This window comes from Ochlerotatus camptorhynchus, unplaced genomic scaffold, assembly GCF_037179485.1.
Source record: "Ochlerotatus camptorhynchus isolate MF236.1 unplaced genomic scaffold, CSIRO-AGI_Acam_v1.1 ptg000150l, whole genome shotgun sequence".
In the NCBI taxonomy this organism is placed as follows: Eukaryota; Metazoa; Arthropoda; class Insecta; order Diptera; family Culicidae; genus Ochlerotatus; species Ochlerotatus camptorhynchus.
Window position 1 is genome coordinate 4,349,466 of NW_027040640.1, and position 103,035 is coordinate 4,452,500.

The 103,035-nt window shown below is 39.8% G+C and overlaps 1 protein-coding gene across 1 annotated transcript; it reads left to right on the forward strand.

Moving 5' to 3' along the window:
* The first annotated feature begins 2,006 nt into the window (after window positions 1–2,006).
* Window positions 2,007–89,264, forward strand: ZnT77C (Zinc transporter 77C). The gene is made up of 6 exons (XM_065221934.1): window positions 2,007–2,588; window positions 62,475–63,035; window positions 79,119–79,776; window positions 79,837–79,968; window positions 88,429–88,607; window positions 88,672–89,264. Exons 2-6 carry the CDS (start codon window positions 62,847–62,849, stop codon window positions 89,113–89,115), a joined length of 1,602 nt encoding a protein of 533 aa, XP_065078006.1. The 5' UTR covers window positions 2,007–2,588; window positions 62,475–62,846; the 3' UTR covers window positions 89,116–89,264.
* The last annotated feature ends 13,771 nt before the right edge of the window (window positions 89,265–103,035 follow it).

The following is a 103,035-nucleotide window of genomic DNA, read 5'->3' on the forward strand; positions in this document are numbered from 1 at the left end:
TGCATATTTTTGGTATAAAAACGTCAATAACTCTTGATCGGCGAAAGCTATTGACAAGCTTTGTGCAGCAAAAATTTGCGCCTTCTTAAGATCTAAAAGTTATTTGAAGACACCTTCGCTGACAAATTCGAAATAAGAAAACTAGAGCAAAACAACTGTTTTTTTAAGAGCCACCCTAACTCCATTCAAGAAAATAGCTCTAAATCGGCCAATTTAAGAGATACAAAAAAGTTATATTCAACAAATTGAAATCAGCTCAGCTATAACTTTGCCGAAAAATGTATACCTTAATTTATTCAAACAAAAAAGTTAGATTTTTGATTTTAATGATAATAGGAACCACCCTAGAATTCATTGTCATAAAAATGAGGGCCTAACTATAAGGAACAACTTTGCAGAAGAGACTGTTAGTCTAAAGTTTCAATTTCAGGCTCAAAACATATCATTCCACCTAAATCTGCATTCTGGACCACTGTGCACTGTACTTATAATTCTGCATATCTGGGTGTTTTTGAGAAACCTTTATCGATACTCTTAGATTGTCGAAGGTTTTTCTTCTAAGCGGTGTGTTTAGAATCCTAGAAATCCTAATGGTTTTATATGCAGCTATTCTCATCCTACTAGCTAGTTCTTCATAGCATTTATCTAGTGTGTCTGTTTAATGTGATAATGAGATTAATCGGAAATAAGGTTTCCACAGATTAGCAGCGCCGGTGGTGTAGTGGTAAGTGTGATTGCCTCTCACCCCAAAAGGCCTGGGTTCAATCCCAGTCGGCGCCGCCGGGATTTTCTGAGGCATAAAATCTCTGATCACGGGAAGTAAAGCCAGTTCATGAGTTGATGGGTCGATATGTCGAGTTCAGGTGAGGGAGCTGCCGCCTTCCTGGCGCCGGTAGCATTGGTGCTCAGCACGGAAAACAAATTTAAGAAAAAAAGGTTTCCACTGCAATTCAACTTAAGCACATTCGATATATAACATCAGTAATAAGTACCTTCCCATCCATGTATCGGGACGCTGCAAGGAAATAGAACACGTTCTAACAAAACAATAACACTGAAGAATGTCGATCGAATGCGTGTCTGCTAACCCACATGAGCATTTTGAATGCATTCTGAAACGATTCAAGATGCTCAACCGACCGACCCACAGACAGACAATGAATGGTGGTAGGTATTTATCGAGTGCATATGTTGCATGTGCTCTCGCATCTTGTGCACGTGAGGATTTCTCTACACTAGCTAAATCGCGATCGGCACTTCAGTAGGTAGGTTGTTGCGTTTAGTTCTTGTGTTATCATCTTGTAAAATGCGAACAAGCCCCACTTGCCACTGAATTGTAATTCAAACGTGAAAACTTGCATTAGTTCACGAGTTTGTTCCAGTTATGCTTACCATTCCAATGCGAGACTTTCTACTACCTTGGTATGGCTTTATTGAAATCCTGTACTATGGGATGTGTAAAGTTCTGCGGGCTGTCAGCTTAAAGAAATCACGTGGATTGTTCACAAATCTAGCGGTACCAAACACACCCACGTGGGAAATTCCGCCAATGTAGAAATCACAGCCATTTTGGTTTATTTGAAACAAATATTTTACATAAACAGTAGGCTCACTTCACTTGAAAAACTAATCAATTAATAAAGTTAGCATGAATCAGTGACCTTCAGCAAAGTTGTTTCCTATAGTTTAAGCTGATAATTTTCCGATAGACAAGGTGAAGTGCTTCCAATCACAGCTAAATATCAAAAACTGTTCCATTCGACGTGGAATAACTCGCACACTCCTTCAGTTCAACGCTAAATCATATCACTCTCAGTAGAGTCACATGCGACTGCGGCGGCGGGCGTCGTTCTCTCAGACGACGCTCAACTCAACCAATCAGTCTTCGTGCAACAAGTGCGGGCAGCGGTTAGCCAAAAATCGTAGAGTTTGTTGTTGCTTATCTAGCGCGAGCGGACCGCATGCTTATTCGACGCGCCGTCGTCGTCGCATTCACATCGATTGCTATGGACGAAACCTATGGTTCATATTTATAGAACAACTTTGTCTGTTTTTGTGGACAGTATTTTCACGGTTCTACACCCACAGTAATCGGTGCAGCCGGCGTGTGTGACGGCAAGTGTTTATTTTTAAAATTGTTGTTTACCAACGTGTTCTGCTCGCATGCTGGCTCGCTCTGTCGGTAGCGTGTTTGGTTAGTCTTACTCGTGGTGTGTTTACTGGTTGAAAGTGTAAATCGACAAAAATAGCTTTGCACGAGATTTGCAAGGAAGAAAGCATAAGTTCGCATCGAAAAAAAAAGTTTGCAACAAGCAAGAGTGGTTTAAAAAAAAGTGCTGTGTGTAGAAGGCGATCCAAGGGTTAAACGCTGCTGATAACAGACACTCACTCACACCACAGTTTTACCGACTCCGGCTAATCCACTGCACTGTGTTCGTTCGAGTGTGGATCGTTTTTTTAAGTTGGATCCATCAAATCGGCGGTAGCAACGGTGAACCGCGCTGTGGTGCTGATTGACCAATTTAATTCAATGAGGAAAAAGCAACCAACAGCGGCAGCAGAAGCGTCGTAGGAGTGAATCACATTGTGTACGTATGAAATATATCAAAACGACTAAGGATGTAAATTTAATTTATACACAATACATCTTTCGCCATGTGTGGGGCAGTGAATTTGATCCGTGAGAGAAAGATTCACATGAAGACAGTTTAGCGTTTTAACACATTGCCAATATCGCAACGGCTGCGTCTTTGTTGTGGATGGAAAGTTTCGAAAAATTTAAAGAGATAAATAGGAATGCACACATATGTTTAGGAGCGCGTGCGTCTGATGGTTGCAAATCGGTACGCACCGTGTGAAATCGATTGTATATTTGAAATTATTTGCGTAACCTGAAAATTACAAATCATATGAGTGTGGTAGGAGACGAGTTAACACATAAATATTTCTCGCGTAACATTTGAACAGGGCCTGTAATCTTCTGTAAACAAACTTTTAAAACCACGGTGCACTTTGATCCAAAAAGTGGTACTTTATTTCTAGAACTTGACCTTTTCATTTTAGCAATAAAGTGTCTTCAGAAGATTTGTTTGTTTAAGGAGTCAAGCCCACCTTGAAGGCCAACAAATAGCGACATTTTGTTTTTTTTTGCTAGGAGAGTAAGCGACATATTTCAAATCGATTTTCACACATTTATTGTTCTTACATTCGTCTTCGAAAATCATTATATTATGGTATTAGACGGTCCGCGGTGGACACGCTGGCACGAGCAGAAATTATCTGAAATCAAACATTTCAAAGGGGTTGCATTAACAATCAGTCAATTCGGCGGCGACCGATGGTTTTCGAGGTAATCGTGATTAAATGTTTTAAATTATATTCCCGGTATCATGGATATGGTTATCTTCAAAGTCGCATAACTTCGTCAATTTATATCGGATTAACTTGAAATTAAGGGAAATTAATCTTATGCAATAAAAAAAAATCGATGTTTGAAACTTTGCCGGTAGTCGCATGACTACTTAACACTCCGAATACGGTGGGTAAAAAACTTTACGCCGACTACGAAGCCTCCGCAAAACGTGTAACGGCAAGTTTGCAATGACATAGCTTAGCCATTTCTAGATGCATTTCAAAAAGTGTAGTACGTCTAGAATTTCTAGGGTCTATAGATTATTTTTATGGGTAACAGATTAAAAATAGGGTCGTCTAATTTTTTTTAAAGCGAAAAGAGTCGTTACACGTTTTCCCCTCCCTTAGTTTTTTCCGAGGGGGACGACTCTATCTACGATGCAGAAAAGATTGTGCTTTGCTGTGGCTAGCTGCGCGCACGCTGAGTAGATAGAAAGAAGATTGATGACGATCCTGAGATATTCTGCAAAAAGATGATGCGCGATGCAAGTAGATGCGAGAAATGAAAGAAGATTTTTCGAAGATTGATTCGCTAGTGTGAGATTTGTTGAGCATCTAGACTTGAGATTTAGATGTGTCGCCCCCGCCGGTTTTTTCGAAAGAATTTGGAACTGTGTTATAAGAAAGAATTTGAGGTCATGTTTTAATCATGGACCTGGATGGCCATAGGACCGTCGTCTGGAAGATCTGGAACATCCAAAAATGTCAATCCATAAAACTGATCCGACAGTTCCACGGTTTTTTTTTTTTTCAAAAACACGTGGAACTGTGTTATAAGAAATAATTTAGGGTCGTAACATAAACATGGACCTGGATGACCATAGGACCGTTCTCCGGAAGATCCGTAAAAGTGGTCCAGTCATGATACTGATTCTAGAGCTCCGCGGTTTTTTTTCGAAAACATTTCGAATTGAGATATATGAATGAATTTGGGGTCGTGACATAAACATGGACTTGGATGGCCATTGGACGAAAGATCCGGAAGATCCGTAAAATGACTTCATCCATGAAACTGTGAAAAACGCGTTTTTTCAAAAACTCTTGGAACTGTGATATAAGATAGAATTTAGGGTCGTGACATAAACATGAACTCGGATGGCCATGGGACTTCCAAAAGATCCGGAACAACCATAAATTGGTAAATCTGTGAAACTGGTCCTAGAGCTCTGCAGTTCATTTTGAAACACTTTGAACTGTGATATAAGAAAGAATTTTGGGTCGTGACTTAAAAATGGATCAATGTGGCCATGGGACCGTCCTCTGAAAGATCCTGAACATCCGTAAAAGTGGTAAATCCATAAAACTGATCCCAGAGCTCAACGGTTTTTTTTTTTTTCAAACATAATACTTTTATCAGAATGAATTTGGGATCGTGAAATAATTATTACCTGGATGATTGTGGGCATCAGCCAATCAACGATCTTGTTTATACGAAATTCCTCGACATTTTTGTGTACAAAGTGTTCAGCATCAGCTGAGGATTTCAAAATGCCTGAAGCTTAGCCAAAAATCTTGAATTGAACCAGCTAACTTTTAACTGCGTATTTTTGTTGTGCACATTTAGCAATACAGTTGTATTCGTGCAAACTGGTGGTGGCGAGGGGAGATGTAGCCCTCCCCAAGTAACCAAAAGTTCTGATAAAAGGCTATTTGTGGCTTAAGCACCTTGGTTGAAGGTGGTCTATAGAATTCTAAGTAGCCTCATTTTTAAGTCGTTATAAGAATTTGAATGTTCCGGTACCATAATTGAAGAGCATTCTAAGCAGCCTCTGGCGGAACTTGAACGGAACTTTTAGAAAATAAATTAAAAAAGGTTTTTGCCCTCTATCGGTCCTATATTTAAGTTCGCACTTCTATGAAAGTTATTTCTAAAGGGAGGTATTAATGTGTATTGATTTATCAGCATTAGTAGTAGTAATGGAGCTTTTTGAAGAATTAAACACAGTCTTTCTGCGTGAGAGTCTCAGCACAAACCGCTACGTCATCTGAAATATATTAAAGTGAGCTGTTGTTCCGCCTATTGTTGGAGTTTTCTGAGCCAGCTAACTGACTTGAATACGAAACACAACACCTTGAAGAAATTTAAATTGGTGTTTGCCCGCATGGTATTCCGTCACACTTGTCGCGCAGTGGTTAGCAATCGTAGATCACATGGGTTCACGGGTTCGAATCCAGGAAATTACTTTTTATTTATTTTTTATTTTTTTTTATAGAATGTTGCATAAATATAAGAATTATGATTTATTCGGGCCACTGATTATTTCATAATTAGGTACATTAAATTTTGTTACAAATAAAGACTTGTGCGGATTGCTGGAACTTTATTTTAACTTTATGGAACTTGAAAGTTCTGTCGGAACTTTATTTGAACTATATGGAACTTGGAAGTGTTGAATGCGGAACTTTTGGTTACTTGGGTCACGTATGTGTTGGTAGAGGCAAAAATATAAACATTTCAGAAGACGATTAAAATAACACGGTCTAGTATCATTTTCATGGAATTAGCACTGTTATGGATGTTCCGGATCTCTCGAAGGACGGTCCCACAGCCATCCGGGTCCATGTTTCTGCTACGACCCCAAATTCATTCTTATATCATAGATCCAAATGTTTTTGAAAAAAACCACGGAGCTCTAGGATCCGTTTCATGGATTGACCACTTATACGGATGTTACGGATCTTCTAAAGGATGGTCCCTTGGTCATCCGGCTTCATGTTTGGCGTAGTGGTTAGCATCCATACCTCTCACGCCAAAGTCACGAGTTCAAATCTCACCCCCGGACAAGTCACGAATGACCCAAGAGCGTTAAAGTGACTACACAGAAAAAAATCTGAGTTTTAACTATCGCGTAAAATCTTCCTTCGTTTAATTTTGAGCTATACTTGGCATGAACAGTGAAATCGTTTACAAGCTGGCATACAATATTGCTAATCTATGCGATATTGCGCTTAAATTTACATGAAATATCGCGTAAATTTATGCAAAATCTAGCGTTAATTTTATCTCGCAGAAATTTACATGAATTTTTCGAACAGTGTATAATAATAATAATAATAATAATAATTATAATAATAATAATAATAATTTCATAGATTTACTACTTTTACGGATGCTCCGAATCTTCCGAATGACGGTTCTATAGCCATCTGATCCTAAATTATTTCTTATATCACGTTCCACTTGGTTGCAAAAAAAAAACTGCGGAGCTCTAGGATCAGTTTCGTGGATGAACCACTTTTACGGATGTTTCGGATCTTCCGGAGGACCGTTCCGTTGTCTCTTGGATCCATATGTAGGAACCATGACAGTATTCTGGCTAATTATGAACATTTGTGCTTATTAATCTAAATTATAGGCCTTAAACCACTTGCAAAACTTATAAACACACCTTTAAATAAACGTGTAACGCTTTTAAAAAAAGTAGACGACCCTATTTCTAATATTATTACGTTCAAAATAATCTAATGACCCTAGGAGTTCTAGAGATACCATAATTTTTGAAATTCATTAAGAAATGGCTAAGTTATACCATTGCAAACTTGCCGTTACACGCTTTGAGGAGGCATCGTATTCGGAGTGTTAAATATCCTTCACAGTTTGAGTAGGGTAAATTATGGCTTCGGCACCCATTGACTATTTTCGGCAACCGAAATTGAAACGTTAATTTCACTGTATTTTCCCATCAAAACTCTTCGCTGAATGTATTAAGCCGATTCCTTACCTTTTCAGCTTCAATCTGATTACATTTTTACGACTGTGCAATCCTGTTATGCCATATTTTTCTTTAAATTAAATATACACACTACAAAATACAGCTGATTTCGAGTTGCCGATAATAGAACAGCTGGTTTACACGCAATTCAAATGGAAAGGGTGCCGAAGAAAAAGAGACTGCCGACAATAGTCACACTCACCTGAGAAGTTTGGAGCGATGTAAAAACATGTTCAACCCGTTTTGATCAATTCTGTCGATTGGAATTGGTAGAACAGCAAGCAGCAGATAAATGTCAACAAACAAACCTGTCATGTATGTGTGTGACGCTGAGAAATCGCTAATAGAAGTTCGGACGCTGCTTAGATTGACGAGAATACGTAAATTCCCCTATATCAAAAAAATCATGTCTTATGCCACGGATACACTTGTATGACAAACTAAACCATGGCCGTCTTAGTAATGGAGCAAACTCTTTTGCTCATTACAGCGCTCCTAGGGAACGTTTTCGGAAGATTTTGACGTATATTTGCTGATTTTTTTTAACTAGTTCGTTTATTTACTAGACTCAGTCGTGTGTGTGACACTTTGCGGAGCCAAAAATCCGTAATTTTTGAATAAACATTTTAAACAGCAGTAATCTACGTTAGTATTGGGTACCAATTACTCGTGGCGGGCTCAAGGTTGATGGGTAACAATTTCGATTGGAAGGAGATAGGTAGGAAACAGGTTTCTGAAGCCTCCTTCCGATACTACTCTCGAACGGTTAACCAAATGCTGACTGGGCAGGGGCAAGTAGCACAGAAGCAGGTGGATAATAAGACAGGGACACAATGGCTGGAAAATGTGTGGAAAGGAGGGGATGGTCACATCAGACAAACAAAGGAATTCGTAGATCGCCTGCATGTAGGGATGATCACGGGTTCTCAATACATCTCTTACTTCACGGAAAGGTTGTCTACCTCGGGTCACTAGGGTATCCAATAGTCGTGCGCTGGAGGCGTCATTACCTGGGCAATGCCAAACCGCGTGATCGATGTCATCATAACCGGTTCTGTACCTACATATATTGCTGTCAACGAGGTTGATGTAGAGATGTGCGTCTAGCGAGTAGTGCTTGGACATAAGTCTTGTCATCACGCGAAAGAATCCCCGACTTACATCCAGACCTTTGAACCACGCTTTCGAAGAAACATTTGGAGTAATGGCATGTAACCATCACCCAAGAGAACTATTTGACCAATCGAAGAGAACTATGAGGTACTAATGGGAAAAATTCATCATGTGAAATTCTTCTATCATAAATCTAACCTTGTTGTGCGCCCACCTTTGCGAGAGAGTCCGCCTTCTCATTGCCTGGGATTGAGCAATATGAGGGGACCCATATATGATCTTTCGACCTGCAAACCCATCTGCTCCCTTACCTTTGAAAGGAAATAAGATCAGTGCCTACCTTGTTTCATCGACCGAATAGCCTCAATAGAACTGAGACTATCCGAGAAGATGAAATAATGGTCTTTGTGCATGTCGGAAATCATCCCCAATGCGAAGTTGATTGCTGCTAGCTCAGTAACATACACGGAACAAGGTTCCTGAAGTTTCCGGAAGGCGGTTGAGTATTCATTGAAGACACCGAAGGCAGTGGATCCATCAATGCGTGAAAAATCAGTGAAAAATCTTCTATTTCTATTGACTTGTTGGTACCTTTCAGCAAAAATACGGGGAATTGAGATAGGTCGAAGTTGATCTGGAACTCCTTGAATAGCCTGTTTCATGGAGAGATCATAGTCAAAAGGGAACTGTAGTTAGTAAAGCGTATACAAGGGGGGTTAAAGCACGGAAGGTTGAAATCCGATTACATGTAATTCAGGTAGATTCGCACGAATCTAGACGGGGTGCTCAATTCGAGCATTGCTACGAAGTTTTCTATCACAAGGATGTTACTGACACTACATTTGATCAATACTCTTAATGAGAGCTCCCAGAAACGGTTCTGCAGGGGTTTTACACCCGTTAGAACCTCTAGGCTCATATTGTGTGTTGAATGCATACAGCCAAGGGCAATACGTAAGCAACGATATTGAATACGTTCCAATTTGTTTAGGTGACTTTTTCTTGCTGAAAAGCTAAAAGCAAAAAGAGCCATACTCAAGAACTGAAACAAATAGTCGTTTTATATAGTTTAATGAGATCTTCCGGGTGTGCACCCCACCATGTCCCTGAAATTGATCGTAGAAAGTTGATCCTTTGTCGACACTTTTGTTTCAAATACGTATTGTGGGTACCCCAAGTGCATTTTGAATCAAACCAGACTCCAAGGTATTTGAAGGTCAAAGATTGGGTAATTTATCTGTACAAAATATTTAGTCGCAGTTTGGCTGGAAACCGCTTCCTTGTAAACACTACCAATTCAGTTTAGTTGTGGTGAAAACTCTATCCCCAAATTTTTGGCCCTGAAGGACAGATTATTTAGGGAATTTTGCAATGGTCTTTGCAAGATTTCCGTACGTGGACCTTTCAGGGAAACCACGGCATCGTCTGCAAGCTATCTAAGCGTGCATAGATTATCTTAAAATTTATCAATATCTTTGCAATATAAATTATAAAAAAGGGACTTGAACCTTGCGGTAGCTAATTCTAGAAGTTGTCCGTTGACCTAGATTGATGGTCATTTATTTTTCTGACAGTAAATTATACAAGAAATTATTTAAAATACTGGGTAATCCACTACTGTGCAGACTGTCTGGCAGTATGTCTATGGAAACTGAATCAAATGCGCCCTTAATATCCAAAAAGACTGAAGCCAATTGCTCCTTGTGCGCAAAGGCCAGTTGAATATCAGATGCAAGCAACGGTAGACAATCGTTTGTTCCTTTACTCTTTCGGAAATCAAATTGCGTATTTGAAAGCAGGTTGTTTGATTCAACCCAATTGTCAAGTCTTGATAGGATCATTTATTTTAATAATTTCCTCAGGCATGATAACCTAGAGATCGGACGGAAAGAATTGTGATCAGAAGCTGGTTTCCCAGGCTGTTGGAATAGCTATTACTTTAACCTGTCTCCATGCTTATGCCCAACTATATTGAGTTCCATAAAGGAATTATACAAGTTAAGAAATCGACTTTTAGCGATATCGGGGAGGTTTTTTTAGGAGGTCGAATTTGATCATATCGCTTCCCGGAGCAGAGTTATTCGATGAAAGAAGTTCCATTGAAAATTCCAGCATGGTTCGTCCAGAGAACCGTTACTTTGGGCTGTATCCCGTAAAGTCGGTTGTGCTGGGATAGAGTCTGGACAAACCTTTTTCAGCGAAGTCGAATATCCATTGAGAAGAGTATACTTCACTCTCATTAAAGGGTGAGCGGTTTCGCATATAGCAAGCCTTTTTCCATAGCCTTGTCATTGAGGTTTCTCTAGAAAGTCCCTCGATAAAAGTACGCCAGTTATTTCTTTTCTTTGCTTTCAATAAGTTTTAAGCTTTTCCTTCAAGCTTTAGATACTTTTCAAAAAGCTCAGATCTTTCATGTCTGCAATATTAAAGGCATCGGATTTCTCTAGATACAACTTTGTACATACGTCATCCCATCCAGGGGTGGCGGGTTTCTGAGCTTCTAATGCGCTTTTGTAGATCAGTTCGGTAAAGAAACTATACTCTTCCAATGGTGGCAGAGGATCGGTAGAGTCAATACCAAGAGTTACCGCCGATGCAAATTTTTCCAATCAATATTCCTCGTGCGGTCAAAAGGAACTTGAATTAACTAATCTGTTTTTAGACGACCACTTTTGATTGAAATAATAATTGGTAAGTGATCACTATCATGGGGATCATTGATAACCATCCACAGACAATCTAATGATAGTGAGTTAGAGCACAAAGATATATCAAGACGGCTCTCGCGAGCAGGAGGTTTTGCTATACGTGTTGCTTCACCAGTGTTCAAAATAGTCAAATTGAAATCGTCGCACAAATCATAGAAAATACCCACTCTATTGTCATCGTATGATTCGCCCCAGCCAGTACCGCGTGAGTTCATATCACCCAGTATTAGAACTGGAGATGGAAGGATATTAGCTGAACTCCAAAGCTGATGGTGGTTTATGGAAGTCCTTGGAGGGACATATACAAAAGCTATGCAAAGATCTTTGTTCTTAACATTTATTTGGCAAGCGACAATTTCAATGCCTGAAATTATTGGGATTGAACGCCACTATATGAATCTTCTCGGCTCAGGCGGATAATGTTAAAATCGTGGAATTTTAGTTCATCTTCAGAAGAAAGCCAAATTTCACAGAATGCAAATATATCACATTCAGAATTGTGAATCAAATACTTGAACGAGTCTAATTTAGGTATTAAACTACGACAGTTCCATTGTAATAAAGTGATCATATCTTGATGCTCACTCGACGAATTATCCATCGAAAGATATGAATTCACCAATGAGGGGCCATGATACAGTCAATTGCTTGAAGTAGTTTGCGACTATAGGAGCAAGCAGGTCAATAAGCCCTCGAAGTGGCGATTCGTCGGGAAAGCCGAGGGTCTATTTGTTGATAACAACAATTACTGTGTATTTTTCAGTTCATAAAACGCTCTTGTTTTGGAGACAGCCACGAATCGGCGGCCTCAAAGTAAACGCTGGAGTGGAACTGCAAGAACGAATATCTCGATACCTTAAATTGGTATGGATTAGCCTGACATAAGAGGTAAAATACCAAAAAATAATACTAAAACAGTGTTCCCACAATATCATTCCAATACCAAAACAATGCATAATAAACAAATACCATACACGAACTGTAATCCGGATGGGTAAACTATCCCACAAATGGTTTGGATGATACCCCGAACACGTCGTTAAGCTCTCTTTTATAGTTATTTTTATTAGGGAAGCTATTTTCTTCTGCTCGTGTTATGTCTGGCTCGTCAATACCATATTAAGGTTACCAGCTATGCTGTTTCCATACCTGAATGTGGTATTCATAAGTTCTTCTCCTGCTCGGGAAGCCACCAATGTTCATCATAATTTCACATCCAAACGCACAAAGCAGAACAATCGCAATTAGCATGTTGGTTGATTCTACATTCTCCACCATATTGCCACAGAAACTGATCGCACACAAGCGCTTGCTTAGCTAAAACCTGCTAAAACCATGTCACCCACCCGCACAATCGGATAGGCAGCGGCGCGTCCACGAGTGTGCTTTATATGTCATTGATAAACCGAAGGTGACGTGACATTAAATTAAATACCCCTATTCTCACTGTCACTTTATAGTAGTGGCTGGCAACGTGTATATGGTATTTGCTGTTTTGGGGCCATCGCTGCCTTGGCCTGCTGACGAAGACGCCTCACGGTCTCCCGGCTGATGATGATGATGATGATCAAGATTCAACATGGCTTTCTTGATTTTGTAAACAAACAAGTTCCCCTTTTCTCTTTCTCAGCAGGTCAGCCTGACAGACACTGAAACTGAAAACCGTTCGCGTCTTCTGAAATTAACACTTTTTCGATTGGGTTGTTTTATTTTAAATTCCAAACAGGTGGCCATACCGTCGTCGTCGCCACTTAGGAATAGCAAAGATGGACACCTATAGACTGAACGCCGTTCATCAGTATTCTTTGAAGGTGTGTTTGATTTGGACTGGGTTCGTGGTAAGTTGAATTCCCGATAAGAAACGCGAGCCATGGTTGAGGCATGGCCTTGAAAACATGAAGATCGCTCGATAAACAAACCGTTGACCGACAATCACCACACGCAAGTTTGCCGACACACTGCAGCAGCGACCGGCGACGAAGCGACGATGATTTCGATTACGATGCTTTTGTTTACGCGTGGCGCATTGATTTGCATCACTGACAGATTGAAGTGCTTTGAGAATGAATAATTTCTATGTCACGTGTGTTTGAGATTTTGTTGTAATCTTTAACAAAGTGAACTTAAATATTGCAATCGCGCCCTCTGGGTCTTTTTAGATCCATGATTATTATTGCTATAAAGTTATAAATTTTACTTATAGCGAATTCGTTTATTATTCAGTTCCAACCTGGATCGGGTATCAAGATTGGGTCTGCTTGTTTTCTGACAAACGTCAGTTTGCTCGTTTGTTTTTAAAACCTAGCTCAGGTTGAGGTTCACACTGACAAAAAGTTCGGTTTCGCACTGGGTTGGAACTGGTGTTAACCCCGATAATAAACGAATTCGCTATTAGAATCGAAATCTACCTGCATGAGTGGAAAGATCTAGAGGTAAGATGGCTATACTCAGAGTTAATATTTTCACAGCGAGTAAATATGAGTTACTCATATTTACTCAAAAATAAACAAAGTAGTCTAATATGTTTTATCAAATCAAGCGTAACCATTCAAATCGACATATCTGCTTTTGTAAACAATCACTTCAATCGACGATTTGTCTTAACTGCTAACTCACTCACGTAAACAAAAACCATCATCAGGTAGGGGAATCTTTTCCCTACTAGCTGGTGTTGTTAGTTTGCGTGTGTAAGTTAGCAGTTAAGACAAACCGTCGATTGAAGTGATTGTTTATAAAAACAGACACGTCGATTTGAATAGTCACGCTTGAAATAAAGTTCTGGAAACAATAGCCGTATGACAGATTTTTTTTTTTCAATATTTAGTTATCATGCTCATGTCTAGGACAGGGGATACCTAAGCCTCTTCTGCTTTCTTGGGGTCGAAGGCTAATGTGAAATATCGTCGGTGGTGTAATGTCTTCGAAGTTTTTAGTGATTTGGTGATGGCATTTCAAGACCAAAGAATTTGGATATTGACCAATTGTTATGAGAATATTCTTTTCTGTCTAAGGGGTTTTTCATCTTGTTGAATTACATGCCTGAAATAAGCAGCTCGACATTAAAATAATATCCATAACGGAAGATGGATATAAATCTCTGCGAATATTTATCTAGAAACAGTAATGCCGCGGATACACTTGGATGACCTACTATGAGCATGAGCATTATTTGTATAATAATTATGAGCACTATACAACAACTATACGCAAACTATACAAGTGTGACCATGGATGTGCTTATAATTTATTATACAAATAATGCTCATGCTCATAGTTTGTCATCCAAGTGTGTCCGCGGCATAACGGTCAATTGTCACCAGAAACTTCCGTTGTTTCCCCTGATACTCCTGGAAAAACACAACCATAGACACGAGTTGAAAAGGGTGAACAGGAAAGGGTTGAATTTTCATCGTCTGGTGTTGTTGTGATGATCCATATTTAGCACAAAAGGAACAATGTTGAATGCGGTATTTTATTTAGCTGTTCATCCCAGGTCAAAACAGGTTAGTTCTGGCCAACTTCATAGTTGATTCTATTCCGAAACTTAAAAGAAGTTTGTCAATGAGTTATCGTCAAATGGACGCAAGGACCACCAGATCTCGTTTTTCTTTGTCATACTGAGATTGTCCAGAATCCCCCTGGTAACCTTTTCTGTTATTGTTTGAAATCCGTTCTGGGATTGTTCAGAATTCCTCCTGGAATTGTTTGGAATCCCCCTGGACTGTCATGCATCCCCCTCAATATTGACTGAAATCCTCCCTGGGATAGTCCATAATCCCAATTTGGATTATGCCCTTTGGGAAGCCGCACTAGAAATGTCAGGAATCCCCCCATAGGATTGTGTGGAATCCCTCCTGAGACTGTCATAAATCCCCTTTTCGATTGACTGGAATCCTCCCAGGGTAGCCTGCTGTTTTGATTTGATTCTGCGTTCCGTTTCCCAATGTTCCATTTCGCTATTCTCCATTCCACGTTTAAGCAATTTTTAATTTGCACGGCGTGCAGATTAGCGGTGTTCAAATTAAAACGTGTTACTTTCCCAGTTCAGGGGTCTAGATACCATTTGGACATTATGACCACATGGAACCGGCTACAATCCAGTTGCACATACTGGTTGCACATTGTAAATTACTTTTTGAAGCACAGGAAGTAAGTTTCTGAAAAAAATCGGGACCATAAAATAAGTTTCAGGAAATGATAATTTTATAGACGTCCCGAGCGAGGATTGGGATCTTCCGGGGGAACATCATTTAGCTATGGGGAGTTCAAATGCTGATTGCAGTAAACAACTTTTCAAGCACAATGGGAGCCCTTTTGAAAAGAAATCGTAGAATTGTAAAACGAGTTTATCAAATTTATTACTTCTACGGATGTTCCGGATCTTCCTGGGGGACATAATAGAGCAATGGGATGTCCAAATGATGATTTCATTTCGTAAATAACTATTTGAAGCACAGTAGATGAATTTCCGGAAAAATCTCGGAGTTTTAAAATTAAGTTTCATGAAATGTCAATTTTTACGGATGATCCGGAAAAGTTTCCAGATCATCCGGGGGACCATTATGTAGCCATGGCTAGTTCAAATGCTACTTTTCAAGCACAATAGCAACCGTTTTTCAAATAATCGTAGAACTGTATAACGAGTTTACCAAATTGATCACTTTTAAGGATGTTCCGGATCTTCCGGAGGACCGGCATGTGGCCATGGAAGGTCCAAATGCTGGTTTCACAATGTAAATTACTTTTGAAACACAGTAGTAAACTATTGAAAAAAATCACGGAGCTTTAGAATGAGTTTCATAATTTGACCACCTCTATGGATCTTCCGCAGGACCAGTCTATGGGCAAATAATGTTCGGCTGTACCATATCGGTTTCTTTTATATATAAAAGGTGGAATCTGCTCCCAGACACCTGAGAAGATAACTCAGGGTGTGGGGATGGGAGAAGTAGCGCTCCCGACCCACTAAACCTTACCAACAATCAATACGAAACTAACGATTTTAAATTGGCTCACTACTTGACTAGCCTATTGGTCCCAAGCAAACGATTAACGTGCCCCATTCTAGTCGAAATTCTACTACTACACAATGTTTGTTTTGATTCGCTATGAAAGTTTGACAGATAAAATGAGGGGGTTAGTGGATTTTCCTATGTTTTGAGGGGTGAATCGATTAGCTTGGGACCGAAAAGGGTACCAGAGCTGAGCCAAAAAGTTGAGCACGTTATTTCGGGACCTTCTAGTCTTAGAGTTACCTCTATGACCTTACCCTGTGCTCATGGTCATTACATCATGGGAGGGGGCCAGTTGCGCTATGGCGCATCACTACTGGTGTATCACAGACGTGACACTCGCTACTGCACAGTGAGCAGCTGTGCAGGGCCTTCCTCTTATCGTTCGCCTGAGTTCTAGAGCAGACGTGATAGCAAGCCAACTGTCCACGGCAGTACAGGACAGATGTGACCGCTTACCAGCTGCGTGTGCTGCGACTTGATCAGAGTCGTCACTCCTGCCTTTGCACAACGAGGGTTTGTGCAGGGTTTATCGACCTCCTGGGACAAGCTGGATGGGGCTCCAGCGTCCTTACTCTGCTGTAGTTCGTGTAGCCGCAATATCTCTCCCCTGGGTTCGATAATTAACGTTTCCAGGGCACACCACGAGGAGGCGAACTACTTCATGCCCCAATACCCCATATTGGTCTAGTCATAGTTCAACCAACCGGTGGAAACTAACGATTTTAAATTGGCTCACTACTTGACTAGCCTATTGGTCCCAAGCAAACGATTAACGTACCCCATTCTAGTCGAAATTCTAGTACTACGCAATGTTTGTTTTGATTCGCTATGAAAGTTTGGCAGATAAAATGAGGGGTTATTGGTTTTTCCTATGTTTCGAGGGGTGAATCGATTAGCTTGGGACCGAAGAGAGTACCAGAGCTGAGCCAAAAAGTTGAGCACGTTATTTCGGGACCTCCTAGTCTTAGAGTTACCTCTATGGGTCAACTATGTGTTCATTTTTAGAATAATTTCATCTCAGATTAACCATTCTCCATTCACCGTATTTAATCCGTATTGTAACCGGTTCCGTGTGGCCATAATAGCCAAATGACATCCAGACCCTTTGGAATGGCAAAATGGAGCATATAGCTTACCATTCGTGCAGGTAGATTGAGAAACTAAGTAAAAATTATCATTTTATAGCAATAACATTTTTGGGTCTACAAAGACCCAGAGGGCGAGAATTTGACTATTTTTGCCTAGGGGCAAGACAGTATTAATATATTTGCAATGAGTAAATTTTAATTACACACATTTACTCAAAAATGATCAAAGTAGTCTTGATTTTCTGATCAACGAAAATATCCTCTGACAGCATATTTAGTTTTCAATATAAACACAGTTTTTAAGCAATAAAAGATCCAAGATCGATTGGTTTAAGTGTTGTCGTTGAAGATTTTTGATGATGTGGTGGTGTTATGTCTGGACTATATATGTTGGTACACGACCCGAGATTTGAGAATTTTCTGACCTGTGAATATACATAGATTATTTCGCAAAGTCTATAAAAGATCCGTCTCATCTTGTTGAACTAATTTTGGACATGAGGAAATCCAACATAAATATTGAAGTATATCGTGACAAGTACAACTATGTCCTCACAACGCTCATCATGGCAGACTACGAGTCCATGCAATAGTGCTGAATGTTCAGCACAGTGCACTGAGAAGCATTGGGCGCTCTTTGTACCCACACAGGCCCTAACCGCTAAGGAGAGATTCCCTTCCAGAGGGCGGACTTGTCGTCGTCGACCGGCTTCGTTTGAAGGAAGCGCCTGTCCATCGGGACCAGCTCCAACATCCGTCATATCAGCCTACCACCAAAACGCCACCCCGCTAAATCAAACCGCCATCGCATGACAGCCAACGAACGGTAGTAAGACCGCCATCGCTGTAGTCGCCGGTAGACCAGTCGGTGGTATCGCCATCTTGCTGACAAGGTCCACCATCGCTGGAATCGTTCTGAAATTTCAGCGAGCACTCACTGGACTGCATTCGTCGTAGTCGTCGTAAAGTAATCCTGCGTAAGTGGAACGACAATTTAATATTCTACACTTCTGGAATATTAGAATAAAATCTAAATTTTTTAATATAGTACGAATAACACCGTTCTTATGTTGTGTAGTTTTATAATTGGAATAGATTATTAGTTTCCTTTTTTAATTGATACTTACATCGGGGTTCATCATTGAAAACTGGAAAGCACATCAACATAATTTGCTTGGCAGCATCGGTTTCAACATTGTTTTCAATATAACACTCAGGTTGCTATGTGTATAAGATATTGAGCAACGCGAGTTACACAGAGTTACTCAAAATTTACTCCGATTTTACTCATGATCTTAAGCTGACTTACCTCCAGATTTTTGCACCTAAAATACTGACACTTTACCAGAAGTTTCAACTCCAAAAGTTAGGGTTCCTGACATACATTCAATTGAATAGTGATTTTGAGTCGAAAAAGCCCCAATACCGTCGCAAGGTTAAGGGGTTACAGTGTAGAAGACGAAAAAAGGTCAATTTCGTGTGGCCTAGCCCCTTTATTTAACAAAACATCAAGTATTTTCCTTACACGAAACATGCATTATCCAGACCAGTCCGTCACAGTATCAGCTAAAATCGACAAAATCGATGCGGCCATGAGACTGCTAGCTTTCCTTTGCTGTTGAAGTCCAACAGCTTCGCAGCATTCTAAAACCACAGTCGGCGTCTACAAACAAATTTTCAATCACTTGTCTATCTTTTTCCCGTCGCTTCATTGGTCTTTCTTTCTAGCTTCGGTGAAGCGGACGAGTGAGAGCGCTCGAGTTTGATAGTTTCGCTTTTCATGACACACATCAACTTAGGTTACCTGGCATGTATCACGAAAATGAAAATAGGGTATACGTCCCTAACCTCGGTCTAATATGCAGCCATCGATTACGTTTTTAATCATAACTCATCAATGAATTTACCTGCAAACGATATTCTACTGCTAAATGGTATGCTTAGATATGCTTATCATGTCGTTTGCTATCAGAAACCACGAAAAGTTGAAAAACTTACTTTTTTTAAGACAATAACTCACGAGGGAAATGTATGTAATATGGGTCTATTGTCCCCAAATTGGGTCTATTTATGGATGCAACTTCGTCCTATCTTGTTTGATCCTCAAAAAAACGCTCTTGGTAACGTTTTCTGATGTATTTTTTTTTATCACTATCACTGTTAACTTAATGCTCTTCATTCCTCAAAACATTTCTTAGAGAAAATTTTACGAAAACTACATTAAATCACTCAATTTAAAAATTAAAAATTAAAAATTTCGCTTATCGTCTTTTGACCGCAGAATATCTAAATCAGAACATTGTGATGTTCATTATACAGGTTTGGCAGAAAAAATCTCCCTTCCTGTTCGTTCCTTATCATCCAAATGCAAAACAACATTGTTGACGTTACTCTTATTGCTATATGCTGTCAAATGAATTTCATGGGCCATAGTTAGGAACATAGAAAAGAAATGTGTCCTTAAAGTTGGGTCCATGTTTTACTTGTGAAAACGTTGTTAAACAATTAAAATAAACATAAAATATTCAAACAGCAACTGTAAGTTTTACGTCTAGTGTGTATTATCAGGTAATTCCAATCAATAAATGCCATAATCAGGCCATTTGATGATCGTCAGTCAACCTTCCCATCTTAACCTTATAAGTCATGGCGGCTAAAAACTCCGAACATTGTGATATTCTCAACCAGTTTTATTACTTACGAGAGCTGAAAATGTATTGAAATGTTGTGATATAAATTGATTTGTGTGTGGTACACATTTATCAACCATCAGTGATCAATATTTTCCTTATTTTTTGTGTAATATTCCTTAATTAATTATTTATTTGCGTGATAGGCCGAATGAAAGGACTAGACCCACATTACATACCGTAACCCTATATATTTAAAGCATTTTTCAAGATTACACGTCATATGTTTAATTTATCTTCCATCATCATATTTATCTAACAAAATGTAACGAAAACGGGACATAACGCATATTAAACAAACTGAAAGACCGGCGATAGAGTGTCGGTGAAAGGGATTGAAAGCCACAATGAGGTTTTTACTCGAAAATCGACGATAGGGAAGAGCGCTACTTCGTCGTAATCGCGCATTTCTGTTCTATCGATCAGACAAGATCAATAATATCAATGATTTCACCGTGCACAAATCAATAATAGGTTTGTTCCGATGCGTTAGTTCATTAGCTACAACATAAACCCTGTTAGAGCGCATTGTATGAATATTTACGCTCATTGTTCTCAAAACAAAAGAAGCGCTCCTAGCGAATTCTCTTTATCTACGTTTATCCGTAGGACGAAGAAAATCTAATGGCGTTTCAATGCGTTAGGACGGAATTGAAACTCGTAGAACGAATTTAGAATCATGAAGCAGCATTAGATTTTGAACAATATATCAACAATTTGTGACTCTTTATCAAATCCAACGGTACGTATGGAAAGGTGGATAAATTTAGAAGTCATCTTTGACAGAAATATTCGATTTTTGGGTTAAATTCGTTCAGAAAAGAGAGGTAAAGCACGGGTTGTTCTTAGTAAGACGGAAATTAGATCAAAGACCCTATTTTCATAGAAAGCTATGAGCAAAGCAACGACGAGAAAATCCACAGCCAGCCTTTCGTTCTAAAGGTACGTTTCGACTATCTGATTTGTTGGTCTGATTCGAGCGGACTGCTCGATAATTTTGTCGGATGCAATGTTTGGATGCGTTCACACTTTTTCGACATGATGATTGGATTTGACGTTTGTTTTGTCGAACGAAATAGGTTAGCGTTTAATTTTCATTCGACTCATTCAGCAAAATAGTCGCAAGTAAGGTAAAATATTTTTTTTCTAAAATTTCACGGTTCTTTAACGGTTCAATTAAAGAACGCTTGATTTGTGTTTTGATGACAACCAGCAGCAAGGTAAACCGATTTCCTAGCCGATTTCACTATTCAATATCCTGTCCTGTGTATGATTTGACTGATTTTTATTTTCCAGTGTGATTGGCAGAAAGATGTCGTAATGGCTTTGATCATGGCATGCTTCACAAAACAGCGTTTATATAATACGAATCATGTATTGTATAAGAATAAGCATGCCAAACAGAAGGTCTGAGAGCCTGCTAATAAATTTTTAGAGCTTCAGAAAGGTTCGGAGATCTACGGAGAAATTTGCTGAGCTTCAGGGTAGTTCGTAGATCTTGAGAGTAGACCTACAACTTCACAAAATTTTACAGAAATTAAATAAAATTTGCAGAAATTCAGAAAAAATCACAAAAGAGATCGTAGATCTTCAGAAAGAAAGAAATTTTCAAAACTGAAAACAAGCAAGCTAAAATATTTTCAGATCAATTTGTAAAACTGGAATTTTGGAATTCAGGGAAATTCGCAGAACCTTAGACAAGTCCAATAATCTACTGTGAAAGAATATCACAGAAGTTTAAAGATCTACTGAAAAATTATTGAACATAAGAAAAGTTCTTAGATCTTCAGAACAAAGCTCCGGAACTTTGAAAAAAATTACAGAACCTCTGAAAAAATAACAAGAATCATCATAGATCTTCAGATAAATTTGAAGACCTTCAAGAAAGTGTGCAGCTTGTATAGTAAATTTTTAGAATCTCAGAAATTTGAATGGATCTTCAGTGGAACTTTAGGGAAGTTCGGCGATTTTAAAAACAATATGAATACGATTTCAGGGAAATTTTTAAATCTTGAGAGAAACATTTAAAACTTCAATGAATCTCAACTATTTTCAGATAAATTTGGAGAACTTTAAGTAATTTAGAAGATCTTCAGGGTAGCCCGAGAGCATACAGAGGAGTTTACAAAACTTCAGACATGTTTGCAGATCTACTGAGAAATTTATTGAGCCTCAAGGTAATAGGTAGATCTTGTGAATAAAACTTCGGAGTTTCAGACAACTTTACAGAACTGAAGGTATTTGCAGAACTTCAGAAGAGTAGATATTAAGAGAAATATGTAGACCTGCAAGGAATTTTGCAGATCTTCAGAGACATTCAGTAGTTCAGAAAGCTTCACAGTTTCAGAAAAAAATATGATATATTCAGAAAAATTCGTAAAATTTCAGAAAAGTACTTTATTTTGAAAAACAAATCTCAGCGAAGTACGAAAGTTCAAGATTTTGCAAAATTCCATGGAAGTTGGAAATAGATAGATCCGAAGAACTTCACAGAAGTCCGTAGAGCTTAATAGAAGTCTGTAGAACGTACATTTTAAGAAAATTTTGCAAAACTTCTGCAAAACTCACAGAACTTTGGGAAAATTCGCCGATCTTTAGAAGTATTTACACAACTTCAGAGAAATTCGTAAATCTTCAGAGATAATTTGTAGATCTTTGGGGAATTTCAAAGAATTTCAGATAAATCTTCAGAACTTTATGGAAGTCCAAGAATCCACAAAGAAATTAATAGAACTTTAGAGAAGTTCGGAGATCTCCAGAGCAAAAATACAGTACTTCAGAAAACTTTTCAGAATTTTTAAGAAATTTTAGGAACTTCAGAAAAGTTCAGATGGTAGATAGTAAATCTACTGAAAAATCTACAGATGTTTAAATAAATTTTCAGAATTTTATGGAGGGTCTTGGATTTTAAGAGAAATTCACTGAACTTCAGGGAAGTTCGCTGATCTGTAGAGATATTTGCACAACGTCAGAATAATTAGTAGATCTTCAGAGAACTTCGTTTCTAGATACATTTTTTATACTTTCCATTCCCGGGCAGATGTTCAGAGGTATGAAAATCTACAGAGAAAATTACAGAACTTTCTAGGAGTTCGTAGATTATTAGAAATTTAGTGAACATCAGAGATAATTGTTGATATTTAAGGATCTTAAATCTGCATGGATTCAGGAACTTTGAAGATTTTTAGAGAAATTTGCAGAACTTCTGAAGAACACACAGGATTTCTAAGAAATCTGCAGAACTACCGAGAAATTTGCAGATCTTCAAGAAAGTTTGTTGAAACAAAAACAAAACTTCAGGGACGTCAGAGAAATATGCAGAATTGAGATCTGAACAGAAATTTTCAGAACGCAAGGAATCATGTAGATCTATTGAGAACTTTTTCCACTAGCTTGTCGAAAGTTGGTATCGACATCCTAGCGAAGTTTTGAAATCCTTTTTCGTCTTCATATCGCAGTTCAAGATGAACCAGATCCCTGCCGGTGTTCCTCTTGAGCAACTATTTCCTACTCCACAAAGTTCACCTTCTCCTTCTCGTTTTATTTAAAATAATAAAAACAAATACGCCTGCTGAAGCTAGAGCAATTTTCCGGTAATTAATCATTTTGTTCGACCATTTTCCACAGAGATGGCGCTGTTTCGCTGGTAGGAAGTGATAAAAATCCCCATATAGAAATTGAGAGAAGTAGGAATAATTCGCTTTCGGTGCATATTCAGGTCACAAAAAGTGAGCGACAACCTAAAGAAATTCGTTAGGGGCTTAGTCGTTCAGCTTTTGCCCGGAAATAATGCAAAACAAGCTACAATTAAATACAAATGATTTTTCCCCATACAATTTTACCTGCTTTACTACCAGTCCCCAGAGAGCCAATAAAAATCAAATTTGAGAGAGAAATTCTCTCTCACGAGCTCGATCTCTCAATATGCCATGTATTTTGTTGACACTCGATTTGTGCTTTCCCTTTCACAGATTACAAAATAGAGTACCTGACACTACAAAACATGTCTGATACCTCTATATATGCATTTGCTTTAACATTTGAAGTCTCTCCTTTTTTACATATTCTGCGCAAAAGATACTTTATGCCCCGCCCCATACATAAAATTCGGCAGGAAATTCTGTTGAGAGGTGAGCTATTTTGTGTGCAGAATGTGTAAAAAAGGAGGGACTTCGAATAATAATCTAAATGCATATATAGAGGTACCAGACATGTTTTGCACTGCAGTGTCCTCTGTGAACAATGATAGGAAAACAGATTGTGTCTAGTTTCCAATAGATGTCACCGCAAACAACAGCTGTGACATCTGATGGAACATGAATGCAGAAGCTTGACAAAATGATTTATTCACTAAGGAAGTATCTAATTTTGACTTCTGATACAAATTTCTAAATTGACAGTTCTTTCGACATGTGCAAGCAGTGTGAACACCAGCAAACAGGGGGGTTCGACAAAGTGTGTCAAAAGTAAAATCGAGCTGATTTTTCATTATGGCGGTGATAAAAATCAGACCAAGAAATCAGATAGCCTAAACCTGAGTACTGCGAACTTAGCCGATTTTATTTTTCAAGTGAGCTAGAAAACAGCTTGAAAATCTTCCAAAGTTTCAAATTGTTTGGCTGAAACAGCTCACGAAATTGTATATACATGCTGTCAAATGAACTCTTGGCTCCTCCTCCTCTGCTCCAGAAATAACGTATACATGGTGATGGGAGTGCACCTGCCCACAAAGCTCACATGACTCTTATAAAGTTTAATTATATTCTTGTTTCAGCAACCCAGTTTTGGCTTTATTATTATCAAATAAAAACACTTTTCCGAGCATCACGCTCGATGATTTACATTATCCGCCTACTAAGGTTGATGTTTCGACAGTTTCATAATTAAAATTCTTAATTTGTTTTCAGTAGGTGGCAACACCTTTACTTGTGGTTCAAACAGTAACTATCTACGTGACTTCTGAGCTCTTGTGAATGTTAGGCTCCCGTTTGACAGTTTGACTCGGCTCCCAGATGACAAGCATTTTGAGTTAGTTCGCAGTACTCAGGCCTAAACGAACCTTAAGCGTGCTTCTTTTTCATTTTCGTTTCGTGTTGATAGCCTAGCTAGGCGTTCTAGAAATGATACGTTGAGCACGTTGTATGAAAGATTCAAAACTCGAGTTCATTTTAGAGCTTCGAAAATGTAGAGCCCTGATCCAGAGACGGGCGTCGACTCAAATTAAAAGATCAAACGTGGTTCCAATCGAGCAATGTAAATAAACACGAGCGCTTCACGAGGAAAAGCGTGGGTTGAGATTGAGGTTAAAATTCAATCTTTGAGATTTAAATAATTATAATTAAGTTTGCGTATGACAAGTATACACCGTCACTCAAGTCAGGCCTATTATAATCTTTTAAATCATCATTCAAGAACAGGAACTGCACTCGGAGCTGCTAATAGTTTTCCACTATCCGATGCCCCGCATAAATCTAATTCGTAATTAAAATGTGGCTGGTAATTATATACTAAATCAATTTAAAATCCCCTTTCATCTAAGCGACGATTCTATTATCAATATGGTAGATTACTTACGCTACATAATCGAGAGCTTTCGTCACGCTTTAATCGCGCGGAAGCCAACAGAATTGAATCCACTTTTCTCTGACGACGCTGTCTTTGGTTATATTCGGTTTATTTTTACGCAAGGATGCCATGCATTTCAATGGAATTTTTTTTTTCAAATAATCACTACCAATACGGTCAAACAAGTATTCGTTTTACCGTGACGCTGAAGCAGACGACAATCGCTCAAATTAAACGTCACTCGAATTAAATACAAAATTGCGGGTTGCCAAACTTTGCAGACAAAATAACTTAGTTGACTGTGCAACCATATTTACTTTTATTCTCTCCATGCGTTTCTCATGTGCCATTCTCCGGTGCACACGTCAATAACATTTACATTATTTGACGAATCACAGGTCATCATGACATTTGATTATTGAAAACAAAAGAAATGAAGAAAAGAGACCTACTGCTGCCATGATTACCTGGGATGCATGTAAAATATCATTGGTTCGTGCACCGAAGAATCGCCTACCCACACCGCTGAACTACGGTTACGAAAAATCTTGATCGAAATTCAAATTAATGCATTCCACACACAAATCCCTTGATATTACCGAACTACTGTGTGTGACAACTTTGTTTTATTTAATACACATTTTGCAACAGCGCACCACACGGTTTACTATTCCTAGTGAAGGAAAAATGGTGTCATCTGTCACGATAAAATTTTACACCTCGTCCGGATCGAAATACGAGAAAAGGCGGTGGTGCAATTAAAATTCACTCGGCGAACCACGCTCCGGTGCACGAGACGCAGCTTTAGGTGGTTGATACGTGAGCGATGAGCCACGGGCTACAGTCGGACTCTACTCGAATTACAAAAAAAAGCCGATCGATCAATTATTGCGTTTTTCATTTCTTGTGTATTCATTGAGCGGCTCAATTTGAGCCCTTCGGTAAGCTTTGAATATTAATTAGTCAACATATCTTTTAAAGTCGTGCTACGACATTGTGTTCAACTCCAAATAAAAATGAAAACCTTGTATAGAGTTCAAGGTAACGTTTTCCATTTCGGACCATGTCGATTAACATTCCAAGCATCATATCCCCCAAAAAAATGGAGACTAATGACACACCTGATGGTGATTCCTTTGGCCCAATTAAAATGCAATTTGGGGGAAAAGCCCATCACCCATCACAATGAAATTGCGTTTCCCATTTGGAATAATTCGGTCTGATGCACGTTTAATTTTAACGATATCGCACGTTTGCAAATTTGGGCTGTGTTTACCATGTGTTTTCCGGAGCTCTCACCGGGTGCGACGTCGCCGGCCATCAGCGAAAGGTCAATAACATCAACAACTCTTCGCTTTCGTCGTCACGTGGAATGCATTTACGTCATTGTAATGTTTGCGCGTACCAATTTATCAGCGAATTTGAGAGTTTAATGATGTGTACTCTCCTTTGAAGAGGGAAACAACGTTGTTTTCACTTATTTAAGGTGAAACTCCGACCTAGACTCCGATTCGGTCCAATTATAAATTAGTTCTCTGAAGTTGGTGTGAAACAAGCAGTGATAACATTCTAAAATCATATGCTACTTTGAACATCTCAACGAGCATTTTAAGTATTACCATAGAAGTAGCTATAAGACTAGAAGTTTCCGAAGAAACGTGCTCCACTTTTTGGCTCAGGTCTGGTACTATCTTCGGCCCCAAGCTAATCGATGCACCCCTCGAAACATAGGAAAATCCACGAACCCCTCTTTTTATCTGTCAAACTTTCATAGCTAATCAAAACAAACATAGTGTAGTACTAGAAATTTGCCATCAGATACCACCACGTCGACTTTGAACGCCACAGAACGCCAGTTTGCCTTAATCTGCTTTTCGCTTCCAACAGTTTTCTGTGTCTTCGTCAGGTTCCGCTTGACGATGGCCCAATATTTTTTGGGTGGAGCTCTGGCTTGCTGTGAGGGTTCTTGTCCCTTGGGCACCACCTGCATGTTGTTAGCGACATGACATTTTTTCCGTAGTTGCAGGATGCCAAATCCGGCCAATACAGCACGGAACAATCGTGTTGCTTCAGGAAAGGCAGCAGACGTTTTTCCAGACACTCGATCACGTAAATTTCCTGGTTGACCGGCGCGGTTGCAATGAAAATGTCGCTTTTTAAGCCACAGGTACATACAGCCTGCAAAACCAGATATTTCTTAGCGAACTTCGACAGTTTCATATGCTTGAAAATGTCTTCTTCCCCCTTCCGGCTGCCGTATAAACCTCCTGCCCAGGAAGCTGTTTGAAGTCTGTCTTGACGTAGGTTTCGTCGTCCATTATCACGCAATCGAACTTCGTCAGCATCGTCGTGTACAGCTTCCGGGACTGTGTTTTGACCGTCTTGTTTTGTTTATCGTCGTGATTTAGAGTCACTGCCCTTATAAACGGGTACCATACACAAACGATATCATAGATGGTGCGACCATACCGCATAGAGTTGGGATGATGTACCGAGTTGGTGGTTAGGGGCTTCTTATGGTTATTGTTTATGCGGATACCTTCTTATAAGTCGACAGTCCCTCGTTTTTTAGACGACACTCCCAGCTTGTTTGCGACATATCGGACGGAGAGGTTGGGTTCCGCTTGAAACCACTGGCCTGGCACTCTTTTGTCGTCGTTGCGGCTTCCAACTTCCAATTTGCCCCCGATCCATGCTTCCTGGCTGCCGGCAATCGTTCCCCGAACACTTGTATCAACAATCAATACGAAACTAACGATTTTAAATTGGCTCACTACTTGACTAGCCTATTGGTCCCAAACAAACGATTAACGTATCCCATTCTAGTCGAAATTCTAGTACTACGCAATGTTTGTTTTGATTCGCTATGAAAATTTGACAGATAAAATGAGGAGTTAGTGGATTTTCCTATGTTTCGAGGGGTGAATCGATTAGCTTGAAACCGAAGAGAGTACCAGAGCTGAGCCAAAAAGTTGAGCATGTTATTTTAGGATCTTCTAGTCTTAGAGTTACCTCTATGCTTGTATTACGTTGAAGACAGTTGATTTGACCACTTCTAACGCTTTCACTAACTCGGCGTGCGATTAGTTCGAATCTTAGCGATGCGCCTGAAAATATTTGAGACGTTACTCCATTTTACGCCATTTTAATAACTGAAAAGCAAATTTTAAAATCAAAATAGAGGTATCATTTTGCTCGGACACACCTACAAAATGAGGGATGTTCATGTTTTTAAATGCTCGCTTAAAAAATGCGTCATGTTTAAGTCGACCAAATTTTGATCGTAACACCCTTTAGAAGTACCGGCGCCGGTGGTTTAGTGGTAAGCGTGACTGCTTTCTCACCCCAATGGGTCTGGGTTCAATCCCAGCCGAGGTCGGTGGGATTTTTCTGAGGTATAAAAATCTTTGGTCACGTATTCCTTCGGAAGGTAAGTAAAGCCGTTGGTCCCGGCCCATGTGTGTACGCAGGTGTGGAAGCTGCCTTCCTGCACATTCGATTGCCGTCAATGGATGGCAATCGATGTCCGTCGGTGATTGGCACTAGATTGCGGAACAGAGACCGACGTTAAATAAAGGAAAACAAACCCTTTAGAAGCAGCGAATAGCAACGAAATAGCTCTAATATTTATTTGATAATCAGAAGCAGCTCTTGCAGGATGGCTCTAACCGACGCTGACCGATCGTACAACACTCCTTTCTTCCAACACGAATAACTTCACTTTCTCTTCCAACCAAGCAACAAACGATTAAATCTATACACCAAAAACATTTCTTTATCCGATAGATAACTCCACGTCAAATTCACTATCATTAATGTCTTTTATATCAAATAACCAAACTCGCGAAAAAACAGAGAAAAAAATCATGACAGCTCCTAAAAAGCCAACCGACCGTCGGCAGAGCCTACTCCGAATCATATCATGGTGCAAACCCATAATGTGACACATTAAATCACAAATAATAAATTCGAAAAAATTATCATGGGTATCAAATTTTATATCTGATGCGCTCACAATTTTAAAAAGTTTATCGGTTTTTTGCATCATCCGAAACAGCTTCGTTTTCTGAGCACAACGATTTTTTTTTTCGAGCCCATGAATAATTGTTTAATGTGTTTTTGAGAGAGACCATGATATAGCTATTTCATCACCGCTAAATTTATCTTTATTTTATGTTTAAATTAAAACTAAAATGTTTTATTTACTGACCCGATCGTTTTCAATAAATCACTGATATAACCATTAGAAAACTGCTCCATATCGTGTGTATCGTAATGGATTATAACAAGTGGATGAAAATTAAAATTAGGGGTTATTTCAAGCGAAAGTAAAACGGAATATCGGGTTTCGTCATTTGAAATTGTTTCTTCTTGCGTGATGTTATCCAGATGTTGAATTAAGCGGTTCAAATCCTTCATCCTTCGTGTTTTTTTTTCATTTACCGTGGGGACGTAATTTGTGATAAGCCCGGGTCATTTTCAAATTGTCTTATTATTCATGAACGGCCCCTATATTTGAAATGACGTTTCACATTCATCTAGTGGTGTCCGATTTTTATTCGAATAATCCATAAATCGATTAACGAACAGGAAAATTAACCATCATGCAAAGTAAGCAATATCTTCTTCCGAGGATCAACACCCATCGTTTCAAACATGTTCTGCACTCTCATAAAAAAAGATAATCTATTAGTTATTAATCGACTAATTACAAAATGGGACATCTCTGATTGAAACTACAATGGAGTTGTATGCAATGGTGAAGTAGGACTACATGGACTTATATAATAAATATTTATTAACTGCAGCAGGAGATTGTGTTTTGTGTAGTAATAGGAATTTGAGCGGGGTTCTCTCTGTTTATACTCTTTAGTAGGACTATGATTGCCCTGAAAAGAACCTTTTGATATGAATTTTAGTTGCGACGAAATGTAACTCTTTTGTAGGCAGCTGGATCAGCAAATCGGACCGGACAATCCCATATTCTTCGGCTCAATGATTGGGCACTCGCACGAGCAGGGGTTGAAACAGTTGACGTTTTTGACTACACTCGCTTCGTTTTCGTGCGCGACAGTCTGTTTTTATTCGAACACTCATGCTCTACCGTCGTCTCTCTCACACAACACGAGCGGTAGAATAACATTCGAGCTAAACCAAAATTATCAAAATAACTATCATATGACATGTGTGATTTCGTTGTAATTCCTCAATTTGGTGTGAATCAAATCATTTCTGATCAGAAATATTATTACTAGGACATCATTGCTTGCTATTTTCAGAATTCACACAAGCACACCATCAGCAGCTCTTATTATGAGAAAAACTAAAATACATACATTCGTGACGGTCTTCGGCGACAGTGCCGTATGACAGAGCCTGTCATACGACATTTTAGTTTGGTACTGTACTATGATAGCTATGATAGCTTATTTATCGGAGGCAAAGGCAGTCAATTATCACAGAAAATGTGTCGACTACCGTGACCGCTTACAAGACTGCGCACGAGTCTCAACCCGTCTGCTGCTGGATATCGGTAGAATCGAGGGGGGTGACACATCTAAATCTCAAGTCTAGATGCTCAACAAATCTCACACTAGCGAATCAATCTTCGAAAAATCTTCTTTCATTTCTCGCATCTACTTGCATCGCGCATCATCTTTTTGCAGGAAATCTTCAGAATCGTCATCAATCTTCTTTCTATCTACTCAGCGTGCACGCAACTAGCCACAGCAAAACACAATCATTTCTGCATCGTAGATAGAGTCGTCCCCCTCGGGTAGAACTAGTGTCTGTGACAGGTTGGAAGGCCGCAGAATATCTTAAATATTTTTAGTTTTTCTCGTTTAACTCCTTCTCTCAACAAGCTGGTTAATCTTAGCGTTTAGCGTTTTTCGGCGAATTTATGACCCTCTTTCACGTCATGGCTTTTCTCTCTGCCTGTTCAGATAAATTAGTACTTTTATTTATTTTCTCTACTGCGCTAAATCAAACGAGTAGAAATAAGAAGGGATGTCGGTTACGCGCTCGAACAATTGAAATTCGATAAATATTTAATCGAATATCCGAAAAAAAATCTTTGCGATTAATCGTTGATCGAATAAATGTACTTTTAGGCATCCATAGAAAATAGTGTAATTTCATGTTTTTGGTGGTCCTTCGAACAGCAGAATTGCAACCAGCAAGTGCAAACCAAGAACCAAAAGCGGTGCGATGCTAGTTTTCATTACTATGACGATGACTGAATTAAGGGGCTTAGAAGCAGAGGGGTGAAAGTCAATCCTCTTCATCGATTTTCTCTATTGATGACCATGGCTTCACTAACATATTTCGCACTATTTCTGCTATGCTCTTCTATCTTCCAGAACAACAAACGTATCAATGAATGTGTTTCCCCTCGAGTTATTTAACGAAACAGAAAGTCGAGTAAGAGAATCGATCAAAATCACTTGCACCCCTGCTTCAAAGTTTGGTTACAAGATTACATGGAGAGCATTTTGTGTGGTTGTTGGGGGCAAGTGGTTCTGAATATGTAGATGCCTGTGCAAAATTTTATGGAATTGCATCCTCACTACTCGCACACGCCCGTCTTGTTTCGCCTACTAACGACTCTCTGATGACTGTGTTGAGGAAGCAGCATATGCATGTACGTAATTGGTGAATTTGTTAGTTATTTCGACGCTTTTGGACAATGCTTGACATTTACCACTTTTTCAATAGTTTATTGTCAAATCAACAGTCAAAAGCATTGTTGTCGATGCGTAGAAATATTTCTGATCGATTGGTGATAAAATTATTGAAATTGGTCCAGGGGTAGCTGAGTTATTAACGTTCAAAATATTTCATAATTTCGTTACATGTTCCATTTTCGGGTTCCACAAAGTGTACTCCCATATAGAAATCACAGACGTAGTCCTATGTCAAATACACAAATTTTCAACTCTACCACGGGGACAGCATAAACACAAAAACACCTTGCAAAGGTATTCATTGGATGAAAAGGACCGTGAAAGAGGACACTAAAGCCTGTAACGGGTCGGGTGTTTTGGGAAGAGGAACTAATTACTACCTTCACTTAAGCGCCTGATAGACGAATCTACCATGAAGGAGCGATGGGCTCAAATGGACCCGTCGCGGCTTGGAGACATCAGGGCGAGTTCAATCAAACTCTTAATGGCGGCAAAGCGGTTGCGAACTCCGAAAAGGGGGACTTACCAACAGGGAAAAGCCTTAATATATCGGCAAAAGAGGTTTCCTATGGTGGTTTTTCTCTACTTGCCTACAGGGGAAACTTATCGAGACGCGGAAAAATGGTGTATCCAATTAGATCCTTAAAAGAACAAAACTGCTTTTCCATTCTCCTCAACTAGATTGTAGGGTCTATGGCGTGCCAAGAAGAAAAGGTTTTTTTTCAGGTGTGTTGTAAGGCTGCTTTTTCTTTTCTTAAATCGGTGATGGGGTTAGTAGAGTGTGTACAATGGGCTGGAGTGTACTTAAAGTTATCTGACCTGTTTTTGGACGTGTGGTTTCGGTGATTTTTGCGATACTCTGCAGGGTGCCGGTGGGGGATAGTTTTCCACCAACGGCGGGCGTCGTGATGGTACGACAAATCGTGGTTTCGATGCGATATACCACGAGGCGTGCGTCTTGGGTATCGCGTCGTCGGGCTTCGAGAACGAGGGCACGAGGTAGCAGATTACCCCACGCTACTAAGGTGAGTTTCCGATCGGTGGGAACGAAGCTTCCCCACGATTTTCACCTCAACAGGTGGCTATCGCCGGATAGGTGGCGGTCGGGTAGCGCCGGCATCGTTGGGCGGCGTCGAACCATTGGGGTTCTGTCCGATAATGCGGCCGACACGTGGACTCCGACGCTCGGTCGAGTCGGTCTGGTGAACGGAATCGGCCGGTTCTATTTTTCCGTCCCGAGGGGTGCACCCTTGTTTGAAGGGTTTAAATCTTCAAACAAATTGTGTTTTGTTGTAATGCCTCACAGTTTGATATGGCTAATTGCAGGGATGTATGTTCAATTACCTGTGCGAAAACCTTATCACCCACGCGTATTCCACGTAAACCTCGAATGCACTTTTTTTGAGTTTCTATCTAAACAATAGTTTTAAGTTTAAGTTTTAAATTTTAAATCGCACTTTTACATTATTATTTTTTTAAACTTACTAACAACCGTAAAATTTCCAGACGAATTACAAAACGCCTTAACTTTTTTTACCACCGTTTCCTATTAATCTCTGCTCTAACCCGATCTAGCCCTTCACGCAGTTTTGAACCAATAACTATCCAATTGGGGAGTCTCTCTCATCTCGACTCGTGAACGAACCCGAAGTCTACCTTGTTGAAGTTTGGTTCTCATTATCGCACACGTTCGGAGAAGTCTATCCGGTGGCATAAACTCTACCTACCAATCGTCATATGAATTCCTCGTTTGACGTTCTTTGTCGGTTTGAATCCAGAGACGTGGAACGCGATACGCTCATGTGAAAATAGTAATGTAATGAGGTTGTGTAGGAATGTATTTTAACTTATTTTTTTTAATAAGTGTAACCTTGTTACAAGCCCAAAGTGCTTTATATAAGGTTACATAGATTGCAATGGATTGGTCTATTTGAAAATAGACACAAGAATTCACCAAATGGAACACGGCCTTAAAGGGTGATACGGTCAAAATTTGGTCAAGGGAAAACGCGTGTAAATCGGTGAAATCGTTTATTTAAAAAATCAAATTAAATTTCTTTTTCAAGTTCAATTAGTATAAAATTCAGGAAAAATATTCAGTTAGGCTTCCGCTTTTCCAAATCCGAATTGCCGGGCCTTACGCTTGACCCCTGCCAACAGATTTTGTACAGCCACCTTGTCCACCTTCTTCGCCGCAGAAAGCCAGTTTGCCTTGAACTGCTGCTCGCCCTTAGCAGTTTTTTTGGTCTTCTCTAGGTTCCGCTTGACAATAGCCCAGTATTTCTCAATTGGGCGGAGCTCTGGCGTGTTGGGAGGGTTCTTGTCCTTGGGAACCACCTGCACGTTGTTGGCGGCGTACCACTCCATGGCCTTTTTACCGTAATGGCAAGATGCCAAATCCGGCCAAAACAGTACGGAACAACCGTGTTTCTTCAGGAAAGGCAGCAGACGTTTATTCAAACACTCTTTCACGTAAATTTCTTGGTTGACAGTCCCGGAAGCTATGAAAATGCTGCTTTTCAAGCAACAGGTACAGATGGCTTGCCAAACCAGATATTTCTTTGCGAACTTTGACAGTTTCATGTGCTTGAAAACAACTGCTACCTTTCCCCTTCCTTTTGCCGTATAAAACTCCTGTCGCGGAAGCTGCTTGTAGTCGGCTTTGACGTAGGTTTCGTCGTCCATTACCACGCAGTCAAACTTCGTCAGCATTGTCGTGTACAGCCTCCGGGATCGCGCTTTGGCCGTCGTATTTTGTTTATCATCGCGATTTGGAGTCACTACCTTCTTGTAAGTCGATAGTCCGGCTCGTTTTTTGGCTCGATGCACGGTTGTAGACGATACACCCAGCTTATTTGCGGCATCTCGGAGAGAGAGGTTAGGGTTTCGCTTAAAACTACCGGCAACTCTCTTTGTCGTCTCAGCAGCTTCCGGTTTTCGATTTCCCCCCGATCCAGACTTCCTGGCTGTCGACAAACGTTCCCCAAACACTTTAATTACATTTGTAACGGTTGATTTGGCAACTTTTAGCGATTTTGCCAACTTTGCGTGCGAGTAGCTCGGATTTTCGCGATGCGCGAGCAAAATTTTGATACGCTGCTCTTCTTGTTTGGACGGCATTTTGACAACTGAAGAGTGAATTCCAAAATCAAAATAGGAGCAACATTCTACACACACACACCTTCAAAATGAGGGGTGTTCAGGTTTCTTAAATGCAAAATTGAAAGAAATACGTCAAGTGGATATTGACCAAATTTTGACCGTATAACCCTTTAGTCAATGACGTTTATACAAGGTCCGGGCCATCAGGCGCTGGTGTTAGAAGCAAAAATATTGTAAACATTACTGAGTACTCAAGTGACGACGTCACTCTACCATAACATTCCATACTGCGAACATTGAGATTTACGTCACTGCCAACAGCTGTTTTGTGTTAAAAGATAAACATTACAATGAAATACGAACACCACTAAACATTTGCACATTTCACTAACACAAATAAGCCTGTTGGCCCGGACCTTATATAAGGACATTGAATCGATTGATTGATTTTCTTGACTTTCTCTTTCGTTAATAACTTGGCTGCATTCGTATTTAGTGCTAATTCCCTGCATCGTCTGCTAAAAGAAAGTATTATTAAGGGTATTGGACGATACGAACATCTGGACATGTTTTTGGAGCCGAGCTATTGACGAAAAAGTGAGTTCATGAGTCGGGCCTTCCTTAGCTCAGTCGGTAAAGGCGCAATTACAAAGCAAGACCATGCTGGAGGTGGCTGGGTTCGATTACCGATCCGGTCTAGGATTTTTCGGGTTGGAAATTTTCTCGCTTCCCTGGGCATAAAGTATGATTGTACTTGTCACACAATTCTGATAAATCTGGAATAAGGGCGTAAGAGTTTTGGTAAACAATGACTTCTTTCCGAGCAGGAGAAAATAACTAATGAATACCTAATTCTGAACTGATACCAAAAGTTGGTATTGACCAGCATGACATCCCGAGCAGGAAAAAATACCTTATGGATTCATAACTGGCAACCTAAATATGGTATTGACGAGGCTGACAAAAGAGGTAAAATACCTGACGGATAACAGACGTTTTTTTTATTTTTTCAAGCCAGAATACCATAACTTGCTATTTGAATGGTCTTCTAATACCAATACAATAACTCTTTTAACTGAAAGATCACATTTTGTTATTTTGATATTTATTTGATATTTAAAATATTTCGATAACTGAATAATATCAAAACAAGGTTTTATACCACAAGCATACCAAAATAAGGTATCATACCACATTAAGATATTAATATGTTATCAGTTAGTTATCGGTTCCTGCTAAGGATAAAAGGTAAAATACCAAACTAAAATACCAAAAAAAATACATGCAAAATAGGGTTAACTACCAGCCTATTAAGCACAACCCGCTCTTAGTCTTTCTTAATCTAGCACAGTTTAGCACCGAACGGAATGTTATTATAACTGATGGCTTCCAAATTTACGTACCGTAAGATTTGATAAAGAGAAACCAATCGTTGAGATATTGTCAAAAGTCTAACACTGCTTCTTGGCGCCAAACTCGGCGTACGAATTCTAAACTCGGCCTAACGCATTGAAACGCCAATGAATTCACTTCGGCCTATCGGATGAAGATAAAAATTGATTCGGTCGGAGCGCTTCTTTTGTTTTTGGGAATAATGGGTGCAAACTTTCATACCACGCGTTCTCATTGACTTCGTTCGGTAGCTTATTAACTAAAGTATCGTATCAAACGCATAATTGACTTGTTAACTCTGAAATCATGGATTTATTTGATATTTTCTGCTCGATAGGCCCAAAATGGGCGATTAGGCCGAAGTAGTTCTCTACCCTACTTTCTTAATAACAAAAATTGATATTTGGATACCAAAAGAATACATACCTGTGTGGTATTGTTTTGGTATTGCATTATCAAAATTTGGTATCGGGATGGTATTGCGGGAACATTTTTTTTTTTGGTATTATTTACTGGTATTTTACCTCTTATATCAGGCTCATCCATACCAATTTAAGGTATCGAGATATTCGTTCGTGCTCGGGTTTCGATGATTTCTGAAAAGTCAAGGCTCGCCAACGCAAATCAACATTACCATTGGGTAGGAGAAGACTTCCCCTACCCGATGGCTATGTTGCTTTGCATGGGCATGCCTTGAATTCCTAGAAATCATCGAGAGAAGTCTTTGTTTACATATACAAAATATCGAGGGGGACGACTCTATCTACGATGCAGAAAAGATTGTGTTTTACTGTGGCTAGCTGCACGTACCCTGAGTAGATAGAAGGAAGATTTATGTCGATTTTGAAGATTTCCTGCAAAAAGATGAAGCACGATGCAAGTAGATGGGAAAAATGAAAGATGATTTTTCGAAGATTGATTCGCTAGTATAAGATTTTTTGATCATCTAGAATTGAGATTTAGATGTGTCGCCCCCCTCGCAAAATATAGTGTAATATCACTTGCCAATAAGGACAAAATTATCATTAATACAGTGCATAAACTGACATTACGTTGCTTTTACTGCATTTGTTTATTTTTGAGGCCATAAAAATTACACGAGATTTTCGACATGATTGAAGTTCATCCTCTTGGATGTAATATTAAAATTTATTTTTCGCATCCACTTTGATGTGATATCAAAATTATTGTTTTGCTGTGAATCGATATTTTTTTATAAAACTCATTGCATGATTAGTATATCAAATACCATATATGTCTTTAACTTGGAAAGAGAAGTATTTCTAGGTGGAAGGTTGAGATACAACTAAAGACCCATGGGTTCAAGAAACGGTCCTCTGTAAAATCCAATACATCCGTAAATTGACTTGATTAAGAATATCCGTAATGATCATGAGCATTAGCATAAGCTTGATTGACCGTTCGCGGATGCTACATCTTTTATTGCCAGATCAACTGTAATTACACAGAGAACCAATAGACGATGCTTGGGACTAGCATTCATCCTCAATGTGTAAAAACTGATGATCTCAAACTAGGCAATACCAACAATCAATACGAAACTAACGATTTTTAATTGGCTCACCACTTTAGTAGCCTATTGGTCCCAAGCAAACGATTAACGTACCCTATTCTAGTTGAAATTCTATTACTACACTATGTTTGTTTTGATTCGCTATGAAAGTTTGACAGATAACATCAGGGGTGTGTGGATTCATGCAGAACATGCAGGGGTGAGTGAAATAGCTTGGGACTGCTTGGGACCGTTGTTCTGGTACTGAGTGATTAAAAAATAATAATGATTTTCTTCGGGACCCAGTGGTCTTAGAGTTACCTCTATGGCAATACCAGCGCCGGCCGCGGACGAACGCTCAGTACGAACGGCGACGGCGACGACGATAACAAGTTCCGAGTACCCGCACGTTAAAAGGCCTAGGTTCAATCCCAGTCGGCGCCGCCGGGATTTATTGAGGCATAAAATCTCTGACACTTTCCTTGGGAAGGGAAGTAATGTCGTTTGTCCCCGGTTCATGAGTTGATGGGTCGATAGGTAGGGTCCAGGTGTGGGAGCTGCCTCCCTGGCGTAGGTGGCTTTGGTACTCAGTACGGAAAACAAGATCGACGGAAAACAAATCAAGGAAACAAAATGATACTGCATCTTGTATTTTCGTTATTTTGACAAGATTCGTAATCAATTTTTTTCCTTGATTTTTTTTTCTGTCGGTCATATTTTCCGCACTGAGTACCAATGCTACCGACGCCAGGGAAGCAGCTCCCATCTACTCATAGACCGGCTTTACTTCCCCTTACTGGGATTGAACCCAGGCTCTTTAGGGTGAGAGGCAATCATGCTTACCACTATACCACCGGCGCCGCTAATGCGTAATCAAATCATCAAATAAAATCGATTATTCGCAAGGAATGATCATAAAACTGCATAGCTTTCTCAAGACATGGATTGAGTGAACAGTAGACTGATGCAAAATTTGACTTTTTCGCTCCACAGTGCTTAAATGGTTACAAATCGGGTCCTGATTAGCCTCCCAAAGTTACAACTCATTTGGTTAGAAACAGACTTCGCACAAGCCATTTGAAGTTTACATGTAAATTACTATAGAAATCTCAACTTTTTGTTCATTGCCTTCTAATCTTTTTCCATATTGAGCTGCGAAACAGTTCGATATCCATTCTTATAGAAAAATTTTTCAGCTACAACTTTGCTCAAGATCGTTTCTATGTAAAACGAGACTGGAAAAAGTTATTAATTATTTAAGAGATTCGTAAACTTATGACACGATCAAGCAGCTGCTCTGTATGCAACACTGTATTTGCAGTGTGACATAGTAGCCATGATTTGTGTGTCCTATTCAACGCCCCAGAAACACCAATGTTGCTTGCTGAGCAGTTGATTGAGCATGATCATAAGACATCAGCGCATTGAACCATTGATAACTTTCGATCCTTGCATTTAATCAAAAAGTGGTCTTGAGCAAAGTTGTAGCTGGGAAAATTTCCTACAAGAGTTAAATTTAACTCATGGTTAAAAGTGACATTTCGAAAGTTATTTTCTATGTTCGAAAATCCCTGTGCTGTCGATCGACCGGTTTTCAAGAAGAACTCAGCCGCGGTTGTCAAAATTTAACTTCTTGTCTGTCAGAAGTAACCACGCTCGGATAGCAGGGTTAATCTGTCAAATTTTAACCAAAAGTTAAAATAATCCACCAAATGGTTCAGAGCCTAAGTATGTCAAAGGATAGTTCTTATCCACTTGAACAACTTTCCCCCAGGCACCAAACCTCTAGGATGCATGGGTGAAGGCCAACGATGTTTGTCCAACAAAAGTACCATTCTGTCCAGTGAGCACCCTGCTAAAATGGATCTAAGTGCTGCGTTAGAATTCAGAATGCAATGTTAGAATCTCCGCTTTTTGTTTTGCAAAGTGTTGATCTGTACTCATCAGCGTCTATTAAATATTCCACGTTTCAAGCAATAATTCCTTTGTGACTTTTAAATGACACACGACACACGAAGCTACGCTAATTTAATTACACACGTTTCCTATATGGCATAAATTAACCCGGAACACAACCGTCACATGTTATTTTTTGGGGAAAACAAAAACAAATCACTCCTACCATTATTTAGCACAGCTGGCAATGATAATGATATGTACTATTATTTGAATGCTAATTTGCATGATTCAATATCATTCGTGATGGTTCGGGTATTTGGGTCATTGACTTCACTGTGACTGAAGACTGTCTCGTCTCATGGCTGTTTCGACTGAAACATTGAACTTGTACACTCCCAGGGAAGTCGAGAAAAGTCTCATGTTCGGCCGGAACAAACAAACAAATTTAGCGCGTCGCTCTTAAGGCACGGTTTCCGTGTCACATGACAGAAAATTCAATTCAATTAGTCAGCGTTTAAATAGCTGCTGGATTAGCCATTTAAAAAAATATAACGTCTTCATTTCGACCACACAACCATGAAGCATATCAAGAGCTCTATCAAACCGACTTCCTTGGCTTGATTGCCATCTCATATAGCACCTTTAACGACACGCCGGCTGGCTGCTGCTAAGCCGCGGAAAGTAGTTTATGTAGCGAGCAGCCAAAGAAAATTCATATCTAATTCGCAATGACTTACATGCGTACAGCAACCAGTCAGTGAAGGGTAGCAAATGACTCGCACACAAATGATAAGTAGTTACGACTTAATACCCACACGGAAGTGATCATCATTGCAATCCAGAATCATACATATGTTAACGTTCATAACGCGTTAACGAGTTTATGCTACTGCTGCTAAAATCACTCCAGCAAGCATCGTTAGGCAAGGTTCAGCGAGATTCGATCAAGCTTATAATTTTTCACTTACTCTTCCCAGTCTCGTGTTTAGTATGAGCACTTTCCGCTTCGTTTGTAATTTGTTTACGAATCATTGAATCTGAATATCGTTTAAAAGGCTACATGACGGCAGCATCGGTCGATGAAAGTGTTGAAATGGAAGCAATCGTTCACTCCGCTGAGCATGTCATATTATAGTAAGTTAGTCGGTGGAGACTTGTTTTCAAAGACGACCGCAAGGCCGCAAGAATATTTAGCCCGCAATTTCTCACGCCAATTGGCGCCCGTATGCTAATGCTCGTATTTACACATAACTGCCGGGGGCGGTCCAAGTTAGGGAATCTGATTCGCTATTATCCGCTAAATGGGGCCATAATTGTACAATAATGGACTGATAAATTAGGGCTTACTATGTGGGTTGCTATTGTCGAGATAAGCAACACGGGAAAACACGTTTAGCACAACTTGATGCGGCATTTGTACTTGCGAGTTTGTAAACTTCATCCATACAAATCTCAATCTTCCATCTTAACCACGCTTGCCTTTGAGTGACGAGTAGATTGTTTAATCAGTTTCAATTACCGAATCGAGTGGGCAGCCACCGAGTGCTAGGGCCTATAGAAACAGCATGGGGTTTGTGTTGTTACATCTCGATATAGGCCCATTTATGATGGCTTGGCAGTTGCGGATTAAACACACCATTACAAGGGTTGTTACCGACGGAGTGTACTCGCCATGAACGAATGATAGATGATGATAACTAAATTTTGCACACGTTCTAGTAGTACCTAGCTAGTGGCACAGATTTCTCAGGGTTGATAGCGTGTCGTCAGTTTACATCGTGAACAGATGAATAAGTTGTTTACGTTCATTCATGTTGAGTGCACATGCGTGAGGAAAAGATAGACGATAACAACGACTCAGATGTTTGCGTAGATATCAACAGGTGTTAGAATCACTGAACTGAAACGAGAGCGTATGAATGAGATGGATTCAGGTAATAATTTTCATCAGAACATTCCGGGCCTTCAGCTAGGCGTAAGAATTCATCCGGTGCCCCTCCATCTAGCATAAGAAACACATGTTTTTATTCCCGTCATAGAAATGCGATTGAGGAAATATTAGAGTGAAAAAAGGTATTAGCAATCATAGCGACCCTCCAGTTTGATTAATAACACCAAAATACGAGACTGTACACAAAATTTGTAAAGATAGGTTTGGAGGTTACGCAAAGGGTTTGAAGTTTCTGAAGATTTTGCCTTAAAAATCAATCGAGTGTCCTACAAATTTGTCTCAGATATTATTTTGATTAGATGATCCGTTTTCATGCTATAATTTATTGAAAAATATCGAATACGCCATCTTAAAAAAATAGACGTTAATTTTACCTAATTCATGATTTAGTTTTTTAAATATTTAAACCTGCTTATCTCCACAGGAATAAGACCATAATCGCGATTTGAGGGGTGTTTAGGTTTTCGAAATTATAATACCCGTTTTGCTCGGTAAATTTGGCCTAAGCTATGATTTTTGTTTTCCACATCATTAAAACCGTGCTTAGGTGTTTGATACCCGATTTTCTCCGTAAATTGGGCCTGAATCATGTTTTGGTTGTCCAAATCTTTAAATCCATTTACCTCCGTAAATATGGCCTCAATCGCGATTTGAGGGGTGTTTAGGCGTTCAAATTTCATATACCAGATTTTCTCCGTAAAATGGTCTATACATCATGATTTATCTTCCTTAATCTTTAAACCAATTTATCTCCGTAAATACGGCTTGAATTGAGATTGGTTCAGGTGTTTGTGTACCCAATTATCTCAGTTCTTTTGGCGTAAAATTGGCCTCAATCATGATTTGGGGTTTCTTTATCATTAAACCCGTTTACCTACGTAAAATTGGCCTTAATCGATATTTTAGGGGTACTCAGGTGTTTTAAATGTGTGTACCCGATTTCTCCGTAAATTTGGCCTTAATCATGATTTGGGTTTTAATAATCATCAAATCCGTTTATCTTCGTAAAAATGGCCTTAATTTCGATTTGAGGGGTGTTAAGATGTTCGAAAGTTGTAAACCTGATTCTCTCCGTAAATTTGGCGTAAATTGGGTTTTCCAAATCATTTATCCCACTTATCTTCGTGAAATAGTTTGTGTGGATTGCTATTTGATGCAGACAAAAAGTGATGTTGTAGCAGAGTATAAAACCATAGTTATGCTGTAATGTAACAATGCATTGTAATAAGCAATTTTAATAAGGCCTAAATTTAAATTTTTGGGTGATTTGGGCTGGGCTGACAAATGTCAATTTAAAACATGGCTCTCTTCTGAAATTGATCTCCCTTTTTATGATTTTAACATTATTCGATTGGATCGTGAGGATTCACGGATTCCTTCTATAGACTGAATCTTCCCGAATTCCCCGGTATTGAAGTTGTCGCATTTCAGGCTACTATTGCTTCTGTATGTATTGCTCCTAGAGTCTCTGTTAATCGCAAACAACTTTTCGACATATGTGCGGTACTTCCCGCTCCATGGTTGATCATGGGAGATTTTAACTCCCACGGTACAGGCTGGGGGGAGCTGTACGACGATAACCGTTCTACTTTGATTTATGATCTCTGCGACAACTTCAACATGACAATCCTTAACAATGGAGAAGTAACACGTTTGACTGGTCCATCCTCGAATGGTATCAGATTAGACCTCACCTTTTGCTCCAATTCACTATCGTTGGATTGCACTTAGCATGTAATCCAGGATCCGCACGGTAGTGATCATCTGCCGATCAAAATTTCGATTGCCAGTGGGTTCAACTTGTCAGAATCCGTTAACGTCGCGTATGATCTAACCCGTAACATCGATTGGACTAAGTTCCAATCTGCGATAGGCGATACAGTATCGTCAGAGGAAGAGCTTCCGTCGATGAAGGAGTATAACTTCCTCTTTAATTTCATCGTCGACAGCGCACTTCGGTGCCGCGATCGGCAATTCGTAAGAAAACATCATCAACAATGCACGGAGGTTTACCTTAAAACGTCCGACGCGTTTAAACTTTTTCGGAAACGCGGAACACGCGAGCATTTCGTCGCATACACATTTCTTGAACGCGAACTCATCAAGGCCAAAAAACGGGGTTACTGGCGGCAGTTTGTAGACGGATTGTCGCGCGAAACGTCTATGAATACGCTTTGGAGTACGGCGAGAAGAATGCGTAACCGGTCTACTGACAACGAAAGCGAGGAATACTAGGATCGATGGAGTCTTAAATTCACGCGAAAAGTGTGTCCGGATTCCGTTCCGTCGCAGTTGATTCCTCGCGAAACCGCAAATTCGGTAGACGAAATCAGTCAGCCTTTTTCAATGGTCGAACTTTCACTCGCTCTCCTTTCGTGTGGCAATTCTGCCCAGGGATCTGATAGATGTAAGCTTGGCTTACCTGCCAGCCTATAGCTGGCCCGATTAACCCCGGCGGGGTGGTTACGAGCATGCTTGGCACACACAGTTTTGCTCACGAACTACTCATTTGCTAATAACTTTGCACAGAGTTGACGAAACATAGTTCTGTTTGAAGCAGTCGATAGAATAGAGTTTAAGCTTTTTATAACTATTAAAAGGGTTCTTTTTATTATAGTAATAAACTGTATTTGATTTTGCGTTGCAAAAATGAAGTGAGAAATGCTCGGTGCACATCTCGGACTTTAAGTGTAAAATTAATTGACGTTGATTCAAATGATAAGATTTACCTATTTTTTGCATGTCTACAGTAAACTGTGATCCTAATCTATCAATTACCTTAAAGAAAACTAAATTTCAACAACTGAGTTAAAAGTTATTAACAAATGAGCAGTTGGTGTGTACAACTGTGCATGCCAAGCATGGCTACGAGCAAGGGTACTTCCCCCTAAAGTCGTTCGGATTTTGGTGAAACAAAACAACAACAAAAATTCAATTTTAGACGTCTATTCGCTACTTATCTTCTCCTCCTCGCTGTTGCTGATGCTGTTCGGTGGGGCCTTTCGACGACGGTCTGGCGATGCTTCTGCTACAAAGCACGGATTGTGCTGAGCGGTTACACCTACTTCACCTTTGGCTGTCTAGCAGCTGTCCTTGACAATTAGCGCGGGAGATGAGCGGGGCTCGTCTGTTGGAACCCCCCCGGCGACGTTGGTGACGAATCACCGGATTGCCTACTCGCCGTAGGCAACCCCGGCAGACACCGTAGTGTTTCTGCCCAGGCAAACTCACCTGCCTGCTTCGTCCTGCTTGACGATTAACTGCGGTGGCAAGACAAGCTCTATTGGCTGAGCCACCGCAGTCAGGACGGCGGGTGTTGGCCGGATCCTTGGGGAATAGCCAGAGAAACGTATAGCTCCTGCTTCCCACAATGGCGATCCGCCACCCTTGGTTGTTGCACTAAACAACACTAATTTTCGCAGCCACGAGGCCGGCTTCCACTCTCGGTGCACTACACAAATTGTAATTGCACTCGCGACGCGATTGGGAAATCTTCCCAACAGGATATGAGCTAGTTCGGGACCCAAATCTCGGGAAAACCGTGGCTCGAATTGTTCTCTGGTTTCACAACGTCACAATTACAAAAACAAAACCGCCATCGCCACTGCAACCACGCTCGATACATTTATGTTGCTTTTTATGATTTCGCCTTTTTTGCAGCGGGAGGAGCTTTTGGGACCTAACTTTATTTTGGACGCGATACAATCTAAAGCGATATTTTTTTTTCCTATCAAGCTAAACTAACAACAACAAAAACCGAATAAAATAACGCGCAAAATTTACAAGTTAAAATTATTCACGAAGGCAAAGTGGTGAGTATGTCGCCGGCCGTGCAATGACAACAAAAACAAAGCATATGCATAACAAACACGGCACACGCTCGTGAGAAACACGGCAATATTACACTCGGCGGCAAAACTACACAAAACGGGATAAATTGTAACACGCAGGTTACATAGAATCAAGTTCAACTTGCTGAAAATCCTCCCGGACATCGCTAAGAGGCATATGTTGAACTTGTTCAACCAGTTTTTGGAGCTCAATATTGTTCCCGACGATTGGAGACGAGTGAGGGTGATAGCCATTAAAAGCCTGATAAACCCGCATCGGATCACAATTCGTATCGGCCCATCGCGATGCTGTCGTGCATTCGGAAATTGGTGGAGAAAATAATCGACGAACCACCTTCTTTCAGATACTCAATTTGTTTTCCGAATGGTTAAGGAGACGAACGACTGTGTCGCTTTTTCTCGGAAATTCAGTTGGCTTTTGCTAAGAAAGAGCAAATGGCTTCTGTGTTCTTGGATATCAAGGGGGCTTTTGATTCAGTATCCGTTGAAGTTCTTTCAGAGATCCTCCACGTTTGTGGATTGTCTCCATTAATGAATATTTTTTTGCACAATTTGCTGTCAGAAAAACATATGAGCTTTTCTCATGGAAAATCAACAGCTTTTCGATTTAGCTACATGGGTCTCCCCCAAGGCTCATGTTGAAGCCTCCTTTTGTACAATTTCTACGTTAGAGAAATTGATGACTGTCTTAGTGACAATTGCACGTTGAGACAACTTGCAGATGACGGCGTAGTGTCTATCACAGGGCCAAAAGAGGTTCACCTGCAAGGACCCTTACAGGATACCTTGGACAATTTATCTACTTGGGCTATTCAGCTAGGTATCGAATTCTCCACGGAGAAAACTGAGTTGGTCGTTTTTTTCTAGGAAGCATAGCCCAGCACAACCAAAGCTTCAAATTTTGGGTAAACCGATTGCTCAAACGAGTTGTTTTAAATATCTTGGGGTCTGGTTCGATTCCAAGTGCTGCTGGAGATCCCACATTGAGTATCTGAGACGAAAATGCCAACTAAGGATCAATTTCCTTCGATCAATTACCGGAACGTGGTGGGGAGCCCATCCGCAAGATCGTCTGACGTTGTACCAGACAACGATTTTATCGGTTTTAGAATATGGTAGTTTTTGTTTCCAGTCGGCAGCTGGAGTTATTTCTGAGGCTCCTCACTCGTTGCAAAGTAATGAACCCAATGATGATCGAAAACTTTGAGGAGCTTCTGGAGCTAAATCCTCATACATGTTTTATGACTTTGTACTACCTATATTTAACACAGGATGTCAGCCCTTCAAGAAATATTCCCAATCGTGTAGTCTTCTCCGATTTCGGCAATTCAGTGAAATTTGATTTATCTTTGACGCAGAAAATCCGCGGAATTCCAGAGCATCATCGTCCTATGATTGCTCCGTCATTATACTCCGCAAAGTTTGGCCATGTTGATTCTGCAAGAACGTTTTTCACAGATGGATCTCTAATAGAGGAGTCCGCTGGTTTTGGTGTATTTAATGAATTTCATTGCGCTTCTGGAAAACTTGAAGCTCCTTGCAGCGTTGCCAGATTGTTTTCCAGCTGACCGGTACCAACAGTTTTAAAAAACGGTATTTATCGTTATTTATTATCTTAATTAAACTTATATTTTTGCCGTTGGCTTGATGCCAAAACATCAAACTTTTAGTCTTTTAACGGAAAATTTGCTTTCCAGGTGAAGCCGGAAGAAATTTTGGGCAATGTTTGAGCTAGCTTCTGAAGAAAACCGATCAAATTTTCATAGAAAGAATAAAGTAGCTCTACTGGAGGAAGTTTGAAGAAACTTCTAAGAGAAGTCAGAAAAACTTCCGAGGAACTTCCAAGACAACTATCGAGGAACATCTGATGACAAGTTAAAGCAGCTTTCGGAAAAAAAATAATCGGATGACACATCCAGAGGAAGCCAGACAAGATTTGGTAATCTGAAACAAATTCCAAGAGTAGTCATTTCCATGGAAAGCCAGAAGAAGCTCAGAAAAATCTTCCAATTGAAGCCCAAAAAGAAACCTACGGAGAATGACTTAAGGAGGAATTTCCAAAGTAGGCTTACGGATCAGTCGCAAGAAACTTCAAGGAGAAGTTGGGGAAAAATTCCGGAAGAAAGAGATTTCTTAGGGATGTTAGCACAACATTACCTGAAGTTCCTTACATGTTCTAGTAATCCTGAGTAATTTTCCTAATTTTTATAAAACATCCCTGGAGACCCAACAGTGCACCTGAAGTTTCCTGAAATGCACTTCGGAATATCACATAATTCCTCGGAGCTCCTTGCACTTTTCCTAAAGTTTATGGGGCTGTTTTGAAGTTCTCTGATCATCCTCGAAGTACTGAGAACTTCCTTGATTATTATGAAACTACCAGAAAATCTCAAATCTTCTTTGAAGGTGTCCGGACTTTCATGAAGGTTTCAGAACTTCTTAAGTGCTCTCACAATATTCTTGTAATTAATGGATCATCAGCTTTGAATTTCTGTGATCTTCTCGGTTTTTAAAAGTTGTCGAAACTTGCCTCTCACAATTTTCTAGTATTCATGTTACTTCTCTTAAGCTTCCAAAAATTTTCATGAACCTCTCGGTACTTTGCTCAAGTTTTCGGAAATTCCCCGAGTTTCTCGGATTTATTTTAAAAGTTTCAGCAATTTTATTTAAAATAATTGATCTTTTCTGATGTTCTCAGAAATTCCTTAAGTTCTCTGAATTGCCCCGGAAAAATGGAATAGTTCTGAAAACCATTAAATTTCCCTGAAGTGCTTTACATTTGTGAAGTTTCCAAAATATTTTTGATGTTTCCTAAGGTTTATTGAAGTTCACTGGACTTACCTGAAATTCCCGCGTTCTCGAATTTTAACAGAATTGAATGAAACTTTATTTAATTCATCGGAACTTACCTTCACAAATCTTTGAACTTACCCAAAAGTCTGAACTAATCTGAATATTCAGATATTCTTAAAAGTTCCTGCAGTTTTCCTGAAGCAAGAATGGAACCGCAATAAAACACTTTAAGTATCCCTGATGTTCCGAGGAAGTTGAAAAACTGGCGGGAGAAGACGGAAGAATCTTTCGAGCTAAGCCAGAAGAAACTTCCAATCAAAGTCGAAATTACTTTCCCGTAGGAATCGGTAGATAACTTACGGGGTAAAGTGAAACAAAATTCCAAGGGAAAATTGAATAAACTTTAGAAAGTTAAAAATTCAACATATTGATGGACCTATTTATTCACTGAATAAAAGTATTTTCCGATTCCCAGGATCAGGAATTACCGGGATGATTCATCATTTGTTTCTCAATTTCTGGGTAGCCAATATCGGCGAGGAAATGGAAACATTATTCGAAAGAGTATCAAGCATAAAACGGCATTAAAAGTAAGAGATATTCAAAAAATAAAAGTCTCTAAAATGGTTTTCTCCAACAGTTCAGCGTGGACAGGCAATCATTTTGATTATTATAAAAAAAAAAAATCGGTATAAATCGGTATAAAATCTAAAAAATCCGTATTCCGAGAAACCATATCTGTATATCGGTATCAAGTTCGAAAATCGGTATATCTAGCAACGCTGGCTCCTTGTTCTGTGTATGTAGCTGAACTGGCAGCAATTCACTACACTTTGGAAACTATTGCTTCACTTCTTCCAGACCACTACTTTATTTTTACGGATAGTCTCAGTTCTGTCGAGGCTATCCGCTCCATTAGGCCGGTAAAGCACTTCTCGTATTTTCTCTTGAAAATACGAGAGCTTCTTAGTGCTTAGTGCTCCCTTTGCATTGCTTAATTTTGGGCAATGAGAAGGCGGATTCACTTGCGAGGGTGGGCGCTATGAAAGGCGACATTTATGATCGACAAATCGCCTATAGTGAATTTGTCTCTATTTATCGTCAGTAGTCGCTCGTTAGCTGGCAACATCAATGGAGTGAAGGGAGCTTGGGACGATGGCTACATTCAATTATCCCTAAGGTGTCGAAGTTTGCATGGTTCAAAGGGTTGGACTTGGGTCGAGACTTCATACGCGTGATGTCTCGTCTCATGTCCAATCACTATTGTCTAAACGCTCACTTGTTCCTTGTGGGGTTGGGAAACAGTAATCCCTGTGAAAGTGGACAAGGTTTCCAGGACGCAGATCACATCCTTTGGGCTTGTGCGGAGTATCGTGGAGTCAGATCACAGACGACGGGATATTTTGGCTAGACGCGATCTGGAGTTTATGAAACTAATATATGTTTACTTTAACAATATTAACCTTAGATTGTAAGTTTGATTAACCGTGGTTTTAGTTTGTATTTTGTACGTGTGGGTTTTTTTAAATGTTTGTTTTCAAGATGAATAATAATAATTTCATGTTTTAGGATTAATTAAATATTTGTATCGTAAACCACATTTCAAACCCATCCAAAAAATTGTAAATCGCCACTAACCTCGAGAAGACCGTGAGTAATCGGTCAAATCCTTTAATTTTAGATTTAAGGCAATGATAATGTTTAACGAAAATGATAACTCGGCTCTGTAAAGTTTATTCGATGGAGCCTGTACAAATAAAGTAATTATTAATAATAATAAATGTCATTTTCAATGATAGAACTCACGCGATTTCTACAGAGATACTTGTGTCACTATCATCGGATGAGAAAACGATGATAGAGGTTTTTCAAAATTCTCATAGTATTTTTTTTTTTTTTTTGCTACGACAGAACGTGACAGTGGTGTGAACATCGCAATTACTAGCTCAAAGTTTATTGATAGTATTGTTACTTGTACCGCGGAAATCTTAAAAATATATTCACTCTACCGATTACAAACTGTTGTTTGCCTAAATTCATCTAAATCAGTAAAGAATGTTGATGTCCAAACCGTATGATAATTATACTGATGAGTGCTTGATCATTGCACAATGACAAGAAAGCTCATGATAGGTAGTTTCGTCTCGTGATAGTGAGAGGATCTGTTTTCTCATTGGGGCACGATATTCACCACCTCTGGATTTGGGATTTAAAATCTTTAATCGCGATTATCTCCGTGAATACGGCCTAAATCGTGTTTTCAGCAAATTTTGGTGCTCAAAAACATTATTCGTTTGTAAGGCCATTCGCGTTTTTGGGGGTGTTTTGGAGTTCTTAATCTTAAATCGCGATTTTAAGTGTTTTTAATTTGCAGAAGCTTAGGCGCTAGGTGTCTTTGTTCCTTTTTTGATTGGCATCCAATATTCCAATGTATCGCCTAGCGACAAATATATAAACAGAACTCGAGAGGTATGTTCTTATAAGGCACCATTTCAGATCCCATTCCGAACAATACAGTCCTTTTCCTATTTACATACGTCTTCATGAAAACAGTTAATTTATACGTAGACCGGAGACAATTAATAACCTGTTTCTATCCATTCACCCATCATCAACATACTTTGAGCAACACAACAATTCATCTTCAGTTCAATCCCGGACACGAGTGAAAACATGCTCAATGAATAACAATAATAGAGACCTTCAAACTAACCGTCACTGTCCCTGCCGATAATCGCATATCAGTCCCACCTTCATTTGATTTCCTATCCATATGGGACAGTTATGCGATTATAGGCAGTGTAGATTATTATTAGAACACCTTTGTCTTCTCTTTCTTCTTCTGTGACTTGAATGGCCATACGGCGTACGTGGAATTGTGTTCGTACTTTAATAACACAAAGTCGTAACTGTCCTCCGGAATCCTACTTGACTGGAGCGTTCGCAGTTTAGTAACCAATACTACACACTATTGGTGAGTGAAGGTCAGCCGGACGGAAGGTAGGGCCACAATACTGAAAGTGGTGGATCTGACAAAAATGTTCACACAGCTCGTGTTCAGTCGCTGTTATTTATTTGATTCGATGTACCAGCAGGTCCAAACCCTTAAATTCAACAACACTCACAGCAGGGACGCGAAATTAATCTTGATAAGTCGATCTTTTTCGTGCCACGGTACCTTCGTATTTATGGGTCTTCCAGGAAATTTTAACCCACGCAGCGCGAACAGTGAACCGTCCTCAATCACATCTTGTTCTTTTTTTTTTGGTTCCCATTTCAGTATTTAAGACTAAAAGGCAAATGCAATTCAAAGGCGTAACCGATTGGTATACATGCATCAGAAAAAAAAATACATACATGGTTTCAACGCTTCTTTGCAATCACTCATAAGCATACAATTCATCGTAATTCGAATTTATTAAAAAAAAAAGTATGGCTAATGTAACCGTTTCATTTAACATAGAAACTTTTCGAAATAAATACACAAAAAATAATAAAACGAAATAATAAGGTTTCGTATCTATCCTGCAAAAAATCAGACATTCAAATTTATGGCATCTTCGATAGTATCAACAACGTTATCATTCTTACATTATTTACTGCTCTGGAGATAAGCCGTCAGGTCTGTCTGACATTAGAATCGACGAATAGAATCTTCATCAGTGTATGTATGCATCTTATCACTTCTCCCCACATGTGGAACTTCTTGTCCGAAAGGTAAACAATAAAGAAGACTGGGCATAAACGGGCAGACTGGCAATTCTGTATAATTGAGTATTAGTTTCCACCAGCGATATTATGTAGAAATAGCATATCAACAGAAGTGCCCAATTTTTGGTATTTTCAGTTAAAAGTGAGGAACTACCGGTCTAATAAATGTTTTGTAGATTATAGTCAACTTAGAGCGGTTGCGAACTTGAAGCGAGTTTCCGTTCCCTGCCACAATGCGTCTTCATTAGGGTGCTTCATTTTAAACTGAACATTGCATCAGGTCCTAAGTATCATTGACAGATTCGTCGACTTTCTCTTTGTATCGCCACGGCCATATTAAGACATTCCCAGGTATTTTCAGCACACAGATCTATAAAAAAAGCTTTTTTTCTAGCTTCTAAAAGGTGTCCCACATCAAATTGCATCACGGAAAAAAACGCTGTAGAAAAGCTTTTTTTCTAGCTTCTAAAGGGTGTCCCACATCAAATTGCATCACGGAAAAAAACGCTGTAGAAAATTACCCATTGGGTATTTTCTCTTGAAAATTTGGGTTGGAATTAGGTTAGAGTGTATTGTTTACACTGTAGTTTTTATCGCTGTCAAATTGTAGGAAAAAATGGCGTCACCCGAAAAGCAACGTCGCGAATTGATTTTGCGCAAGCACCTGGAAAATCCTCAACTCTCTCATCGGGACATCGGAAAACAACTCGGAATCGTGCAATCAACGCTGAGTCGTGTCATAAACCGTTACTACGAAACTCTGAGCATCGAACGGAAGGAGAAATGCGGTCAGAATCGATGTTCTATTAGTGATCAGGATCACAAGCGTGTCGTGACAGCGTTTAAGCGGAATCCCAATGCTTCGGTCAGGGATGTGGCCAAAACGTTGAATCTGTCCAAGTCTTTCGTTCAGAGAGCCAAGGACCGGGAGGGACTGCATACGTGCAAAGTGCAGAAGGCTCCAAAACCGTGACGAACGGCAAAATACGGTGGGAAAGTCACGGGCCCGGAAACTGAACACCCAGATGCTGACGAAGCCTCATTGTCTAATCATGGATGACTACCGGGACTGTAAACGGGGAGATCTACCTCAAAGAGTGTCTACAGAACCGTCTGCTTTCTCTGTTGAAGCAACACGAGGGTCCTACGATCTTCTGGCTGGATCTAGCTTCGTGCCACTATTCAAATGTTGTCCTGGAGTTCATGCTTGGCATACACAGTTGTACACACCAACTTGATTTTGAAAAAATAAATGAATTTCTGATAGGCCACCAGTTCGATTAATACACTCCAAATATGAACCTGTGCAAAAATTGATCCCCGGTCCATGAGCTGGTGGGTTGATAGGTAAGGTCCAGGTGTGGGAGCTGCCTTCCTGGCGTCGGTAGCATTCGTACTCAGTATGGAAAACAATATCGACGGAAAACAAATGGTAAAGATCAATGATGGTTTAGACCTTGCGCCAATGATTTGGAATTCGTATGCTAATTACTATGGATGAATTTTAAAAAATCACTTATATCGCTCTACCTTTGCATCTACTTTCCCAAATGTTGAAAAAATGTAATATGGCAATGACAAAAATCCTATTGTTGCTACGATCATTTTTACAGCTTATCAAGAAATATACTTCCCAAGTTTTCTGATTTGGCGGCAAGACAGCTGTACTCAGAGTAAATATATTTGCAACGAGTAAATTTGAGTTACTCATATTTACTCAAAAATGATCAAAGTAGTCTCGATTTTCTGATCAAAGAAAATATCGTCTGACAGCATTTTTTTGAAGCATCTGTTCGCCCATTTGAAAGATCGAATCGCTCGTTTAACAAATCGAATTGTGGACAAACGAAATGCTCCTGTGGTGGTTTGACTGCACGACGGTTTTACGAGGCTTGTCGTTCGCGTGTGGCTTGGATGCCTTTCAGGCGCCTTCCCTCGTTGGTGAGGATTGACATGGCCTAGGACGATACAGGAGTGACGGGAGTGATCCGTTCCAAAAGGGGAATGCTCCTTTTCGGTTACCTGAGGTACAACCTGAGCTTTAAACTTCCTTCGTGATCTGTAGAATTGGTCCTTGACTGCTGATTGTGGTATATTATGTAGCTGCTGATTCTAGGCCAGATTAGGTCAGCTCTGACCAGTTTCGTGGAGTTTGTTAAGGTTCAACAATTAAATTTGTATTCTTCTTATTTTTGAAATATTTTTAAATCATCATCATTAGTATACACATTAGAGTGATGCAAAATTTGAAATTTTCGCTCCACAATACTTAAACAATTCCAAGTCGGATCCTGACTAGCCTCTCAAAATTTGAACCCATTTGGTGAGAAACTGAGATCGCACAAACCATTTGAAGTTTGTATGGGAATTACTATGGTTAAACCAAGATTTTTGTTCATGTCTATCTAATAATTCACCATATCGGTCTGCTTCAAAAACTTTCAATTGTACTTGTAGGAAAGCTACAACTTTGCTGAAGATCACTTTTTGATTAAATGCAAGGATCGAAAGTTATAAATGGTTCAATGCGCTGATGTCTTATGATCATGCTCAATCAACTGCTCAGCAGGCAACATTGTTGTTTCTGGGGCGTTAAATAGGACACAAAAATCATGGCTACTATGTCACACTGCAAAATACAGTGTTGCCTACAGAGCAGCTGCTTGATCATGTCATAAGTTTACCAATATCTTAAATAAATAATAACATTTTCCTGTCTCGTTTTACATAGAAACAATCTTCAGCAAAGTTGTAGCTGAGAAAATTTTCTATAAGAATGGTTATCGAACTGTTTGGCAGCTCAATATGGAAAAAGACTAAAAGACAATGAACAAAAAGTTGAGATTTCCCATAGTAATTTACATGCAAACTTCAAATGGCTTGTGCGAAGTCTGTTTCTAACCAAATGAGTTGTAACTTTGGGATGCTAATCAGGACCCAATTTGAAACCATTTAAATGCATTTTGCATCAGTCTAATACACATGCATTCACACATTATTTTCATTTTCATTTTGCAGCGTTTGGTGGGGCAATGGGAGCGCAAGTCAATCCAAAGCCGAGGATCAAGGACGGGTAATGGCTGAATAGTCTATGCGGACCACTTGAACGCCATGGGAAAAGGAAGGGATTGAAGAGGCCGGTTATTGGGGGGTTTTGAGGAAATGACACATAGTGATGCTAAATGTAAAGAAACCGAAAATCCATCTCCCACTGATTCATCCTTTCACATATATACCAAATTGATTTTTTAAAGCAATAATCAAAATAAACAGACAATACATGAAAAGGCTAATTGCCAGTTGCTTTAAAGGCTAGTTGCCTCTCTAAGCGGACCCTCCGCATCCTAACTCTTCTGTTAATCCACTTAATGCTACTAGGCTGTCTAAATTTTCTTATTTAAGTTCGTTTGATGATTATGATATCTCTAGTCCAATTTAATAAATAATTGAAATATCTTATCTATTTTACGGTTTAGCGACTTTGCAGTCAATTTAATTGTTTATAGGAAAGTTTGAACATACTGAGAGGTAAGCACATATCATCGGTAAGAGACATGTGTGTGAGAAAATTTGCGAAAAAAATCTAAGGGCACCGGTGGGATTCGAACCCACAATTCCCATTCAGTACACGGGTGCATTGCCAATTATACAACGGTGGACCTATGGTCTACGGATGTATTTGGCTAATGACATTTGAGTTTCGAATCCGTTCCCCACCCTAGTCTTTTTGCGCAAGCGTTCTCTGATACACAACAATCGTCTATTATCGACGATATGTGCTTGTACCGCAACCACTCAGTATCAGTCGATGTGAACAAACACAGCTCATTTTTTGTTATTCATCTTACATGCTGAAATATGTCCAGTACAGTATGACTCGATATGATATCGATATGAGTCGATAATAGACGATTGTTGTGTATCAGAGAACGCTTGCGCAAAAAGACTAGGGTGGGGAACGGATTCGAAACTCAAATGTCATTAGCCAAATACATCCGTAGACCATAGGTCCACCGTTGTATAATTGGCAATGCACCCGTGTACTGAATGGGAATTGTGGGTTCGAATCCCACCGGTGCCCTTAGATTTTTTCGCAAATTTTCTCACACACATGTCTCTTACCGATGATATGTGCTTACCTCTCAGTATGTTCAAACTTTCCTATAAACAAATATCTTATCTAGCTACCATGCTTTATTAAGTACCTGCACTTGTGAATGTAATCTAAAATTTAACGTGTTTCAAGTTGTTTTTGACTTTGACCTATATTTAATATATATTAGTTCGTCCCGGGTGACACCTTCATGTGACTAAAATGCTTCATTTTGAAGTTAGTTTCCTAGCTGATTTTTAAATTACATAGGGTATATGCTCCAACTATGCTCACACGCTTCCACTATGTCGCACCACAAAAATACGTATGAGTATATCACAATAGAAGCACGCCACAGTGGAAATCCCGAATCATAGTTCAAACACTTATCCCAAATCAAAATGAAGCACATATAAGATTAGTTACAATACCATGTACAAAAATGGTGTTTAACAATGTTTCCTGAGTCATCAATGAAAACAACAATGAAAGCTTGTCACGCAAATATAAGGAGCACCGTTGGGCACTTTCTGAAATATTTCAATAGTATAATTCCCTTGCAAACCCAAATAAATCTATCTGCGTAAAAATAAATAAAATAAGAGCGATTTGCGGCAAAACCCGCCAGTATCGCACCCAACGTCAGTGCCTATACGTAAGCGTACTATAACGCGGCTCTCAAACAAAGGAGTAACAAGTGTGATACTATCATTTCAGGCTAGAACTTTGGTTCTCTCATGCAATGGTTCATCAGAGAGGGGAAGTTCAGTAATCCTCATCGCATACTCATGACGCTATTCTGTCACGGCATGAGCCAACGATACCGGACTTAAACCAACCGTCTCCAACGCTCCACTATGAAGCATAAGATTAGGCCCGCCCACCAACGTCCAGGTTAAAAAACTAGCCAAGGGGAGGGAATACACATGCATTCACACATTATTAATACAAAAATTTAATATATGTATGTCATGATTTTAGAACGAAAACTTCCCGGCTAAAGCACATTCACTGTATTTGTGTTCTTCGAAGCATACCACAATTACACACAATCGAATACACGAAATTCAAAACAACTGCTTCTCAAAACTCTTGGTGAACAAAATGGAACACCAAGAAAACCATTTCAACTTTAGCGCTTTGCCAGCAATCTTAAGTGTATCATTGAAAAAGCGTCGCCAGATGTATTGCATCTAGCAATTAATTAAAGTTTATTACAACAAGCAATTGTGAAGTTTGACTCATTAACAAGGTCACCCTGTATGTATTTGGATGTATTTAATGGTGAATAAATATCGAAGGATATTTAAAAAAAGAAGCAAATAAATTATTAACCCTTTGTGGAACCTTAACACTAATAATCATGCCATGGTCAACAACCATAAACAATGCCGTACCATTTTTGGAAACACGGCCTCATATGTTTATTTCCTCAATTTTGTGCCCAGAGCACAACATTTCATGAAATATCAAGCGTCTAATCTCTAAAAAATGATCGAGTAATATTATAAATCGAATGGAGCTTCCGGTGAATTTATAGACAGCATAACATGCAAAAATCATTTGTTATAAATAATGGGAAGGCACTGTATTCTTATCTTTTTGAAAATCGTGCAGCCTGTATGTACTCTATTATTTTTATATATTTGTGTAAATTACGTTTTCATTGAGTTTCTAGAAGTTTAAAAAAAATATATAAACGTGAACTAAAGGGTGATACGGTCAAAATTTGGTCAAGGGAAAACGCGTGTAAATCGGTGAAATCGTTTATTTAAAAAATCAAATTAAATTTCTTTTTCAAGTTCAATTAGTATAAAATTCAGGAAAAATATTCAGTTAGGCTTCCGCTTTTCCAAATCATAATTGCCGGGCCTTACGCTTGACCCCTGCCATCAGATTTTGTACAGCCACCTTGTCCACCTTCTTCGCCGCAGAAAGCCAGTTTGCCTTGAACTGCTGCTCGTCCTTAGCAGTATTTTTGGTCTTCTTTAGGTTCCGCTTGACAATAGCCCAGTATTTCTCAATTGGGCGGAGCTGTGGCGTGTTGGGAGGGTTCTTGTCCTTGGGAACCACCTGTACGTTGTTGGCGGCGTACCACTCCATGGCCTTTTCACCGTAATGGCAAGATGCCAAATCCGGCCAAAACAGTACGGAACAACCGTGTTTCTTCAGGAAAGGCAGCAGACGTTTATTGAAACACTCTTTCACGTAAATTTCTTGGTTGACAGTCCCGGAAGCTATGAAAATGCTGCTTTTCAAGCCACAGGTACAGATGGCTTGCCAAACCAGATATTTCTTTGCGAACTTTGACAGTTTCATGTGCTTGAAAACATCTGCTACCTTTCCCCTTCCTTTTGCCGTATAAAACTCCTGTCCCGGAAGCTGCTTGTAGTCGGCTTTGACGTAGGTTTCGTCGTCCATTACCACACAGTCAAACTTCGTCAGCATCGTTGTGTACAGCCTCCGGGATCGCGCTTTGGCCGTCGTATTTTGTTTATCATCGCGATTTGGAGTCACTACCTTCTTGTAAGTCGATAGTCCGGCTCGTTTTTTGGCTCGATGCACGGTTGTAGACGATACACCCAGCTTATTTGCGGCATCTCGGAGAGAGAGGTTAGGGTTTCGCTTGAAACTACCGGCAACTCTCTTTGTCATCTCAGCGGCTTCCGGTTTTCCCGATCCAGACTTCCTGGCTGTCGACAAACGTTCCCCAAACACTTTAATTACATTTGTAACGGTTGATTTGGCAACTTTTAGCGATTTTGCGTGCGAGTAGCTCGGAATTTCGCGATGCGCGAGCAAAATTTTGATACGCTGCTCTTCTTGCTTGGACGGCATTTTGACAACTCAAGAGTGAATTCCAAAATCAAAATAGGAGCAACATTCTACACACACACACCTTCAAAATGAGGGGTGTTCAGGTTTTTTAAATGCAAAATTGAAAGAAATACGTCAAGTTGATATTGACCAAATTTTGACCGTATCACCCTTTATACTGCTCTAAGAATTGAATTTATTGAATTAATTTAGCCTAATCCGAACCTATCGAACCGCCTCAAAAGTCCCTACACAGAAATTCCAAGAAAGCACGTTAACTTACTTTGCTTGACAGCATCGGTTTCAACATTATTTTCAATATAACAATCAGGTTGCTATGTATATATAAGATATTGAGCAACGTGAGCTACTCAGAGTTACTCAAAATTAACTCCGGTTTTACTCATGATCAAAAGCTGTCTTGCCCCCAGGATTTGACACTTTTTTTAAAGGGATAAATTTAAAAATAAACGTACAATGTGATAGAATGCATCTATATTTACCAAAAAATATTGGATAAAATTTCGTGAAATTTTAATTTTATAGCCAAAATCTGAGTGGGACTGACTTGCAATTACATTTAACGTCAATGAGAAAAATAACCGCAAGTCAGTCACAATTCCATGATCATATATTCCGGTGAGTATGCGTCTTCATCAGACCAGAGCCAAACGTGCCAAACCCACCATGCGATAAATCAATTCACATGAGAATTCAAAAATAAGATCAATAAGAGTCATGATGAGTGACCAGCACCATGTTAGCCACACCCGGACATGTTCCGGGTATTCCCGGGGAAGTGGTAAATCATTTTTAAATCAAAATCTATCAAGAGATACAACAAATCACATGAGAATTCAAAGCCATATCCATTGGCGGTCAAACTGAGTATCGTAAGAACTATATTGGTCACACCCCGACATGTTCTAGATACCCTAGGAAACGTGGACAAAATCTGTCTTGAGACAAATTTCCTGATGCGATGTGTTGTCTAACAATTTTAATTCTATAGAAGCAATCCTAAAAACATATCTGTGACGTTGTTTTAACTAAAAATGCAGATGGGACTGACTTGCTATTACCGGCAGTATAGAAATATGAAAAAAAAATGCAAAATAGGATAAATCGACAGTGAGCATGCATAAGGGCCTATACGCGATTATCGATTCTCTTCGTCGATTTTCTCTTTCGTTAATAACTCGCTAGATTTAACGTTTATCGGTGCGTTTGCTGTTGCTTTTGATATGCAATACAACCTGTAACTACTCTGCATTGAACAAATTCTAGAAAATTGTATCGCTTAGCTGTAGCAATGCAAAGAGAAAATCGATGAAGAGAATCGATCATCGCGTATTCGCCCTTATGCATGCTCACTGTCGAAATGGACACATAAATATGTGCAAGACAACAACACCAATTTCATCACAACATAAATAGGCTTGTTGATCATTGTCATGACAACTACATATTACTTTGTCCAACGTTTGGACAACTACCACCAAAGTTAGAGCAATGTTAGTGAACATCATTAATTTCCCATACTAATTCATCGAATCTCCATACAAAATTTAAAATATTGTCATCGAGTTAAATTATTAGATATGCAATACATCTTGCACAGAAAAGTTCATCCAGAATCTAGAACTGTTAGCTGTGATAACTAGACTAGTTCAAGAGCAAATTTTCATTATGTCGTAAGTAACATTCGCACCGATCCGAGAAAAATAAAGTTTTGTTTTGATGACCGAAAAGTTATTCCTATTTCCAATTAAACACATATAATCTCATAGTGATAGCAATCTTTAACATATTTAGCCGGGTTTTAATCATACAAAGGCAAATCGCTAGCTTTCATGCTAAGAAATACTGGTTTTTGAGTCAAAAGTTATTATACGTCGTTTGGTGGCCCCTATTGTTACTTAAGTCAAAGTGTATTTACCAGGATATTCGGGAGAATTATCAATTACGTCTCTTTACGTGCAGCCCATTCATCATTTTAGGACCACTGAAATCATCTTAGCAACAAACAGTTCGATTTATTCACTTTAATAATGAGAAAGCGAAACGACGAAAGTACACTTTTCACGGGTTTCTCAGTGCTGTTACTTAAGGCAAACGGCATCTCCATAGAAATCGGGTGACTTAAGTAACATCGAAAACTATTTTGATCGGAAGGTGATTTCGTCAAAAAGCAATTCGACAGGTAAATAAATTTAAAAATGGGATGAATGTATGTATGTATGTATATACAATCCAACTTCCACTGTCCGGCAGTGTTTTTATGGAAGAAAAATGTTTGCAATATAATGCATTATTATCTTATACTGATCACATTGCAAACAATTTTAGCCCGGAAGTTGAAAGGCGATAGCTCTGTTGAGATTCAGTAATCCATTTCAGAATGCCTGGTCACTCACGTCCATTCCGAGGTTACTTTCACTTACAACAAGCCCCGCATACACGTAGTACCGATATAAAATGTATATTGGTACTGCGTGTACACTTCCATCATCAAAGCAATTCCTGCTTTGTAGATGGCACGTATTTAGTAGGATGCATTTCATATTTTTATATCTAGTTGTAATCAGTTAGATCTCACCGCTTATGCATTGTGTCCTCGACGTGGAAGCATCGTATTCTATTCTGCAAAATCATCTTTCCCGGTTTTTGTCCAGGGGCAGAACGCCAATGCTTCCGGAAGTGGAGGCGTAGCACCGGAACACACTAGCACGACGCTACAGCAACACAACTATTCAAACAAAATTCTAGCCCGGGAATTTTCACAATAATTCACAATATTAAAACACTGATAAATTAATCATGATGAATCTATATACACATGATAATAATAAAAACGATTTTTTTTTGCCTTTGGACAAGCCAAACAGCACGCGGAAAACACGGAATTTGTGACAGCGAAATTAAAACCGACCGTTTGCGGGCAGAGCCTACTGCGCACCTCATAAATTAAAAAAAAAAAAATAAAAAATGGGATGTGATCCTATATTCGGACAGTATATAGTGTAATAGCAGGAGCATCGATTGACACTGATAGCTCGACTTTGTTTACCTTTGTTACATTCGACGTAATGAAAATTTGCTCTTAAGTTATCCTTATCAATTCCTAATAAAAAAAAGAGTAATTGCCAACGACATCGACCGAACCACATTCACCAAACTCTCCCCTACGCAACCGATTTCATCCTGTACCTATATGAATTTTGATAATGCATCCACATACATACGCAACAAGTACGGCCCACGATGAGGGTGCTGTGCTGCTATTGTGTCGTTGCCTTAACTAATCTTTGTACTTTTATGTTTCTGTTTCCTCCTCCTCCCCGCCCCACCCCCCTTCAACAGATCTTCCACAGATGAGAGTTTCGCCGATTTATTCACCGGTCGGAGCTCGTCGCGTGCAGAGGGCTGTGAGTGGAGCATTCGAATCGCGCAGAACGGCTCAACATCGTCATCGGTCGCCTGTTTCCTAGCCAACCCCCCCTGGAGGGAATGTGTGTGATATGAAGAAACGGTAGTGGTTTAAATCCCAGAGAGTGCTAAATATATAAGTCCTCTAAGAATGATGTTGGAGATGATGATGATACACGTATTGCTGCTGTGAAAGTGAAACCGCATGCCTAGTGAAACGTGTCGTGTGGAAGAAGTAGGAGCGTAAAAATTGAAGAAAATTTGATTTGTAGTGGTCAGTGAGGCATATTTTCACAGACGAAGAAAATGCCTATGAAGGAATGGATCTACCGGCTGCAACCGGTGCAGCTGTACATTGTTTTGGTGCTGTCGATTTTTTACTTTTTGGTGCAACTGTTCCTGAGTCACATCTCCCATGCGTTGGTGCTGCTGGTCGACTCCTATCACATGTTGTGTAATATAATTGCCCTGAGCGGGTGTATCCTGACGATCAAGGTGAGTGTGCGGATGAGATGATTTGTTAATTCCGGTAGAGTCGGTGTTATCCTTGGGCCCAATTGAGTTTCGAGTAAAATCAGGCGAGCCATGATGAGTCGACGATATGGCGGGTAAAACGCAAAAATAACCGCAGATCACAAAAAATGATATACCTACCTACTTAGTTTACCACACAGTGTGTATGGTAGAACAATATTATAACAAAAAAAAAGGGGAAATGGCTCTAATGTTGGCCTATGGATCTTAGATTGGGCCCATCGTTAAAAATCTGCTATTTATCAATTTTATCTAGTTGAACGCGTTATTGGGAAGGTGCTAATGGATATTTTTGGTCGCTGTTGAAAATTTAGTCGATTGCTGAATTTATGCATGGACCCAAATTAGGTGCATTTAGGCCGACATTAAATCCATTTCCCCTATAAGCACTGCTGAATCCTCCATTATTTTGAAATAGACCATTTTACCTTTCATTAGAGATCTGTTTTAAAATAAACCACCGAAGGAACCTGGATATTTTTTCATAAGTTTCGTCCTAAAAATCACGAAGGGTAGCAAGTTGAAAAACCTTGAGCTTTTTAGATTTTTCGGGGATACAATTTTATGCTGGTTTTTGATTCCACTCACCCACTTTTAAAGATGCCTATTATCATTAGTTTATTTTAATAAACTTAATTTTGAGTAAATACTCAGTAAATCAGTAACGATAAATCAGGATAAAGGTTAGGTTAGGTTACTTTATTAAAGAGACTTGCAGCCATGGCCTGTTTCTTCTATGCGGATCTCCGAAGGAGGTCTCCGAGAAGAAGAATGGGGCCCCAGAAGAGGGTCCCTTTAATACAGAGTTGTTTAAACAGAGTATTGTATACTTTCTAGTTTACTGTCAGTAAGGGTCAATGGTTGTTTGCTGGTGGGTTCTGGTTGTGCCGTAGGTCTGTTTTGGTCAGTAGTCCGGGTTTTGGTGCACATGAGTCTAGGTTGTATCATTGGCCCTTTTTTTTGGCAAGGAGGAAACCTTCAAAAGGCCACCATGCCACCGCTAGACGACCGGGCGCACGGTTGCGGTGACACGGTGTGAGGGATTCTTACCGCACTAAAACCTCCTTGGACCCCTTGCCCTTTTTCCCCCGGAACCACTTGTCGTATTATTTCGGAGGGGGCTGTGCATTACGCACCTCACTGTACCTCAGCTAACTGGCGCTTCCACTTCGCTGATCGTCTCTCCAATTTGTGAGCCACTTAGATCCCAGCGTGGCGTTCTACTCGGTTAACCCCAGTGGTGGATTCAACCTAATCGGACGAAGAGTTCTCCCGGCTTCGGCTTTCACTTCGCACTTGTGTGAGCACATTACTACTTTCTAGATGGTCTCCTCGCCATTTTCGCTGCAGCGCTGACATGATCTGCGTTACTGCTCTGCTGACGGCGTTAAAGGTCAAATCTAGGACATTCGAAGACCACGTGCTCTGGTGATTCTTCCACATTCCCACACTCCGGACAGAAGGGTGATGTTGTGTGTCCGAACCGATGCAGGTACTTCCTGAAGCCGCCATGACCAGACAAGAACTGCGTCAAGTGGAAGTTGACTTCTCCATGCTTCCTGTCCACCCAGGTCGAAATAATCGGTATTAGCCTGTGTGTCCATCTACCATTCTCTGCTGCATCCCAATCCTGCTGCCACTTAACCAACGACACCGCACTCACGTCACGACTCGCATGGCATCATTGGTCTGTTTAGGGTCAGTAATCCGGATGCGAGTGGTCGATCCTAGACGAAGAAAAGAGTGCCACCGGTAGCAGGCTTAAGTGAGGGGTCCGCGGCAGCGAGCACCGAAGTGGTAGTTATCAAACTAGGTGGGAGAGTCCTACCTCTTTCAGAAAACCTAGTAGAGCAGCAGTCCGGCTTGCATAATTGCTGAGTGCATCTTTTACACTGCTTGGAATCCCGTAAAGCTATTTTGCTCCCTGGTATTGGGGGCAGTGACATAGGAAATGCTCAACAGAGTGATGAGTAGAGTCTTGTGGAAATCACCGTTTCCACTGAGGTTGTAGGAAAGGCGAGTGTGGCTAGATCTTAGGCGGGAGAGGACAATTTGGAAGCGATGGTCTGCTGGATCCTTCCATTTTCTCTTGTCTCCTTTGATTTTAAATCAGTATAAAAAGAAATCGTAATAAGCTCTTCAATGCAAAGTTTGTTAGCATAAGTTTTATTCGGTAAAACTAACGGACCAAATTGATATCTAAGGGGAAGTTTGCCACTCCGAAAAAAATAATTACGTTTCGATTTTAATAAAAAAATGTTTTTCGCTACTTTTTTATTCGCCTAAAAATTTTAGAAAAAAAATATTAAACATCCTAGTAAATCAGTTTTTCCTTAAATTCTTGAGAATATTTACATGTTAAAATATTTTATCGCATTCTCCACGGACTATAATGGCAATGTCATCCGCAAACCCAATTATTTCGAATCCTTGATGCTTTAGTTTTAGTTTTGCAGCTGTTTCTTTCACTACTGAATCTCCTAGATTAGCTAATATTTCTCTTTTTTTGGATAGCATTTCTACAATCCAGTTGATTATGTTTTTATTAAAACCACGATTTCTCATGGCGCTTATCATCGACGGGAAAGATGCATTATCAAATGCACCTTTAATATCAAGAAACGTTGCTAGTAGAATGTCCTTAGCCGCAACGGATTTTTTCTATTTTATCAATAAGAGTATGAAGAACTGTTATTGTTGACTTGCCTGACTGGTAAGCAAATTGTGTATTACATAACACAATTTTATTACTTCATTACTTCTTTTTTACATAATGGTTTATTAAGAAGTATTTATGATTTATTTATTTATTTATTTCATATTCATCTATGATTTTTTCCATTAATTTCAAAAATATTGACGAAAGGCTTATTGGTCTAAATGATTGTGGAGAAGATTTATCTCTTTTGTTCGCCTTTGGTATGAATACCACTCGGACTTGTCTCCATTTTTTGGAATGTATCCGAATAAGAAACTAGACTTGAACAATTTAATTAAAACAGGAATTATTATAGATTTACAATTTTGAATATGTGCTGGAAAAATTCCATCTGAGCCAGGAGATTTAAAAGAACTATAAGAATCTATCGCCCATTCAATTCTAGAGTTTGTAAATATTCTAATGGCAAAGTTTTCAGTCTCTTCGTTTGACATATCTAGCCCACATAGCGAGACATTTGTTTCGGTAGATCTATCACGTTCACGTTTTGTAGTTGATCATCAGTAGGAAGAGACCCTGGAAAATGGGTTTGCATTTGAGTTTTCATTTGAGTTTTCAGTAAAATGTCCGTCAGTCTTTTCGACAGTTCCAAGACCGCTAGAATGATCTTTTGAGAGAACTTTTTGAAGTCTTGCAGTTTCAGGGCTATTTTATATGTTTTCACGCATGTGTCTCCAATATTTCCGCTTGGATCTTCTTATTTCTCTGTTATATTCAGTTAACGCGTCTTTATATTGAGAGCAGTTTGAACTAAATTTTGCACGGTTGAATAGTTTGCTAGCATTTTTCCGTAGTTTTTTTCTAATCTATCATTCCACCAGGAAACATCTCTATTAGTCGAGCGCTCCTTTGTAGGACAACTGGCATTGTAAGCCTGATTCATATTAGTTTTTAAGTCATTAGCAACTTTTTCTAGCTTTGTAATGTTATCAATATTATAGAAAATGGTTTCATGTTGGCTCTTCAAATTTATGCTATATAGTTCCCAATTTGTTTTAAGATGATCTTTATAAACCTCCTTCAGTATATCATTAGCCTTAAATTAAAACTTAATTTGTTGATAAAGAAATTTCGTCTGATACACAAGCATCCTTCTTTCCTTCTACTGCTGTCAATTCTGAGTCACTTGGTTGGAAGAATTTACACTCGTTCGGCAATCTGTTTGTAGATGAGGATGGCTATTTTGATTCTATCTGCTTTACCTATAGGTAAGGCAGTGCCTCTTACGAATGTATTAGTAAGCGGGGCAAACTTTATCGGTGGTAGTGTGGTCCCGTGTACCCGAAGCTTCAGGCACCGGCAGGGTTGCTTCCACTCACTTGCTATAAAAAAATATTTTTGGGAATTATGCAATCATTAGATGTTATAATGCAACATAGCACTTGTAAGTAACAAGAGCTATGTGTCAATTTCGCTTTGAGAGCGTCACAATCAGCGATCTTATGTCGAGTCGAAAATCGCTGATTGTGGCGCACTGAAAGCAATATTGACAGATTTTATGTGTCAAACATATACTTCATGACCTCTTATTGTAACTTACAAGTACTAATTAGCATTAAACAATTTCATGATAACATAATTCTGAAAAACATTTTTTTATAGCAAGTGAGTAGAAGTAACCCTGGGCACCGGAGACAATAAAGTTGCGACGTCCCAATCACGATTTTTGTTCGGAGAGTTATTTCTTGTGTCGTCACCAGTTTTCATCTCCGAAAATGTTTCGTAGTATTGCTCTCAAACACAAACAACCTCTATCATGTGCCACTCCTGTATGTATATCTCATTGATTTTGATTATGTGGTGCTCGCGCGAGTGAATGAATTTTCCCATGCTTGCTGATACATGCCAATTAACTATTCGATCAGAAAGTATTGAACTACAAAGAGTAAGGTCCAAAACTTCTTCCCTTATCACATTAACAAATGTCGGGGAGTTCCCTTTTGTTACATATGTCAATATTATGTTGTGAAATAAAATCAAATAGACACTCACCCCTTTTGTTGATTCCGGAGCTGCTCGATATCGTATGATAAAAGCCTTATTTTGGCTTCTGCAGTGAGACACGAACGCTGCTACTTCTGGAGGAGGTGCATCTTCAATTTCGCCAGTAAAATATGCGGATGCCACGTAGAGCATCGGTTTTCCTTAAGTTAGTGAAACTGCAGCAATATCTCTATTGATGAATTCTGTAATTGGTGTAATTTTGGCATTAATATTGGCATTAATATTGACAAGAATTGCAGCTCTTGGCTTGAGCTGAGTGTTGTCATTTATAAACTTACACGATTGTGTAGGCATTCCCAAGATCCTGCTTTTATAAGTCCAAGGCTCTTGAAGTAAGGCTACATCCAGTTTGCCTTTGATAAATGTTTTGCTGAGAATAGTTGAAGCTGCCTTTGCGTGATGAAGGTTTTCTTGTTTAAACTTAATGCTGGTTCCAGACATTTTTGCGAGCTTGATATTACTTGAAGGGCATTTCTAACTGCCTTTATTCTAGTTTTGGTCGATGTCCAAGACAATCTTCGTTATTCAAACTCGAATTTGATTCGGAGCATAAGGCGGGCAACGCAGAATTTCCAATATTCTTTGGAGTTGGTTGGAAATGCTAACATGAAGCTTTTGTGTGATAATTTATTAGCTAGAGAATGATCCTTAGAAGAGGGTAGGTGGATAGTTCCGTTAGAGTACGGCAGTATGAAAATTGAATAGAAGTTGAAAATGAGCGAAGGGCCATTAATGCGACAGTTTTTGAAGTCAGACGCACATCTTTTGCCTAACCCGTACGATTTACGCGGAGACTTGAAGTATGTCTTCAAGTCTACAGGCTATTCTTTGTTTCACTACTTTCTTGAGGACAATCATCAGCATTGTGAAAAAATACCTCAACATTTGCAGTAGCATTGCACCTTTCACTAGATTCACTGTTAGTGATGCCGCTAGCTTTTGTACCTTGTTGATTTGTCTCACGCATCTCAGCGTCCTCGGAAATTTCGTGAATTCTAGAACTTGTATTGGCTTGGTGGTTACTTGGGCAGTGAATCCCGATTAACGATTTCCCGTTTTTTCCGGATTTTTCCCGGGATTTTGGAATTTTTCCCGGCTGTATATCACAACATTAAACAAGAAAATAAAACCGAAAGCCGAAGGGATGGTAAAATGGCTAAGACAGCAACATTTTTCCTGAGCCGAATTTCGGATCTGCTTTCGAATTCTTCAAAATTTCAACTACCTTGAAAATTCACTCAAAACTCTTTACATCTAAGTGGAATACCTAAATAAAGAGAAAGAGAAGGATTAGTTATTTCCATTTAGTTAGTGGAATTAAATGGATATTACTAATCGTTCTCGCTCTCTAATTTCATACAGTAAATTTCAGAACTCTTCTAAAGTGAGTCTTTGATTATCTCTGGAAGTCCCTAGAAAATATCATTATAGCAGTCTAGGAATTCTCTGCAGATCAATTCAAAAAATCATGAATTTCAACGTTAGATTGTCTTTGAATTTTAATGCTTCCTCGCATTATTCTATTTAAAATTCATTTGAATTATCTTTCCCAAGAAAATCACCTCAGAATTGTCCAATTCTGTTCAGAAATATCTTGATTTAAATTCTAACGATTTTAAATTGTTTTTTTTTTTTAGATGAAGTAAATGTTTCCCGATTTGTCATCTAAATTCACGAGGTTATCGAAGTTTTTTTTCCGATGACTTAGAATTCTCGAGATTTTCCCGGTCCACTGGCCACTCTGAGTGTTAGCTTGGTTCAATATGGTAGAAAATGCTACAAAATAGATTCGCCATAGCTTGAAGTCAATGTTTTTTTTTTTCGGAAATGTTTCACCCTATTTCGTAGTTATCTTTAGCACTTGGTCTAAAATAAGTGAAGAACAGACAAACGTCTATGATCTGAAGAAATATTTCACGACCAGAAGCTAGCTTTCAAGACCTGTGGCAGTTAACAAGTATCCCATTTTTGCCGAATACATATCTTACTATATAATGCCTCAAAATTAATATTTAACATGCAACTGGCGTAAACTGGCCTAGAAGGATCATGATTGCACATCAGGGCCGGAATCTGGATCGGTATAGGAATTCAGAACCGCTACAATTACTGGCGACAATTTTCTTGTAAGACAACACAACCAATGTAAACCTTCTAACCGTTAGTAATCGGTCCCATCCCTAGAGATGTAGATTTGAGTTATATTTCTAATTTTTACAAACAGAATTATCGGCTGAGTAAAGCTCCTGCGATAGAGCCTTTTAAAAATAAATGTAGATAATGTAGACATATAAAACCCACATGTGCCCACAAAGCCACATTACCCAAGTAACAATTTAGGTTTTATTAGGGTTCTGTAGACCATGATTTAGACTTGTAGAATGCTTTAAAACCTCTTTAAAACTTGCAATGCTACTTGGGTACGGACGCGATCGGGATAATCCAAGTAATAGTCATTCCGCAGATGTGCTCCTTTCTCAGACAGTTGTGTGACAAATAAAACCTAGGTGAAAATTACGATGCCAGTAAAATATGAACCTGACGACTTATACAAACAACCTTTCTCTGATCCAGGTTCTCCAGAAACAGAAACCTTTAAATTATTTAGGTTAACTCCTAATTAACTTCCTCTTTAGTTATCATGGAATACATTTTATATTTTATTTATTTTTAAGAGGTATGAAATCAATTTTAGAAGAACTAGTTCCTGGGACCTTTCATTGCATTATAAGATAAAGTTCCAAGCAAACCTTACTTTGAGCGGTTTTGAGGTAGCAACAACATGTATATGATTGTTCCTTACTTTATGGTTATATAGTTAAATATAATTTAAAAAAAAGTTGTTTGGGCTCCTCAGTGGATTATTTCCAAACTGCTGCCATATGATAAAAAGGTATAAAGCTATATTTTTAAGTGGTTAAATTGGAGGCAATTGATCATTATGATTCGGTGATAGAGTCCAAGTGAAATCGTTTTACCATTTAATCAAATCATTCATCTTCTTTTCATCTAGTGTTCGTCCCACCACAGTTGTTTGCCCTCAAAGGGTAAATCTTTCGTACAAAAGAAGCAGCACAAGCTAGCTCGTTCCAGGAATGATATGCATCAATATCAATAGTTCTCAATACATCAGCTTGTTAACGTCTTCTAGCATACTTATTTGAATAATCATGATCAATGTGCGGCAGTCGACAACTACAGCATTATTTACATTGCGAATACGGTTACTAGGGAGCATTCATATCGCACTGTGTGCGATTCCCTGGCAGGTAATGGTGCTAATTACAGTCATCCATCAAATTGTATATATCATTATCTTGGCAGGTTTTTTTATCATCATCAAAGCCTAAACGATTGGAGTCATTATCTTCCCAGATTATTCACAACAAAATTGCACAGGATCGCACAAAAGAGTTGATAACTGCCAAATTTTGCAGAGCAAAGACGGATTCAGGATAGGGTAAATGTGCCAATTAAGGCACTAGTGCTCCAGTTTTTGGTCCGAAGGCCTAAATCACATTTGAATTAACTTTTCATATTTTTTGCGTAGATACATCGCAAAATATACGAGGAACACTAAGGTCAAAAACTGGCACACTTACCCTAATAACAATGAATAATCTCCATACAATCGTTTGTCATTGTTCTAGACTTGGAAAATAAACCATTGGCTGTATGATGTTTACATGGTTACGACTGGATCACCATATCCCGGCCGGCAGATTAACGATCAACGATATCCGATTTGGAAACACGGCTCACACTATACTGCTCTGCCGTCGGGCAACAATCACCGGTAGACTTCGATCACGAAGGCGGTTACCTATCGGGAAGCGCCTTATTATGATATTATTGGCATGTGGCATCGTACCGACTGCCAATTGCCAATGAACGCTAAATGGCAGTCAATGGCTATTACCTACTGCCGGATTGCACCTAGTCAATAGCCTTTGTGGCAGTGAATTTCGTTTTCAATGGCAAATGACGCGCCGTTTGGTTCGAAACTGAAATTGCTGTGTGGCTTCGTCTGCCAATCAATGGTCGATCGTGAGATGCTTTTGGGATGGATTATTCAGTCTCAAATCACTTTAAGGAAATGAGTGTGAAGTTTGTGTATCGCGTACGTATTTAATCATACCAAGCACGTTTTTCAGAATATGCCAGCATCAATAATTCGAAGTCAATAGGTCAAATCGTTGAAGATTGTTGACTTATGCAACAACCAATTATGACGATTACATACCCTAGCCCAACCTATCAATCAAAACTGTATATCCATGAAACGCACAGATGCGTGCATAGGAAAATCCTTAATTAATCCACTTCCTGGGATATTTTACTCTTCTAGCAGATCTACGTTCCAATGATGGATTCAGACCATTTCTGGATGAAACTAAAGTGTTCACACTGTGCGACAAACTGGGATGTATAAGTACACTCCACTCAATCAAAAAGCACCGGATGTGATATGAAAAAATGCCAAATTATGTTCGTTTCACTGTAGCTTTGTGTGGGAGATGAGAAACTGTCAAAGAAGGAATCAGAAAGATAAACGGTTCGTGACTACTAGGTACTCTGTATTGTTTCGGATATGCTAGTTTTAGTTGGCTTTTATTTTACTCTGGCTGCGGGATTCTGGCTTTCACCGACTGTCGCTCCACGGCTACATGATCATTCCGGTGGCACTGGGTAGTGACGGTCGTTTAATACTAGTGGGATGAAAGGTAATATAGGTGAACACAACCGCAAGAGGAATCACTTGTTCAGCACTTGTTTAATGCACCCACCTGACTGACGCTGACACCACTGACGATGTCGCATTCTTCAGTAAGTATAAGACCTTGGCCACCTCAAACCATGTATCCACGTTGTGCCGGTTCGATGCCAGTTAGCCATCTGATCTCCGCAGCCGATTTCGATCCCGCAAGAGTTCCAGCGATTTTAACATTAGCAGCAGCTTTCCCCGGCGGCTGTAAATCCCGAATGCCATCAGATGCGTTTCGATGCTGTCTTTGCTTTGGAACTCCATCACCTTTTTGTGGGGTCCTACGATCGGCTTGGTTCGGATTCCACTGCTCGTTGTGTTGTTCATTCAAAACAAAACTTTCGTGCTGTCAAATTAAACGGGTTGCCATTATTCAAACAAACAAACAAACAAAAGTCAGTGCGATGACTGGCATTCTCGGCACTGCTGGCACAGCTGCGGCACACGTGAGGCACACTGAGAAAAAAATTGGTACAAAATAAGTGTGCACAGTGACCACCCCTTGGTTCCATATAATAATGGAATGAAAGTTAAGAGAAAAATTAAGGAAAGATCTCACCCGATATGTTGCAAACGAATCCATGACATCACGATGATTTCGAAAAGCGCCTATAGATATACTGCCCCTACTTCTTCAACCGGTGTTAAAACAGCGCCTTTCGTTCCTGACAGAGCAGCGTAAACCCCCATCAACCTAGAAACACACTCTAGCTGCTCCAGCTAGAAGGATCCCGCGACACAACGGCTTCAGTTCGCCAGTACACAGTCTGTAAGATGCAGCACCAGCTCCTCACCGGCCGAATCAACTCGCAACTCCAGCGACCGAATCCGAAAACATACGCGTCTAATTGCGGCCACGGCACACTTCGATTGCATTTCTGAAACACAACCTCAACGCACAAACACGACGACGTAAACATTCGACAAACACCTTTCGTCCGGTAGGCGGAACGCCAGCACGCAGCAAGCAAGGGAAGAAAAAATGCACACACACTGAAACAAAATCCATTGGAAAAATACTATATTGCTGGTTTAAATTAAATACCCAATGGATTTTTGCAGAAAACAATTTCATTTTATTTTACTATTATTTCAAGCATAGTAGTTTTGCTAGAACCATAGTAAATTTTATTCACATTCATAGTCAACTATACTGAAATCATAGTAGATTTAACGGTAATAGGTGTGGTTATATTGAACGTAGGTGATTTCTGCAAAATAGTATTCCTAACTATGGTCCTTGTTTCAGTGCAGAGCACGGCACGAGCTAAACTGCTAACGTTGAAAGCCAAACGCGAACCCTCCTCTCCCTCGCACCCTATCGCAAACCGAGCAACACACCAAACATAGTAAACGCGAATCAACCACAATGGAAAAAAAAATCATACAAAAAATTCAATCAATTTGACATTAATGATTAAAAATTAATTATTTCTTGCTAGAAAAATAATCATCTGAAACTGGGTTTAATGTTCAATCATGGTTGATTAAATTGAAAGTTCTTCTTCTTCTCTTCTTCTTCACATTTCAAGCTTATTGCATATCGCATATTTGCTTATTGCGTGCTCTCAACTTAGTGTTCTAGATGCTCTTCCACAGTTATAAATTGAGAGCTTTCGACGCCTGTACCATTTTTGCATCATTGGTATAATTGTGTGGCAAGTCCAATCATACTTCTATAGCCAGGGAAGTCGAGAAATTTCCTAACCCGAAAATTTCCTAGACCGGACTGAACCCAGCCACCTCAGGCATGGTCTTACTTTGTAGCTGCGCCTTTACCGACTGAGCTAAGGGAAGTCTAACTTGACCTTACCGAAAATGGTTAAAAATTGTTTATAATCCCTGCTAAACTTTAATTGAAATGGTTATGGAACTTTTCAAGAACGTTTGTGTGATAAAGTTTTAACCTTATGTATTATGGTATTTTGGAAGTGAACCTTACAAATAATGGGTTGCTTAGAACCATTACCATTCATAATTCTTGTTTTCTCCATACATTTTCGGAAAGAAAACTATATTCGAACCTTTTTACTTATGGTTTGAGAACTTTAATGTCAATGGTTATGGTAGTCAGTAAGGTCCATCGATGGTTTTGTAACATCGATCAACTTTATGTGGAATATATCACGTATGGGTTGCCTGTAAATTAATAATTATCAATTCTCGATATATTCCATGTAAAGTTGACCAATAATACATAACCATCGATGGACCTTACTGACTACCATAACCATTACCATTAAATTCTCAAACCATAAGTAAAAAGGTTCTAATATAGTTTTCTTTCCGAAAATGTATGGAAAAAACAAGAATTTTGAATGGTAATGGTTCTTAACAACCCATTATTTGTAAGGTTCACTTCCAAAAAACCATAATACATAAGGTTAAAACTTTATCACACAAATGTTCGCGTAAAGTTCCATAACCATTTCAGTTAAAGTTTAGCAGGGATTATAAACAATTTTCAACCATTTTCGGTAAGGTCAAGATATGGTTCACGTTTATGCGGGAATGCTACTGACGCCAGGGAGGCCGACCATTCCCACACCTGGACCCTACCTATCGATCCATCAACTTATGGACCGGGAACCAACGGTGGCGTCGCTCTAACCTCAATATACCTGTTCAACGACTCTCAAAACGTAAACAAACTAAACAATATTGATTCTAATGGATACCCTAATAAAATTTATATGGTTATTTAGCTTAACGACATGTTCGGGGTATCATCCAAACCATTTGTGGAATAGTTTTACCATTTAGGTTGTCGTTCATTTATGGTATTTGTTTATTAGGGTAAAAATCAGTGAAAATAGATGACCCTGTACCCTTTGAAACTGATTTGAATGTAAACATGACCCTAAATAACGTTTTCAAAGTTGTTGAACAGGTACGCGACACCACTGGCGTGATCAGAGATTTTATGCCTCAGGAAATCCCAACGGCGTTGACTGGGATTCAACCCTGGCCCTTTGGAGTGAGAGGCAATCACGCTTACCACTACACCACCGGTGCCGCTAGTTGAAGGCTACTTGTCTGTCATAGTTCTGCAACATAAACATTTTTGATGTCAGTTACCGTTTCTAATTTCAAAAATGGAATCCTAATTTTACGATTTATTTAATAACCACCAAATTTCAAAAAAAAATATTAATGAATAGCTAATTTTGGAGTTAAATTTTCAAACCATTTATTTTGTTATTAATATATTGAATGGAGCAGCAAAAATAATCTCGTAGTTTTACGTCAACAATGCAGTCGTGCTTTGGACACAACACATAACTTTTTTTTGTTAAAGAAAATTCATTCCCGCCAATTGAGGTATTGGAATAGGAGGAGTAATAATCTTACTCAGGTTTTGTACGTAAAAAATGACCCTGGTAAAAGATGCTTATTTACACTAAAACAACAAACTCTTCAATTCTTAGTGAAACATTCCGATGCTCACCCAAAAAAAAATTATGGATTACGGACCAACAAAACCTTCAAGATTTTGGGATTACTGAAAATTACTTGAATAGACATTCATTTTTTTAAGAAATAAAAAGAAAACTTAGACTAAGAGTTTCAAGATGTTAGTTTTTATGATTTCATCTAGAGTTCAGATTTTCAAGAGATTAAGATTCCAGATATTCAAGCTTCCTTCAGGACTTTAAAGTAATTTTCAGGATTCGGGATCTGAATTAATAAATTATCCAGAGAATTTAAATTCTCTAGTGATAATTTCAAAATAATTCTGCGGTGAATTCCAAGAGAGTATCGAGGTAAATTCTGATGTGACTTCCTAGAAAGTACTAGTCAAAATTCAAAGTAAGGAGACGAGGCTCGGTAGCTCAGTGGTTACCGTTTCTGCTTACTGAGCAGAAGTTCGGGAGTTCAATCCCAGGCCCGTCCCCTTTCTTGCAATTTTTCACTTTGCCTTATTCTATACCCACTAGATTTTAATGAAAACAAATTCTTCTTTAACACCGATCGCATCACTTACCACAGTGTGGGTCCTGATCTAAAAATAGAAATTGGATGAGTGCGCGCGCGCGTGTGTGTGTGTGTGTGTTTGTGTATTATAATCGCTCTACCAAAAACGATCCCTGCGTGTGCGTGTGCAACCTTTCCTCACATCCAACATCCCAGTGATTTCTCGTGGAAGCGCAGAGGATTTCTCGGTTTCCTTCACAGCGAGTACCACGTCAACACATTCCTTCCCATTCCCTAGTTGACCTGCATTCGGACACGGCCGGCGCTGGTATTGCTAAATATTAGATCTCCAGCTCTTACACATTGAGGATGAATGTTAGTCCCAAACATCATCTGTTGGTTCTCTGTGTAATTGCAGCTGATCTGGTAATAACAGAGCAGCAACCGTGGGCGGTCAATCATGCTCATGCTCATGCTCAGTACTAGTCAAAATTCAAAGTAAATTAACAGAAAGTTCTAGGCTATTTCCAATTGAAATCTTTAATGTGATACAGAGGAATATTTCATGGGAACTTGGAGACGAATTCCATGGGTGTTCAGAAAAGATTTGCAAGAAAATATTGTGAAATGTCTATGTCTTTCTAAACTAATGCAATTTTTCCATGAACATTTGAAACTTTCTAGAAGAAGAATATCTCTTCACATGTAAAATCAACGTTTTCGTGGTGTTCTTAGATTTTTGAATACAATTTGTTGAACATTATTAATCACGAAATGTTTTAAGTTTGAACCGTGAAAACCGCAAAATGCAAATTTAGTGACCACCCCTTCCTCAATTTTACGGTTATTGCGTCGAATTTGGTGCAGGGTTGCTGAGGAACACACCGTTTTCCATTCCGTTACACTCATGCACACACATTTTCCGATCTTCTTACGTAGAAAATGAGTAAAACGTAAACCAATCATAACTCAAATCAACATTTGAACTTTTGCATGAATGGCAGCTCCACAAAATTGATGCTGTTTCAAAATATTGCTAATGCAATCGCGCACTACCGGGCCCATTCATCGCAATGTTGAGTGAGTAATGTGCAATGCTTTTCCGAACCTCTTTACAGTCAATTGCCATATATCGGACGGGGTATTACGTAATAAATCTTTTCGCGACGACTGGCCATCATCGGCTATCTACACCGTGCAGGTTCAAGTGCTTTATTTATTATTTACGGTCTCGCGTACCCTACCCGGTGTTAGTTACATATCGTAGACGTATGGCAATTGATTAACAGTTTTCTTCTCTAGCATTTTCTCACCACTCAACAGTCATGATTTTAAAAGTGCCGGATAAGGGCATCTGCTGACTGAATACATTAACTGCCACCGCTCAAATTATCAAATAGAATCGCGTCTCGTTCACATCTATGACACAAACGTCATTCCCATATACTTTGTGTGAAGCCGAAAAATCCTGGTTCTCTGGTTCGATTTTACGTCAACATTTGACAGCTGCTGCAAATATTCGCAAGCAAGCTCTGTTCATGCGTGATACGTTGTTAGGAAAGTTTGTCGCGAGCAGGGGGGAAGATTTTTTTATCTCTTTGTTGTGCCATAGGCGCTGTTTACTGTGTTTAACAAGAATTATCGTTGCCTAAAAAAGAAGTGCATTATAATTGGATGTGATAGCAGCATTACTACATTAGTAAAAACTTTTAAAGCGATATAACCATGCGGTACACATGAATGTAGCTTAAAAACGTGTTATCAACACTAACACCACCACCATCGGTGGCAGCTTCAGCGAGTACTAGTCTTGCCAGGGATGGTCTCGTTTGGCAGCATGCATAAATGACGTAGCATTTAAGGGGGAAGGGGGTGTTTCAGACATTGTGACTGGCCATTAGACTGATGCAAAATTTTAAATTTTCGCTCCACAGTGCTCAAACGATTTCAAATTGGGCCCTGATTAGCCTCCCGAACTTTGAACTCATTTAGTGAGAAACATTTGAAGTTTATATGGGAATTACATGGGAATTTGACAAAAAAAAGGCCAAAACCGTTGTAACGTCACGTAGAATGTGTCAAATGGATACTCACCGAAAGAATATTAAAGCAATCGACCGATTATAGGCGGAAAATTGAACAAGTGGAAATTGAGCCAGTAGCGTGAAATTCAACCACTATATGCTTGTTTGACTCCATGCCATGTGGCGAAACGGTCGCACAAAATGCCAATAATGGGTTTCGGTTTGAATGAATGCTGTGAACAATGGACTCGGTTCATATTCGGATTATCATGCGCGGTAGAAGGCTCACTTTGAAGGGGGGGGGCTTGAAGACACATAAGTTCAAACAGAAATTCAATCTAGAAATGTGGTCGAGCGACTTTTTGAATTTACAATCTTCCCAACTGTCCTTGGCGAGGTCCTTGGTACTCATCTGTACACGCTGCTGGATGAAAATAATTCGTCAAAAACCGCACCTTGCCACATTTAGATATCGCCTTCCGAACCAGCTTCAGACGAGTTATTTAAACCACAAACCCACATCGTTATCTATCGTTTCTTCATCCAATGTCGCGATTATTTACTCTATCGATTGACTTCATTTTTTGTTTGTTTTCTCTATCCATCCATCCATCCAGCACAGCAAAAAGACCCCACGATCGGTGGAACCGTGCACCCGGCTCAATACATCTGCTTCGCAAAATTCGATAGATCCAGCTGAGAGCGAAAATCGATTTATCGAAGTACCACTGCCACAGAATGGCGATAACTCATCGTCAACATCCGACATCGTGGCGCTCAAACAGCTCAAACCGACCTCGCTCGAGGAAGACGCCACCAATGTCAAGCAGAAGGTCAAGGCCAAAAGCCGCCAGCAGCGCGAAAACAGTTTGAAAAACACGTTCGGATGGACCCGAATCGATGTCCTCACGATGCTGGTGGTGTGCATCTTCCTGGCCTCGTTCTGCTTCTCGGCCGTGGTGGAAGCCCTGCAAACTCTCTCGCACATCCACCACCAGGACGCGATGCACTTTCCCATTCCAGTGCTCATACTCGGTTCCATGGGCATCATACTGAATGGGTTCTGCTATCTGCTGATCGGAGGCTACACGTACCACCAGGGCAGCTTCCTGTACATCACATCCAGTGGAACGGTGATACTCGATCGGGTCGTCACCGGGGATGGGATTCGGAAGGGCGAGCGACGCCTATCGGGCTCGCGGAGACACATGGCAACTACAGCATTTGGATCGCACAAGCGACAGAGCGTGCGGGAGCTTATGAGAGATATTTGCAGTAAGTATACAGATCGGGTGCGGAGGAACAAATTGCAATTTCCGTATCTTCCTTCCACAGGTACAATCTTCGTCATTGTATGCTCGATGATAGTGCACTATACGAACGAAGATGAAGATACGTCCAAATTTGTCGATCCGCTGTGTTCGATAATGTCTTGCGTGGTGCTAATGACGCTGAGCTATCCCTACAGTGAGTATGATTTAGCAAATATATAGCGATTCGATATTGAGTGGTGAGCAATATGTTGCTGTGAACCAGACACGTTGAACGTCAAAGTGATACATGTTTGTGATACTTTCAGTGCAGGATGTTTCCTTTGGCGTACCAGTTCGAGAAAATATATTATATCGATATTTACTCGATAGCCTAATACCATAGAGGTAACTCTAAGACCACTGGGTCCCGAAGAAAATCATTATTATTTTTGGCTCACTCAGTACCAGAACAACGGTCCCACACACCCCTGATGTTATCTGTCAAACTTTCATAGCGAATCAAAACAAACATAGTGTAGTAATAGAATTTCAACTAGAATAGGGTACGTTAATCGTTTGCTTGGGACCAATAGGCTACTAAAGTGGTGAGCCAATTTAAAATCGTTAGTTTCGTATTGATTGTTGCTAATACGACGTCTGCAGGTTCTACAAATTGACCAAGAGTTCACGAATTTTTCTTTAACTTCAGGGATCTTCGTAAAACTTTAAGGGACTTTTAAGAAGTTCAGGGAATTTGTAGAAATTTTGGAAATATCATTGTGCTTCAGAAAAATTTATAGAAAATAAGAGAACCTTTTGAAAAATTAATTAAAACACAATTAGCCTTTTATTAAAACGAGATTCTGGATTATTTGAGTTTCGACGACTTTCGGACTTATGAATATTTTTAATATTCTAAACCAGAAGATTTGCAAAGTATCGTACTGCAGAAATTAAAAAATAATAGTTTTGTTCAAGTCCTAAAATAAAAACCAAGTCATTTGATATTTATCGGATCTCGGACTTGGAAACAGTTTCATTAGGATCTAGAAATAGAGTAGTTCCAAGCTAAAAGACGAATCGATCAGACTCGATCTTTATAGATTTGTATGTATCCAGCACCGCATTTGCCACCAAACAATTCCTCGGGGGGTGGAAAAATGGCTCCAATTGATCCATGAGCATCTACAAGGTGACCTTATCCTTACTTCTTAAAAATGTTCTTAACTTCTACGAAGTTCCTCCAACTTCTTCCAAGTTCTAAAATTATTGTTTTCCAACTGCTCTCAATCCGACCAAGATCTCGGAACATCCATGACCTTCTCCAAAATTCAGGAAAGACCTTTTCTAAGAAGTTTAGTTTAGTTTATTGTTCTTTATTAACGAGACTTTCAGACACCTACAAAAGCTCTATACATTATTTTCCGGAATGCTGTTGATGGAAAAAGTTAGAGGCAAATGAATGCAAATGATTTTCCATGCCTGAGTACCATAGAGGTAACTCTAATACCATAGAGGTAACTCTAAGACCACTGGGTCCCGAAGAAAATCATTATTATTTTTGGCTCACTCAGTACCAGAAAAACGGTCCCAAGCAGTCCCAAGCTATTTCACTCACCCCTGCATGTTCTGCATGAATCCACACACCCCTGATGTTATCTGTCAAACTTTCATAGCGAATCAAAACAAACATAGTGTAGTAATAGAATTTCAACTAGAATAGGGTACGTTAATCGTTTGCTTGGGACCAATAGGCTACTAAAGTGGTGAGCCAATTTAAAATCGTTAGTTTCGTATTGATTGTTGCTAATACCCCGTTCACATTACAGCGTATATCACGTGATATACGCTGTCTTGCAATGAGCACACATACATCTAGTTTTCACTGGAAATCCTATGTATGAGTGCTCATTGAAAGACAGCCTATATAACGTGATATAGGCTGTAATGTGAACGGGGTATAAGACCAGAAGGTCCCGAAAAAATATGCTCAACTTTTTGGCTCAGTTCTGGTACTATCTTCGGTCCCAAGCTAATCGATGCACCCCTCTTAACATAGGAAAATCCACGAACCCCTCATTTTATCTGTCAAACTTCCATACGGAATCAAAACAAATATAGTGTAGTACTAGAATTTCGACTAGAATAGGGTACGTTAATCGATTTGCTTGGGACCAATACGCCATTCAAGTAGTGAATCAATTTAAAATCGTTATCGTATATACTAACCCTTGAGTTTTGTTGTTCGGATTGTAGAAGTCGGAATCTTAAAAATGCAAAGAACAAATTAGACTGCTCTTGTTGAGTGACGGGTTGCGACAGAAGTTTGTCCAGGCATCCACTTCCCTAAAATTATGTAAACTTTGGTATGGCTTAGCTGAAATTTACTATATTTCCAAATCTGTTTACCTGTTTGAAGCATTAATCCAGAAGAAAGAAATCCTAGAAGGGCCTTCTTTCGAGCTGGAACATCCAGAAACAGCGCAAAATGATCGACCCATAGCGTAAAAAAAATCATTAACCAAAACGATCCAGATAGTTTAAATGTTTAGCTAACAGAGAAATTGACATGCAAACAACTCTTAATTGAGTAGAATTCACTTCTTCTACACACTATTCTGATTCCACCCTTTGATTTGGTAGACGGTACCCATTCTTATGTGCAGTAAGGAGTTGGCAGAATCTGAGTAAACCAGTTTTATAACGATGAGTAAAATGTACCCAAATTCTGGGGAAATGGTTATAATCGCATGTTAAGAATGGTGCAAGTATAAAAGGGAAATTTTTGCAGTGTCCAAATACCCTACACGGTTAGAAAAAAGTACCCAAAATTAAGTTCTTAATAGGATTATACTCAACGTTGGGTTCCCACCCTTGTTGGGTGGTTTTGCTCCTCCGTTTTTGACAACATTAGAAAGAGAAAAGGAGACAAACTAGTCAAAAGTAGGTAAAAACGAACTGGACAGTGGGTACTTTTTTCTTACCGTGTACAATACTGTGGACCCCCGCTAATCTGAATGACACTTCGTGCATATTAACGGGGTTTATTTTTATTTTGAACTTCTTGTAACCCTATGACCATTAGAAATTTGAGTTTCTGGTAGCTTTATTTGCGGTTTTGTTTTGATTCTGCTGTCCATTTGGCATTGTTTCATTCCGCTTTATTATTTATTACGCAATTACAGCGGAAGCGGAACGGCAGCGCGAAAAGCGGAAAAGCCCAATCTGAGTAAGCCTACTTGTCGGATTGAAAACTATTCAGAACAAAATTGACTCCGGCTAGGCATCTTGATGTCATTTTTGACAACTGCCAAACTGCTCATAAAGACGATAATGAATAAAAACTGAAAATGTTCACGCATTTCCAAATGGTTTCCTACCATTCCCATATATTCGAAAGTGACTGGCCCTCTGGATGTGGATGATGTCAAAAACAACAAAACATGATTAATTGAGTACATGGGACTTTACTTACTTTTGGCTTCCCACATAGTACCTACACACTAAGATTATTTTACAGATTTCTGTAAAATTTTACCGAAATCTCAACAGCTGAACGTTCGGTAAACAATTTTACAGTTTTCCTGTAATTATTTACAGATATCTGTGAAAAATTCACAGATATTTGTGAAAAATTACAGGAAATCTGCGAAACTGTTTACCGAACGTTCAGCTGTTGAGATTTCGGTAAAATTTTACAGATTTCTGTAAAAAATTCTAAGTGTGTAGTTGGGTGAAATAAACTTTTTTTCCTTGATTTGTTTTCCGTACTGAATACCAATACTACCGACGCCCGAGAAGCAGTGATCAGATATTTTGTACCTCAGAAAATCCCGGCAACGCTTGAGATATAAACTTAATTTTGACTAATTCTTTCTTACCGTGTGTTAAATTTTACTCAACAGTTAGTTGTTTTTGATAGCCTTGTTACGCTCAATTAACAGTGTACTAGTCACCTTTCGCGTCACTAGAGCCGCTAGTGTCGGGAAAAATCGTGTCTTGGGGATAATAGAAGAGTGAACCATATTGTTAATTTATAATATTTGATATCAGACTAATGTCGTGACAATTGAAATCAAAATGAGTTTTCATTATGATAGGAACTGCAAACTTTAATATAGATTTGCTTTCATTTTGTTAGCCGACTTTGGTCGGGTAGTGGGGGGGGTCACGTTCAACTTTTACCACTGCACTAGTTAACACTCCGAATACTATGCCTCCGAAAAACGTGTAACTTTTTGAAAAAAAAAACTGCGGGCTCTAGGATCAGTTTCATTGATTGACCTCTTTACGGATGTTTTGGACTTACCAGACGAAGGCCCCATGGCTATTTGGGTCCATGTTTATGTCATGACCCCAAATTCTTTCTTATATCGCAGTTCCACATGCTTTCAAAAAACCGTAGAACTCTAGGATCAGTTAGTTGACCACTTCTACGGATGTTCCGAATCTTTCGGAGGACGGTCCCATGGACATCCAGGTACATGTTTATGTCACGACCGCAAATTAATTTCTAAATGACAGTTCCAAATGTTTTCGAAAAAACGTGGAGCTCTAGGATCAGTTCCATACATTGACCACTTTTACGGATTTTCGGATCTTCCGGAGGACGGTCCCATGGACATACAGGTTCATGTTTATGTCACAACCCCTAATTCTTTCTATCATCACAGTTCCTAATGTTTATAAAAAACGCGGAGTTCTAGGATCAGGATCGTGGATTTACTACTTTTACGGATGTTCCAGATCTTCCGCTGAACGGTCCGATGGCCATCTGGGTCCATGACCCAAATTCATTCTTATATCACAGATCCTAGTGTTGAAAAAAACGCGGAGCTCTAGAATCAGTTTAATTGATTGTCCACTTTTACGGATGTTCCGGATCTTCCGGAGGACGGTCCCATGGCCAAACAGGTATATTTTTATGTCACGACCCCAAATATTTTTTATACCACAGTTCCTAATGTTTTCAAAAAAAAACCGCAGAGCTCTAGGATCAGGTTCATGGATTGACAACTTTTACGGATGTTCCGGATTTTTCGAGGACCGTTCCGTTGTCTCCAGGATCCATATATAGGAACCATGTCTGTATTCTGGCTAATTGTGAACATTTGTGCCCGTTAATCTAAATTACAGATCTCGCGCCACTTGCAAAACCCTACAAACACACCTTTCAAAAAACGTGTAACAACTATTTTCGCTTTAAAAAGTAGACAACTCTATTTCAATCTTTTTATAATCAAAATCATCTACAAACCCTAGGAATTCTAAAGGTACCACAATTTTTTTAAATTTATTGAGAAATGGCTAAGTTGTGCCATTTACCGTTACACGTTTTTCGGAGGCTTTGTAGTCAGCGTAAAGTTTTTTACTCACCGTATTCGGAGTGTTAACTAAAATCTAAGAGGAAGAGGTGACAATTGGCTATTCCTCTTTTAATTCTATCTCTATCTCTATCTTTATCTATCTCTATCTCTATCTTACGCACATGAAATCGGCCAATCTGGAGCTAGTTCACGTTTGACAGAAAAGTGGCTTATTTTCGCCCCCGTATTGTCACCTCTTCTCTTAGACTAAAATGCGTCTTAGCACACGGACGCCTGATATTAAAAGAGGCCGGTTTTGGGCAATTGCCGTTCTTTTTACAATTTTCCCTCATCCCGTCATCCTAGTTTAGCCATATTGTATCTTGGTCTCTGCTAATGCTTCTATGGTGGACATAACGTAACGGCACAAAATTTTCACAGCGGTACAGAACCCTATCACTTCTGTGGAATACTGCTCTTCTTGCACAAGAAACTTGAAGGTTCTGAATATATAACATAAATGACAAAAACCTATGATTTAATTTTCAGTGTATTTCCTGTATATTGTAACCGTTTGGTCACAAGCAAACGGTTACAATATACAGGAAATACACTGAAAATTAAAATTCATACCACCTTCTCATTTTTATGACCATATACTTTACTGACAGGAATTACCACTCACCCTGTAATGGGATGGAACTCCAGAAGGGAGTTTGCCTAGTTACTTTTCTAAGAATTTTCCTAAACATCTGGACGAAACAAAAAAAGTTTCCAAAACTTCTAGTAAGTTCCCAAATCAAACCCTGAAGTTCTAAGAAGTATACTGAACTTCTACAATATTCCTTGAACTTCTACAAAAGTTCCTTGAACTTTTAAATAAAAGCCCTGCATAAAAACTATGCAGTTTTCCTAAGTTTCTTAAATTGCTGCGTCATTCGCTTGCCTTCTACAAAGTTCTCAGAATTCCTATTAAGTTCGCTGCACTTCTACAATGCTCCCTGATCGTTTTAGAACTTCGTTGAATTTCTGCGAAATACCCTGAAGTTCTGCAAAGTTTTCTGAATTTCTACGGAATTTCCTGATCTATGTCCATTGAACTTTAATGACTCGCTTTGAAGCTTAAATAATTTTTATGAAGTTTCTTGAAATTAAACAAAGATCCCTTAAGTTCAACGAAGTTTCCCTAACTTGTATAAGGTTGCCAATTCTAAGAAGTTGTCCCGATGTTTTACCAAGCACCCTGAATTTCTTCAAAATTCTTTGAAGCTCTACGAAGTTTCCTGAATTTCAATATTTTTTTTCTGAATTTCTACGATGTCCCCTGTACATATACAAAGTCCCTGAAGTTTTAAAAAGTCTAATCAGTGGCGTTGCGTCCACGTGTGCAACCTGTGCACGACACAGGTGTGAATAATTAAAAAAAATGCGTTTAGATTTTTTTATAGATTTTACGGTCATATTATAGCTGATCTACTTTACTCCAGATTACAAGTGACCATGAATACACTATTTTATAGTGTGGCTCAATTAAATCTTCGACCTTAGTTTGCTTCAAAAAGGTTCGGATGGTCTGCTTAATCCCTTAATGCATTGATTTCTAAGCATATCGATAACACTACCATGACAAAACTCGTTAAATAGTGCAACTAAAAGCGAGCTTTTTTGGGTGGCGGGTGGAAAGTTTGTGAATGTTCAATGCCTGATGTAAGCCAAGCAGACCTTCTATCACCTTTTGAAACATACCACAAATTTTCCACAATACATGGCAGTTTGCACCACTAGTTGTAATTGAAACTTTCCGCAGTCACGCGTCAAACGGGAGCAACACGGAAACAGCAGTCTGGTACGCTTTGGACGTTATCATACTTGCAGACCAGTTTGAATGTGTGAGTTAAATTAGAAGAACATTTGCGAGGTATGGGTGCCCAAAGTGTGCATTTCTCGCTGTGCACTTGGATATCTGATTGCAGACAAAGAGAGTAATGGAGAAAGAGGGCGCAAAAGCTCGCTCTCACTCTCTTGTCAGTTGTGAATCTCTCAATTACCGATAGTTGCGCCGGTGCGCCTTTCAAAACATATGAGCTTCCCCTGGTTCATTCTGATGGTGTTGTTCTGATGAATAAAGAGTTTATTAATTCAAGTTTGCTACTCAGGGGACGTCATGAATTTTCTCTCAATTTTGACACTGTTTTGTATCAAAAAATGTTTTCGGAAGTATTTGACGGATATTCTTCATTACACTTCAGTCGAAAGATTATAGGCCCTTCAAATGTTACGTTAGGTAGTGATTATTATAAATATTGAGAATATGTCCCTCGAATTCATGAAGCATTGAAAAATATACAAATATACAAAATGTGGTGGTAAGCTATAACGAACAAAGTTTGGTGCACAGGTAAACAAATGAGGCACGTGACGCCTCTGAGTCTAATGCATTTAAAGAAAAATCCCTGAACTTCAACGAAGTTCCTCGAATTTCTACAACATTTCGCTACATTTCCCTAAAGTTCACTAATTTTCAACAAGGTTCTTCGAAGCTCCCTGAACATCTACAAAACTGGTTGAAGTGAGGTCTACAAAATTCTATGAAGTTCTATTAGCTTCTACAAAGTTTGCTGAACTTTTACAAAGATACTTCTTATAAAATAGCTGCACTTCCAGAAAGTTTTCAGAACTTTTACGCAGTTCAATTCCAGAACAACATGTGAAAAGGGCATACAAGCTTTTTGTAAACAAACCTTTGTAGGCCCTTTTCTCACCAACCGAGGGTCGCCCACGCAAACCAGCAATATCATCGGGAAGGGGAAAGTGTCCCCTACCCGGTGATGTTAAAGGTTTGCGTTGGTGTCATATGGGTGGCGAGAAAAGGGCATAAGAAGGTTTGTTTACAAAAAGCTTGTATGCCCTTTTCACATGTTGTTCTAGAATTAATAATTCTTGATCAATATTTCCGTAGATCTATGAAGTTTCTTGAAATTATACATCAGTGCACTGAGCTTAAACGAAGTTTTTTTTTTAACAATCGATGTTCTCTAAATATTTACAAATTGCTCTTGACTTCTAAGAAGAGCGGTGAAGACTCGATGATGATCTCGATGACGATTTTTTCTGGCATCCCTGGGCTGAATAACTCCCACTTCGTATCTGATAAAAAATCATAATGGTGAGATTTTGTTGCGATATCTCTTTCTATTTTGCGCTACCCTTATGAAATCGGACATCATAAAAGTGAAAGAGCTATGGGGAGGGATACAAAACCATTCCAAGGGTTCTTCACCTATCGAATTTACAGTATTCGATAGTATCAATAAGTATTTGCATTTGTTGTGTAAACAATTTTCTAACCACGCACTTTTCCATTCCAGTGAAAGAATCCGGCATGATTCTGCTACAAACCATCCCGGATACGATCGACATCGATATATTCGAGCAATCGCTCCTGAAAACGTTCCCGGACGTTTCCGGTGTGCATGACCTGCACATTTGGCGGCTCAGTGGCCAACAATACGTGGCAACGGCTCACATCATATTCGAAGACCCCAAAGTAGGATTTCGGACTTCCTCATAGCCTCCAATCACATTCTAATCACCAATCCACACCCTTCCAGGTATACTCAGTCATCAACGACATGCTGATCAACTTCTTCCATGATCAGGGCATCAGCAAGGTCACCATCCAACCCGAGTTCAAAACTAAACTGCCAGTGCTGCCGCTGTTGGCGCCCCCTACTGCCACCCCCGGCAGTTCGTGCCTGATGCAGTGCCGTCAGGAGGCTTGCCTTCAGAAGCACTGCTGCGAAGGAATCATCAAGGACGATGGCAAAAAGTCACCTGCCACCAAATCATCGAACTCTACATCCAAGGAACATTTGGAACAGATTCCCATGGAGATTCAGCACCGAAGCATCGAAGCTGGCACTAGCCATACGGAAGTTCCTAGTGACGAACCTGAGGCAAAGCCCACGGTCATCTGCCTAACGGTGGCAATCATAAATGAAGCTCAAGTCCCAGTATGCTCCACTTCGGCATCCACCAAGGATGGGGACTGCTAGTGAAGTACAAAGAACCAGTAAGACTGATTCCTGGCCCAAGGTCCCATGAAAAACAAAAACAAAAACAAAATCAGGAAACAGTCGAGAGAAAATCCGTTACGCTTATTGCAGATTCTAAGAGTGTTTTTTTTTTAAGTTTTAACAGTTTTCTTGATTAAAGGGTGGTACGGTCAAAATTTGGTCAAGGGAAAACGCGTGTAAATCGGTGAAATCGTTTATTTAAAAAATCAAATTAAATTTCTTTTTCAAGTTCAATTAGTATAAAATTCAGGAAAAATATTCAGTTAGGCTTCCGCTTTTCCAAATCCGAATTGCCGGGCCTTACGCTTGACCCCTGCCATCAGATTTTGTACAGCCACCTTGTCCACCTTCTTCGCCGCAGAAAGCCAGTTTACCTTGAACTGCTGCTCGCCCTTAGCAGTTTTTTTGGTCTTCTTTAGGTTCCGCTTGACAATAGCCCAGTATTTCTCAATTGGGCGGAGCTCTGGCGTGTTGGGAGGGTTCTTGTCCTTGGGAACCACCTGCACGTTGTTGGCGGCGTACCACTCCATGGCCTTTTTACCGTAATGGCAAGATGCCAAATCCGGCCAAAACAGTACGGAACAACCGTGTTTCTTCAGGAAAGGCAGCAGACGTTTATTCAAACACTCTTTCACGTAAATTTCTTGGTTGACAGTCCCGGAAGCTATGAAAATGCTGCTTTTCAAGCCACAGGTACAGATGGCTTGCCAAACCAGATATTTCTTTGCGAACTTTGACAGTTTCATGTGCTTGAAAACATCTGCTACCTTTCCCCTTCCTTTTGCCGTATAAAACTCCTGTCCCGGAAGCTGCTTGTAGTCGGCTTTGACGTAGGTTTCGTCGTCCATTACCACGCAGTCAAACTTCGTCAGCATCGTCGTGTACAGCCTCCGGGATCGCGCTTTGGCCGTCGTATTTTGTTTATCATCGCGATTTGGAGTCACTACCTTCTTGTAAGTCGATAGTCCGGCTCGTTTTTTGGCTCGATGCACGGTTGTAGACGATACACGCAGCTTATTTGCGGCATCTCGGAGAGAGAGGTTAGGGTTTCGCTTGAAACTACCGGCAACTCTCTTTGTCGTCTCAGCGGCTTCCGGTTTTCGATTTCCCCCCGATCCAGACTTCCTGGCTGTCGACAAACGTTCCCCAAACACTTTAATTACATTTGTAACGGTTGATTTGGCAGCTTTTAGCGATTTTGCCAACTTTGCGTGCGAGTAGCTCGGATTTTCGCGATGCGCGAGCAAAATTTTGATACGCTGCTCTTCTTGCTTGGACGGCATTTTGACAACTGAAGAGTGAATTCCAAAATCAAAATAAGAGCAACATTCTACACACACACACCTTCAAAATGAGGGGTGTTCAGGTTTTTTAAATGCAAAATTGAAAGAAATACGTCAAGTTGATATTGACCAAATTTTGACCGTATCACCCTTTAGGATGTACCGACCGGTAAACCACTACTACAATACAGAAAGGTTTAAACATTTGTGATAGTTTTTCATCTCTCCAATGTTGTTTGAAGCGCTTCCACAGTTATTAATTGACAGATTTATATGCCAAACAATGCATGATTGTGTATTTTGTGTGACGAGCACAATAATACTCTATGCCAAGGGAAGTCGCGAAAAATACCAACCCGGAAGATTGTCTATACTAGACCGAAAATCGAACCCGCAACCCGTGACAGTATTTCCTGTCATTATGTTTTGGAATCAACCCGTAAGAAAAGGACGAAGGGTATGAAAACGGTACTCAAATGTGTTAAAGTGTTTAATTCCTAACAAAGCTACAAAGATAAGATATGTTTTGTTCCATGTGATAGATTATATGCCTACAAAATGTTAAGCCATATTGACGAAGAAAAAAATACTAAGTGTTTAAAAACGAGATGACAAGTCCAGAATATTAATGGAGAAAAGAGTCCAAACTACAAAAGCAGGGATAACCGTCTTTGTTTAAGAAATTTTAGAACCCTTGTTATGCATTTCAAACATCAATATTGTAGTAGTAATATTTGATTATTTCAGCTAAGATAAAAATAAACGAATTTAACAAATATAAGCTATATGTTATATGAAAGAAAGTCATTCAACTATGATGCCTTGATCTAAAGGTAAATCGGTACGTCCCTCGCGCGCCGCTAGCACGCCTCTAGTGTTGGGAGTCGAAAATCTTTGACAGTGGTTTGTTTACATTTCTCTAGAACAACTGATGCAAGTTTGATCAAAGTAGTCGATCGCGTTCAGAAATAACGTCAAATGGAACTCGGAATAAGAAAAAATATTGTGCACAAACACCTGGAAAATCCGGAGTGGTCCGGTTCCATGTTAGCTAAAGTGCTGAATATGCCGAAAACAACAGTTTGTCGAGTGCTCAAAACCTACAAGGAAACCCTGAGTGTGGAAAGGAATCAGCGGACCTATCTTTCGATCCGAGATGTGGCCAGAAGGTACAACGCAAACTTTTACACGGTGCGGAACATCCTTGCCAGGGAAGGATACAAGTCGTACAAAGCCAGTAAAAATCCGAACCGGCACATGAAGCAGAGTTCCGTGGCCAAAAAGCGTGCCAGGCTTTTGTACGATCGTGTTTTGACGAAACACAAGGGCTGCAGTTTGATCGATGAAAAAACATAAGTCAAACTCGATTTTAAGCAGCTTCCCGGTCAAAAGTTTCACATCGCGACTGGACGTGGGGATGTACCGGGAAGATTCAAGTTCGTGTTTGCTGACAAGTTCGCGAATAAGGCCATTATTTGGCAAGCGATTTGCAGTTGTGGCCTGAAAACGGAACCATTCGTCACATCCTCGACGATGACATCCCAAGTTTACATCGAAGAATGCCTGAAAAAGCGTGTATTGCCGATTTGGCAAGCTGACCCTACTGCAAGGTGGTTCTGGAATGGTATGCTGCCAACAAGATCAATTTTGTCCCCAAACTAATGAATCCTCCGAATTGCCCGGAATTTCAACCAATCGAAAAATACTGGGCAATTTCAAAGCAGCGACTTCGACGAAGCGGCGGGGCAGTCAAGGTCCGAGTCAAGGACATCCAGAAAATGCGGGCAAAATGGAAGAAATGCGCTGATTCCGTGTCCGTTTCCACTGTGCGGGCGCTGATGGCCACCCCTTGGGTAATGGTAAAAAAAAAACCGGTAAATGGAGAATGCTACTCATTATCATAAAATATGCAATATTCAAGGGGTAGGTCACTCCGCACACCAATCTTGGATCATCTTTTTTGTCAGTGTGCCGCAGGTGTATCGATTGTGCCGGTCATAGAGCAAGCTGCGATTGTTTGTAAAATACCCATCCCGGCAACCCGGTATTTCTGACACCTTGAATGTTTTGGTTTGAAATCGCAAAGATAAATCCGATTGAGAATCACGCGGGAAGTGGTGGGTGTGCGAAATTTTGGTGTTCTGTGTTGAAAGGATAGTATTTAAAAGTCCTGTGTTTTTGGGTTCTATAATGCCCTCAAAGGCAGACCAGAAACCTAGCCTTTCGTGATGCGAAAACAACGGTCTATCAGCGGCCGTAAAGAGTTAGAACCGGTGGGGAACATTGTTGGAGACCGACTATAGAGGATGATGAATAGACTTCTGTAGTTTGTTTTGTATGAGTTGCAGCATTATTTGAATTAATGGTACTACCAACAATCAATACGAAACTAACGATTTTAAATTGGCTCACCACTTTAGTAGCCTATTGGTCTCAAGCAAACGATTAACGTACCCTATTCTAGTTGAAATTCTATTACTACACTATGTTTGTTTTGATTCGCTATGAAAGTTTGACAGATAACATCAGGGGTGTGTGGATTCATGCAGAACATGCAGCGGTGAGTGAAATAGCTTGGGACTGCTTGGGACCGTTGTTCTGGTACTGAGTGAGCCAAAAATAATAATGATTTTCTTCGGGACCCAGTGGTCTTAGAGTTACCTCTATGGTACTACATAGCAAAAAAAGTTGTTGAATATTACATCGAAACTGCGGCAACCAGGTCAATCCATCGGTTGTGTAATATCACATTGTACGATGTACATCGATGTGCATCCATTGATGTAATATTGTATCTGCTTTTTGCTATTACATCATTATTTCATACATCAGCTTGAATTACGTTGATCGATATTACATTTTTTTTTTGCTGTGTATGTACGACTAGCTGTATTTCTGAGTGTTCAAGAAAACACGTTTCTCCTAACTTCTTAACAATCTTGAACACCGTAAATTTACTGCACTTCACGCTTTTTGACACATCAGTACCAACATTCCAAAAGTGCGAAACTGACAGATGTAAACAAACTGAGTTTTTTTATAGATATAGACAGCAAGTGATCCAATACTATGAACAATTTCATAAAATTTCACAAAAAACATGTTTTGTCACCCTAAATTAACATCTACAAAAAGGCTTAACTAATTTTTGTAGTTTAGTATAGTGAAGTTAATTTCGCCCCTCGGTTTGTTCGCCATCAGCGAGTCGCTACTATCCTCATATTCTGATTCTACCATTACTCTAAACAATTTCTTCGTTGATTCTTTAATTTTTCCTTTATCTTTTACTTCTTTCGATGTCTTGTCTAATGCACGTCCTCCATGTGTATGCTTCCAACTTTCTTCTCCTTGTCTATCTTGCATTCCAGTGCTGTTTTTAGGATGCCGTTATCTTCACTTCTAGTAATGACTCCATAGTAGTTCAATCTAGCAATTCTGATTTTGTTATTTATTGTATAACCGTTGAGCCAATTCTGAGGTATATATGGATTGTTTTCGTTTTGCTGGGATTCCATTCCATCATATGGTGAGTTGTCGTTTTCCGTTATTTGTTCATCTTCTCTAGGATTAGTTACCTTTGTAGTGTTATTTTCAGCTTCCGCCTTCTCATCACTTAATCCTTTGAGCGTGAGAATCATTTCCTGCTCCATGGTTCTGAGTGTATTCCTATTTATTTTGATGCGTGTAGATACTTCCATAGAGTAAGTCACCACCGGAGTCACTAGACAGTGGTACAATCTTCTAACCACATCCCACGGAAGGCGATGTTCTTTAAGAAATGAACATAAATGGAAAAATTGCTTTCTGTGATTTTCTTATCCTGTCTGCCGTTGTTGCACCTCTAGTTAAGCTGCTGGTGATTTGTGCTCCAAGGTATTTCAGGATGGTTGCTACCGGCAATTCGTACTTTCCAAATTTCATTATTTTCTCCGGCTCTATATTGTTTATGATCTCGGGATCACGATATAAAACCTTCGTTTTCTTCATATTAATTTCAAGCCCGATTGATGTGAGTAGCGGTTCCAGAATTGAAAGCAATCTTTCCACATCTTCTTCGCGTTTGCAAATTAGCATTATATCATCTGCATATCCCAGAATGCAAGGTAGTTTTATATCGTGGACTTGTGTTAATCTCAATTCTGCGATGAATTCTTGTACCGTACATAGCACATGATGCAACATCAGAATGAATATTTGAGGACTTATTGGACATCCTTGTTTAATGCCTTTCGTTTTGGTAACATTTGACGTCCTTTGTCCAAACCATTGTATGGAGGATTTTCCGTGTAAGCAAGCTGTGGCAATCCGGTTTATAAGTGCTTTAGATACTCCCAATTCTGCCAAAATCATCGCGGTTTTGGAAATATCTATCCTACCAAATACCTTTTTCAGGTCGATAGCAACTAGTATCGTCTTGCAACCTTTGCGCCATCGTTCATCAAGAATCCTCCGAAGAACGAAAATCTGGTCTGTAGCACTTAGTTTAGCATATATTTTATACGGGCTATTGCATAAAGTTATGCATCGATAATCCTCCATGCTTTGAGGATGTGCAATTTTTGGGATTGGAACTTGTACTGTGTCGATCCATGCCTTTGGAACTACGTTTGTACGGAATACCTATTTCATTATTTCCACTATGCTATCAATTAAGCTTTCCTATCCATATTTTATCAACTCGTTATTAAGGTTGTCCAGTCCTGGTGCGCTATCGTTCCTAGTTGTCCATATAATATTTTGAATTTCCTCTCTCGTCGGCGCCGGTCATGCCTCTCGTCCATCATCTTCTTCGAGTAGATTCAGCGAAGTTCCTTCTTTGTCAATTGATGTGTCTTTAATTATTCCTTCCCAATGTTGGATTGGTAACTCTTTTCTTTTTCAACTGCTCCAAGAAATTTATTTACTTTTTCGGTGAAATGCATATCATATGCCTTCTTCTTTTCAACTCTTGCCGCCGCTGTTTCCCTTCTTAAATCCGGATTGTTTTTGTCCGCCATCCTTCTTTCCGTTGCCAGGAAGTATTTTTTCGATGCTTCCCTTCTTCTTGGAGTCGGTGGGGATCCCATGGTTTTAAGCACTGTCTCTGCACCGCTTGTTATTGCTGATTGGATCCTAGTCTATTTTTCATCCACCCTGACATTATCACTTACCGTTGTCGCAAACAGATTTCGGTCAACTTTATCCTGGTATTTTTTTTTCCGTTCCTCTTCATTTTTCAGCATCTCCAGGTAGTATCTTGCCTTTTTAGCCTGCGGGATGGTCGTACGAGAACAATGGCTAGCAGCACGTTCTCTTGTTTCTCTTTTCAATACACATTCTATCATTTTATGGTCGCCCCACTTAGGCTCTGAACCATTTGGTGGAATTTTTTAACTTTTAGTTAAAATTTGACAGATGGAAAGTTATCGATTAACCCTGCTATCCGAGCGTGGTTATTTCTGACAGACAAGAAGTTAAATTTTGACAACCGTGGCTCGAAAACCGGTCGATCGACAGCACGGGGATTTTCGAACATAGAAAATAACTTTCGAAATGTCACTTTTAACCACGAGTTAAATTTAACTCAGCAAATGGTTCACAGCCTTAAAAGGGGTAGAAAATATGCTCTGATGCTTGGAATCTTGACAAAATCCGTTTTTGACATCAGGATGTGATCCAATTGCGATGTCAACTTTCCATCGGTCCATGTTGTAACAACCGAAGGTGATTTGCTAAATGTGTGATAATCTTTCAGGTTTAGACCATGCATGAGCTCTTTAAGACCTAATCCGTTCGGGTTACAGAACTGGTGATGAAGGCTGTTTCCGATTATGGTCTTCAATCGACAAGTATTGTTTCCCAATATGGGCATTCATATCTCCGATTCAAATGATGTTGACTTTTAGTCTGGAAGGTATTTTGATAATATACCTTGATATTTTGGCAAATTCCCTGCTTTCTACCTGTGATTCCGACCTTATGTATGCTGATATTATTAAGATCTTGCGTTTTGGCTTATTTTTTTCTAAATTTGTCGCTTCTATAAATACTTTCTGATACAATAATCGCCGTACCACCTCCTCTCCGCGTCCTGACTTCTTCGCTGTTGTTCACATTGAACCAGTAGTAATTTTGTGATTTCAGTGTACATTAGGCCATTCTTGTTTCTTGAAGTGCTACTACCATGTAACCACTCTGATGAAAGTATAAGTCCATTTCGTTGCGTTTGCTCTCCTCCGAGCATCCCCTTACATTCCAATTAACTATCTTAAGCGTATCCTTGCTTTGAGATGTACCGGTTCCCAAGTTATTTATTTCCTTCGATATGTTACTTATTTGCGACGCGTTCGTCCTTATGTTATCTTGTATTTCTGCTATTCGTAGGATTGGTATTCTCAGATGGTCTTGTGATCGTGCACTCTCTTCTTCTCTCCTTATTCTTTGTATAACGCTATCGTAGCGATTCCTATTCACGTTTCTTGACCTATTTCTTGTCAGACGATATGCCATCCTTATTACTCCCGATGCTACAGCATCTCGATTGAAATATATTAGTGGGCCATTTTCGTAATAAACATCGATTCTGCGATTCAGAATGCTCGCTGCCGCTGCAATCGACTCTTGTCCTCCCCATTCATTTGTTTCTCTTATTCGCCTCAATAGTTTTTCGATTCTTATTTTTGTTTCTCCACCTAAATGCTTCATTTCGCTGACTGTGTCTCGTAATGACACTGTATAATCTTCCAGATTGTTCTCAATATGGTCGACTGCTCTATTTCGTAGTTCCATTATTCTGCTATGATGTTCTTGCGATCCTATTTCTGTTCGGTAGAATTGATACGCAATAGTAGAGAAGAGGCAATGCCCATCTCCTGGTATCTTCTTCACCAGCACCGTTCCACTGTTGTAATACATATGATCCATTTTTTACTTTTTTTTTTTTGTTTATTAATTTATTTGATAAGGCTCAACCGAATTAACTTTACAGAGCCGAGGATTCTTGGTCACTATACAATACATCTTAAAACTATAGTCAAAAGGTACAACACAATAAACACTTTATCTTCCGCTATCCAAAAAGCCTTCTCCATCAGAACTGGAGCCGCTTCCAGTAGTTTCAATGTATGGCAAATTGTTGTACGCCAACGAGGGTCAGAGCGCGTCCATTGCAGCAATAGACACAAAACGTGGTCAGCACTCACACACTCATCACGAAACGGTTGCTTTCCAAAGTCGACGACGCATCGACCGAAAGAACTGCTGATGAAGAACAATGAGGAGGACCACACAATGGTTGCTGCCGAGAAAACAGACGATCGCGTAGCACACATCGAGAGTGGCCTGCTTTTGTCGACAGCCGAGTGAACACTGGCATTTTTTACTGTATCTTTGTTTTATCACCGATAACACTGCACTTATTATAACATTTATCTGTTGTATAATGCAGTGTATTGACCGTTAGTCTTAATATACTAGTGACATCCATTAATAACGTTTTATCTATTATGTTTTTAGCATTTTATTTTTTTTTTTTTCATTGCATCAATTTTTAATCCAACCGTATAAAACGTCATTAGGATGCCACCTGTATTTATTTATGATAAAGATATAAAATATAAATATAAAAATAGTAATATCACTAATAGGATAATATGGTTATTTCTGTTAATTAATGAATTATTGACAATTACCTCTCATGATCCTTGGCTCCACTATGATTTTAACTTACCACTTTTTGATTATTTATTAATTTACATCTCCGAATATATAACTAACAGATGGTTTGTTGATTTGTGGTCTCTAATGGATTGGTTCTGAATTTGTTTGATATCCTGTTTGAAGAAATTCTATTCCATTTCCGTATTCCATTGAAATCACTTTATTTGTTTGGTTTCCAGCTTGTACGTGTCTCGTGTTATATGATTCATCATTCATAAAGATAATGGGTTAAAAGGGAGAAAAGCATACATAAAGGTAGATTAGTATTAGTTGTACTTGATCCAAACAATAGAAAGAAGTATAGATAAATTAGTAGGAAAACAAAACTAATATGCAACCAAAAGTGCAATGGATGAGTGTTAGTTCCGGGATCATTTTGATCCGTATACAGCCCTGCCAGACGCTCCAGCACTATTTGCAGCAATTGTGATTAGATTATGCGACACTGCTACTACTATTATGGTAGAAGTATGACTTGTCAATTTTCGTTAGAGAAGAATACTGTTTTCTAACGCAACGCAATGTTTCAATGAAGTCAATAAATCACTCAATCAATTTGATTTTTGAAAAATTGCTCTAGTTGACACATCAAACCTTACCTAAAACTAAAGCATAACATTCCTAATTCTTATTTCAAACCTATCAACATATTTAAAACATCTATCCTAAAACCTCACTTATTCGCAAGCGCCAGACTGAAGATATGACTTTCGCTATTGGCATTGCCTGTAATTAATAAATATACTAAATAGAAAGATTTATTATACAACTCCAAAGGCTAGATGTCTCCCTAAGCGGACTCTCTTATTGAAGTTCATTTGATGTTTATTTAATAAATAACTGAAATCTCCAATCTACCCACACAATCATACCCCATTAGACTGATGCAAATTTTGACATTTTCGCTCCATAGTGCTCAAACGGTTCCAAATCGTTTCTCAAACGGTTCCAAATCGTTTCTCAAACGGTTCCAAATCGTTTCTCAAACGGTTCCAAATCGTTTCCCATAGTAATTTCCATATAAACTTCAAATGGTTTGTGCCAAGTCAGTTTCTTTTCAAATGAGTTCAAATTTTGGAAGACTAATCAGGACCCGATTTGGAACCGTTTGAGCACTGTGGAGCGAAAATGTCAAAATTTGCATCAGTCTAATACCCCATGCTTGTAAACTAAAATTTGACCTGTTTCAAGTACTTTTGGCTTTCATTTTCATTTTCATTTTGCAGCGTTTGCTGGGGCAATGGGAGCGCAAGTCGAACCAAAGCCAAGGATAAAGGAAGGGTAATGGCTGAACAGTCCATGCGGACCTCTCGAATGCCATGGGAAAAGGAAGGGACTGAAAAGGTCAATTTTGGGGGGTTTTCAGGAAAAGACACATAGTACGTGACTTGTGCTGCAAAATGTAAAGAAACCGAAAATCCATCTCCCACTGATTCATCCCTTCATACATATACCAAATTGATATTTTAAAGCAACCCTGCCAGTTGCCTCCCTAAGCGGAACCCCCGCATCCTAACTCTCCTGTTAATCTACTCAATGTTATTGGGCTGTCTAGATTTTATTATCTGAGTTCATTTGATGATTATGATATCTCATTAGCCTTATTTAATAAATAATTGAAATCTCTAATCTACCTAATCAACTATAATCCATGCTTTATTAAGTACCTGCACTTGTGCATGTAATCTAAAATTTAACGTGTTTTTGACTTTGTTTTGTTCGTCCCAGGTGACACCTTCAAGTGACTAAAATGCTTCGCTTTGAAGTTAGTTTCCTAGCTGATTTTTAAGTAATATAGGGAATATGCTCCAACTACGCTCACACAACTACGCACCACAAAAATACATATGGATATGTCACAATAGAAGCACACCACAGTGGAAATCCCGAGCCATAGTTCAAACACTTATCCCAAATCAAAATGAAGCACATGTAAGATTAGTTGCAATACCATGTACAAAAATGGTGTTTAACATTGTTCCCTGAGTAATACCTCAATGAAAACAACAATGAAAGCTTGTGTGTGTGTTTTTTTTTTTTTTTTTTTTTGGCAAGGAGGAAACCTTCAAAAAGGCCATCGTGCCACCGCTTGACGACTGGGCGCACAGTCGCGGTGACACGGTGTGTGGGATTCTTACCGCACTAAAACCTTAGACGCCTTGCCCTTTTCCCCCGGAACCACTTGTCGTATTACTTCGGAGGGGGCCGTGCATTACGCACCTCACTTTACCTCAGCTAATTGGCGCTTCCAGTTCGCTGATCGTCTCTCCAATTTGTGAGCCATTTATCTCCCAGCGTCACGTTCTACTCGGTTATCCCTGGTGGTGGATACAGCCTACTCTGACGGAGAGTTCTCCCGGCTTCGGCTTTCAGTTCGCACTTGTGTGAGCACATTACTACTTTCTAGTTGGTCTTCCCGCCATTTTCGCTGCAGCGCTGACATGATCTGCGTTACTGCTCTGCTGACGGCGTTAAAGGTGCCCTCCTCTCGACACATTTCTTCGACGACATTCTCCGTGCTAAGGGCGAGCATATCCTCTCGCACATCATCAAATCTAGGACATTCGAAGACCACGTGCTCTGGTGATTCTTCCACATTCCCACACTCCGGACAGAAGGGTGACGTTGTGTGTCCGAACCGATGCAGGTACTTCCTGAAGCAGCCATGACCAGACAGGAACTGCGTCAAGTGGAAGTTGACTTCTCCATGCTTCCTGTTCACCCAGGTCGAAAGAGTCGGTATTAGCCTGTGTCCGCAAAGCCAACGATCTCAACTCCTTTGGGCAGCTTGAGCGTCAGCACGCCATTGTACATTCCGTTCCACAGCGTGGGACCTAGAATGGAGCCTTGGGGAACCCCCGCCGTGATTCTAAGCGATTTCTGCCCCGTGTCTGTCACGTAGACAAGGACCCGGTTCTGGAAATAACTACTTAGAATCCTGCAGAGGTAGCCTGGAACCCTCATTCTATGGAGCGCCTTGGCGATGGCCTCCCAGCTGGCGCTATTGAATGCATTCTTGACATCGATCGTAATCACGGCGCAGTATCGATTTCCTCTCCGCTTCTGTTTGGAAGCTTTCTCGGCTCTGTCAATCACTGTCCGAATTGCATCCACCGTCGATCTCCCTTTCCGGAATCCAAACTGTCTCTCCGACAATCCGTGTTCACTCTCCGTGCATTTCGTCAGCCTGTTGAGGATGATCCTCTCTAAGAGCTTTCCTACAGTATCCAGCAAGCATATTGGCCTATACGATGCAGGATCCCCCGGCGGTTTTCCGGGCTTCGGCAACAGCACAAGCTTTTGTACCTTCCACCTATCAGGGAACTGACCATCGTCCAGACATTTCTGCAGCACCATCCTGAACATGTCCGGGAACGTCTGGATCGCCGCCTTCAACGCCACGTTGGGAATTCCATCCGGGCCGGGAGCTTTATTCGCTTTCAACCCTTTCGCTGCTGCTATGAGTTCCTCGTTGGAGACTTGTTCAACGTTGTCTTCATCTACCTCGCCATATGGTGTAGGTGGCCAGTTCGTTGGGTCATGCTGTGGGAAAAGTCCCTCCACGATGACTTTCAGCTTGTTGTGACACATTTCAACCGGCATCGTTGGGCCTCTGATCTTCGCCATCGCAACTCGGTATGCGTTGCCCCAGGGGTTGGCATCGGCATCGCGGCACAACTCCTTGAAACTATTTGACTTGCTCAGCTTTATCTTTCGTTTCAGTGCAGCCCTGGCCTCTCGGAACACCACCCTGCGCTCCTCTCTGTCTGCTTCTGTTCTTGCTCTCTGAGCACGCCTTCTGGCTAGAAGACAAGTAGCACGGAGGGTGCTAATTTCCTCGTTCCACCAGTAGGCTGGACGCCGCCTGTTCGTTGGCTCCAGTTTTCTCGGCATAGTTGTGTCACATGCCCTTGCTAATAATTCGGTCAACTCATTCGCGCTTAGGCCCGGGACGCTGTTGTCTACCCTTAGAGCTTCGATGAAGAGATCCTTATTGAATGCCTTCGTCTTCCACTTCCGCTCGCTTACTTTCGTCCTCCGCATTTCCACCGGTGTTCGTTCGCCGATACTGTACCGGATCGCCTGATGGTCACTATGGGTGTGCTCCTCGCACACTGTCCAGTTCATATTTGCCATTAGCGACTTACTGCAGAAAGTAACGTCGATAATGGATTCCCTACCATCTTTGCGGAAGGTGCTGATGGTTCCTTCGTTGGCCAGACTGACGTTCAACTTTGCCAGAGCTTCCAGCAAGCTATACCCTCTTGCGTTGGTACATCTGCTCCCCCAATCCACTGCCCAAGCATTGAAGTCTCCTGCGATGACGACTGGTCTCCGTCCAATGAGCTCTTCGGTGAGCCCATCTAGCATCTGGTGGAACTGCTCAATTGTCCATCTCGGGGGTGCGTAGCAACTACATACAAAGATTCCATTGATTTTGGCGATCACGAAACCTTCATATGAGCTTGCCACCACTTGTTGTATGGGATACCTGCCCATGACTTGTATGGCCGCCATTCCTGCTCTATCCGCCACCCAGTTACCATTATCGAGAGGGACTCGGTATGGCTCTGCAATGATTGCAACGTCGCACTTTGTTTCCGTTGTTGACTGCCACAACAGTTGCTGTGCTGTGTTACAATGATTGAGATTTATTTGGGTTACCTTCATTATTGCTGGCCCACCATCGCCTTCTTGAACTCAGGGCACCTGAAACTTCCCGTCACATGACCATTTCCGTCCTCCTTTTTGCAGAGCATGCACCTCGGTTGCTTTGTACAGTCTTTTGCAACGTGCCCCTTCTCTCCGCATTTCCTGCACAGATCAGATCTGTCAGGGCCTTTGCAGTGTCTCGCCTGGTGACCGAAGCCCATGCATTTGTAGCATCTCTCCATTTTCTTAGATACCCGAGGAATAG

Excerpts from the sequence above, each read along its gene's own strand:
- ZnT77C (XM_065221934.1), top strand. The coding sequence starts at position 62,847 with ATGCCTATGAAGGAATGGATCTACCGGCTGCAACCGGTGCAGCTGTAC. Across the intron at positions 79,777-79,836 it reads GCTTATGAGAGATATTTGCA|GTACAATCTTCGTCATTGTA; the intron begins GTAAGTATACAG and ends TTCCTTCCACAG. Across the intron at positions 88,608-88,671 it reads TCATATTCGAAGACCCCAAA|GTATACTCAGTCATCAACGA; the intron begins GTAGGATTTCGG and ends ACACCCTTCCAG.